Source organism: Mustela putorius, unplaced genomic scaffold (assembly GCF_011764305.1).
Source record: "Mustela putorius furo isolate JIRA1106 unplaced genomic scaffold, ASM1176430v1.1 tig00000163_pilon_pilon_pilon, whole genome shotgun sequence".
NCBI classification, from domain to species: Eukaryota; Metazoa; Chordata; class Mammalia; order Carnivora; family Mustelidae; genus Mustela; species Mustela putorius.
In genome coordinates, this window is record NW_025421299.1 from 687,724 (window position 1) to 805,313 (window position 117,590).

Below are 117,590 nucleotides of genomic sequence, written 5' to 3' on the forward strand. Positions count from 1 at the left end.
GGTTCCACGTAGTGTTTATGGCTCCGTATGCTATGTAGGATGATATCGTGTGCATGCCTGTACACGGGGTTTAATTAATGACCTAGAGATTATCCTTGGCCTGACTTATTGATGTCTGTGTGTTGGAAAACATGTGCTTCTGTGCTGAAAAATAAGAGCGGTTCAGGGCCAAGAGCAGTAGCCTTGGAGTTTGGAGTGAAATTTCATGCCACTTGCAGATGCAGTCTTTGGAATTCTGCATGTATCGTGCACCTTTCCAGCTCATTCTCTTAAGCTTTTGCAATAAGTGAAGCAATTAAAAGTTAAATTAGCTTCTGAGTCCCTCTGAATCAATTTCTTTCCTGTATGTTTTGGAGAGTGCGATGGACATAAAAGTTACAATTGATTTTTGGGGGGAGTTATTCTTTCCTTGAGAGACAGTGAGTCTTCTCTATTTGCTGGAGTTGGGAGGGCGTCCTGCAGTGCACCCCTGCAGGCATGTCTTTTGGGGTTCCACAGAAGGAAGAGCAGAAGGAAAATCAGGAATGCAGGTTGTGATTTTATTTTAAGCTTTTTTCTTTAGAGTAGCACTTGCTAAAACGAGATTGTAGAGTGTTAAAGTGACTTCATTAGATTAAGATCATCAGTGGTCTTCAAACTTTTATTTTTATTTAGTTATTTTTTAACGTTTTATTTATTTATTTGACAGACAGAGATCACAAGTAGGCAGAGAAGCAAGCAGAGAGAGAGGAGGAAGCAGGCTCCCTGCTGAGCAGAGAGCCCGATGCGGGGCTCAATCCCAGGACCCTGGGATCATGACCTGAGCACACGGCAGAGGCTTTAACACACTGAGCCGCACAGGTGCCCAGGTCTTCAAACTTTTAAAAAAAATCCACAGATCTCTCTCTCTCTCTCTTTTTAAAAATTTTATTTATTTATTTGACAGACAGAGATCACAAGTAGGCAGAGAGGCAGGCAGAGAGAGAGGGGGAAGCAGGCTTCCCGCTGAGCAGACAGCCAAATGAGGGGCTTGATCCCAGGACCCTAAGATCATGACCTGAGCCAAAGGCAGATGCTTAACCCACTGAGCCATGCAGGTGCCCCATAGATCTGTTTTTTAAAGGAAGGGGATGTGTAGAAGCTGACAGATCAAACAGATCCAAGAGGAGCTGCCCTATTAGTCCCGTTGGGTAGTTGAGAAGCAGTAAGGCTCAGTGCTTAAAGTATGAACTCTGGTGATAGACTGTTTGGGCTCAGGTCCCAAATTTTCCCGCTTACTGAGATGGTCAAGTTACCTAGCCTTCTTGTACCTCAGTTTCTCCACCTATAAAATGGGGATGATAGAAGTAAAAGCTGCCTCACTGGATTATTGTGAGGTTTCAAGAAGGGAGTTGCTATAAGTTAAGCACTTAGAGCAGTACTTGCAGGAGATACTTCCTATTAGCTGATGCTCATATTACTGAACCTACCCAACAGCTCAGTGAAGCAGCTGAGCTATTCAGATATTTACTGTATACTTACCATGTGCTGGGCACCTGTCAAAGTGCTGGGAAGATGGTGGTGAACAAAACAGTCTGCTTTTCTGGCTCTTAGATTCTGTTGTTCTAACTCAGGGGTTGGCAAACGTTTTCTGTAAGGAGCCGGTCAGTGTTTTAGGCTCTGCAACCCATCCTGTGTCTGTCATCACTGCTAACCTTGCCGTTGTAGCTCCAGAGCGGTTACAGATAATATGTAAGTGAGTGGGCATGACTGTGTTCTAATAAAACTTTATGTACAAAAACAGGAAGTGAGCTGTACTTGGTGTGAGGGCCAAAGTCTCCTTACCCATGTTCTAATCTAACCTCTCCTTTTTCTTATTTTTAAAGACTTTATTTATTTATTTGACACAGAGAGAGAGATCGTAAGTAGGCAGAGAGGCAGGCAGAGAGAGAGGGGGAAGCAGGCTCCCCGGTGAGCAGAGAGCCCGATGTAGGGCTTGATCCTGAGACCAAGACCCCAGCCAAAAGCAGAGGCCCAACCCACTGAGCCACCCAGGCGTCCCCTAACTTCTCCTTTTATATACTAGACCATTGAGGCCTAGGTCACATAATAGTGGCAAAATCAAAACAAGAACATTGTTTTAACCATGCTGTGCAATACTTTTTCCTTTTTACTGTGCTCTCTGGCGTACTGGCTTTGTGAGGACCCATTCTTTTCCTTTCCTGTCTTTTATCAAACTGCACAGTGAGTTGGATAAAAGTGGGTGACCCAGAGTCTCACCAGTAGATCCCATGATTGTTTGCTTTTGTATCTGTCTTTAGAATGATATATTTTCTCATTCCACAAATATTTATCAGATGCCTACTATGTGCTAGGTGCTGTTGAAAGACACTGTGGCTGCTGGTTAGCAAAGCAGACAAAGATCCCTGCTGTCTTGGAGCTTACATTCTAGAGGGGAGGAGAGAGATAACAAACGGCACACACAATAAAGAAATTATCAGATGATCAGGAGGATCGAAAGATCTAATAGAAGCAGGTTGTAGGGGTTCTGTAGGGTGGCCAGAGCAGGCCTTACCAGGAAGGGGAAATTTGAGCAAAGCCTTGAAGGGGACGAGAAGATTGGCAGAGTGAAACCAGGGCAAAAGCCTCTCGGGCAGAGGGAACTGCAAGAACAGAGACTGTGGGCCATGTCAAGAGTGTTGAAGGGACGGCAAATTGGTCACTGTGGCTGGAGAGGAGTGTTGGGGGCCATGTAACTGAAGACAAGGTAGGGAAGGGTGGGGAGTGCTTGTGTGTAATGGGGAGCCATTGCAGCTTTCTGAACAGAGACATGCATTGAAAGAACAGGCTCCCTCCCATCTGCTCTTGGGAGGAGATAGAAGCAAAGTCCATTGCATTGATCCAGACAAGAGCTGATGTTGACTTAGACCACAGTAACAGTGATGGATGGAGGAAGCGAGATGAAGTCAGATCCTGAATACATATTTTGAAGGTAGCATCAATAGGCATTTGCGATAGATTGAAGGTGGCCTGTGAAGAATGAGAGGAGTTAAGGACGGCTCCCTTTTAGTATTTATAGGATTCCTGGGCCGATCACACGGTGCAAGAGCTTTCTTCTGTAGATGAGAGAACTGAGGTACAAAGAGGAGGGACGGGTCCAGGTCCCAGCAGCAAGCAAGTGGTGGCCCTCCATCTGGGGGGTACAGCTCTGTCCCTCTTTTCTATTCTCCATCATTTATCTTCTTGGGTTAATCTTCTTCCTGCTTCCCTGGACACCGAGCTGGGTGCCCCTCTACTCTTTCTGATGGATCCTGTTTTGACCTATCCTGCCATGAGATTTTCCTCTTTTCTAATTGCCTGCTTACTGTCTCTGTCTCTATTTGGCTCTTTGAGGGCTCCCAGCCTAGTGTTTCCCACATAAGAGGTACTTTATTAATGCTGTATGATGACAAATCGCTTTTCAAATGGTCTTCTCCTAATTTACAGCCATTCTTAAAATCTTGTTCTTTTATAGTTTTTTTTTCTTACATTGACTTTCCCTTATGTGTTTCCTTTATTTTTTTCCTTATGGCCCCTCTATTTGGATTTGCTTTATGTTTTCCATCTTAAGAGTTTCCCTAGAGCCTGCCACTTTGAAGGGAAAAGTCCTTTGATTTTCATTTCAAAATTACATCCATTAAACAGTAACCCATCAGGTAGTAAGGCATTTGATATTTTAAATCTCTCTTTTCTCTTTCTTTGGTTCCTCAGCAGGTCTCTCGGGGGCCATACGAGTTCAGAGTGTCTTGAAATTCTGCCAGGAATGTGGCACAGTGGCAGCGGTGTGCGTAGTACTGGAATGTGCGAGGTGCAGCTGGCTGACGCCCGGATTACCCACGACCCGAGTGTGACGCATCTGCTGCAACTCGCTCCTCTCTCCTGCCGGTCCTCTTCACCGAGCACGTGCTGTAAAAACCACCAGGTGTCAGCCATGATGGCAATCATGCCCTGACTAAGTCTTCTCAGGATGGAGGTGCCTCTGCTGGAAACTTCTTCAGAACTGTTAGTTGCTGAATTTGCAAGTTCACATAACCCCTTGCTTTTAACAGAATTATTGCTCCAAGTCCTGCAAGATACAAACAAGAATTATATATTTATATACAATGTAAGATATAATATAATATAATATCTATCGAATACTAGAAACTGATAGATTTATTCTTTTGAAGATAGTTTTTGAGGGATATGTGAGTCTTTTTGTTGTCTCAATAAGGGCTGTGAATAAGCAGTAGATTATTGGTTCCATATTTTTGGTTTTATAACCCGTTGTTTATTGTCTTATTCTTTTGACTTCAGTGATAAAATGGTAGCTAAAAGTTATAGCCTAGTACTCTGCATGCATTCTTTAATTCCTATAGCAACCCAGTGCCACACATCTGAGGTAGATGCTATTCTTTTTCTTCCCATTTTACATATGAGGAATGAAGTTAAGTAACAGGCCCCATGACAGTATCTGTAGAGCCTAGAATATACTTGTCATCACAGACGGTATTTGTGTATCTACAGTCTCTGTGATATTGTGCTGGCTTATGTTCAGTTTTTTTCCTTATCAATCTTTTAAATTATGATCATTGGGAGAATATAGAGCATATCTCAGTAAGCTTCAAGGTTAATTTGCGTTTCGCTTGGTATACGATATTTTATGAAAATTCCCAACATCTATATACTACCGTAGCATTTATAAAATGCTTTTACAAATAATTCTCCCTTCATTTTAGTGTTCTGTGGACACTCCCCCCGTTTTCCTAGTATCAAAGACACATGGATGATTTTAAATGTGAAGAAAATCTTCCGTGTACTTCCTGCCCCCTTTTAACTTCCCCATCTCTCACCTCTCCCCACATCTATTGTTTTACAGTATTCAAAGCAATTTCGTATCTATTATTCCTTTGATATTCAAACTAGTCATCTGAGATAGATGTTATTCTTCCCATTTTGCTGTTGAAGAAGCTGGGCACAAGAGAAGTGATTTGACTGAAGATGAGGAGAAGGGAAGTTGGAAAGGTTGGAAGTGTGGCCAAGACTTGGCCATGAGGGAGGTCATAGCCAGGGAATATGGGCAGCCTTGAGACACTGAGAACAACTCTGGCAAACAACTGGCGAGGAAACAGAGACCTTAGTCTTATAACCCCAAAGACCTGAATTCTGCCAACAACCCGAACGAGCCTGGAAATGTGTTCTCCCCTTGTGCCTCCAGAAAAGAAGTAGCCAACACCTCCATCCCGCCATGTGCCATACTTAGCAAAGAGCCCACTGAGCCACGCTACACCTGGACTCCTGACTCACAGAACTCATGACATAATACATTTGTTGTTTCAAGCTGCTGAATTTGGGGTAATCTGTGGCAGTGGCATTAGAATACAAATGCAGTCACAGAGTTGTTCATTTGTGACTCGGGTGATACCCCGTTGCATACTGTTTCCACTGGTTGCACAGGATGGCACTCAGTGCTATGGTCTCTAAGGGTGGAGGGTCCATCAGCCCCAGGTGTGCACATATTTTCTTTCAGTAAAGAAAGAAAGAAAACTCAGCTTTTAATCTTAGAGTTTTGCAAAGGTTTTGTACTAGAATTAGTGTGTTAAATATGGCAGAATATTTATAGTTCGCATACGGTGTATCGCTGGCTCAGTTGTACTGACAGGGTTGTATGATCAAAAAGACCTTGATAGGTTGCCTGTCTTGTTGAACAGTGACCTAGTGGGCAGCAGAAGGAAGGGTTCACCTGCTCTAGTGGAAAGCTCACCATATTTGGAGTTGGAGCCATTAATTTTATTTTCACCTATGAAGGTAATTAGCCCGGCGACTTTGGCTAAACCACGTAGCCTCTGGCTTACATTTCCTCATGGAACCCAAGTGAGGCATCCCGGATGCTCCTTGAGCTTTCCTTGAGAATATGGAGATGTTTCACTGACATGCATATCATCTTGAACTATCATCTCTGAACCATGTCTTTGTTCTGATTGAGAGAAGAACAGAGAAACTTAGACCAAAGAAAAAACCAAAACCAAAAATACCCAAAACAAAACCCAAACCCCCTAAACCCAAATCCCCGAAACCTCCAAAAAAACCCCCAAACAAACAAAAACAGGTATTGCAGAGATGGCTGGTTGTTGGGACTAATTGATCGTGATGTTTGACTGAGTTGATTTAATATAGTGAGTGACTTCTGAGCAGGTATTTTTCGGATTCATTTTTTAAAGTCTTCCTAATGTCTAATCTGGTACTTTGTGCCAGATCTTTTTTTTAAAAAAGATTTTATTTATTTATTTGACAGACAGAGATCACAAGTAGGCAGATAGAGAGAGACGAGGATGCAGGCTCCCAGCGAGTACAGAGCCAGATGCGGGGCTCGATCCCAGGACCCCGAGATCATAACCCGAGCCGAAGGCAGAGGCTTTAACCCACTGAGCCACCCAGGCGCCCCACTTTGTGTCAGATTAATAATAAAATCTTATACAATAAATGGGTAGACTTAAAATGGTAAAATGAAAGCATTAAGGTTCAAAAGAAGTGTTAAGGTTAAAAAAAAAAGCATTAACAACATAAATTCAGTGACACCTCTTATTTAAGAGATAACTAACTTTTCCGGATAAGTGACTACTTCCAGTAGACCACAAGATCTCAAGAGGACTGGTGGTACAATTGATTGTTTCTAGGGGTGATCAACAAAACTATCAGATTAATTTAGATACATGTACATAGTACTTGTTATGCTCCAAAGTTGTTTTAAGCACTTTCTGCATATTAACTCATTTAATGCTCACAATAACCATATTGGTTTGGTACTAATATTACTCCCTTTTTACAAGTAGGTAAAGCAAAGCACAGAGAGGTTACATAACCTGCCCCAGGTCGCACAGCTAATAATTATCTGGGCAGGGGTCGAAACCCAGCAGGCTGACTTTGGGGTCTTTACCCCTCAGCACTCTGCTCTGTTGCTTCTCCATGATGAGAGGTGGGGGGGGGCAGGTGCGGGAGCTCTCTTCTGATTCCTTTATGCATAAGTATGTCTTAAATCACCGACTCACCAGGAATAATCAGGACCACTTTCCTTCCTCAAGGACTCTGACTGTGGGACCAGAATAGGAGAGCCAATAGTGGGGTGTTCAGTGTTGCCACAGAGAGCAGTAGAGGGGGGATCTTGGCACCGGGAGCTTTCTGGCCTGGGGAAAATTGAACTTTCTGAATCATAGTTTTCTCATGTTATCAACATGGAACGGAGAGTACCTCCTGGATAAGACTATTATGAGGATTATGTGAAATAATGGGGACAAAGCATAACATTTCAGGCACAGAATGTAACAGGTGCTTAATACATCTTTGTTGAACTGCACTGCATCCCCGTTCTGAGCGGCTCGGGAGCCCAGTAGATGCTAAAACAGGGGAGAGAGGCTATGCAGCATAGGTCTGCCTACACAGCATCTTTGAGTCTTTGCACAAGCCAACCAAGGCTGGAATACATGCTTCTCTGTCCTTCGCTCAGTTGTTGGTTCCCAGTGGTAGTAATAGCATATTATGAATGTATTATATTATGAATGTTCTTGGAAACATTCCTTCAGATTTCTAATAGCCACGATTCCCTCGGGGATTGATGAAGCTTAGACAAAAGGTCTGCGTGATTTTTATTCACATCCGTCCCATCTGTGCTTCCCTGAGTCTTCCCCACCTCCGTCGGGAGGACCACCGTTCACCCTTGCATTCTCTATCCCTCACTGGGTTTGGGAGGATCACGGTTCATCCATGCGTTCTGTCTCCCCGTTTCTGCGGGGAGAACCTCTGTGTATCCAGGCGTACCACCCTGAGTATTTCTTGACTCCTCTCTTATCCCCATCCCTCGGTGGATTCCATTAGCGCTGCCTTCACAACCTGTCCTGAATCTAACCACTTCTCTTCTCTGCCAGATTAATCCTGGCCTCTGTCCCCTCTTGCCTGGGTCACTGTGAGAATCTCAGTCTTGCTTCCTCTCGAGCCTCTTCAGTATACTCTCCACAGGCAGCCAGAGTGATCACGTCATTCTGTGCTCACCTTCAGTGACCTTCTGTCACGGTCAGAGCACAACCCAGTGTCTAACCATGGCCGGAGAGGTCCCTCATGGTCCTGCCCCTAACTATGGCTTTGTCTTCATTTCCGTCGTCCTTCCTCCTGCCCTCTGCTCTCCGTCCACTGGCCTCCTTCCTTCTGCTCTCAGAACACGCCAAGTGGCCTCCCACCTTGGGCACTCCGTGTTCACTTGCTGTTCCCTTCTGGAAGACTCTTTCCCCAGAATTGCCCTTGCCTGATGCTCCTTATTCTTCATGTCTCTGGTCAAACTTTGTCTCCTCAGAGAACCCTTTTCAGTGTTCATTGCTCTCTCTCTCCCCAACCCTGTTTATTTCCCTTCACAGACTTAAAAAAAACAAACAAACTACATATTTATTTGCTTTTCTGTTCTATGTCTAGGATGTCCAGGGACTCAACACCTGGAATAATAATTGGCACATATCACGAGTTTATTAAATATTTGGAATGGATGAGTGCATTATTGAAGAATTAAAAATGAATATAGTAGAAGAAGGAATTGGATATTTCAAAAAGATTTCTTCTGAGAGCAGCAAGGGAGGTAGAAGGAAATCTGTCTAGGGGTAATTCCCTCCCCTGGACAGCAAAAGGGAATTTAACTATTCGGGGAATAGAGTGAGTCTGAGTTGAAGCAGTCCTCACCAGCACTCTGTTTTATACACCTGTTACCTGCCTGTGCCCCCCTCCCCCCCATCCTGCTGGTTGGAGGGTTAGGGAAGAGCACCTGATTGGCCATTACCAAGCAGAGCAGCTGTGCTTTCCTCTCTTCTTCTGTGTTTGGGGTCTCTCTGGGAGGGGGCCTACAGAAGCTTGTGGGCCTATTATTCCCTTCCCGGATGGTACGGGAGGTGCCAAGAGCCTCTTCGTCCGCTTGGGAGTGAGGGTCCTTAAGGAGAAGCTCACTACTTTGGCTGAACAGCAGAGCCATTCTCAGGGAAACTCTCTGAGGAGTTTCTGCACAGACCTCCCAGATAGAGCCGCAATTTGTAGCAGTATTAGGCCTCTTTATATTCCAGTTTCATCTCTACCCATTGATTTTGTCATTTGCAGCTTATAATGGAAATGAGGATTGCTCGTACGATGGAGCAGTTACCAGACGCTTCTCTCTGTCTTGTGGCTGGGGCCCTCCTGGGGAATCAGGTGAATGGGCATTTGCTTCCTTAACCCCTCTGTGGGTTTCACCAAGACACGGCTGCCTGGAAGATGGTCACCAATTCTGTAGATGGTTCATACTGCACAGTGTGAAAACAGATAAAAGAATTAGGATCAGCCCCCAAGGTAAAAGCTTAAAGGAGAACACAAGTATATAAGTTGTGACAATTTATACTAATTTTAGGAATACACCTCGCTTTAAACAGGATGGAAAATACATTACATTTGGTCAGTTTCCCTCTATGCTATTCCTGGGGGACAATGGGATCTGTAGATCTTTGAATTGATTATGATGCTAGGGCCTTAAGGAAGGCTGATACTTATTTTGCTTTAAGAAAACTAAAGATGGGGGTGCCTGGGTGGCTCAGGCATCTGCCTTTGGCTCAGTCATGATCCCCAGGTCCCGGGGTCGGGCTCCCTGTTTATCAGGGAATCTGCTTCTCCCTCTCCTTCTGGCCCTCCCCTGTTCATGTGCGTGCACGCTCTCTCTCTCTCAAATAAATAAATAAAATCTTAAAAAAAAAAAAAGAAAACTAAAGATATATATGGTGGCATGCACATGTATGTAGAGGTCAGTCTGGAATACAACTTTGATCTGAAAAAGTAAGGGGAAAAGGACTGTGAAGATGTGAAACAGAAGACTCAATCTCTGCCTGAAAGCCAGGCCCCAGATCACTTTCTAGTATGTGTGCTGCTGAAGCGAACACCCTTGCGCACTTTCTATTCTTTTTTTTTTTTTTTTAAAGATTTTGTTTATTTATTTATTTGACAGACAGAGATCACAAGTAGGCAGAGAGGCAGGCAGAGAGAGAGGAGGAAGCAGGCTCTCCGCCGAGCAGAGAGCCCGATGCGGGGCTCGATCCCAGGACTCCGGGATCATGACCTGAGCTGAAGGCAGAGGTTTTAACCCACTGAGCCACCCAGGCGCCCCCGCACTTTCTATTCTTGATTTCTATTTAGTATTCTAGTCTCAGTGTTTTCAGTTATCTTTCTCGCTAGCCCAGTTGAGAAGCAACAAATTAGATGAGGGCAGAGGAGGTTTCAAGTCAAAGTCACGCTAATGGAAGAGAGTAATGACAACCGACAGGAAGGCAGGTGACAGCAAAACTTAAATAGCAATGCAGAACTGCTGTGAACTAGCTTGGAATTGTTGGGTTTTGTCTGCAAGTTCAAGATGGATGCAATGGGGGTTGCCTTCAGCATGACAGCCAGGAAGAAGACATTGGAGGGAGGCACTCTTCCTTTGTGTTACTGCATTTGTGATTTGTAGCACTTCCTTTCAACTCTTTCTTAGAGTTTCTGTCCCTTCTTACTTTACCCATGTGTTCTGGCCTTGAACTGACTTTGCCTATCTACTTGCTTTCCCCATTAGAGTCCTCTACAGATAAATCATCAGTATTTTCAACTCCCTGTATGATAATTCCAACTTCTGTCATATCTGAGTCTGGTTCTGATGATGTTTTTTTCTCTTTGTACCAAGTTTTTTCTTGCCTTTAGTCAGATCTTATAGTTTTTTGTTGAAAGCTGGGCATGTTTGTATTGCATAATAAGAACTAAAGGAAATAGGTCTTTAGTGTGACGGTTTATGTTACTCTGGGTAGGAGTTGGTCTGTGTATAATGCTTATTTATCTATAGGTGCCAGAGGCTTTAGGTTTTTGTTTGTTATTGGTTCTTTCTCTTGGCTTTGAGGCTTCCCTATGTACTACTTGAAGAGATTCTGAATTTTAAATTTTCTTTAGTTGTAATTCACTGTTATTACAATGGAGTCTGTTGGTGGGGTGATAGGGTGTGTGTGTGTGTGTTTCAAAAATTTGTTTAAAAATTGTGTGTAGGTGAAGTCATTTTCCCTAGAGAATAGGCCTTTGTTATGGTGATGGCTGTGGATGGGTTTCCCAATGATCTTGGCTAGGAGGGCATCTTTCTCAGTTCCTTATTGTCAACCTGCTGGTGTTCCTGGAGGGAAAGCTCAGGAAAGTCCCTTGTCTCAAGACTATGGACCCCAGGAATTTCTCACTCTTATCCTAGTCTATGCTGAGTCTCCAGCAATTGTCAGAATTACCAGTTCCTACCAATTTATGACTCCTGCAACTTCTGTTCTAGGTAAACAGATCTTGGTTGTTCTGTTTTTTGGGATGTACCTATCTCTCCAGATTTCAGGGATGCAATTTGCCCCACTACCTCAATTTTATGATAGATCCAAGCAAATTAATTGATTTTCAGTTTGTCATTTTTTTTCTCCTTATAAGAATGGGAATGATGATCTTTACATGTCAGAGTTGAGATTAAAGTGCCTCACACCAAGTCTCATGGTTTATATACTAGTCCTGTTACTTCTAGTTCCAAAATATGTTTTGAAATATCCTCAGCTTTTGTCAAGACATCATGATTTTTTGTCTGGATCATTTCAGTAGTCTCCTGACCATTCTTAGTACCACCAGTAATGCATTCATGTTGTAGATTCTTTAAGTCTCATCTTTGACAGTCCTTATTAATACTTTCTAATGGCCCATCCACCTTAGTACAGGATACAGCATCCTACTACAGCCACTGCCTTACAGTGTTGTCCCTTAAAGTAGAAAAGACCACATGTTCAGTGTTTGGAGACAAGAATGTGGATGTGTTTTATAAGAAATAAGGAATTCTTCAATTTCTCTTGCTTTGATTAAATGATCCCTTTAAAGTGGGACATGTTCACAGAGGAAACCAGGTCAAACAGAAATAAAACTCAGAACAGATTTTAATATATGATCTATTTATTGATAGAGCATACCTGTTTCTTCCTGATCACACTAACATACCCCAAATTTTTACTTGTACAGAGGAAGGGACTGGATTGAAACATCTTTTATTTTGGCCACAACTCCTATAAAGTTCTGAGGGTTGTGATGTTACACACATTTTGTTGAAGCATACATGAGAGACGACACAGGTAAGATGAGGGCCCCTAGCATAAGCATTTGACCTCTTTTCAACTTTAGGCACTCTTAACTCACTATCAAAGACCAAATGAAGTGATAACTGTAACGCACCAATAGTCTAGAATTTAGCTGGCCCTGGAGACATTGCATTAGTGTCCTGGGGGTGAGGTCTAAATTAGATGGCAGTCAGGTACGTATGTACACAGGAGTGGTCATTACTGCGGGCAGATGTGCACAGCTAATGGCTGGCAGTGGAGATTGCTGCAGGGGGAATTCCTTGATAAAAATGAGTTAAAATGAGACAATGGATTATCCAGAAGGGTACTTTTCTACAGACTACACTTTTATTGGTGAAGGCAATCAAAGGAAAAATATTGAGCTATTAAAAATGAAAGCCACTATAATGTATTTATTTAATATCATCTATGTAGCACAAACTGTACGCCTATATATGAATTTTTTCTTAGGCTGTGTAAACTAAAGGAGATACTGCTCTTATTTTTTCCCCCAAACAAATGTAGATGGGAGGCTGGTACATTAAAGCAATGCAGGAACCTAATGTACTGGGGCAGAGGGACTACTTGCAAAAGAGTTAAATCTTTATGCTTGTAAGCCAAACTACCCATGATCTCATTACACCGCAGAGAGCTTGCAAGCATTGCTCCCCAATCACAAAGAAAAATCAGCGCACAAGTGACCTGTGTATTAGCATCTCTGCAAATCTCAAGCAGGAGCTGAGATTTATATACACTTCACACACCCCTGAGGAAAGACCCATTTTATGCCATTGATAGGCCAGATGTATTTTTCTCTGTGAAATGTGATCAGAATGTAATTAGAACAAAATACACTGCGTATTCAAAAACAAATAGACAGTATTCTTTAAAACTCCGTGGTAATTTAGAACAGGCAGCAATATCAAATTATAGGAGTTGTATGGAAGGCATATTACCGTGTGATTGGGCCGGTGTGGTTAGATTAGTGACACTGCACTGGTTAGTTCTACAGCCACTGAGATGAATTGAAAATTTCACATGTCCAGAAAATCTTTGTCTCTGAGTATAATTACTTCTGTGAAAAAATATCTTACATTAGATAGTGTGATTCCTTAAAAATGCCAAAATGTGGATTGGAGTCCTTTTTTTTTTTTTCTTCCTCAAAACCAATTTTACATGGAAGGAAGAAATTGAAGATGGCTTTGGGGGAAAAATACACACATTTGTAACAGAACTTGCTAGAGCAGTACACAGGCTGCTATTATTCTGCATCTGTGCATTTTACTGTAACAACGTGATTAATGTGGTTTAAATTTTGAACTTATGGACTCGACTGTTTTAGTGTCATATTAAAATACACAAAAACCTGACACATCTATTTTCTATGTAATCCCAAGGAGTAAAAAATTATATGCGTATTTGTAATGTTCAGGCTTTTGAATAGACTGTGTGACATAAGCATGGACAGTTATATACTGAATAAAACATGAATAAAACATGGTCAAATGTATAAACAACACAGACACCAGCCAAAAGAATTGTCTGTGTGCAAGATGAATTAGAATGAAAATCCATCCTTTAATCTCTTCCAGACTTTGGATCACAATATTTTGTATAAGACTGAATATAGGAAATATTAAGGGGGGCATAATTTATAACCTGTGTACTACAAGGATTTTAATCCTCAGTTTTATATGAACCAGAAAGATGAGTTAAAACATTGTTAATGTTTCTAAACCTCTCTGAAGAGGTCCAAAGAGAGTATGGATTAGTGGCAATGAATTTAAAGACAGGATTAACAAGGGTTGCTTCGGAATCGAAGGTATTAAGAACCAACTTTACAAAGCAGAATATTCTCATAAGCAGATTTGAGCATCATCTGGGACTATCGATGAGTTCCAAGAAACCAGTACCCCATCGCCTTGCTCTGGTATTGGTCAAAACCTTTGCTGCTGTGAACAATGTCTAGAGAAAAGGAAAGTTTGTGGGTGCCCATTGAAGACTGACACAAGACCTGGGGCGGTTTAAAATTCTTTGATAGTCCTCTCACTGACAGGCAGGGTTATGCCTGTCCCATCTGCATTTGGGTGGGTCTTTCACTGCTTGGACCCATGGAATGCAGCAAAAGGAATGCGGTGTCATTCTGAAGCTTGGTCAGGAAAGGCCATGCAACGTCCACCTGGTCCCCTTTGGAATGCACAGGCAGTTGAGCCTGCCCGTGGCTGCACCTTGAGGTCTTCCCAAGCACAGAGGAGCAGAGACAAGCCATCCTTCCTTCTCCTTCACCCAGTTTCTCGTCCAGGGAAGCCATGGGAATGGTGAAGTTACTGCACACGACTTAGTTTTGGGGATGTTGGGCTCAGGACAGCAGTCACTGGAGCAAGCCAGGAGTTCCCAAACTGACCTTTAACAATGGTCACTTGGGGAGCAAGTTAAAAACAGATTCCCCTGTTTCACTCGTGGGCATTCTGACTCACTAGGTCTGGCTGGGAGTAGGGGTGGAGAAATCTCTTTTTAACAAGTAGCACGGAAAGTTAACTATGATAAAATGACTCCAAGATGCCGCATGATTTGTTGGTCAATTTTGACATATGAATTTTTCATGACAAACCTATTTCTTTGATTACTTGGAATGGGCTCACGGGGCTGTTATTTCCCTTATTTTAAGACTGTAGAGCACACCACTTAAATGCCTATCTATTTTTCTAGTCCCAGTTGTGAAAAAGCAGTGAACAAGACAAGACACTCTCATTAAGTACTAAATCAGAGCGGCAAGAGGGAGGAAAAGGAGGTTTGGCATAGAAGGGAGTTTTATGGAGGACGTGGGGCTGCAGTGAGCCCTTCGATGCTGGCAGCACTGGGCGTGGCTTAGAGGAGAAGGAGTCTCACTGGTGGAGGATGGAAGCGAGAGGGAAGGCAGACAGTGAATGATTGCATCACAGCACTAGCCATACGGGATCGTGCATGTGTATTACTACTATTACTTCTAACAACAACGACGGCAACCCAGACCATCTTTTATTTATTGAGTGTTTCCTTTGTGCGCGTTGCTCTCTTTTGCCCTCGTCTGTCTCCTGTCTTCCTAGTGCCAACACTGCATTGCTCCTGTGTGTATCCTGCATGTGGTCGCCAGGCCCACAAATGTTTGTTGAATAATAATGATGATGATGAGGATAATAGCTGATAAGAAGTAATATTTACGGGGCACTTCCTATGGGCCTGACTTTGTGCTAGGCACTTTAAGCAGATTATCCTAGTGCATCCTAATAGTAAATCTGCCATGGAGTAAGATCCTTATTGCCATTTTGTAGAAGTGAGATCTGAGGCAGATTTGTGACGTGCCCAAAGTCATGCAGAGTGGAAATGGTGTGCCCTGCGTTCTGACCTATGCAGCTGGACTTTGAACTTGACTCTGAATCTGAAACTTGACTTTGACAAAGCTGTAAAAGAGAAGGAATAGACTCTGTCCCTCTTGACCCCTCTGCATACTGCCTCTGCGTGGGGCACTCTTCTCATCTTTCTTTGCCCAGTGAGTACCTACCATCCCGCACTATCCTTTCCTCTGACGCTTGCTGCCAGACAGAAACGATGGGCGTTTCCTGCACTACGTTGAACAATCCCATAAAAAAATGCCAATAGCATGCCAGCTAAGAAACACTGCGTAGTAGCACTAACTAAAAACTCGAAAGGAAGCCCCTGCCCCCAATATTTACAGGGGTCAGGTGGTGGTTACTTTTCTTTTATTAGTAAGCAGAGGAAATATTTTCTCCTGATCCTCTTCAAGTGCCAAACTTACAGGGAACAGTTTTATTTAAGAACTGATTCCACAGATGCCTAAAAACAGTAGCATTTTAACGTTTGGGGTATGAATTTAAAGATATTTTAATCTTCTAGTTCTTAATAAAGTCTGTTCATCTGTCCATGTGATCCCTCATTTAGTCAACAAATATTTATTAAACATTTTTCAGGCAAAGCACTCTTCTAGGCTTAGGAGCTAGAGCAGGAACGAGACAGGCTAAGACCCCGTCCTCACGCAAGAGGGAGTTTACAACCTTAAAATTGCAAGGGGGGAGAAAACATGAGAGGGAGGATTCAATTGCTTCTTTTGCAGCAAGAATTATTTATGTGGGATCCCTGAAAATATAACTAGGGCCACATTTCTTCATAACTAGACAAGCTTATAACCCCAAGGGTGTACGCACTGTCCGTGCCTTGCAAGAGAGGTAGATGTAGACTGTGTCATTAAAGCCGATTGCTCCCACATACCCAGGGCTGTTTGGGGACTAAGAGAATTGAGGATTTATTTAGAACTCAGAGAACAGAAGAGTTGGCACCTGTAGGAAATCTTGCCAGTGCAGTTATGTTAATATCATAAATATTTCAGTAAAATCAGTGGTTAAAAGGATATCAACGTTGACCTAATTGGTTGCAAATAAGGCAAAACCGAGACTGCCAAGAATCCTTTTAAAGCTGAACTTGATGTACTTTGTTCAGCTCATTTTCCCCAAACCTCTTTGTTGGGGTCAGCCACACAGGAAGAATATAGGTAGAAGAGGGTGGTTTTGTTGCCATCATTGTTGTCACCATGATTACTTTGTGGTTTTTTTTTTTGTGTGTGTGTGTATGTGTGTGTGTGGTGATACATCAGATAATGTCTTTCTTAATTTGATGGACCAGAAGAAAGCAAGCTAAGATAATTTGCTTTTCACTAGTTTGATGTAATTGAGAGAGGGAGACCAAGAGAGATATTTCCTACCTATGCCTAAAGCCAAAGATACAAAAATGGGGTAAAGAGATGCTACTGCTAGAAAAAGATAACAGAGCCAAATTGTACCACATTGAGGGGATGCTGTTGTGGCAGGATCATTTCTTGAGATACGGCCTGTGTTTTGCTTCTCCTGTGCCTGACCAGGAGGTGGTCATTCCTTGGGTCACTTATCTCAGGGGACATTGGAGCTGGGAGGTTAACTTCATTTCTTGTCTTTGGTGAAAACCTAAAGCCTAAGCTGATTATACTCAAGTGTCCTGGAGATCAGGACAGAGAGAGAGAGAGAGAGAGAGAGGAAGTAGAGAGAGAGAGAGAGAGTAAAGAGGTAAGAGAAGAAAGAGCAGGAGAGAGGAGGGATCTTCTAGACCTGGCAGGATCTTGGCATAGTGGATTCTTGGACTCTGTTATCTTGCCCCGGGCCTTGGAGGAAATGGCAGTGTGGGAGACTGGACCCTCTGCGCAGGGTTTGCTAGTCAAGCCAAGGATTCCATGTCTGTTTCTACATAGGACCCTTGAAGTCATTGTCCCTATTGGGACAAAGTGAGCCTGGGCCCTAAAGCGGCAGCTGTACCCATACGGATGGGAGACTGGAGGTCTGACTTTGTTTTCTGGGCACATAGGTGCCTCTCATGTTTCTGTGAGATTTTGGAGTGGGGAAGATGTCAAGAATGGGGAAAGGTCAGAGAGCGTGGCCCACTTGCAAGGTGCTGACATACTACTGTTTCATGGGTGCTGGCAGAACATGGACTTAGAGGTCGCCCATGAAGCAGCAGTCCTCACAGCAGTCCTAGCAGCCGGAGTACCAGCGTTTTTGTGTCACCTCTTGGAGCTGCAGTGCCCACAGGGTGCTGGGACGGAAGCTGGGTGATACCTGCCCGTGTGGTTGCTTGTGTTGTGGGAAGAGAAACCTTGAGCTTGGGGAATACCAGTCCTGTGTCACGGGCAGGAAGATATGTGCCCTTTGCTCTGGAGATACCACGTATGTCTTCCAATATTGTTTGCTATAGAAAACATCTTTGAAAAGATGATTTGGAACAAAGGGCAGTCAGTCCACTGCTCATTAGATGTGCAGAAACATTAAAGACCCATGGAGAATTGTGTCCCAACAGAGAGGACATTCTGTAATGACTGAGACTAAATCTCTGCTTTGTAATAGGGACTTGAAGCCAGATTTAATTTGGCTAAAAGAAAATAAAGAATATGACATTTCTTACAAACAGTCTGTGGAATACCTTTTATACCTACGGTACTATTACTGGCCAAGCACGGTGCCCATGTATTATGTGACTTTTGGAGTCAGACAGATTTGAGTTCAAACTCCGGTCATCCCTTCCTGAGGTGGTCACTTAACCCTCAGCCTCAAGCTGCTCACCTTTGAACCAGGAATAACAATTTCTGCCTTGAAGATGGTGTGAGAAATCAATGCGGTGATGCCTGGGAAAAGCTTATCACATTGCCTGGCATGAAGTAATGTTTGGATTATTATATATATTATATAATCCAAATAATAGTCATATTTGATAATCATATATAATCCAAATGTTTGGGAGCTATGATTTAAGGCAGATAATGCATAACACTAAATGTGTGTGGCAAATGGGGTAATTGAAGGTAGGAAAAGAGAGAAGGCCTCTTGATTTCAAGTCTTTTGTCTTTGTTCTGAGGTTCTCATTCTTTTGAATCAGAAGGCTATTTTTTAAAAAGATTTTATTTATTTATTTGAGGGAGAATGAGTGACAGCACAAGAGAGGAGAAGGTCAGAGGGAGAAGCAGACTCCCCAAGGAGCTGGGAGCCCAATGCAGGACTCGATCCTGGAAGTCCGGGATCATGACCTGAACCGAAGGCAGTTGCTCAACCAACTGAGCCACCCAGGTGCCCTGAATCAGAAGGCTTTTTGACTGGGCATCTTAGCTTTGAAGAAGATTCAAGTTTTCTGTACTTGTGTCCCTCACATCTTTGAGTTGGTGTAAAAAATGGAAACATTATTGCTTTGCCCAGAAAATCAGGGCTAGCAACAGGAAGACCTGAAAAATCCAGGCTGATCCCAGAATAAACCCTTACAGTAGTGGACACAGGCTAGAGACCATGCAAGCAGGCATGAGTTGCTTATCACCAGTGTGACCAAACAGTGGAGTCCTCAGCTGGAATGTAACTCAAGAAGGTCCCAGTCACCTTTGACTGGGAACATATGTACAATATAAGAACAAATGTTGTATGTACAGCATGGTGACTATAGTTAGTAATACTGTATCATATATTTGAATGTTGCTAAGGGAGTAGATCTTAAAATTTCTCATCACAAGAAAAAAATTATAACTCTATGGAGTGACGGATTGTAATTAGACTCATTGTGGTGATCATTTCATAATATATATAAATATTGAATCATTATGTTGTACACCTGAAACTAATTTAATGTTTTCTGTCAACCGTATTTCAAAAAAAGGAGCAAATCTTATGTTTTATGTGTGTCACGATGTGTATATGGTTGGGAAGCACTGTTGTAAGGATTGAGAACTTGGGGTCCACATTGGGGAAGACTGTAGAGGTAGGAGGTGATATGCAAAGTATCCCTAAAAAGCTCAGATGGAATTTCAGATTTATCAAATCCAAGCAGGGATGGGGAAGTGAATTCTAGGATTCCAGGAAGGCAAATTATTTGCCATGGAGTTGCTCACGTGGGGTTGCCCATGCACAGTTGTGTAATGTAGTGGATCCCATAGGAGGATCCAGCTGTCAGGCCACAAGAACCCTGGCGTTTAGAGGTAGAGGTTCTACTTCTGCCAGTGGGCTTGGGTGCCTGGGACTTATTTGTAGGGTAAGATACTGCCATTTACAAAGCAGAAATCTTTTTATCTGGGAACTACGGTGCCGATGCCAGAGTGAACCTGGAAACCAGTATAAAGCCCTATCCACTGCCCAGGCTAGTAGCTTAAGGCTCCTTGTCGTCCTCAATGTAGGGCAAGTGGACAAGTTTGGTGCCCAAGGCTGGAGTAGAGCCAGATTTTAAAGTAAAGGCTTAAGTGGGCTTAGGTTTGAATGTTAGCAAGGAAGCCAGGCAGGGGGCCAGGCAGACCACAAAACCCCCCTTTCTGTAGGGCTCTTGTGGCTGTGTAGTCTAGAATCCACCAGCTGATCGTGTCCCACCCCCGTATCAGTAAATAGCTTTGTTCCTTGCTGGAGCTGAAGAACATTTAGGTTCTATTCTGCCACATCAGATCATAAGATTTTTTTTTTTTAATTGAGTGGGTTAAGTAATAAGCTCAGATAATCACGCTCAGCCCTTGTAACAGCATTTGAGTCATTTATTAATGCAGGGACATTAAGCTGCTCTATTATAAATACAGGATAATTACCCAGATGATGTGTGAAGCTCTTTCCAAATTTCTTTTCTTTATTTAGTCCAACATAAGAACTAACATATGGTGCCTTTGCCATGAGTGCATGTGGGCGAGGTCAATTATGAAGAAAGCAAAAACTGATTGATCAGTGGGTGTGGTTTCAAGAATCAATCATCAGTAAAGACATTAAGGCCTTCTGGTATGACTGGAACCAGGTATTGGGGGCACTGAGACAAAAAGTGGAATCCCTGAGTCTATGCCCCAAAGAATTTCTAATCTAGTAAGGAAAGGAAAGCTATGCCACAGGAGTCACCTAGGGTGGGTGAGAATTTGGGAACCCTTGGAGATGCTTGGAAATGCCAACCACCAACCGCTGGAGGAAGGTAGGCATTTACAAAGACAGCAGCTCACATCTCTGATTTTTATCTTCTCTTTAAGGTGGGGAGGGCTCTTTAAAAAATTAAGGGTTCAATCCAGTGTAAGGAAGGTAGTTGTGAGAAGAGGCAATCCTTTAGAGAAACGACAGCAGCAGCAATGAAAAGAAAGTAAATCTTGGATTCACAGCTTTGATGCTCTTTGAGAGAGTCTGAATGAAAGGTCTAAGATCTGTGTTAAGAGATTTAGAACAATTTCTTACCCTATAAACTTTCTGTTTTTTTTTTTTTTTTTAAAGTTTTCCCTGCCCCGCCTTCCCTATGGTGATTATGTGTATGCTTGGGTGAGGAAAACAAATTTCAGGAGATTGGAGCTGGCGGACTGTTGGTAATGGGAATTGTAAGAGTAAGCGTTCAGCTGTTTGCTGTGCTGGTTGTACCAGAATTCCCCTGTCACTCCCAGAACCCTGCCTTACACCTGATTTGTGGGAGAGGGAGGGGGAGGGGAGGCCGCATCTCACTTTGGTGTGGATGTGGGCTGGAGAGAGGAGAGTGACCAAAAGAGGCAAGACAACAGAGGTCGAGAGACGTCCCTGAAAGCAGGCAATCCAAGCAAAGGGAGACTTGGGAAATAGAGTTCTTTTGAGAGTCCTGAGATCCTGTGGTGATGTTAACTCATGCTTGAGAATTTTTTAAATTGATGCTAAACCTGTGCCACCATCTTTGCCTCCTCGGTGCCAGAGGTTTTATGGGGACACCTAGGTAGCTGACATTTGACTTGTAAAGGCCCCCGTGTTTTATTTTGGGCCAAAAAGAAAGGGGTGGGTACTGCAGAGACTGTCCAACTCCACAGCCAACATTGATGGGGCGGGGGACTCAAAAGGGTGGTATAGAAGGGCAGAAAGGTAAGCAGACCTTCCCATCACTGTAGTCTGTGGTGGAGAAGAAAAGGAAGACTGCCATGCAGCTTAAGAAATTGTCCTGGAGGGCGCCTCAGTGGCTCAGTTCGTTGGGTATCTTTGGGCCGCTGGGGTCATGATCCCGGACTCCTGTGGGATCACAGAGACCCACATCGGGGTCCCCACTCAGCAGGGAGTCTGCTTCTCCCTCTGCCCTTTAGCCTACTTGTGTTTTCGCTTGCTCTCTCTCTCAAGTAAACAATTAAAATCTTTTTTTTTTTTTTTAAGATTTCATTTATTTATTTGACAGACAGAGATCACAAGCAGGCAGAGAGGCAGGCAGAGAGAGAGGAAGGGAAGCAGGCTCCCTACGGAGCAGAGAACCCAACTTGGGGCTCAATCTCAGGACCCTGGGGTCATGACCTGGGCTGAAGGCAGAGGCTTTAATCCACTGACCCACCCAGGCTCCCCAACAATTAATATCTTAATAAAAAAAATTGTCCTGGATACCTGTGCAGTTTCCACAGGGAGCAGTTGCCCTCCTGTGCTGTCTGTCCCCATAACACATCCATTATAGATTCAGAGAAGGGGGGAGTGGGGCCACCGCGGCTTCTTGGAAGAGACCTGGCTTCAGTTTGCTTGGGAAGAGTAAGAGGGCTTTGGCTGGACAAAGAGGAGAAATAATTTAATACTAGCCCCTGTGTGCCAGGCCCTTGCTATTTTACATGTTACTTCCTTTAATCTTTGGACAGTTTCGTCTCTTTCATTTCTTTCTTCCTTTCTTCCTTCCTTCCCTCTTTTCTCTCTTCACTCTTCTCTCCTTCCTCCCCTTCCCTCCTTTCTCTTTTCTCCTTTTCCTTTCCCTTTCCTTTCTTTTCTCTGTTCTTTTTTGCCAGTTTGTTTGTGTCTCACTGACACCGGTGCTCGGGCTCTGACCGTGCACCACCGCTGCCTCGGCTCCTGCGGCTTGGTCTGAGGGTTCTCCGTGGTCTTGTTCAGCTGGGGGCCCCAGGCACGGGGCTTTCTGGACCGCGGGTCCAGGGGTTGCACTTCTGACCCTTGTGGAAGTTCTGGAGGTTCTCCTTCTGCGTCTGGTCGATGCCGGTAAGGACAGGGGCTGTGGGATGTCTCAGAGCTTGGACGTCGAGGGGCTGGGCCAGCTCCACCTTCAGGTCCTCCCGCTGATTAAGCAGCTCCTCCTACTTACCGGGAAGGTCTGGAGCCTTAATCTGGGCCATGTCCGCACAATTCGCTGCCGCTGCCGACCACTGGACAGTTTATTTACCACATGAACAAATGAGGTATAGAGAGATGTTTTCTGGTAAGTGATGGAGCTAAGTTTCATATCTAAGAACCTTTAGGGCCCAAGAATGTTTAGTCTCTATACTCTGGGTCTCCTTAGGTTAGACTGCATAGTTCTAAACTGGGGACAATACTGTTCTTCGAGGGGCTATTTTGGAAAGTGAGGAAGGGGGGTAATTTAGGGTTGTCACATGAGATTGTCAGTGGAGATTCTTTGAGAATTTAGTGGAAGGGCCAGCGTTGCAAATTCTCCACTGTGGAGAATTGCCCCCAGTGTGGGTAGTTCCACTAAGAAGCACTAGAAAGTGTAAATGCGGTAGGTAAGGCGGTGGGAAATGGAAATTGCCCACAATAGGGGACATAGAGGGGCTGAGTGGAGACTTGTCTAATCAGTGCTGACTCAGACTGGGGAGAAGAGTTTGCTTCTGAAATGTTTCCAGCCCTTTCCCATTTCTGCTGGCTGGTCCTTTGACTTAGCTGGGTTTTGCTTGTTTGTTTTTGAAGAGCTCATTCTTATTCTTTAGGTCTCAGAGCAAATATAATCTTCTCAAGTTGGTCTTTGCAACCCGGGGATCAGTTTATTTCAGCATTCTTGTATTGTCACCTATTGCTGTGTAACGAATTTCCCCTGCAATCAACAGCTTAAAACAGTTAGACTTATTGGCAATCTTAGTTTTTCCATGTGTCAAGAATCTGGGAGCTGGTAGTCAGGCTCAGGATCTTTCCTGAAGTTGCAGTCAGCTTGTTGGCTGGGGCTGAGTCATCTGAAGGGCTGAAAGAGCCACTTCTAAGACTCTTCACACTGCTGTTGGCAGGCCTGGGTTCTTCGCTGGCTGGATGTCATGGACAAGTCTACTTGCCGTAGGCTTTCTGAGTGTTTTCAGTAAATGGCAGTTGGCTTTCCCCCGTGAGACTGTGAGGTGACCAAATAGAAGCCACACTGTCTATTATAACCCGACCTTGAAAGTGACATATCATTACTTCTTTTGTATTCCATTGGTTAGACCAACTCTGTCAAATGTGAGAGGGGACTGTACGGGGTTTAAATACCAAGAGGAGGGATTCAGTGGGGGCCATCTTGGAAGCTGGTGACCACAATCCTGCTTATTTACTTCACAGCACTTATCCAAATCTTGGATTCTCTTATCTGTTTACTCGTTGGTTGGTGATCTCTTGCCGGCTAGCAGAAAGTTGTACTAAGGCAGAGACACTTACCTGGCTTGCTTTTGAATGTCTAGCCTCTAGAAGAGTGTCTGGCACAATAAATATTGTCGAAAGAACGAATATGTGAGTCAACCACATAGTAAAGTCTAGGAAGTCACTAACCAACCTTCATTCCTCTATCTAAATTTGTTTTTGTCACATTAGTTTGTGATCCTGTTAAGAATGACTTAGGTCACTGACTGGACAGAGGCAGGAGCTTGATACAGATCTAGTTTTTTTTTTTTTTTTTTTAACTTGATAAGTGATTTTAAAGAATTGGCTGTATTTTTAGTCTTTCTTTTTCATTCTGTCAGATACATGTGCTAGTAATAAAAATAGTCTGGTGTAGTACATCATAGTTTCAAAATTGCTTTCACATTCTACCTTCCATTTGATCTTAATGCCGTGTTTAAACGTTGGTAGAATTTGTATTTACAGATGAGCTATTGGAGGTTTGGAAAGGTCTGAGATTTACTAAAGGGATATACTTAGTGGGTAACATGGGGACCTAAACAAAGCCTCTGCCTCCAGATCAAGGACACTGCCCCTGAGCCCAGATTGCCTGGGTTTAATGCTTGCATGATACTTCCCTTATGATAATTTTTGATAGTCTTATATAAAATGATATTCTCAGAATAGCTATCTCAGAAGAACTTACTTTCTTTCCTACATGCATGGACTGTTTCTTGTATACCAGGGTGATTGCATTAACTTACCATTATGGCATGGGCTTTGAAGTGTTTATTTTATTTAATTTAGTTATCATTTATTTGAATGCCTGCTCTGTATACCAGAACGGTGTTAGTGCTGCATACAAAAAAGGTGAATAAAATATGTGCCTTGATTTTAAAGAATGACCTTTTGTGTGTGTCTGTGTGTGTGTGTGTTTTCTTTTCCTAATTCTAAAAGCAACTTAGGTGTTTGTCAGAATTTTTGAAAAATATGGAAATGTGTAAGGAAGAAAAGAAAATCACCTGTAAACCAACTTACCATTAACATTTTGTAGTCTTTCCTTCCAATGTTTCACTTATATGCATAGGTACATATATATGTATATGTCAGTATGTACTTTCCTATAATATTTTAATGCAAGAAAAAATAACAGTTTTTTTTTTTTTTCAATCCCATTAAAAAAGACTTAGCCCCTAATTTACCTGGTCTTGGGTTGGTTAACGACTCCCTTGAGGTTGTAGAAAACCCTGAGAGTGTGCACAGTCTGGGAAAATTAGGAGAAAATTCAGTCCATTGGGGTCCCAGCCCTCGTAGACCATTCAGTGGTGGAGGCTTCTCGGTGTCAGGGCTCACGAGGGACTGTTGAGATCCCATATCTCCAGGACCCATGCCATCCCATTGGGCACATTGAAGAGAGCCAGGGAGCAGAAACCCAGGGCTTGACTCCTCCCGTTCTGGTCTTAAAAAATCTAACTCTCCCCTGGGTCTCTAACACCCTTTAGTCATATCCTTCCACAGAGGTCCACCTGGCTCACTTTTGCTGTGTGACTGAAATACCAAGGATGTTAACTCCTTTTTGGAACAAGAGTGTCCAACCTCACAGACCTTGCTATTCAGTGAAAGGGGAGGGTCCTCTTGCTAATGATTACTCAGCAGGAAAAAAAAGAGAAGATGATAATTTATTAATTATACATACTACTTTCTGTATTTCTCTCAACCTATATTTAAATTTAAATGATACTGTATGTAGTTTTGTATTCTGCTTTTAAACTTGATGCCATAATATGAACATCTCCGACATTATCAAATATTTTACATGAAACCATATTTTCCTAAATTTTGACATTCTAAAGAGTTCTGAAATCAACATTTTTGAACATAAATCTTTATTTAAACCTTATGATCAGTTTTAGAATAAATGATGGGTTTCTGTTCTTGAAAAGTTCACGCCTAGCTTGGGAATAAGAGGAAAAAATGAGAGAAAGAGTTTTCATGTAGTTGGTGAACTGAACAATGGAGATAAACTGTTAGGCACAAAATGGGGCAAACATGGGGGGTGACCTCAGCATTGGTGACAGATTTGCCCAGATGTGTTTAGACATGCTTCCTTAAATCTGCTGACAGTCAAGGGCATAGATTTCAGATCTGACCCTGAAAGAGCGGTGTGGTTTAAAGCCTTACTACTCACAGTGTGGCCTCAGACCAGCAGCACCAGCAATGCAGGAGTGGCTAAAGTGCAGAATCTCACATCCCACTCCAGACCTTGATAAATTGTAGGTAGCATCACTGTTCTCCAATCCCAAGTCTTTGTGTTCCAACCAGCTGATAGGCATGCATTTTTAGCTCACAGCCTAATTTCCCTTTCCATCAACACAGAGCCCACGTTTGAAAATGCATGAGCAGTTATTGCTATTATGATGATGACTATTATTACTATTACCTTGATTTTATAGTGCATATTTTCTTTTAAGAGCCGAAAAGGCTTAAGAAATATTATATCACTAATCCTTATAACATCACTGGGAAATAGGTAGGTGGCAAATATAAACAAGTATCAATATTATGCTAAATCATACTTAAGTATATGGTGTGAAGTCCTGAGCGATCTAATGAAAGCAATATCCTTTTGCTGCTGGTGAAGTATTTTATGTTTTTATCTCCTATGTTAAATCAGTGAGGGGTAGGGCTTGGTGACCTATTATGTTTTTCTCCATCTCTCATTTAGATAATGTTCCTTTCACATTTATATGAAAACATTTAGATATGTTTTTGAAAAATTCTAGGCCCAGAAGAGATTTTACACACATGACCTCAGCAATGCCTGTATATAAGGGAAGCAGAGATACTGAGAATTTCCCAGTGGAACTGAAATCAAAAGCTGGAACTGAATCCAGGGAGTTTCCATATCGAGGCTTTTCTGGCCCGAGTCCAAGCCATCTTTCCATCTTGCTACTTATTATGCCGTATTAGTCGTCTCCAAACTTCCATCATTTGTTTGTCACTTTCACTAATTCTGCTTTTTATCTTTAAAAAGCAACTAATTTAAAAAATCTTAAATAAGTTTTCCCTAAAAGGAAATGTTCTATTACCACTGCAAATGAAAGACCAGTAAAATGTTACTCGATATCAGATACAGTAACACTGAAAACCAACATCATGAGAGCAAACAATGCTGTTAAATTCCAGTAGACTTTGGGCCTGAGGCTGGCTTTCTTTGTGAAATGAGAGATTTAGCAAGTCCTGAAGTGGTGTGAAGGATATATTGGCACCAAATCGGGGCTGTCTTCTTGAGGTAAGTAGGAGAATTAACTGAGTTAGTAGGAGGTTATTTTTCTCTGCCTTTATAATTCAATGTTATTTAATGCCTGCATGTGTACTACTCAAAACCATTTCCCTTCACTCCCATAGTTTTGAACATTAATTCTCAAGCTGTAACCAGTGCAGGCTACTCAGTTTCACCCACGATGCCTGCTTCCTTACAACGAAATACTTCCTGCCCATGTGGGCCTTTGTGAAACTTCCACCGTCTGCTATGACTTCTCCTTTTCTCTGACCATCTGAATCTTTTCAGCCTTTGACATGGATTTTAAATTCCATATATATATTTTAAGATTTTGTCCATTTGTGAGAGAGAATGAGTGAGAGAGAGAGCATGAGTAGGGAGAGGGAGAAGCAGACTCCCCGCTGAGCAGGGAGCCCAACTCAGGACTTCATCCCAGGATGCTGGAATCATGACCTGAGCTGAAGGCTGACGCTCAACCGACTGAGCCATACAGGCGTCCTGTACTCAGTTCATATTCATCACACACCAACTCAGTGGCTGAGAATCTGCTTGTGGGAGAACTGTCTCCAGCTGGCTTGTAAGTTTCCTATGGGCAGCATGGCCTCCTAGGCTCATTCTTAGATGATGCCTTGCAAGGAGCAGGTGCTCCTATAGTAACTGTTGCTTATTTGGGACAAAATTTCCCTGAACTGGCTCCATCTGTGGTTTGAATACCCATGTGCTAACTGGGGCTGTATGTATAGTAGATTGATAGCTTTGCGGGTTCCTGTTTCACCTTGTCACTCTGTTCAGTGTCGCTACAGCTGATGTAGAAACTTTTGGCAGCCTGTAAGTGAGAACACTAAGTTCCAATTTATTTCTGCTTTGACCTGGAAGTTATGGTTTGTGCTATTTGTGACATTCTTAGGGACCTTAGGAAAGCCTGTCTAACTCAGAGAAGGTAAACTAAATTGAATGGAAACTTGGGGTTTGGATTCAATCTAGGAGTCCAATCATCTAGAATTCATAGAAAGCATTCCAGGAAGAGGCAAGAAAACCATCTTAGGCAACCGACACAGTTTTCATTACCCAGGCCACCAGATCAAACTTCTTTCTTCAGTGTGCAATATTTTTCAGGCTCTCTCTATCAATGATATGATTGTTTCTCAATTGAGAAACAATTCCCTTTGGGCTCTGTTTGCCAGGTTAATTAACTACATTTGTCTCAGTTCCCGAAAGGTAATTGTTTCTAAGATTTGGATGCAATATTCCCCAAAAGATCACCGAATTTATAAACAAGTTGGTACTGCTGAAGTTTTGATATTTCACTTGGGGACAATTGTAAGTGCCAAGATCATTATCTAAATACTGATATACTTTCCCCGTTTGAAATCTTCCCATTGTGTATGGTTACACTTCATATGACTTGTAAGATACTTGATGGTTGTAAGGACTCTCTTCAGGAATACAATCTTTTTTGCAAAGGCCTTCTTTTCGTCTGTGACACTTTTCAAAAAACAGCTGCAGTGCATTTTAAACAACACAGACGATTATCTAAAACACCCGAACTCACATAGGAACCAGAGATGTCAAATCCAACCAAGTAAATCCATAGTCCCTTCTTATTTTTGGTTAGAAGGCTTGAGATTGCATTTTCATGGCTTTTATAAAATTGTCAGTAATCGTAGGAGTATTAAGGGGTTAATCCGTTTCGTTTACTTAAATATTCCAAACCACGATGAAAACATTTTTGCACCTAAGAGGAAAGATTGTGGGTGAAAAACTGAAGATACATGATTTATCACTCCCCTCACAAATAAAATTTATTCATTGCATCCACCAGCCATCACACAGATGGTCAGAAAATTGGCTTTGTGTAGGGATGTGGATTCAGGCATGAATATTAATATGAGACAGATGTAAACGCATATTAATATGCATTTGCTTTGCATGGACTGACATTACAATATTTTCATTAAAGAAACTGCATTTGAAAAGAAAGTATAGGTCACCTTTTACAAAGCATAAAATTGTATGGTAGAATATATTTGTTGGCTCTGGGAAATTGCTGTTGATAAGAAATGAAAAAATTCATGTTGAATCTGTGGTCGGATGTTTACAATGTGGCAACAGAGACATCGGAGAGATTTTGCTCCTCTGGATTACAATTACACTCTATTCCTACACCTTCGGCCACGCGGGGGCCAGGCCGCCTCTCTAGCAACCTAGGAAGCAAAGCCCTGTTTGGAGATGATCCCGGGACAAGTTTGAATTATGAGGAGTCTGAGATAAGCTAAACTATCAAGAAAGATCCATTCACTTCCTGAGACACAAATTTTCAGTGTGCGGTTGCCATAATGGCAGTGATTCATAAAAATATGAGATTTATGCAGGCATGGGACTTCGGCGTTTTTTGTTTTTTGTTTTTTTTTTTTTTGGGTGCGGGACAGCGTTTATGCTCACATCAGCGCCAGCATCTGTGCTGTTAGTATCTGCTTATGGTAGCATTGTGCTTCCTTCCCAAGTGGAAGGAGAGAACGTGACATTGTAAAAAGCTATTCACGTGCTTGCTGCTTTGTACTCACAAACCATTCACAGGGTGTTTTGCCACTAAAATATTGCTTACTGGAGAGAACAGCAGCTTTCTTCTGTTGGCGAATCCCTTTAAAACTGCTGTGTTGGCTCTTCAGACAAACACGATTATATCCCAGCACACGAACATGCAAGTGAATAATTATAAATGATCTGTTATTGATTATTCAATTGATTGTTATTGATTATTCACTTCAGCGACTTCACTAATCCTTACAAAACCTCTGTGAAGCTTCTGAATCCCATTCTTCAACCTTCATGTTTCCCCCTCCCCTGCCCCCCCGGACTTCCTCATGCCTTTCTAGCTGCCTGCTGAAAAAATTCATTTAGAGATCCAGCAGCGTGTCCAGACACAGAGTTGGAATCTGCCCCCCACCCCCCACCCCAGCACTAGCTTGAATTCCTGGAGAGAGCTTGGAATCTGGTCTGGGATCAGGAAGCTTTGGGTTCAAGTCTTGATTCTGCTTGTCGTTGGCGGCATGATTCTAGGCAAATAACTTTCCTGAGCTTCGGTTTCTTACCGGTAAACAAAGGGCTACTTTGATTTGATTGTTTGTAATGTTGCTTGTGAAAACTTAAGGGAAATTGCTAGCATGTCTGGCACATAGTAATTTCTCAGTTCTATTTTCATAGTTTTCTATTTCTTTTGCTGGCCCAGCCATTTTTCGGATCTCTCTGTCTTTTTCCTCAGTGATCATCGTTCTGTTTCTTACTCATCTTCACTGTCATCATTCTGCTTTGGCCTCGCTTACCCTTCTCCTGGTGTACAAGCATTTGTAATACAATGATTTTGTAACTGGTTTTCCCATCTACTCATCAACTGTGGGACAAGGTGATTTTCCTAAAGCATAGCACTGATCAGGTGTCTTCTTTGTTTAAAGTCTTTCCGGGGTTTAGCATTACTTATCAAGTAAAACCCAAATCCTTTGTTGGCAGGCATGATCTCTTTTTGCTGAGCTTCTAATCTCCCCCTAGGCCAATCTGTCTTTTTCTTTTTAAAGAAGATTTTATTTTTAAGTAATCTCTATACCCAAAGTGGGGCTCGAACTCATGACTCCGAGATCAAGAGTCGCATGCTCCACTGACTGAGCCAGCCTAGGGCCCTCATTTTCTGTCTTCTTGTCATACTTCTCCTGGACTGCTTTTTCCAAACTTGCTCTCACTCTCTTGCGTTGGCCTTGCCTGGATTCTGTCTGGAAGAGTGTCTCTCTGTAGTACCACCTGGTGCTTCTTTCCCAGTAATATTTTCCTCTGAATACCTTAACATTTGGTTTCAGTCCAATAAACATTTGTTATAAAGTTTATTTGGCAAATACATGAACTTGAGTTCATTCAGCCTTCAACTCTTACACATGTCCATTTTACAGATGAAGAGGCACAGAGAGTGAGTAACTCTTGGTCGCAGAGCTGGTAAGTGACAGATTTGAGACTCCAACCTAGGTGGTCGGGCCACAGGTTGTGTTATTAGCCACATGGATTCTATACCATGCTGCTTCTCAGCTTCAACATTTTTAACATTTCATCTACATTCCTACCGGTCCCTTTTCTGTTAATATACTATTGTGGTTCTGTATCAAGCTTTCCTTTTTTTTTTTTTTTGAATAAGATATATTTGTCTAGATTATTGGTTATTGGATCATTTAGCCATGTTTGAGTCAAATATTAAACCATTTGATTGTCTGAAAGGGTTCTGGATGAACGTAGCTATTTGATAGTGGACTTCTGTCTGTCTGTCTGTCCATCTGATCTTTCTTTATCTATTCATGTATTATATTTCTTTTAGGGACTGATACAGAACATTTCCACTCTGGTTCTATAATACTATCAATTATACATGTTGTTTATATATTGAAGATTTTCAACAAGATGGGATGTCTTGCATTAAGCAGGCCAAGAACATTGCCATGCCTCCAGGCACCCAGTAGTTTCTAGGTGGAAAACAAGCCTGTTTTTCTCACTGCCTTATTTCCAGTGCCTAGCATATTGCCTGGAATATGGCTAGTAAACAAATGCTCAAAGAACCATTCTATTTCCTCATGTTGTTCTAAGTACTCTTAGTAATAAGTTATTTATATGTTAATTTATTCCTTCATGTTTGTTATGATCACCCTTGGTGTGGTTCCTAAAGTTGCAATTCAGAGTTCCACATATAGTCACTTCCAAAGAAACAAAGAAATGAATCTTTATTTCCCACTTGAGTGTGGCTGGGTGTCCTAGCTAATGGGGCCCAGGGTGATTACAGAATATATTTAATAGGTCCCTTGATCCTACTTCTCTCCACGTCTGCAGGCGTCAATTTTTTAAAGCAGGGGTGCTTAGTCAGGGGCACACATACTCTTTGGGAGATCTGTGGATGGGCTTCAGGGTCTATGAGATTGCTAAAATTGTGTACATAATTGCATATGAATTTCTGGGGGAGGAGGTCCATAGATTTAAAAGAATAATTTATATTATTCTTCTTTGCCTTTTGAATGATAAAAATAATATGTTCATACTGTGAAAAGAATTCAAACTGTACAGAATATCAAGTAAAAAAATTCAATCAGCACAGAAATATATCAAATAAAAGGCTAGAATTTGTCTTGTCTTTGCTTTTCTCTCTTTCTGTCTTCAATCTCTTAATTTCATAAGAGGATCACACCATGATTCTATTCAATGACTGACTTGAATAATACAAAATTATATTTCCATATCAGTACATATAGACCAGCATTTCTGAAAACCTTTATTTTGATATAATTATAAATTCACAGGAGGTTGCAGAACATGTATAGAGAGGTCTGGTGTTTCAGGACCAGTGGTAATATATTGCATCACTATAGCACTGTATCAAAACCAGGAAACTGACATTGAGGTCTACAGAGTTTATTAACATTTCTCTAGGTTCACCTATCCCTGAGTGTGTGGTTCTGTGTGTTTGTGTTATGTACTGTGCATGTAACCATGACCACAATCAAGGTACGGAACTGTCCACAATCATCAAGACCCCTCCTGCTACTCCTCTGATAGCTGCATCCACCTCTCTCTCTGCTAGTCCTAATCCCTGGCAACTACTTGTCTGTTCTTTAGCTCTGTAACTTTGTTATTTCAGGAATGTTATATAAAGGAAGTCATACAATTTGTATTCTTTTGAAATTTGCCCCCCCACCCCCAGCATAAGTCCCTGGAGATTTATTCAAGTTGTTGAGTGTATCCGTGGTTCACTTCCATGTATTGCTAAGCAATAGGTGGTATGGGAGGGCGATGTCACAGCTGGTATTTCCATGTGCCCACTGAAAACCATTTAAGTTGTTCATGGTTTTTGGCTGTTGTGAACTGCTATGGACACTAGTGTACAGATTTTTGTGTGAATAGTCATTTTTAAAAAAAGATTTTATTTATTTATTTGAGAGAGAGAGTGAGTGAGAGAGAGAGAGAGAGCAGTGGGGACAGAGGGAGAAGCAGATTCCCACTGAGCAGAAAGCCTGATGTGGGGCTCGATCCCAGGACCCTGGGATCATGACCTGATCTGAAGGCAGATGTTTAACTGACAGAGCCACCCAGGTGCCTCCACATCTTTCTTTCTTTTTAAAAAAAATTTTAAAAAACGTTTTTAAAGATTTTGTTTATTTATTTGACAGAGAGAGAGACAGAGACAGAGAGACAGAGAGAGCACAAGCAGGGGGAGCTGGAGAGAGAGCAGCAGACCCCTCTGCTGAGCAGGGAGCCTGATGAGGGTCTTGATTCCAGGACTTGGGGATCATGATCTGAGCCGAAGGCAGATGCCCAACCGACTGAGCTACCCAGCACCCCCCACCCCCATCTTTATTTCTTTGGGATAAGTCCCCAGCAGTGCAATTTCTGGGTTACATTGTAAGTGTTTGTACTATTTTGAGGTCTGTACCTTTATCACAAGTTATCAAAGTGAACTGTGATCCTAAGAAGACTGAACTTGACATAATCCAAATATGGCCTGGGACCTACTTATTTGCTCCAAATTGTCATGTGAAGAAGCTTTTCTTTTCTCATTCTTTCATTGTTACCTCATAGGCATTTCCCACAAAAACTTCAGTGTTTCTTTGAGGACATTCCGTAATGTCTCTGGTTCTAGGACTTCTCTAACTTCTTTTCTGCTATAGTCTTTTCAGTGCCCAGTATCTCTAAGAGGAGTCAGCAACAACTCTTGCTCTCAGGGATTTGACTGCATTTATCATACTGTTCTTATTTATTTACATTGTTGAGACATCATCCACCGATTGTCTGTGTCTGCTCTGTCAATTCGGCTCTTATAGACAATTAAGTCCTTTCTGCTTACTGTTGTACTGTATTTTTCTATGTTCTCAAAATGCAGCTCATTGAAACCCTATGTTAGCTGTTGTCTTCTTTGCTGCAGGGAAAATTGAATAGGAAACGGCTCTGCCTGGGCTGTTGGCAAGAAAGGAATTTCCTTAGGTGGAGAAGGATGATGATAAAGATTGAGTAAAGCCAGGACGATGCAGGTTTATAATTTCTTTTAAGTTAAATTTTCACTGGGGCTTCCTTTCCTGGTACCTGGATGACAGGAGAAGTAAAGACAGTAAACAACCATTTACAAATGTAAACATATAAACATCCCAGAGATAATGAAGCAGATAGTTTGGGCTTGAAAGGGTAGCCTGATACTGAAAGCTCCCAGTCAGTGTCTTTTTATTTTCCTGGTAATCAACGTGTTTGATCCACCATTTTTCTGGCTTGTGAGTTCATATGGTTTCTGACTCCAGGATCCAATTTATCCCATGATAACTTATCATCAGAGCCAGAAAACTTGTGTTCTGGAAAGTACTTTCATTTTGCTGCATCTGATTTATGCCAGACCCTCATCTCAAATCTGTTAGGACTAGCCTGACAAATCCTCAAGGTCTAGGCTCTCTTTGCTTGGTCTTGGTTGTACCTGGACTAGATTGCAGTGATGATGAGCAAAGGGCAGAAGGAATTGTTATTTTCTTATTCTCTCTCTCTCTCTCTTTCTAAGCTAATGTTTAGCACGAGCTAATTAAGTGCCACACACTGTGCTATTTCTTGTGCATTACCTCTTTTGATACTTACAGCAACCTTACACACTTACTCCATGTCTGTCTTATCTGAGGCTTTCCCTCCCTCTACTACATGTCCACTGGTCTTCACAACACTGGTTGCTCAAGGCCAGTGGATATTCGATTATTCTTTTAGTGCACTGAGTCCTTCAGCAGCTTTCAGTGGAGGGAAGTGTGAAGGATCAATGGAGCTTGTTCTCAAGCCTGTTTTCCAGATGCATTTGTTGTTGAAATTATGTACATTGGTTAAGTGTTATGTAAAGAGGTAATATATAGGTGGGAAAGAAAGATATTGTTTGTATGAAAACTTAAGTTGGATGTTTAGAAATTCTTAAGGAATTCACTAAACAAGTTGCTGTTCAATTTAGTGTGGTGGAAAATCTAGAAAGATTTTGCACTTAGACTGTTTTACTGTTTTACAACAAGAACTGCATGTTCTGTTTCTTGTTAAAGAAAGTAAAACGGGAAGATATAGATACATTATGGCTGTGCTTTATGCAAGAAAGAAAAAAAAGGCTTTCACACTATTTCATAAGCTTAATGAATGTTCATTTGTATATTTTACGTTACTATAAAATATTTAAGGTATGTTTGTATCACTTTAGGACTCCCCTTTTAATGGATATTTTTGCTTATATAACTAATTCGTGGACTGAGTTATGTGGGATACACAGTCTGCAGCAATGTGATGACATTTTGCAGGTAAGGAAACTGAAGTTTACAGAGATTATGTAACTTGTCTTCTTTTTCCAGAGGATTAATGATCCCCCAGTGAATATTGCAAAACCTGGATTGGGTATGCATGTTTCATATGTTGGGAAGTTGCTTGATCCAATATCAAGATTTTTTTTAAACCTTTATGTAAAATGCATATTGGTGCCTAAAACCATTTTTGATAGTGATGATAAATTTAAAACACTGTGACATTGTAATTAAAATACTTAAGAAGGTTGAATGATAAAAAGCAGGTTCTAAACCCTATTTATAAGGGAGTTTTGAGAAGAAATATATATACCCAATTGGGGAAAATATATATGCTCTAGATTATCACTATCAAATACATGTATCTCCACATAAAATATACCGTCATTTTTACCAAGTCTTAGTGATTGTTTTTATTTCTGAGTGGTAAGAGGAGAGATCCTTTCTTTATTTTGATTTTCTGTATTTTAAAAGGTTGCCTCTAGGCATACATAATATTTTTACGATCATTGAAAATGTTTTAAAAAACCAGTCATGGTCTGATTTTTAAAATTCTGCTTCACCTTAAAAAATGTGCTGATTGTTCTTTATTATTACAGTCATTTTAATAATGGTGGCATGGAATCAGGGGACGTGAAGGGATCTTCTACAATATTTTCCCTTTGTCTGGTCTTCTGGACAAATCACTTTAAAAAACAGGCTTGCATTCTGACCTGCTTTTCTGATACCTGACAATTCGTCTCAGATGTTTCTCTCCTGGGTCTACGAATGTCTTATCAGTGCTGCGTTCTGAAGAACTGAATGCAGTATGAGCTGATTTAACAGAGCTCTGTCATCCTCCATCTCTATTATGTCTTAAATTATAAGAAGTCTCCCGTTTTGTGACCTGGAATGGCCCTGCTAGAATGAATAATTCACCATCTAGTCTTCTCCAGTCACCCTATCTATGCCTTACCTGTTTTTAATGGAAGTTTTCTAACACATGAAAAGATATAGGTAAATAATTTTTCAGATTTTGTTTCTAACACCCCTGTAGTAGATTCCTGAGCTATATAAATGTTCAAATGAAAGCTGTCTCTAATTATCCTCCTGGCTTTCTCCATGCAATTCATTTAGCTATATCTCTGTCTTTTCTTTTTGATGTAACAATTGCCGAGATGAGGATGAATTGTAGTGTTACTTGTCTGGAATCGGAGTGAAATATGCCTGGGGAATGCAATGATTTGGGTGGGGAGGCATTTCTATGTGAGAAAAATACTTTTTAAAAAAAAATCAGCATTGGTAGAAAATTGCCAGCTGGCACATGGAGATTTAGTTAAAAACAAAGTCCTAGGTTATAGTTTTCCACAGAAAACATGGTAATAATTCATAAAACTTTTAACAGTTTAATCCAGAAGTCAGTGATAATGGGGGGCCTCCATGTGAAGCATAGAAAAAAAAGGTCTCTCTGAGGTTTGGTGCAATTTTCCTGCTTTTAATCTGGTGTTTGGTGTGTTTCCAATCATCCTTGCTTCACAGTTGGGAGTTTTTCCTTGGTGTTCTCATAGATTGTAGAAGGACTGATAAAGCAGCTGTTATCAGGCTGCGCGTGGGAATCTCTCTCTTACCATGATGAGGTGGGGGTGAGATACAGATGTTGTTTAATAAAAAACTTAAGAGACGGGTCAGCCTGTCCAGCCTGGATGAACATAAGGCTGTAATTGCTCAAGTGGGGACACATGTTACACCCCAAAGAGGATTCTCTTTGACAGCTCCAGCTTTTCTGGCCGAGTCCTCCGAGAGGTGAGAAGAATGATGTCTGTGGATGTATATAGATGTGTGTAAGGGGAAACAGGAGGGTGGCAGGTGGCAGATAGGAGGGTCGAGAAACGGTTTAACTTTCCCTTTGTCTCCCAAATTTAAGACACTTGTGGCATACGAATTGTCCTAAGAATTCAGTATTTGACATTTTTGATCAATTCTCAATCCACCTTCCAGTCAACAACTTGGAAACAAATGGAAAAGTATAAGAGCATGAGTCCAATGCTTTCTTCATTGTAGAGGTTTCATGAGCAGAGAACAAGAGGGAGTTCACGCAAGTGATTTCTCAGGACAGCATCCCCAAACTTCTGCTAACAGTAAACTGACCCATAGAGCCCTGATTCTACTTTTGGTCAGGTGACATAGGCTCCCCAGCCGTCCAAGTGCAGGGCTTGAAACTTTCCAGTGATTAAACACTTCTCCCACTTTGGTGGGCACACAAATCACGTATGACTGTGATAAGAGCTCTAACAGAAAGAACTGTAGAAGATAAGTTTCATATTTTTAATGCAATGTCACTTTTAATCTGTTTTTTAAATACAATATAAAAATCTTTCTACGAAAACAGAGAAAAAATTGAAAAAATAAAAGAAATAAAATATCTTTGACATGTAACCCCATTATCCAATGATAATATTGTTAAAATGTTGGTGTATGCTTTTCCATACTGTTTCTTACATTTGCGTAAATGACCCCTCCACATACATTTTGATTTTTTAAAATAATAATCCATGAATCATCACATTCATGTTGTTTAATAATCTACTTTCACTTGATAATATGGTCATTGTTTTGTGTCAGTACATTAAGCCTAGGTTATAATTTTTAATAGCCACATTGTAATCAGTTGTATGGCTTTATCAGTAGTTATTAAGCTGATTCTTTAAGATGGACATTTAGTATGTTTCCACCATTCTCTGATCATAACAAACTCTATGATAAATACCTTTGCAATCTTTTTTTTTTTTTTACACATTTAACAAATTATGTTAGAAAATAGAATTTCTGGAAAAAAAAATTGATAGCTACAGCCAAACTGTCACCTAGAGACGTTAAACCAGTTTATGTTGTTGCCAGTAGTGTATGAGAATTCCTGTGTTTTCTCAAATACTTGCCAACATTAGGTTTTGTGGGTTTTTTTTAAAAGATCTTATTTATCTATTTGACAGACAGAGATCACAAGCAGGCAGAGAGAGAGAGGAAGGGAAGCAGGCTCTCTGCTGAGTAGAGAACCTGACGTGGGGCATGATCCCAGGACCCTGGGATCATGACCTGAGCCGAAGGCAGAGTCTTTAACCCACTGAGCCACCCAGGCACCCCTAGGCTTTGTGTTTAAAAAAATCTGTATTAATCTATTAAATTAAAAATACTATCAGATTGTTGTCCTGATTTGCATTTATTTTCTAACTAATAGGATAGAGCATTTTTTATATGTGTGTAACCATTTGTATTCTTTTATTGTCTGCCTTTTTATAACTTTTGTTCATTTTTTATTCTATTGGGATGTTTATATTTTCCTTATTGATTTATAAATTCACTATATATTAAGCATATTAATTATTTTGTCATGAATTCTTCCCCGTAAGTCCCCAATTTGTCAACTTTTCCAAACCCTTGTTAAAAAAAACCCTTGGTCTTTTGGGTCAAAGAGAAACTTGAATAATGGTATGTAACAAAATCTATTCATCTCTTCTCTTTATGATTTCTATCTTTGCTGTAATTCCCAGACCAAGACTATATTAATTTCACTGATATTTTCTTCTAGTACTTTTATGATTTTTTTTATGAATCTTTAGTTTATATGGAATGTTTCTTACATTCCGTGTACAGCACTGGTTAGGAACTTAACCCTTTCTCCTTAAATGGGTAACTACACTCTTCATCATCACATATTGAATTTTCCATCTTTTCATTATTGTTTTGAAACACTTTATCAGATTATAAATTCTGATGCATATGGGTCTATTTCTGAATTTACTCTTCTGTTAATCTGTCTACTCTTATGCCAGCATCACTAACATAATGTAGTGAGCAACTGGAGGGCATGTCCTTTTGTCTACTTAGCCACTGTACACCACCATCTCTCCATCATGGTTGTGAATATATGCCTGGACTTGATCCAACCCTGTTACTTACTACATGTGTAAACGCAAGCAAATTACCTACCTCTTTCATGCATTGATTTTTTCTTGTATAAAATGGAGAAAACATACCTCATAGAGTTGTTGTGACAAGTGAAGTAGTCTGTGTAAAGCTCTCTGTGCAGAGCTTGGTATAGAGTATGTTCACCAATAACTTAGTTCACAATATAGACATTTAGGACATGGTCCTTCTCATGGTTTTGCTCATGACTTGTTTGGAGAGATTAAGGACAAACACGAAAAGGGAGATAATTTGATGATACACCATAAGGTGAACATGTACGTTTCCAGCCCTGTTAGGTGGCAGACTCGGGGCTGCTGTGGCAGGAATGGGGATGTGGATAGGGCAGCTGGCTGTTCAAGACATATATCAGGGTGGCAGTGACTTGATTTTGTCATTGTTGTCCAGGAATTGGTTCTCAGCTCTGTCGTCCAGTTGATCTGGAGTTAGCTCAGATCTGGAGTCACACCAGGCCAATATATGGTTTCAGATGATCAGATGGGAGAAGATGCCCATGTCTAATGAAACAGAGCTCACTTTCAGATCATGTGCCCTGTCCAGAAGGCATGGATATCTGCATTTTGCTGGCTGTTTTTATAAACATGGTACAATCCTTCTCCTCATTTTTTGGTCTACCAATCATTATTAAGTTCAAGTTTCCCAGATCAGAGGGGTGGTGCCTCCTGCAGGAGCCCAGATGCATTTGCAACTTATCTGGTGCCTTCTTGTTCATGGAGTCTGGGTCCCTTAAATTGTTCATGAATGTGGATTTCCGACTTGCCTTTGATACCGTGTATGACACTAAAGTGACTTACCGTGACTTATATTAACTTGTTATACTCCTTTTCTATTCCTTTACCTGGCAGCTCTTCCTTATGCCAGTCTTTCAAAGCTGGGTACATTATTTCTGCACCCCCAAATAGAATAACTCTTCTAGAACAGGAATAGTTACTTCTACTGCAATGTCTGTCTCCTGTTCACTATTGGATAAATACAAAGTCACATTCTTTACCCAGCTTTCCTTGATTACACACACACCTCTCTTCTGTTGCTACAGCTCTTCTTTATACTTGTTATCCAATACAGTTGATGAAGTTATAACCTTTGTTCCCTACATTCTAGCCTTTGAAATGTTGGGCTTGGTGGATTCCTTAGTCCATGCAACAACGTATTTACACACCAACTCTTAGGACCGCTGAATTGCTAATCCCTTGTATGCAGTTTCTCTTTCAATGGTCGGTTGTTTCCTGACCTTGCCTCCGAATTCAGAGGGTGTAGATTCTTGATTATGGCCCCCAAGTGAGTGGTGACTTCTTTAATGCTACTAAAAGGAAGCTTGTGCTTTCATCCTAGTTCCATTTTCCTTGGGTGACACCAGATAAGGGAGTTACAGTTTTCACATCTAATGTTATCTATCTATAATATAATAGCGGGTTTTATTCTTCCAAACTGCTGTTGAAAGACACAACCACTACTGAGCCATTACCTATATATATTTTTATCACCCACTATTCATTATAATGCCTTTGTGTTCTGTCAGCGTTATCAGAGGCAACCAGTATTTATTAGGTATCCACTGGATGTGTGACATTGTGGGAGGTGCTGCCAAGGGCACTTGTTTAGAATGAAGCATTATGTGGGAGGAGGGTGACAATTTTTCTTTAGAGCTAGTGCACCATTCTACCTTTCACTGTAGTTTTGGCCACCAGGTTGGTCAAATTATTCATTTTGTCTTTTGGTCCCTGTTAGGATTTCCTAGAAATTTGAGTATGTTTGTCATGTCTTTCAGGTGGGCTCACTGCAATATGGCCTTTGTGTGAATAAAATAAGAAAACATAATCCCTTCCATGATATATAAAATGTGTGTGTGTGTGTGTATTTATGTATGAAGTGGCATAAGAACTTCTGCTTTTATTTCAGTATGTATGCTGTGGAGCTGGGTTAATTTAATAGAAGACTTAACAAATATTTCTAGACCCATTTACCCAAATAAACTTAGCTGACCTTATTTCACATCATATCCTGGAGTTTCTGGTGAGGACTTAATGTTCCTTTCTGTGAGTAGTTTCTGACTTCTTGGCATCTGATCAGTAAAGAGTCTGTGTTCCCAGTTTTCTTAGTCTTTAGATTCATCAACCATCTTGAGCCTCACAGTGTATGTGTAGCTGCAATAATCACCTTGTTGGGAGAGTGGGTCTGAGGTATCTGTCCATTTTGGCATACACAGTATGCCCTTTGATCCTGCTGTCTCTTGGTCTCTGGGGTGTCTGCCATTATATCATAGAGTCCTGCCAGATACTGACAGGTGGCAAATCCACCATGATCTTTTTCAAGTTTCAGATGCTTCTTTTATTATGAGAATGATGATGGATTGAGTTATAACTCGTGTCTTGTTCTCTACCCAAAGTGTCTTGGCAGAGCTAGAATCACTACTGTTGTCTCACTGGTCATACTAGGTAGAGAGTTGCATGATCCTTTTTTGGACACCAAGAGTGACTTATTTTATCAAACACAGAAGCAAGCTAACTCATTAAACAAAACATTTCAGTGCAGTGGATCTCACTTTGTATATATGATAGCCACTATTATTAATAAAAGTATTGATAAAGAATTTTAATGCATGCAGTATCGTTATTTTACATAATAGCCAGATATCTATTAGGCTTTAATTTGCATGATGTTGTATGTTTTTCATGTGTGTCCTTTTATTGATCATAGGCAAAGTAGATAGCATTGCCTTGTGGGGAGTCATCATGGAATATTGGAGAACCAGACAAACCTGGGGTTGGATTCCACCCCAGCTATTCTAATCACTCAGTAATAAATGCAAGGAATTTACATGCAGGCAAACAACTTGAAGGTTGTATCATTTGGGTTCCAATCAGGAAGCTGCAACCATATGAGTTATGGTTTAATTAGAGAATTTAATACTAAGAATTATTTACTTAGTGTTAGAGAAATGAAAAGTTTAAAAACAAACACCTAGGTATCATAGTGGTGATGCAGGATCCCCCCAACCCCTCAGTTGGGGAAGCAAAAGGAAGAAGATGGAATTATTAAAACTTAGATAGTTGGGGGGCAAGGGAAAAAATGAACTATTGGGACTTCATCAAGATAAAAAGCTTTTACACAGCAAAGGAAACTGTCAACAAAACCAAAAGACAACCAACAGAATGGGAGAAGATATTTGCAAATGACTTATCAGTCCAGTTCAGGAACGTTCAAGGTGGTATGGGCATTGACTGCAAATGACATATTGGATAAAGGGCTAGTATCCAAAATCTATAAAGAACTTATCAAACTCAACCTCCCCAAAACAAATAATCCAATCAAGAAATGGGCAGAAGACATGAGCAGACATTTCTGCAAAGAAGACATCCAAATGGCCAACAGACACAAGACATGTGCTCAACATCACTCGACATCAGGGAAATACAGATCAAAACCGCAGTGAGATAGATATCACCTCACACCAGTCAGAATGGTTAAAAATAATGTCAGGAAACAACAGATGTTGGTGAGGATGTGGAGAAAGCAGAACCCTCCTACACTGTTGCTGGGAATGCAAGCTGGTGCAGCCACTCTGGAAAACAGTATGGAGGTTCCTCCAAAAGTGGAAAATACAGCTATCCTACAACCCAGCAGTTGCACTACTGGGTTATCCTTATCCTAAGGATACAAATGTAGTGATCCCAAGGGGCACAGGCTCCTGAATGTTTATAGCAGCAATGTCCACAATAGCCAAACTATGGAAAGAATCTAGAGGTCCATCAACAGATGAATGGATAAAGAAGATAAGGTATATATATACAATGGAATACAATGCAGCCATCAAAAAAAATGAAATATTGCCGTTTGCAGCGACATGGATAGAACTAGAGGCTACTATGCTGAGTGAAATAAGTCAATCAGAGAAAGACAATTATCATATGATCTCTCTGATATGAGGAACTTGAGAGGCAGGGCAGCGGGTTGTTGGGGGTAGGGAGGGAAAAAAATGAAATAAGATGGGACCGGGGAGGGAGGCAAACGATCAAAGACTCTTAATCTCATGAAACAAACTGCAGGTTACTGAAGGGAAGAAGGGTGGGAAGGATGGGGTGGCTGGGTGATGGACATCGGAGAGGCATGTGCTATGGTGAGTGCTGTGATTGTGTAAGCCTGATGACTACCAGACCTGTACCCCTGAAACAAATAATACATTATATGTTAATAAAAAAATAAAAAACCAAAAAAACCCCAAAAAACAAAACTAGAGGTACCATTCCCCCAAACAAACAAATAAACAAACAAAAGTAGAGGTAACACACACACACACATACATACAGACAGACAGACAGACAGACACACACGCACACACCCCAAAACCTTAGAAGACTGGGCCTGGTTAGGGCCGGGATGCACATCTCTGAGGAGGGTACGCTGGCTGGGCTCGTGTCACCGAAGGGCTGCTTCGAGGAGTGTTAGAAAACCTGTACGCTTTTCCTCCCTGTTGCTACTGGACTGAAAACTGCCACCGTGAGCAGAAGTGAGCTCCTGCTGCCAGAGCTAGGAAGTGTTGTTGCTGGAATGTAGCAGCAGAAACAGGGAATAAACCAGGAAGGCGCGAATCATGCTTCCTCCCGCAGTCTTGCGGTCTCCCTGACGCCCCCTAGTGACAGAGCTTAACAGGGAGCAGCGGGCTCTGCGGTCTGCAGAGTTCCAGAGCAGAGCAGAGAAGACGTGAGAAGCAGAGCAGAGAGAAGTGTGAGACGGAGAAACCATAGTTTCATAACCAGCGCAGGCATGACGTTGCCTACCCAATGGGCTGTCATTGAAATTTATGGAATTTATGGAATTATGGAAACTCTCTGATGAGAGTTCATAGGAAGGGCTAAAACTCCTCAGTTCTGTTCTTTTCTTTTTTTAAAATAAGATTTTATTTATTTATTTGTCGGAGAGAGAGAGAGGGAGAACACAAGCAGGCAGAACAGCAGGAAGAGGCAGAGAGAGAAGCAGGCTCCCTGCTGAGCAAGGACCCCGATGCGGGACTTGATCCCAAGACACTGGGATCATGATCTGAGCCGAAGGCAGCAGCTTAACCAGCTGAGCCACCCAGGTGTCCCCCCACCCTTTAGTTCTTTTCAATTCTTATTACTTTACAAAGTCTTGCGCTAGCCTAGTTCTTAAAGATTCTCGGTTACACTTTGATAGTGATTCCTTTGTTTTGACCCCAGTCCCACCATAGTAGCATTTTATGTGTGGATCTGCAGCATTGGCTGTGGAATTCCTTGGTTATTAGCTGTGGCCTCTGGGCAAGTTAATTTAAGTTCTCCTGGCCAAAAATTTGCATTACATGAGATAAACATGAACAATGCTTAATTCAAAGCCTGGCAAATAAGTAGCTAAACATGTTAGCTACCATTATTGTCATCCTCATCATCACTGTCATTATTTAACGTGTATGGAGAAGGAGGAACCAAACAGCTTCCGCTTAAGATACAACTGGGTGTATCTTCAGTGGGTTTAAGCCGCTGCCTTCGGCTCAGGTCATGATCTCAGGGTCCTGGGATCGAGTCCCACATTGGGCTCTCTGCTCAGCAGGGGTCTGCTTCCTTCCCGTCCCCTCTCTCTGCCTGCCTCTCTGCCTACTGTGATCTCTCTCTGTCAAATAAATAAATAAAATCTTTAAAAAAAAAAATTTCTTAAGATACAACATCAGAGAATCCAGCCTGCTCCAAAATCACTACTGATTACCTTTATCTCTGAAACCTAACCATTCCAATGAAAAAGAAACACCGTTTCCCTTGTTAGCCATCTAGCTCATTTTTGCTTCTCCCCCAAATTTCCGTTTTTCTAATCTTTGATCTGATATGCTAAAAGAAGCCAGTCTTACCAATTCTGCTTTGTATTAGGGGATATTGAGACCCGAGATTCTTTTGAGACTTTCCCTGAGTCATGCATGTATTTGTAAAGAGGCCTGGAAGGGATTCAAAAATCCATCATGCCACTATCAGGGAGTCTCGAATTCTGAAGCATTCCTGGCTCCCACTTGCTCAGGGATATGGAGACTGTCACTAGAAATTCAGAATGAGTGTTCTGCATGGTAATGTGGTACATCACTGCTAGGTCCTGAGGCAAGCTGAGGACATCCTGAATTTTATGCATTATGCATGAGAGGGTGTAAGAAATAAAGGATCAATCATCTTCTCCCTCAGATAACATTGATCATTTGCTACACATTATTTGGCTGGGCTCTGTGCAGATTTATTTTCTCCAATGAGAACGAGAAGCAGATTGCCTGTTTTCTTAATGAGCAATGACATCAATCTAGCCAAATCTATCTAATGTACTGGATGACTCTCTCTCTCTCTCTCTTCCTCTCTCTCTGCCCCCCTCTCTGCCATAGTTAGAAGAAATGGGGACAGCTTCTGAAGACCGTGCCAGCTCCTGTGAGGGTGGTGACAGAGTGGGAAAATCGGGTCTAATTCAGGGTGATGAAGAGTCTCTTTCTCTCCCTTTACTTTTCTCTCTCTTTAATTTATGGCAGTGTTTTCACTCTTCATTTTTCCAGATGGCATATTCGGAGGGGCTGATCTGCAGAAAAGGCCAAGTGAAAAGTCACCCAATAATGAGAAAGGAGAAAGATGGCATGTGAAATGCATGACTCCGTAGTGATGCTAGGGCTCTGAGCAGGCTGGAATGGCACAGTCACCAGGAAAAGTAACAAATCCCAATCAGAGGATGTTATTATAGGCACTCTCGCCAACACAAATGACTCTCAATGACATTGGAGTCAACACGTGGCACCCATGAGCAACTGGAGTGGAAACTTCTATTGAGATGGTATTCCCCTCATCATGCTGGCCAATGTGCAGTAAATCGGCAGGTGTCGGAGATAATGCTGTGATTGAAGGTTTGAGAAGAGAGTAGGATGTCCTGCCGAGCACGTTCCCTCCTTCAGTGTCCACTGTGGGAGGCGGGGGCTTTGGGACATTTGGTATTTGGTGGAATAGATTACAGATGGCAGATGAGGGCTGGCCTGGAGTCCTGGCAGGAATGGTTCCACTAGAGGCCATTTGCAGGGAATCACCATGCCTGTGGGAGAGCAGATATCACAGGGCCCTGGCCTGGCAGAGGGATCCCAACAGAGGAGGAAAATGTGTTCCTAGGTGGAGAAAGCAGAGGGATAGGGCAACTTCCAGGAGATCCTGCCAAAAAATAGGTTCAGGCCCCAGAAGGAAGAGAAGGCTCTGGTGAGAACAAGACAAGACACACATCCCAGGCAAACGCCAGAGTGGTGGGACACAGGGCTTCCCACCTCAGAAATTTCCTGCTTACACTGTCGTGTAACCACTTCCACTGTCTCAAAGTCACAGAGAAAGAAATGGGTTTGAAAGTGTTGGAAGCCAATTAATCATGAGCCACGATAGCACAGGGAATTAGTGATGATATCGTGAAACTAAGTCCTGCTTCTGTTTTTTATTCCTGCAGAAATGGAAATATGGGGGAATTTTTGCCCAACTAAAATTTAAGAATGAAGAAGCCTGGGGGAGGGGTATTGCATAGTGCCCTGCCTCTACCACATCGGGCTTGCTGCCCACTCGGAAGGTGAGGACGTGGCTTATTGGAACCACAGCTCAGGAACAGAGCCGGGAGACCCTGTTAAACAAGCGGGCCTTCAGTGGAGGGGGAGGAGAGGCAGGGAGAGCGTCGGAGGCGCCACTGAAGTAATAGGTCACTCTGTGCCAGACGGTGCTAGAACTATAAAGATTTTTCCCATTAAATGAGTGTTCTTAGAATTTTTTCTTTTCTATTATTTCTTTCCTCCCTCCCTCTGGCCCTCCCTTCCCCCTTTATTTATTTATTTATTTATAATTTTTTTTAACAATTTTTTTTTTTTAAGATTTTATTTATTTATCAGAGAGAGAGGTTGAGCGAGCACAGGCAGACAGAATGGCAGGCAGAGGCAGAGGCAGAAGCAGGCTCCCTGCTGAGCAAGGAGCCCGATGTGGGACTCGATCCCAGGACGCTAGGATCATGACCTGAGCCGAAGGCAGCTGCTTAACCAACTGAGCCACCCAGGCGTCCCTCCCCCCTTTTTTTAATTTTAAAAGATTTTACTTATTTATTTGATAGAGAGGTAGAGAGCACACGTAGGCAGAGCGGCAGGCAGTGGGAGAAGGAGAAGCAGGCTCTCCACGGAGCAGGGAGCCCGATGCGGGACTCCATCCCAGGACCCTAGGATCATGATCTGAGCCAAAGGCAGCCGCGTAACCAACTGAGCCGCCCAGGTCCCCCATTCCCTTTTCTTTTTTTTTTTAACAGATGGAGGAAGCCCATTAAGGAGAAGCAAAGGAACTCACCCAAATTAGTGTCAGGTAGAGAGTGGATCTCTTATGTGTTGTGTGAGTTCAGAGTCTGGCTAAGCCCTGTGTCACACAGCATCTCAGTCACCTGCCCTGGGATGTAAAGTCTGAGTCAGCCTTGCTCAGAGGCTGCCCTGAGCCAAACCATCCCCTTTCCCATTCAAGAGCTAGAGATAGTCCTTTTATGCATTCCCCCTGAGATCAGCTTACTGTTTGGGGGAGTTCAGCCACAAGCCAGTGTTGGCGGCACTAACTTGCAATCGGCTCCTGAAGGGTCCTTTTATTTTGTACTCAGATGTAGATCTTACATTGTAGATCTTGCTTAAAGTCATCTTTCCATATTTAGCCTCTTGCTCTGGCCTGTCAAGATCTTTTTAAATCCTTACTAACAGCAGATTCTTCTTCTTCTTTTTTTCCTTTTTAAAATACAATACAACATGAAACGAAAACCACAACTCTCTTAAAAGCCCTCCTGTTTCCGAAAGCTTTGACACATTCAGCAAAGATCTATTCCTTGGTGTCTGTCTGTGCTATGTTTATTTTCTGCTTTGCCGATTCGTGGAGGCTAACTGTACCCAAATGTGCCTTTAGACGGCAAACTCTTCAGGGCAAGGGCTCTGCTCTTTGTTTTGGCACGTGCTACCTATTACAGAGCTCAGTGTGCACCTGGGGCTCCAGATAAATAATAACAATCCTGGAGTATTTCTCACTTGGAGAGCTGCACAGGTCTTTCCAGGCTGCGTGTTAGCTTTCTTTAAAGAATATCCGAGTGACCGATTTTACCTTGACATTGGGTGCCCATCTCTCCACACCTGTTCCACCTGCTGCCTGGCTGGTGTCTCCCGCTTTATTGTTTGCTGTTTCTGCACTGCCCTTAGGAGCCATTCCTGAGAAGTAGCACTTTGGCTCGCAGATCATGCATGCGATTATGAATGTTTTGGTTCTGACTCCCGCCAGGCAGCATTCTCCCCCCTTTCGCTCCCCACCCTGTCAGTGCTGAAGTGTGAATCCCGGATGCTTTCCAGTGGACAGAAGCCAGAGCAGGAGGAGGTAAAGAGGTAGGAGGGGACAGGTATTTGTTTTTTGGCAGTTTTTTTTTTTTTTTTTTTTTTTTTTTTTTTAAAGATTTTATTTATTTATCTGACAGAGGGAGACCGAGCAGGCAGAGTGGCAGGCAAAGAGAGAGAGAGGAGGAAGCAGGCTCCCCACCAAGCAGAGAGCCTGATGTGGGACTCGATCCCAGGACCCTGAGATCATGACCTGAGCCAAAGGCAGAGGCTTAACCCACTGAGCCACCCAGGCGCCCCTGTTTTTTGGCAGTTTTAAAAACAACTAGCCCAAGCCGGAGTTTCGTAGTTTTTAGCAAAATAGTCCTTGTTTTTGTTTTTGTTTTTCCCCTCTCTCTTTCTCATGAGAAGCTGGAATGGGGGGTTTAGGGAGAGGATTATAGCTTTTTTATTTTTTGTAAATGTATTTATTTTGTTAGCTTTGAAAAGAATAGTTTAAATTTGGTTAATGCACATGCTATCATTTTCCAAAATCTAGAGCGAGAGAAATCCTGGATGGTTCCAGTGGGTTTGGAAGCAAAGTTGCCTGCTCTGGCTGCAGCCAGATTCGATTACTGTAATTCTTTCAAGTGGCACTTTTGCTAAAAATTAAAGTGGGTCTTTTGGAGGGACCAGGATTCAGCTGAGAGGAAGATGTCTTACAGCCCTGAATCAACCACTTCATCTCAGATTTAGAATAAAAAAAAAAGAAGATCATCTTCTAATCCCCCCACTTTTAAGTTGCCATCGCATAAGGAGGGCTTGCTGTTTAACAGAGCGACACCTCAACTCTTGAGTTACCTGGCTCCGTCTCACACCTTTGGGCTCTTCTTGGCAAACCAGACTCCATCATTAGATGGTTCTTAGATTCTCTATCACATGGTCCTTTTGAACATCATGCTTACATCTCCTTCCCTCAAAACTTGTCTGTCTAGGAAACTACTATTATTCTGTAGTGTGTGATTCATGTAGCTGATATTAAGTGTATGGTCATACATTGCTGTTCCAAATGGTAGCTTTTTTTCTTGCCTTTATTCAGTTACTTATTTGTTTTGACGGCGAATGTTTTATTTAATCATTTTTATTTGCAACGGAAGCTCTGGAAACTCAAAGTTAACATCTTTGCCCATGAGCTTCTTCTTGACTAACTTTAATTTCTGCCTCTGAGTCTTCAGTAGCCCCCCCCCGCCCTTCAAATGAAAGGTATCTGGTGCACTAGCTTCTTGGTCAAGATCTCTGAAATGGACATAGTCTAGTTCAGCATTCAACTGTATCAAGCCCATTTTTCCCATGCAAAGTTTCTTCCTCTGTTTTTCTTCTGATCTAACTTTTAAGTTACCCCGAGGTGATGGGGAGTTAGTCTCGTGATGTTGAAGGCAGAGAGGAGTCATATGCATTTTCTGCTCTGCTGATGTGCCTGTCCTCCCTTCTCCTGCTATGTCTAACACCTGAAGGAATCACACAGAGAAGCAACTGTCCCTCTCTCCCCCTTCTGGTGGCTGCATTCCCTTCCTCTTCCTTCTCCCGTTGGGGGTCCCTTCTCAGATAGGCTCTTAGAGCCACTCATTGGCTTGTCTTCACGGGCCTATGAGACACCTGTCATTCTCCATGCTTGGTTTGTGACTGATGGTGGTGGTGGGCTGCCACACTCTTATTTCCTTCAGGTTTCACTGGGGCTGGACTGCAAAGACTGCCACTCTCCAACTGTACCTAGGAAAAGTATTAGCGCCCCCGACCCAAGATATCCTAAACGTTACAGGACAATGTCCTGGTACCCCTCCAGCTCCAAGTTTGGCCAGAGCTGAAAAAGAGTAAAAAATTTTTCACTGCTCATTTTTTCCATCTTTTCATCTTAGTTGGATTCCTTCATCTGCCCTCTTTTCATGTGCTCAACTGCTTACCGCGTGGCAGTAGGCAGTGGTGTTAGGCCTGGAGAGAGAGGTTGGGGACCAGCTCCCCTGCTTTGGCTATATGTACTGGTATCTTCTTTCTTACTCCTGAAGTCGTTTATCTCAAAGTCAAGACTTGGGCATATCTTTTTACTGCTTCCTACATGTAATATGTCAACTCTGTTTATTTTCAGATTTAGAATAAAAAAAATGAACTTTTCATTTTCTCCCTCGGGTTGATGTTGCATTGATAATGGGAACAACTGCTTCCCCATGGCAAATGGTATAATTCAGTGTAGCTAGGTCTGGGTGCAGATGTTGCCATGAATATTTTATATTTCTTCCTGCTTCATATGTGTGTAAATATGTGTGTACATTTGTGTGTGCATTTTGGCAACTAACATAATCAAAGTTGATATTCACAAGAAGAACAAATTTCTTAAGTAGAAAAAAAAATGTATTATTAATGGTGCCAAACATACAACTACTTAGTAATGTCAACTCTGATGTCACCTCAAGAGCCATACATAAGAAAGGGTCAGCATCACATTTTTGTTTCTAGAAGAAAATACACATGACTATATCAAAGCAGAACCATCCTGATTAGTTGTACGCGAGTATTTGATTATATTTTGTTGTTTTACAGAATCTGGAAGCAAGACAGCAATCTTCCTGTAGTACTGGGCTGAGTGGCGCTGGAGCTGGGATGGGTATGTGTGGGATGCTGGGCTGGAGGTCTGGTGGGAAGGACCCACTGTTGAGCAGAGAGGATTTTATTCTTACTGTATAGGGTTTCACCATGTAGCCTTTATTTTGTTTGATTATTTGAAATGAAGTCCTATTACCCTTGTGTTTTCTTTGAGAGGCACTTGAGGAGGTTTAGTTGCTCAGGTTATGGAAATCCAGAGAGGATAAACTAGTAGGAGAAATAAAAGGTAACATGATATCAATCCAGCTGTTACTAGAATCTAGTGTTTGAACTGAGGGAGCGGTCCTGGCTGCCGGGACCAGAACTAGCATGAGGAGTGTATGGGCACCAAACATGCTCTAAGAAATGTGTGCCACCATCCCAGAGACACGGATCATAGATGCAACTGAATAGGAACAATGTCTTTTATGGTCACATACATCGGAGACATGCCACCACCTTATACACTTCTTTGGTCACAACGTTGATCTTATTGAGTCTCAAAGTTGTATTGTTACTATAAACTAGAAAGTATTAAATTTTATTCTAGGAATTTGATGTGGAACTTCAGTCAGTAGACCTATATTAAAAAAATAAAGAACTAAAGAAATTGTTTAGAGTCTTGGATCTATAGCAAAATATACAATATTAAATTTGTGATTGTGTGCTTTAAATTAAAACAAATGATTCAAGTATATATATATGTATATATGTTTTATTTTTTTATGATTACTTGCTTTAATGATGTTTTGATCAACTCACTAAGTTGTACTGGATTTCATTTAGGGTTATATCATATGGAACAAACTGCATTAACCTTTATTTATTTATTTATTTATTTATATTTCTTTTCAACTTAATAGTATTCATTGTTTTTGCACCACACCCAGTGCTCCATGCAATACATGCCCTTCCTAATACCCACCACCTTGTTCCCCCAACCTCCCACCCCCCCAGCCCCTTCAAGACCCTCAGGTTGTTTACCTTTAAAAGCAAACTTAATGTAGGTGAAGTGTGGGAACGTAGTTGGCTGAAGCAGCAGCAGACTCTGCTCTTCTTTATCAAATTCAGTTTAGAGTCATACTCGAGTAGAATTGTTCAGTAAATTATGGTTGCAAATGTAAATTATTTTTTCTTTTGCTTATACTTACTCTCCTTCTTTTGCAGAGATCATAGAGTTAAATTCACATTAATTAAGTGCACATTTACATTTTATTGTTATCTTCTCCTCACAGATGAAGAAATAGAGCTTAGAGCAGTTGAGAAACTTGTCAGCTTCTCAGAGCTTTAACAACCAAGGAGAACATTTTGAAAGCAAGCCCTGGGGAATGTTTAGGCTTGCATCTGAGGCTAGGAGAGCTGTCTCCCTCTGTGTTCCTTATCCGCTTTCACCTAGCTATTTGCTTGAAGTCAAAACACAGTAGTCATTCCCAATTCCCCCCTCTTTCTCACCTTCCACACAATAAATATTTAAGATCTATCCATTTCCACAGTTTAGGCCATCATCATCTCTCACATGGATATTAAGAATATGTTAATAGCAAATGTGTGTATAAACCACTCACTAAGCATTATACCAAGCACCTGACTTATACTTACCTATATTTAATTCTCACATTTACTTCTTGAGGTAAGTGCTATTGTTTTTCTCATTAAAACAAAACAAAACAAAAAACAACAGGAAAACTAAGGCACTCTTGGATTAGAGGCAAAGATAACAAACAGCATCCTCCCTGATTTTCCTACCTTAGTTTTGTTTGCTGTAGTTCCCTTTCCACAGCACAGCTAGAGTGATAGTTATAACATAATAATCTTCCTATGTTGCTCAAGGTGTTAAAATCTTTTAAAAAAATTTTTGGCTTACGTTGCCATTTGGGGTCCATATTTTGTTCCCTTTTCCATGGGGCCCTACTCATGTAAGAATAGTAACTGATGGAAAATTACTGGTGGGAGTTGGGTATCACATGAGGATCGGTGGAAGTGGAGAGCAGGCTGGACCAACACCTCCTTGGTGCCTTTGACAGACTGTTTGAAAGATGACTGCCACAATGTCCCCCTTCCCACATGGTCTTATAAAGTGACAATGAGAGGTGCTTCTTTCTCTTGAATCTGGATGGGCTTGTAACTATGGTTGCTCTGAAATCATGAGACTTCCAAGTCTAGATCACAAAAGGAGATGTGACTTCTGCATGGATCATTGGAATTGCTCTGGATCTCTGTGTAAGCAGTCAGAATGCCCCAACACCACTGTGTTATGAGGAAGCCCGGTCTCTCCCTGGGGAGAGACCCCCTGGAGAAGCCCTAAGACTGCTAGACAGAGATGGCCAGCCACCCACTGGCTGCTCCAGCACCAGTCATTGACTGTAACTACATGAGAGACCTTGAGCCAGAAGCAGCCAGGGATGACCTTCCCAAATAATGACCCAGAGAGAATCAAATGGTTGCTGCTCTTCTAAGCCATTAAAGTTTGGGATGATTTGTTATACAGCAATATATAATGGGTGCTGTGTCTTGTAATTTATACTCCTTGAGAGTAGCTGTATTCTTGAGGAGGACACGCTCAGTGTTTTGATCCCCAGGTTGTACTGGGAATGGCGTCTTCCTGTCTTCCCAGACGACTGTATTTGGGGCTTGTCTTGCCTGGTGCTGAGCTACAGCCTTGACTTGGTGATTCCAGAAGGTGAGTGGCTAAGACAACTGTGTGCACTTGAACTATGTTTCTTACTGAACTTTCAGCATCTTGGTGTGTCACAGGTGATGAAACACCCATTTTCTCAGTTGATGACTCTGCCAGCTGTCTGCTGCCTCCTGTAGTAGCTTGGCAGGGAGACAGAGTCACTAGGTATACTCACTCTGATCTTCCTCCTACAAGCTCCCTGTCGGGTAGTTCACAGGTGTTCTCTTCTCCCTTCCCAGCTTCTTGACAAAAATTTCCAGCAACACTAGCAAAAATGATCTCTTTTCTGGACCATTTTCCATGGTCTGTTCACTGGGCTGATAGGCCACATTCCCTGCATGAGCTTGAGGAATTAAAGGCACTCCTTTGCTGATCTGCTTGGGTTTTTCTCGGTAAGTCTCACTTTAAGCTTACACCTTTCGTCACTAGTGGTGTCTTACATTGTTTGTCTGTCTCCTTACAATAAGAATTAGGGTTAATGGCCAACACATTCTATGGATTTAGTCAGTCCAAGCTGGATAAATAGTGACAGAACGGGGGTGGGGTGGGGAATCCCTTTCCTAGTTAGTGGTAAGAATACTTCATCAAAAATATCTCCTCAGATATCAAGATGCCTGTTTTTGTGCCTGGAATTTTACCATTAGAGATTTATGTAATCAAGGACCCTAGAGTGTAGAGGGGGAGACAGATGAAGGAGCTGGAAACTACTACTCAGGAGGAGCACTGCCATGCCAGGACAATGCACAGGGCATGCTGGGAGGCCAGTAGATCTTTCTGGGGGGGGAGCAGCGAAGGGGAAGTCAGGGACATCTGAGGAAGCCATAATGTCAGGGTTGAGACCCGAAGCCCAAGATGGCACTGGCCAGGTGAAGGGAAGGAAAGGGAAGAGAAAACCTTCCTCATTTCAGGGATTGAAAAACCACTCTGCTTGTGGAGATGGGTGGGGTGGGGGGTTGGGGAAGGAGGAGAGCAGCAGGATGGGGCAAGAGAAGGTGCAGAGTACAAGCACACCAGGCAGGAGAGTTGGACTCTTATTTTGAGGGCAGTAAGAGCTGCTTGTCATTATTAGGCTGAAGAGGTACAAGGTAAGATTTGTCTTTTAAGAGTATGGCTTTGTCTGTAGTGTAGAGCATTGGAAAGGGCTATGCTGGTCATGCAAGTAAGAGATGCTTGTGTTCTCGAAATGGAAAAAAGTGGACACGTTTTAACACGCTTTTCAGTGTGACCTCAAGAGTATTTTTGTTACCCTCATCCTCCTTAATTCCCAGTTTCCCAGTCCCACACACATGTTGTTCCATCCTGCTAGTCTTTAAACGCATCAGCTCTTCAGCAGTGTCAGACGGTACAGCCCTTTCCCCCCTCCACACTTTTTCCTGTCTGTAGTGTTCCTTGTCTTCCACATTTGGTAAACTGTTCTTCATCCTTTAAGATCCATCTCCTCTCTATTTTCCCTGACTTCCTCAGGAAATATCATTTTCTTCTTCAGTAGATTTTCTTTCACTCTTCTGTTACGTGTGTTGTATGCTCCTGTTTCCTCCCTTCAGATCTACTTTCTCATCCTGTCCACCCTGCTGGTTGCCTGGAAAGTCAGTCTGAATGGATTCCAATGCAATGGACTCTCTTTGAGAATGATTGGATATCAATGGACTTCTCTCTCTTCTCTGGCTTCTCATTGGGTTGGACATTTTCAGGAGAAGAGAAAGGAGGAAGAGAATAAGTTTGGGCTATTTATTCCCCTAGTTCTTTTTCTGTGGGGTTACTCTGGACTGTTTGCCTCCCACAACACAGGTCATACCTAGCGATGCACTGGTAAATGGCTAACAACCAACCTGAGGGATGGGAAATCCCTGACTTGCAGTGTTTGCCCATTTCTGTGGTGTAAATACTCCTACCATGACCAATTTCAAGAAACCAATGTGATGTCACTAAATGTGGAGTTGGGAAGTGATGCACACTGTCTGTTCTCTCAAAGTGGCACAAGTCAGCTTCAGCCCCCCACTCCCTCACCCCCCACCAGGTTCCAGTCTTTCCTTGAAGATAATTGTATCTGTTGTTCCCCTAGCCCTTCAGGCCTGTGAGGAGGGCTGTGCCACAGTTTTTAGCCTTGGGACACTGCCCTATCTTCTGTGGCTTTCTTCACAATACCCATACCTTTGAAAATAGTCCTTTTATTAGACTCTTCTCAGATTATCCAATTTGTGGTACCATCTGTTTCCTGATGAGATCCTAATTGATTCACCAAGTAGGAGTGTGTGGAAATTAGTCATTTAGAAATCTTTCTCCTGCTGTATTACAAATACTTAGAGTGCAGGGATTATGATTTATTGATTTTTGTATCTCCAACACCTACTCAGTGGAGGGGTGAGAAGGGGAAGAAGAACTAATTTTCAATCAAATACCTACTATGCACCCGATATTGTGTCAGAGGCTCTAGAAATGTTTTCCATTTAATCTTAAAAAGTCAAATTAATTCTAGTACAATCATTATAGGCATTTACAGATAAGGAAACTAAGGCTCAGAGTGATTCAATAACTTTTCCAAGGTTCCACAGTTCAGAAGTAGCTGAATTAGGATTTGAACGTGTGTATCTGGCTCTAAAATCTATTCTCTTTGCTCTGTTGCCTCAATTTGTTTTTAGCAAATGGATGGATGTTTTAGTCAATAGAGAAGACACAGTGAGGGCGTCAGAGAGAGATCCCTGCTGAGAGGGATCTTCAAGTGGGAGGAATATGGCAATTGGCTTCCTTCTGTTCCTTGGAGTAAAGTTTCTAGCAATTTAGCACCTTATGAAATGTAAACTGTTCATGTATAAAGTATTTACACTAAACAGGGTATTTTAGGGAACATCAGGGATATCATAGTTTAGTCATAACTCTGGCAGATATTTTTGTTAGTAGCTTAACAAATTCATATATTATAGCAGTACCGGGCAACGTCTTATCTCCTTAGGTCTTAACATTAGCTTAGTACTTGGAGATGAGGAGAACCATGTTTGTACAGTTGCATTAAATGATGGAGGAAATTGCAAGAATTCAGCTGATCAATTCAAGATAAGTTTTGTAAAAGAAAATACTTAGATCATCCTAACATCTCAAATTTTGTGCTCCAGTCTTTTCATCTAGAAGATACTGGTGGGGGCACCTGGGTGGCTCAGTGGGTTAAGCCGCTGCCTTCGGCTCAGGTCATGATCTCGGGGTCCTGGGATCGAGTTCCTCATCGGGCTCTCTGCTCAGCAGGGAGCCTGCTTCCCTCTTTCTCTCTCTCTCTGCCTGCCTCTCCATCTACTTGTGATCTCTCTCTGTCAAAATAAAAAAAAAAAAAAAAAAAAAAAAAAAAAAAAGAAGTTGTTACTGGTGACCCTACTCAAGACTTGGATCTATGGGAAATCTGCTTTAAAGAAACATCTGTCATATATTTCTGCTCTCTTGAAAGGGCTTGATAAAGCAACTAGTATTTTGTTTTAATAATGAAAAGCATTCTCTGGAAAAGTCGATCTTGTTTTGGCAATTTCATTCTGTTAAAATAGCCTGAAAGGGAACGTAATACGGCTAGTCCTTAAGTCTGAGTGAGAAAACTTGAGTCTGGTTCTGGCTTTGTTACTTGCCTAGGTTTTTGTTCATTTGTTTGTTTTTTAAAGATTTTATTTATTTGGGAGAGAGAGTGTGCTTGCAGGAGTCGGGAGAGAGGCAGAGGGAGAAGGAGAAGAAGACCAGTGAGTGGGGAGCAGGATACAGGGCTCCATTCCAGGACCCTCATATCATGACCTGAGTAGAAGGCTGACACTTAACTGAGTCACCCACGTGCCCTATTGCCTGGTTTTGTTATTACAGCTGAGCCACTTAAGTATGTGTGCCGCAATCTCCCCATAGGTGCCATGGGTAGTTAGATTAGATGTGGACTAATCTTAGACTGTCTTCCTAACTCTAACAAGCTTATGAAATGCTTAAGAATTTTGCTTTCTTTTTAGTAAGTCTATTACAATTTTTCTACATTTATTAGCCACTATGTCTTTTAATTACAATTTTATTCTTTTCTTTTATAGCAATAATTTTATTATTCAGTTAGTCATCCTCTGTCCCTCTCCTTCTCTCTCATTATCTCTCTGTCATTTGTTTACTGTCTACCTATATCCTATAACTACTAAGGAGATACGCTGCCCAGTGTCCAATATGAAGGTATAAAAATAAAGCATCATATTTCTGTCTAGCCATCTATTCCTTAACACATGTTTTGTATATGTGTGTGTGAGTGTGCATGTACACATATACATATATACTTACAGATATAAAAATACAATATATTTATATACACATATGAATACTAACCTATCTGTATACACAGTTGTCTTTCAGTAATGGTTTACTAATCAACACTCTTGGAAAAAAGAAAAACACTTCGATTTAGAGCATCTGCCAATTTCTGTAGTGTAACTACTCCCACCATGGTAATATCAAATTAACCAGGGTAAGTTGCTGAACGTAGAGCTGAAAAAAAAATGCACAAAATTGGTTCTTGCAAGTGATACAATCTGGCTCCAGCATACCTCTGAGTGTAAGCAGCTTGGGGAGGTGCAGACTGCTCTCTTTAGTACTAAAATACCTATTTTAACTTATATTTTGAGAACTGAATACTGAACCTAAAAGTAAGTACTACAAAGCCTGTGCTTTCTATTTGGTTTCAGTTCATTAGGATCTTTACTTTGAATTATTTTTAATAGCTCTCTCTTTCTGTCGTACCAAATGTGTGCATACACGAGCACGTATATGCACATATCTAAATTCTGTTGATTTTTTTGATGATGTCTGTGCATTATGTAATTATGTATGAGTAAATAATACTAAAATATGGTACAGATTTTCTTTTTCACAGGTCATCTATCCTTCCAAATTTAAAGAGAGCTACCTTTAAAATCTGTATTTCTAAAGGGTTTTAAACCTGTAAGCCTTTCCTCGTGAATGTGTCTGTATTTGCTCCAAGATTTTCATTGATTAGTTGTTTATCAAGAGAGTTAGGGCTGGAAGAATCCCCAAACTATTAGAATCAAGTCTGAGAATGATATAAATTTGATATACTCAGAAATCTAAAAAGCTGCACATAGTAATTTGGTATTTAGTCAATCACAGAAAGGCTACAATGCGTTAACTGTTGACTGAATGATGAACATCAAACAGAGAGTGTAATTAACACAGACAGAAGCTTACTGCCAACAACAGTTTGAAACAATTTTAGTCCTCTATCTCCTGCCAACTTTGATATATAAAGAACCCTTCATGGCATGATGGAGAAAATTTGTTTTTGTATGGGGAATTCAGCTTGCACCCCAGAGCCACCAGAATAGTGACTTTCACAAGATAGGAACTTAATGGGTATTTGTTGGATTGAACCAGATCAACATTTTAAAAAATGGGTCCTCAGACACCACACCATTCTTGCTAGTAAATTCTCATTGAATTTCATGAACCAATCGTGACATGTTCTCTGCACCTTCAAGTAGGAAGGGAGCCTTAGCCAGGCTTGCGAACATTTTCTAAAGGAGAGAATACAGTGGTGAATACCTATCTCACTCGATCCAAAGAAAACTTTTACAAAAATAGTCATTGGGAGTTGAAATGTGTGCTCATGCAAGAGTTGACCTGTGCTGATCAAATGTGCAAGAAGGAATATCAGCTCTAAGGTATCCATTTCAGCTACCACCTGAGCTCTGTGTTAACCACTGACAGTTTATCTGCTATAATTGGAACCAAGTTTCCTTGATCCTTTGCTGTGTCCTGGGCAATCAGCTTGAATTTTGAGCTGAGAGCCAGGTGGGACAGGGCTTGAAAGAGTATGTGGCTGTGTGTGTGTGTGTGTGTGTGTGTGTGTGTGTGTGTGTGTGCGCGCGCGCGCACACACGAATATTACAGAGTGTTGTTCATCCACACAGATGGAGAATATTGTCAGAACATAACCATCATCTATAGCCCTCAACTGTCTCTAGGTTACAGTTCAAAGTCATGAGCTGCCCCTGTGTATCTCTCTGGTCTCATCTCCTGCCACTGCCTTCCTTGTCCCCACAGATCAGTCATGCTGAGCTGTTAGCATTTCCTCAAAGCTGTCAGGCTTTCTGACTACCTCTGGACCACAGGACTGCTCTTACTGCTTGATATCTGCTTCTTCCATCTGACACACTCCTTCCACCCCTGACTCAGATTGGTTTGCTCCTCCAGACCATTCTGCCAAACCCAGTTCGGATGTCTCTTAGAATGTCACCTTCGTCTGCGCTGAGTGCCTATCCTGTGAGGTCCGTTGCATATAGTAACACACCTATCAGTGTCTCTTACGTTGTACTGTAGTTTTTTGCTGCCTGTCTGTTTTCCCTGCAGACTGTATGTTCTTGAGGAAGAGATTGATTATTGTCTCATTATATTTCCAAGACCTTGCACAGCACTTGGCAAATAGTAGGTACTCCATAAATGTTGAGTTTTTCAATATATAAATAATTAAAATGAAAAAATACGTAACTTACCCGTTGAGTATTCATCTATTCAGTCTTGAGTTGTCTTTATTCATCAGGATTTTCTGTTGTAGCAGTAACATAACTCAAAATCACTTAAGGAAAAACAGGAATTTATTAGTTCAAATAATTGTGTGTTTAAGGAGTGGTGCTACCTACGGGCATATTGGATCCAGGTCTCAGATGATGCCCTTAGAAATTTCTTTTCTCTCCATGTCTTTTTTCTCCTCTGAGGTGCTTTACCCAACAAGTTCTCTCCATGTAATTGGAAAAGATGGTTCTTTTAGCTCTAGGCTTACCTAGTCCAATATAGATCATAATTTCAGAAGGATACTGAATGTCTACTCCAATACACCCAAAATGTCTGTGCTTGGCTCTGATTGGGTTTCATGTTTGCCGTTGGACCAATCACTGTGCTTAGGGCAGTTAGGCATTCTGATTGTTCAGCTTAGATCACATGTAAGCGCCTGTAGATGGTAGGGTTTCTTAGCTGAATACTTCTTGGGAGGTGGTTCTTGGGGGTAGTTTACAACAGGAAGTGATACTGAAGTCAAAAACACAATAGGTTGATTTTGCAATATGATCAACAAATACTCATTTTAACCAGTGTAGCCACTCTGGAAAACAGTATGGAGTTTCCTCAAAAAGTTAAAAATAGAGCTACCCTATGACCCAGCAATTGCATTGCTAGGTATTTCTCTAAAGGACACAAATAGTGATTCAAAGGGGTACATTCACCCTGATGTCATAGCAGCAATGTTTACAACAGCCAAACTACGGAAAGAGCCCAGATATCCATTGACAGGTGAATGGATGAAGAAGGTGTGGTGTATATATACATTGGAATATTACTCAGCCATCAAAAGAATGAAATCTTGTCATCTGCAAAGAGGTGGATAGGAACTTGAGGGTATTATGCTAAGTGATATAAGTCAGAGAAAGACAAATCCCATGGGATTTACCTCATATGTAGAATTTAAGAAATAAAACAGATGAACATAGGGGAAGGGAAGGAAAAATAAGAGAAAAACAGAGAGGGAGACAAACCATAAGAGACTTAACTATAGGACACAAACCTAGGGCTGCTGGAGGGGATGGTGGGTATGAGGATGGGGTAACTGGGTGATGGACAGTAGAGAGGTCACATGATATAAGGAACACTGGGTGTTAGGGTCAACTGATGAATTACTGAACTCTACCCTGAAACTAATAATATACTATATGTTAACTAAATTGAATTTAAATTAAAAAAAAAAACAAACAAACCCAAAAAACAAAAAAAAAAAGATGTGCATTTTAAAAAGTCTACCACATGTCCAGGCCAATGTAACTCCATACATCTTTTCTGGGCCCACGGAAATGCATCGAGACTAATGTAAAAGAAATCTCTGGAGGACACTCAATTTTCAGGTGCTTAGATGCTGAACTTAGGTTTGTAATTCTATGCATTTGTCTTGCTCCTTTCATTGAGGAGCCTTTTAGTTATGGCTTTAAAAAGCTTTGTTTAAATTTCAGAATTTTTTTTTTTTAAATTTCTAGCCAAGGCACACAGATAGCACAGAGAGTTATCATCTACTTCATCCCCCAGTTTTCCCTGTTGTTAGTATCATACGTTACTAGGGTACATTTTTCACAATTAAGAAACAACATCTGTGCATTACTGTTAACTGATCGTCACAGTTTATTTGGATTTCACTAGTTTTTTCCTAACATCTTTTTACTTTTTTCTTCTAGGATCCCATTCAAGGTCCCACAGGATATTTAGTCATGATCTTCTTGGCCTCCTGCTGTTTGATAGTTTCTTGGGCTTTTCCTTGTTTCCGATGACCTTGACAGTTTTGAGGCATGCTGGTAGGGTATTTTGTACACTGTCCCTCAATTTGGGTTTGTCTGGTGTTTTTCTCGTGGTTAGACTGGAGTGATGGGATATGGGGGAGGAAGACCTCTGGGGTGAAGTGTCATTCTCACCACGTACTATCAAGTGCATCCTATCTGCATGACTTACACTGTTGACACTAACTTTGATCACCGGCTGGAAGTCATGTTTGCCGGGTGTCTCCAGTGTAACGTCATTTTTCCCTCCCTCTTCTCACACTCTACTCTTTTGAAGCAGGACCATGAAGCACCACTTACACAAGAGGTGGGGAGTGAAGCTTCACCCCCTCTGGGGGAGGAGCACTTACAGAAATTATTTGGAATTCTCCTGTATGAGAGATTGCTCTCTCCTCTATTTATTTACTCAACTATTTTTTAAATGTCAATGTGGACCCGTGGATATTTATTTTTTGCTTTGGGTTACAAGTGAACGCTGCATTATTTATTTTGTTCTGTAAACTGTTCCAGCTTTCATAATTGAGAGCTCTTTGAGTTGGCTCTTCTGTCCCTTTGCCACGCTCCCATCCTTTTGTTTTTTGAGCACTTCTTTACCTTCCGGCTTTACAAGATACCCCATTCTCATTTTGTATATTCCATCCCAGTTCCTAGAATGGGCCATTTCTCCAAGGAGCCCTGGTTCCTGTTGTTGGAGAGTGGTATTAGAAGCTGAGCTCTGGGAGCTGGTGCTGGTGGATGCTGGGGCATCATTATTCCTCAGTCCTCTGGTTCGATGGGGCTGATAAATACATGCTGTATTTGCAAATACTCTAATATGCAAGTCCTCTAAACCTAGCTCATTTCAGTACTTGCTTTTAGTTTCCTTCATTGCTGACCTTTCCCTCTCTCGTCTATGCGTGCTTTCCCCTTGTCCTTCAGCTTGACGCATAATTTGTTTTCTCCGGGCTTCCAAATTTGGCCCTATTTCTTGGTTATGCTTTTATTGCATTTTCTCCTTGATTCAGTGATTATGATGTAAGAAGTAATATGTTCAGCTTGCTCCAGCTCTTCAAATAGCTACTTCTCTGCTGTGTCCTTGCAGACTACGTGTTCTGTCCAAGACTTATTGGTGACACCCAGATGCTAGAGGACATTTAAACAAGGTTTTCTTTCTGGCCTCTGTTTTGAGACACTCGTATAGAATTATAGAACTCTGTTTGGAAAAAAATATGCATTTTGTCTGAATATCCATTTTAAATATGCAGCAAGTGGTAAAGTAAATATTTTGTGCCAGAAAGCTGGATCAGGTTGAAAAAAATTCTAGAATTTTGCTTCTGCAAAGATAGAAGATTCTTTGGAAATTATGGCATTATTGGGAAAGAGGATGAGCTATTTGAAGGGACATAGAAAGACCATCTCAGAGTTAGAAGTAGATACAAGAAATTTTCAGATAGCTCTTTTTATTTCCTTTTAAAAATTGAATATATTTGACATAAAACTTAGTGTAAATTTAAGGTGTATCTTTTTCTCATTTTTCTTTTTCCTTCCTTCCTTCCTTCCTTCTCCTTTCCCTCCCCCCCCTTTAGCTATGAGTGAGGAAAAGGATTTATGAAAATCTTTAGGGGAATTTAAAACACCAAACCATGGCAAACAATGTGTAAGGAAGAAAGTGAGATTTGTTCCCAGAGAAACTGTGTAGAAGGTAAGCCCCTATAGAATGAAGGAGGGAAATGAATGCCCACACTCTTATAGGATGCAGGCAGATATTTTAAGACCGGATGCAGCCTAAGGTCCCCTTGGTTGGGGCGGGGGGATAAGACATCAGAAGAGCACATGTCACAAGAAGACTCTGGCTTCAGGTTGTATTTGCTGCATAGGTCTGGAAGATAAAACCAGAATTAGATCATCTAATCATTTCTGAATAATAAGAATATTAATGAATAATAAGAATTTTAAATAATAAGAATTTTAGCAAGCAAATTACTCTCTTAAATTTGATCACATATTTACTTGCTTGATTTCTTAGAATAAGTATGAAATGAATAAACAGTATTTTTAAAATTGATATTACATTTTCCTCAAACCTTTTTTTCTAAAAAAAAAAAAACACAGCTAGTATATAATCTTGACTCTCATTTAGGCTTCTTGGGGAAGGCTGGTTTATTTCAGGCATTCATTAACTCACTCAGTCATCAATCATTTATTGAGCACTAATGAGCCAGACATTATTCGAGGCTTTGAGGATAGAGATTTGAGTCAGTTACAGTCAGTTACAGTCTTTATCAACACCCTTCAACTCCAGAGTTGGGGAATGTAAAGGGGACCACTGTGAGGAACCCAGTGCTTAGGTACTATGCAGGAGGTGAGTGTGGGGTACAGTAGAAGAAAAAGGGAAAGGTGAATCCATTCTATCTGGGCAGCTTCCCCTACCCCAGGGCCCATTGCCAGGACAGTGCTTGAGAAGGAAACCAAATGCTACTATGGCAAATCCTCTAAACCCAAATGTATGCAGACAGAAGGAAGCCATGCTGAAGTGCTCCCTCCCCTTTATGGTCTCTCCTTCTCCCTCTTTTCCTCTCATTCAGCAGAGGTCAGGGGATTCAACTTTCGAAGTATTATCACAATCAAGCCATTTAGAAATCTTCTCAAGGAAGTGTCTTTAAATTCCATGATCAGAGAATGAAAACTAATCAGGATTTTTGGATTTAAAATGGGCTGGGTGTTGAGGGATGGAATGGGGAGAAGGTGTGCAGGAAAGACATCAGGGACAAGGGGTAAGTCCACAATGGTCTGTATTTCCAGGCTTGGTGAATGGGGAATGATGGAAATTGACAGAGAGTATAGTAGTCATTCAACACAGATGTCACTAGCCAGATAGTGTAGGTTTAAATCCTGTATGACTTATTTAACCCCTCTGTACTTCTGTTTCCTTACCTAAAGGTGGGGAGGGTAATTGTTGTACCCATATTGTGTGAAGGTTGTATGATTTCATATGTATGAGAGCCTTAGAACAGTGCAGGGCACATCGTCAGTGCTGTACAATTAAGTGTTGGCAATTGTTAGATTTATATATTGAACATCTTGTAGGTGCAAGATAACTGTAATAAATACTAGGAACAATAAGAGATTTTCCGGGTAGAATTCCTGCCACAGTATTCATCACTTCTAACTCCTCTTCACCTGAACAATTTTTATAACCCATTTGTGCTATCCCTTTAAGGAAATAATCAATCCATCCTTTCTCCATATACCTCTTCTTATAGGTCAGCATTTTCTGTTAGGTTCCATATCAGGCTGTTCATTGAACAAGGAAGTATTTGTAACTGTATGAAAATTTCGGCTTGGAGTGGAAACATCTTCTAAGGCAACAGTGTCTGGATAATGAAGAACCTGATTTACCTTGCTGAGAAGGGAGTGAAGTATTTGTATGCGATTTTCTAATAGCAATATCTTCAGATGCTCTGAGGGTCTTTAATTATGTTTGCCAACTGCTAAAACTATCGAAATCATGCTGCCCACGTAAAAACAGCCATTTAGAGTCTAAAATGAACAGACCAGCCATGATGTAGCATTAAAAAGTGCAGCTACTTTAATTGAACATACTGTTAAGAAATAATGAGAAAATGTTGACAATTTAGTCAAAAAGTTTAGTGACTCATCACTTCTTGGAATTTATGAACTGGGATTGCAAGTCCAGGACTGTTGACCAGCCAAGAAGTTCTAGGTGTGGGTCTGTGGGCCATCAATTACCTTCTTTTTCTTTAGTAGTAAAAAAAAAATCAAAAAGGTAAAATCATCATGTTTCTACTGTTTAGGAATACTATGAGGTTAGGGAACTTAGAGAACCTATTTGAAACTTGGAGACCTTAGGTGTGAGTAAGTTTCAAAATAAAACTTTCATATTTGAGTTACTAATGAAAACTGCGCTCAGAGTATACTGAAAACTTTACTTTTAGATGTACATCAGGTAAAGCCAGAATCAAGAAAATAGTTTTAGCTTCAAATAAAAATGGGTCCTTTTAAAAAGTTCAAAAATGGGAATTTTGACTGGTCACGATTCCAAATTAGTAGCTGAAAAGACGTTTGGGAATCTCACAGGTGAGCAGTGGTTCCATTTTGAAAGATTTCATATTATGGAGAAGCTGTAAAAAGAGGAATAACTTCACAAAATCTTGATCTCACAAAAAAGAAATAAAAAATAATTCCTTTTGTCAGGTTTAGTTTTGGGGTGCAATCTCTAAGAAATTTGGTATATGCACTAGGGGATTTCACTGATTTTTCCCATCCCCGAACTCTCCTTGCTTCTTATAAAGACTTTCGGTGGGGTTAGTTTCAAAATTAATCGAGGCATTTGAGGGCAGTTGGGCCCTCCGTGCTTGAATAATTAAGTGAGTACCATTAAAGAAAAGGCTACACATTAGTAACTTGGAAGAATCAGAGTGGATGAACCACTTTTCAGAACCTGCATGACAATTTTGAAAATTAAACCCAGTTAATAGAAAAAAATGCTAAATCAATGGCCATAAAATTTAATGGGTTTATAGCAGCCTTAACACAGTAGGACTGAATTATCATGTTAATTTAATTTCCATTTCTAAATGAACCAGAAGGCACAATAAAGGTCAATTAACCAGCTACCTTCCCTGTCTTCTTTTTCTTTTACTGCTGGTTTTAAATCACATTCAGCCCCAAAGCGCTCACACTGCTTCTGGAAACTCATTAGTTTTTCTTGAAATTAAAACAAAAAAAAAAAAAAAAAAGAAGAAACAAAAACTAACAACTAACCATGTGCTGAGAACAACCACTGGGAATGTGCCACAATTATGGGGATATATGTATTCAATGAAAAAGCTTTACTCTTGTCACATTGAGGCTACAAACAGTCACACCAAGCCTAGGGAAACATACAAGTTAAAGGTCTCAATTATAGTGTTTACCAAGTGTTCATCTACAGTGAAAAAGCTGTGTGTGCTACTCTTAACATTTATGAGGCGAATAAGGAAAGAAACTCCATCTGTGTAATGTGGGTCTGTTGTTAGTACAGTGAGAACCTCAAGCTTTTCACAGCCTGCATTTTTCACATTGAAATGTGTCACTTTATATTAATAGGCTTTTATTATGGTTTTTTATTTATTAAAAAGGGGGGAAAAAGGAGTCTGTTTCTTCCTTCTCACGAGCAACAGAACTCACTTCTTGTTTTTGGTGTAGTTAATTAATTTGCAGTGTATTGCCTGTAATTTGATACAATGTGGATCAAAAGCTTCAAACATTCTGGTGTTTTGCCAGATTAAAAACAACATCAAGGTCATTAGATTTGTGAAGAACAGATATTATTTATTTTAAAGATTTTACTTATTTATTTGTCAGAGAGAGTGAGCACAGGCAGACCGAGTGGCAGGCAGAGGCAGAGGGAGAAGCAGGCTCCCCGCTGAGCAAGGAGCCCGATCTGGGACTCGATCCCAGGACACTGGGATCATGACCTGAGCCGAAGGCAGCCGCTTAACCAACTGAGCCACCCAGGCCTCCCAAGAAAAGATATTTTTACTTTTCAAAATCTTTATAATCACTAAAATTGGTTTCTAACCCCAGTGTTTGTCAGAATTGAAAGAATAATGTGTAGATATTGCAAAATGATCATACCTTTGATTCCAGTAGGAACATCTTTAAAATAAAATAAATATTGGTTGTGAAGTATCGCGCAGCTGGTGCCGGGTAGCTTTCCATGAACGTTAGCCTTCTTTCCGTTCCACCTCTTCAGCATAAAGTGGACAGATGAAATATTCATAATTTAAATTTTAGTTGTTTGGAATTATTTCTTAGGATTGTAAACATTTAAGACAATAATGACTTCTCTACCTTTGCTTATCAAATTCTTCCATCAAAGATACTGAATTTAAGTGTAATTTTTTTTTAAGATTTATTAATTTATTTGAGAGAGAGAGAGAGTGTGCGTGCGAGTGTTGTGTTTGTGCCCAAGGTGGGTGGAGCAGAGGGAGAGGGAAAGAGAGAATCTCAAGCAGACTCCCCAGTGGGCACAGGAACCCCAGTTCCATCTCAACAATCTTGAGATAATGACCTGAGCCAAAATCAAGAGTCCATTGCTTAACTGACAGAGCTACTCAGGTGCCCATAAGTGCAATTTAGGTCAGGAGTATGAGTTTCAGTTTATGGCTAACATCTTTTTTTTTTTTTTTAACAAAAACATGTAATTCACCTTTCATTTAGTAAAAATCTGCCCTGTTACCTCCCCATTCACACCAAAGATCAGTTGATTTCTGTCTACCTCTCTGTCCATCTATCTATTTATCATCTAGCTATCATTTCTAGAGACATTAAGTAGGATTTAATGATCTCATGACAATTTCTGGACTTAAAGTGAACACATGGCATGCAGAATGTTGATGTAGGGTTATATGTTCACAATATACGGATTTGACAAATACACATATACCCACAGATGCTACTGGTTTTGAGAGGCATCCGTTTTTTTTTTCTCTGAAAATTTGTAGTCTAGCAACAGAAGCCAACCTTTCTTTTAATTGGAACCTGCTCAGTCGACTCCTCGAGTTCCTCTAATAAAAGAGAAAAAAAATGGAAATCTTTCCCCTGAAATTCTTTAAGCATTAAATACATTTAAATGATTTTATTAATTGCATGTGTATAATAAGCAGGGCTTTTATGAGATGGAGGGATTTCATTGCTGTTTTACTCCCGGTCTTTCTTCAGCTTGACATTGGGGTTGCACCTGTAAAGCACCCATTCTGTCCCGTGTGCAAGCTGTGTTCTCCTCGGCTCTCCCTCGTCTCTACCCCCCAGAGCTCTCAGTGAGTGCAGCCTTCGGAGCAAGTGTGAGCCAAGTGCTGCTGTGGCCTCTTGCCACTTGCTGTTTGCTACAATTGATGAGGATGCCCTGTTACAGTGGATTCTCAAAAATTATTGCTGATTAACTGAACGGTATCATATCCTATGATGTAATGACCCTGTCCTCCCCCCATCTTGTTCTGAGACTGTAGGGGCTGCCTTTAACCACTGGGGCACTGTGTCATGAATTGTGTCATGGAACTGTTGATATGATTAAGCTGTTGGAGTCATGGAAGTCACTAGACGGAGGCTGACCACGTGTAGGCAGGGCGTGTAGAGGGGCAGTGTAGGTGCGTGGGAGGATAACAGGAAAAGAAAGAAGAAACATGAAGAAGAGGAAGCGTGTAACGAGAGAACAGGAGAAAGCTGTGGCAAGGCATGCCCTTCCTGACCATGTCCACGAGGCAGGATTCCCATTTATGCTTCTGCACAGCTGTGTCCCGCCCCCCCAACCCCAATACACCCTGCTTACTGACCCCTGCCAACATTACTGCTGGTATTACTTACAATGTCATGGTCAGGTCCAAGGATGATTGAGTTTGGAATTTTCTGTCTTTATGGTTTTAAGGAATTTTCTTCCGGGTGAGAGTCTAACTGGTGTCTCTTCCAACCATAAACTGGTATTTCATAAGCTTGTGTCTCCCAGGGGTTGTCTTATCAGAATCTGAGTGCATTTCACAGGTTTTCTGCCATCTGGCTGTGTGGTTTTGGGAAGGCACTTTACTTTTCCAGGCCCTGGTTCCCTCAGTGGTGAAAAGAGTTTGCCCTTTGATTCTGAAGGAACCTCTGGCTCCTATATTCTCTGAAGCCCCATTTCAAGCGTGGGGTATGATTACAAAGCAGGACCAAAATGCCCTGCCTTTCCCCTTTTCCTATAGTTTACCTATCTTGTGCAAAGATGAAGTGATATGAACTGATTTTTTGCTGGACTAGTATGTGTCTATGTATATGCTTGCATACATATATGCATATATAATACATGTGTATGCTCATATGCACACATATATGAACATATATTTATGTACATAACATGTATATGTTCATCATATATACAGATATATATAGATATGCATTCTATAGTAGTTTGAAATCTTATTATGGTAGCAAGTGACTTGGAGGCAAAATTTAGATGTTGCCTAAATAAAGAGACAATAAAAAGAGGGAAAAAAGTCTGTTTTTTGACTTCTAAAATTTTTTGACTTTTACATTCTTCTATTGAAATGGGTCTAGTGTATGTGCAGACATATGTTTGGTTTTAATCAGCCTGTTTGGAGAACTGGAGAAAAGTGATACTTATTTACTCACTTAAGAAACACGTGTCCATTTTTATATTACAGTATATATGTTTTTTAGTGACAATATTTTACATACACTCCGACTTCACCCAGAAAACTGAAGCTAGCACGCGAGGAGAGGGAGGCTGGTGCCTTGCATGAAGTGGGCCTTGTGGCCCACTGGTAAAGGAAGATGGAAGTTCGTTACCTAGCGGGACTGACCTGACCTTATTAAAAAACATGTTTGCTAAGAATGTGAATTGGAAAATGAAACAAGATGGGATCAGGAGGGAGACAAACCATAAGAGTCTCTTAATCTCACAAAATAAACTGAAGGTTGCCTGGGGGAGGGAGGTCGGGGAGAGGGTGGTTGGGTTATGGACACTGGGGAGGGTATGTGCTATGGTGAGTGCTGTGAAGTGTGTAAACCTGGCAATTCACAGACCTGTACCCCTGTATATATATATATATATATATATAATATATATATATATATATTAATATATATATATATAAATATATAATATAATATATATTATTATATATAATAATAATATAATAATATAATAATTATTATAATCTAATAATAGATTATATGTTAATTTAAAAAAAAGAATGTGGATTGGAAGGAAAAATCTTGGGAATGTATACTTTGTTTTACATTTGGAGTGAATGAATAAGGGTGTGATGTGAATGGAGCTTGGGTACCCTTCCCTCCCACTGCCTGGCCTCTGTCAGGAGAAGAGGATAGGGACTAAGGAAAACCTGGCCAGGACGGCTGCGGCTGCGGAAGGGCCCTTCCTGCAGCCAGGAGAGCCTTCAGAATCCCTTCCCTGCAAAAGCAGAAAGAAGAGGGACACAGGTGACAGCTGTAGGTCTAAGGCCCTCTCTCATTTTATTTCTCAGCTGGGGGCTGGATGTTCTCATTTATAGGCACTTGTCCCTTCCAGCTCTGAGAAAAGAGATGGTTTCTCCCTCCCTAACTCTGTCATCTCCGTATTTTATTCTTTGTTGCAGAAAGAAAAGGAAAACAAAGCACTAGGTTGATTTCCTTGAGAAGTGTCCTACTTTCATGAAACTACACAAACATAGTTGAGAGCTGGGTGAAGTGGGGCGGTCAGCCTGTCTCCTGCCCAGCGTCTAGAGAGGCTGTCCATGCAGCCTGGGCACCGGGGAAGGATGAGGATGGCTCAGGTAGATACAGAAAGATGGGTATGATGTGCCTGAGAACCAAGTAAATAACACTTAAGCCCTGTGGGCACCACCCAGGATCTCCACTGTAATCTGTGAAAGGGTGGGCTGGCTCTGTTGTTTCTCCATCGCCTTGTCTGTGGTCACGGACCCACTGACTCAATATGAGCTTCTTCTCTGTGTTGGGCACCGAGGCCCTGTATATAAGCTGGAATAAGTCTACCAAGGGAAGACGCTGAAAATAACGAGAACTTTGATTTTGAGTTTGCCAGGCTTTGTGTTAAGTACTTTATATGCGTCATTTCATTTAATCTTCTGATGACCCCATTTTTCAGGTGAGGAAACTGAGACTCTGAACCTCTCAGGGGCTTCCCCAAGACCACATAGCTAGTAAGTGACAGAGTCAGATTTGAACTTGAGACTGTTTTACTTGGGAACTTCCCACGAAGAGTTCATCGCACTAGAAGGTGATAAATGCAATGAGGGAGGCGTGCCTGGGGACTGAGGAAACAGAGCAGAGGGATCGACCCCACCATTGGGAATTTAGTCAAGACATTTGGAGATAGTGGTTTTTGAGTATGACCTTAAACTATGGGCCTGAAAGCAGATTGAAATATATTGGTGATTTGACACAGAGGGCATAACTTGTGAAAAAGAGTGTGTGGGGTATTACAAGGGCTTTGGTGTTTCTTTCTTTCTTTTTTTTTTTTTAAAGATTTTATTTATTTATTTGACAGAGAGAGATCACAAGTAGGCAGAGAGGCAAGCAGAGAGAGAGGAAGGGAAGCAGGCTCCCCACTGAGCAGAGAGCCCGACGCGGGACTCAATCCCAGGACCCTGAGATCATGACCTGAGCCGAAGGCAGAGGCTTTAACCCACTGAACCACCCAGGCGCCCAGGGCTTTGGTGTTTCTGAAGGATCATGTGTCAAACAAAGAGTTGTGGGAGATGAACCTGGAGAGGTGGGTGGGGCCAGCTCCTTGTGGATCTTTTATTTTTATTTATTTATTTATTTTTTTAAAAGATTTTATTTTATTTATTTGACAGACAGAGATCACAAGTAGGCAGAGAGGCAGAGGAGAAAGCAGGCTCCCTGCTGAGCAGAGAGCCCGATGCGGGACTTGATCCCAGGACCCTGAGATCATGACCTGAGCCAAAGGCAGAGGCTTTAACCCACTGAGCCACCCAGGCGCCCCTTTGTGGATCTTTTAGAATCTATGATTTAGCCAATAACAAATGAGCTTGGAGCCTGTACAGTGGGCTGGGGGAAATGTGATGGGGGCTGGCCATGGCAGGTGCCACGGAAGGGTGAAACAAGGCAAGGGAGGGAAGACCTGATGGCCAGCTGGGTGGACAGAGGGAATGAGAGAGGTGAAAAAGGTGTAGGAAGCCTCCCAGGCTTCTAGCTTGGTGGGATGGGTGGAAATGCCAGCAGTGTAGACACAGAGGATCCAGGAGGAAAACAAGGTTTAGAAGGGTGTTGAGAGGTTTTATTTTTCACCAGTCAATAGTTATAACCCCATATTATTATTAAGTTTTTTCTAGTAGGTTAAATTGGTAATGCATAGATTTCAAACTTACTAAAATTTATAGCTAATTATGTTTTATAATTTCATAAATAAGAACTATTTTTTCTTGGCTGGGGGACATTAAATACATTTGTTTTAATCTCAAAAAATAAAACAGAATTAGGTCAGCTATAATTTTATGGGTATTTATGATAACAACCACCTACTGAGCATGGCACATGGTTTCGGGTCTTGTTCTATGACCGTTACCTCCATCAGTTCCATTCATCTTGCCTTCAGTGATTTTAGTCTGAAAACCCAAGTTGTACCACTGTGGAGTATGGAGACCTTCTGGTGTGGCTCTGGCAGTGGTGAGTTTGAGCATGGCCTCATCCCCATTGCCTGGTGACTAAGACCCAGGAAGACAGCTTTGTGGAAATAAATCAGAGAAAGCTGTTTCACCACAAACTACATGAGGATGGAGTGTGTCCTTGCTTCAGAGTAAGTTTGTATTCTAGTAATCCCAATTAGAAGCGGTGTGACTTGCGGATGTTCATAGAACCATTATTCATAACAGCTGACATTGGAAACACCTTACATGTCCATCTGCTGGTGGATGGACAGTCAAAATTGATGGAAAATCCACTGAATATGACTCAGCAATAAAAAGAAATTACTGACACATGCATGCTTATTATGGACGCACCTCAGAAACGTTACACTATGGGAAAGAAGCCAAGCACAAGAGACCATGAATTGTATGACTCCATGAACTGTCCAGAAAAGGTCATTTTCTAGAGAAAGAAAATAGATTAGTGGTTGCCCGAGTCTGGGGGTGAGATGGATTTAATGTATGTATGAGGAATTTTATTGGTATAAAAATGTTCTTTAATTATGGTAATGGTTGCATCCATTTGGTAAAGTTACTAAAAATCATTTAATTGCACCTGTGAAATGGGTGAATTTTATGATATATAAAATATACTTCAATGAAGTTGTTAAAAAAAGAAAAAGATGGGGAGCCCTCCTACACTGTTGGTAGGAATGCAAGCTGGTGCAACCACTCTGGAAAACAGCATGGAGGTTCCTCAAAATGTTGAAAATAGAACTACCCTATGACCCAGCAATTGCACTACTGGGTATTTACCCTAAAGATACAAACGTAGTGATCCGAAGGGGCACGTGCACCCGAATGTTTATAGCAGCAATGTCCACAATAGCCAAACTACGGAAAGAACCTAGATGTCCATCAAAAGATGAATGGATAAAGAAGAAGTGGTATATATACACAATGGAATACTATGCAGCCATCAAAAGAAATGAAATCTTGCCATTTGCAACGACGTGGATGGAACTAGAGGGTATCATGCTTAGTGAAATAAGTCAATCGGAGAAAAACAACTTTCATATGATCCTCCTGATATGAGGAAGTGGAGATGCAACATAGGGAGTTAAGGGGGTAGGAGAAGAATAAATGAAACAAGATGGGATTGGGAGGGAGACAAACCATAAGTGACTCTTAATCTCACAAAACAAACTGAGGGTTGCGGGGGGGGGGGGGGGGAGGGGGGTTGGGAGAAGGGGGGTGGGGTTATGGACATTGGGGAGGGTATGTGCTATGGTGAGTGCTGTGAAGTGTGTAAACCTGGCAATTCACAGACCTGTACCCCTGGGGATAAAAATATATTATATGTTTATAAAAAAATAAAAAATTAAAGAAAAATAAAATAAACAATGGCAGTCCCCTGATGAGCTACTCTTCCAAATGGGACTAGCCTCTTGGAAAAAAAAAAAAACCAAAAAACAAAAGCTATGCGACTTTGGCCAAGTTCTTCAATTACTTTGTGTTTCCCCGTCCTAATCTATACAACGGGATGATGAATTTTTAGTCCTTATTTAATCTCTAGAAACATTTGGCTCAGGTTATCATTTCCTGCTCCCCCTACTGCTGGCCCCCATTTGTTTGCTGGATGCTTTCCTGACTTGATTTCTCTGACACTGAACCCTTTTGATTTTTTCACACCAAAGGCTGGAATTGGGTTGTCAGAGAGTGTGGGGATTGTTTTAATTGCTTCACTCTGCAATTAATTATCCAACTAAGTGCCTGGGGTATGCATCCTTATTTAGCTAGCTTCTGCTACTTCTGATGTTGGGATTGTTCTGGGTTCTGCCTGGGATATTTTGGGATTTGTTTGAGAGATTTTTTTTTTTTCCCGACACCTGAATATCACTTCAGTTTCCTTAGCTCTGTGGGGATTTTTATCAATCATTTCCCATCAGTTTCTAGAAAATCTTCCATGTTCAGTTTTGCTAGAGACATCTCTCCTGATATTCTGAATTCATTACAGATTCACTTTTGCTTTTATATTTTACTTGTTGTGTCAGTAAGATTTTGTGAGGTGGGGGGCGGAAAGAAAGGATATGCTGGATGTGCTACTGAGGATTACATTCAGGACTGACGGGCTTGTTCATCCAGCTGCCCACCGTTGGCTTCTTCACAAGGGAGAGCCTTCATCCAATGACCCATTCTACACAAGGCTCTACCTTCTAACCCAATTTGCTACGATTCTGAAGGACCACCCAGGTTCAGAGCTTCCTGGGGCTGGCAGCAACTTTCATTGAGAATCTGCCTGGCCTAGCTTCTCCCTATTTTTTCCCCCCTTTTTTCCATAGGAGTTGACCTCAGAGGAACCCCCTAATCAGCCTTCTCTATGCTAATCTCCATCTTAGAGTCTGTTGTCTGGAGAGCCCAACCTGTGACAGAAGAGATGTGAATATATTTGTCCATTCAGCCATCAGGAGTGCTTTTTTACAAGGCTTATTTTGAGATCAGGAGCCTTTTCAAATAAGATATTGAAATGCACAAATTCTTTCTATCCAGAAGGTGAGGCTAATTTTTCTCTCTAATGCCAGCTCACTTCTTTTGACTTTTGATAGAAACATCAGGCTCAGCGGGGTTCCCATCTTCTCTCTTCCTCCTTCTTCCCACCTCTGGTACCACGTGACCTTGACTTGTGACCTCAGCTTCCCTCTTCTTTTGGGCTAACCTAACTCTAAATGGAAAAATGTTAGCATTTGTCTTAAGTCAGGCTTTCCTCCAGCAGATCCAAAGAGTAGGGTTGGTGTGTAAGTGCTTTATTAAGGAAGTGTCCCTGGAAGAAAGAGAAGAAGTAGGGCAGAGAAGGGGAGGAAGCCAGCTGAGACTGAGGTCTCGTGGAGAGTTCTATGGAGGTAACGTGATGGTTAATTTTATGTGGCAACATGACTGGCCACAGGAGGCCTAGAGTAAACATTATTCCTGAATGTGTCTGTGAGGATGTTTCCAGATGAGATTAGCAGCTGGATCAGTGACCTTGGTAAAGTAGGTTGTTCTCCATAAGACTGTGCAACTGGGGCATCACCCAGTCACCTAGGGGTCTGGAAGGAACAAAAGGCAGAAGGAGAGGAATTTCTTTTTTTTCCCTGCCTCCCTGGCTGAGCGTAGACACATCTCATTCTCTGTCCTGAAACTGGGATTTACACCACCAGCTCCTCCATTTCTCTGGCCTTCAGACTTGGACTGATTTATACCACTCTTTCTTGGTCTCCAGCTTCCAGCTAGCAGACTGTGGGACTTCTCAGCTTCAGTAATTGTGTGACCCCATCCCTCATAACAAACCTTTGTCTATCCATCCATTCATCCCCGTGGTTCTGCTTCTTTAGAGAATCCTGACTAATATAAATAGTCTTTGGTTCTCAGAAGAATTCTGTGATGTAATTTATGCCTCAGAAATTTTTCTTCCTGAGGCAGAAGAGAATTTTGTACTCTTACACCCAATATTCAGATTGATTGGCAGTGACTCCTTGTGGCGGGGCCAGGAGCTGGGAAGAAAGCTCCCAGGTACTTCTGGCTGTCTGTCCATGCAGAGGAAAGCCACTCCAGTACCATGAGGTTGTCCTTCAAGAATACAGATGAGGGCTGGATAGTGGGAGCAAAAGCACACAGTAGCTAGGGAAGGGGCATTCAGAAGGGTCTGAGGGTATCTTGGCGGACCAGTGATACCATCTGTTTCATGGTTCAATTACCAGCATCCTTATCAGATTAACTTCGGTGCCAGGCTCCAATTTTGATAGTGGGTCAGGACAGGAGACTTGAAAACCGACCTCATAAGTAGTCTGTCCCTAGGCTAGTAGAACTTATAGAATATTTAATTTTGTGTTGGGCTGCATTCCAGTGAGCCTGCTTGAGTGAGTTAGTTGCAAAATGCTCCATTAAATAATGAAATGAGTTAATCTTTTTATGGAATTTCTCTGTATTTGCTAACAAAATGCAAAAAGTCTTTGCCAAAATCAGCAATCCTAGTATTGGTCTAATTGATATTGAGCTGTTCCTCATACTTGTAATTGCCCACTAAGCTTAGTGGCTCCTTGAGGCCACTCTGAGAATGATAATAGGACTGTGTCATCAGCATAAAGGAGGGTGCTAGGACAGGAGGTCACGTATCCAGGTTATCAAAAGATGTATTAGATGGTTTGGGGGAAAATTAAAGAGGTGGACTAGGACATTTGTACTATTTGGGGCTGTAAGCTGCTCTGTCAAGAGCCCATTTTTCATCTGTTTTGATCCCTTTTTGATGTTACAGTAAAGGCTCTGAAGGACTATTAAAAGCCAGGGATCAATATCGAGATTATGCAACTTGGCCCATAAATGGTTTCTGTCCATAAAAATCAAAGGCTGACAATAGAGTAATAAATGCAGTAAGTCTCCAATTATTTCTAACCATTTTCCCTAATAGAGGAAATAGAGTATAGTAATAGTCCAAGATAGCAAAGCTATCTCTCAAGCATTTGTGCTCTTCCTATAGGATATTATATTAAGACACCCAGAGAAGCAGTGTGGAAGAGTAAAGACTTTTTTTTAAAGGATATTCTGAAGATTGCTGGGTGGTAAGCAAAGTGAGAAGAAGGTTGCTCCCTCCACCCGTTTTTTAATACTAACAGCAGACTATTCTCTTGGTCTATTTTATAGAGATTATACTGTTGGTGAGTATGTCAATAGTTTTGCATGGATTAACACCTGCAATGTAGAATAGGATTTGTGGTGGGAAAACTCTTCCTACTGTGCAGTTCAAAATAGTTATTTTTGTAGTCAAGCCAATGTGAGTGTGCTCCGTGGTGAGTCACAGATACACCAGGTGGAGGTGTTGCACAAAGTCAAGTTTATTTGCAGCAAATAAGGAGATCCCAGGAAATATCTTCCAAAGCTGTGACTCCCTGAGCAAGGCTGAATGGGTTCCTTTTATTTAGGGTTAGAATGAATATTTAGATAGGGAAGCCTTGTCATTGTATGTAGAGGCAGGCATAAGGCTGCCCATGTGCCTTAGGGAACATGCCTGTAAATGCATTGTATGTGATTTAAATGAAGCTTGTGCTTCTCCTTGGGTGGAGATTTTAGTAGTAGAATGAGGTAAAGGTAGTTTTCTGGCATTCTAGAGGTCATTCCCTGATCCATCTGCACAGGTGCACGTGGGGGGTTACACTCAAATTGGGCTTGTGGGAGGTCTTGTCAAGGTAGTCCCTATCCCTTTTAATAGCTCTTCAGCTTCTCTCTTTAGTTGAGTTAAGAGATAAGCTGGAAAGAAGAGCTTACAGGAAAATGCAGGATGAAGGTTGGAGGGCATAAGCAGGTGGACAGTAAAGATCAGGTCTTGGGGTCTAGCTGGTGTCAATTTTTTTTTAAACTGTAAGGCCCTATTTAGCCAGAGCAGCTCCATCCTGACCCTGCCCCACCCCCCTTCAGGGAACTTACTAAAAAACAAGTCCTGGAAACCAGTCCCAGGTAACAAAGCCCAAATACAAGGGTGGGTCAGGCCAGGTGGAGGTATCCAATCGTTGGGGGCACATACTGTCTCCCTAGCTACCAAGGAGTATGGGGCCTGCCCTTTGGGTGCCCTTTGGGCACCAATTCTGACCAAGGTGATAGGCTGGTTCAAATATCTACTATAGGGTAAATTGTAATTCAATTGGTCACTTATGTGTGACCTAGCAGGACTTTGCAGCTTTCTCTGTTACAATCTCATTGGTCACCTGTGCATGGCCAGGCCCAACCACATGGCCTTTGCCCTTAAAAGCTAGTCTGTAAAGAAGAGAGGGGTCACCTCTTTGCAAGAGACGGTCAGTTTGATTTTTGATGCTTGTCTTGAAATAAAGCTTTGCTTGACCTTTGCTTTGTATCAGTCTCACTCCTTTGACCATGGACCCAACAAAACTAACTATCTGTCTGTCTATCTCTATTTTATTTTAATTCAGTTAATTAACATGTGATGTATTATTGGTTTCAGAGGTACAGGTGTGTGATTCATCAGTCTTATTCAATACCCAGTGCTCATTATATCACATGCCTTAATGTCCATCACCCAGTTACCCCCATCCCTTCACCCCGTTCCCTCTAGCAACCCTCAAGTTGATAGCTGGTGACAATTTTTTAGTGAAGTTTAATGAGTAGGAGAACTGGATTTGAGCTAGAGTTCTTACCCTCGAGTTCTTCTAGGGTTCTTAAACTACGAGGTGAATGTAAGAATTCTAAAAAATAAGTCTTTGAAATTGCCTACCCACATCCTTAGCCAAGATAGTAAACAAAAAGCAATGCAACATTATGGGAGAGATGGTGAAGATTAAGGCCACTTTTAAGGATCTCACAGATGTAGGGTGGTGGTCCCTGTCATATCTCCTTTTAATTTACTGATCTGGCCCCTGCAGAAACTGGATGGATCCTGGAGAATGACGGTAGACTCCAGACGCTCAATCTAATAGTAGTCTTGATCTCAGAGACGGTGGCAGAGTGGATCTAGTATGTTAGAACAGGTTAATATGCCTTTGTTATTCAATATGCCTCCATTATTTTAATAATGGAGCTCCTTTCTTTCTCTTTAGGTAAGAGGTTGGGAGGAGTTTGCCTTCACAAGGAGGGAAAACCATATACATTTATAGTATAACCATATGCAAGATGATGTTAAGTCTCCTGCCCTCTGCCAGGATATAGTCTGAACTGTTGGGCTATCCTGCAGAATGTCGATTGATTATACTGTTAGCCTCATGCTGATCAGGCAGGATGTGCAAGAGAGGGTAGCATGCTGGAGGCAGTGGTGCTCAGTCTGGAGTGTGGGAGGTAAATTCTACAAAGACTTTAGGACCAGTCACTTTGGTAAAGTTTTCAGGGGCCCAGTGTTTCGAGAGGCATGCTGGGACATCTCTGAAATGCAAGAGAACTTGCTTCAGCCTTCACCCATCATCACAAAGAAGGCAGCACAAGACCTGTTCAGGTACTGGAGGAACACATTGTACATCTAGGAATACTGCTCCAGCCCAAATATCATGTGAAGCAAATGCTGTCAGTTTTGAGAAGTGCCTGGAACAGGAAAGAGCTCTGTAAAAGATTCAGATTGTGATAGAAGAAGCTCTGTCTTCTGGGCCGTAAATCAGACAACCTAAGTGATTGTGCATCAAGAACTTGTGAGTTGGGTTCTGGGTTCTGTTGGACACGTTACGTCATGAAGTTGAGTGGACCCAGCAGCAGCTGACATGATAAGAGGGACATGGTATGTTTCAGGACCAGAGAACATGAATAGACCTGACCCCCATATCACTCACAATGGCTGCAGCAGCACCTGTCTTTCAGCTCAAAGCTGGCATGAGGTTGAGGTGTCATATGTCAGGAGAGCATGTGTAGAACTAGCTGAAGGAGGATAGCCCAAGCTTGGTTTATGGATGGGTTGGCTTGGTAGGTGGTTCCAGGCCAAAAATGGATGGTAGAAGCACTACAGCCACAGGCAGGGGCAGCTTTGAAAGATAATGTTGAGAGAAACCTTTCCATAGTAGAGCTTTGAGCAGTCTCCCTCGTCGTCATCCACTTTATGAGCATGAAGAAAGGGTCCCTTTACTGGGGCAGTGCTGAGTGGCTTAACCAGTTGGGTTAGTGGCCTCGAAGGAAAAAGGCTAGAAGATCAGATAAAGTCAGGGGTAGAGGTAATGTGAATGGACATGTAGAGGTTGGCACGGAGGCAGAATTTTGTATCTTGTATTAATTACTGCTTCCCAGAAAGCATATACTGTTGAAGTAGCACTAAAACAATCAAGTAGATGATACAACTCAGCTGACACGAGCCAGGCTTTGTCATCGGTTCCTTCAGGACTGCACACTGGGCACGTGAATGAAGAGGCCACAGAGGCAGAGGTGAAAGCTACACATGGGCCTAACAACATGGGTTCCCGCTCATGAAGGCAGTTATTGCTACGCCAGCTCTGAGTGTCCAACCTGCCAGCGGCAAATCTCAAGGCTGAGCAGCTATCATGGAGCTGTTCCTCACAAGCAGCTGAGACCCACTAGCTAACTGGTGGCAAGTTGACTACACTGGGCCTTTTTGTCCTCGAAGTGCCAGTGATTTGCACTAAGAGGAATCAATACCTGTTCCAAATGAGTTTGCACCCAGAAGTCTGGAGGCTTACCTGATCCCTAGCATTCATACGATGAAGGAAATGGAGGAGTGGGCCCATTATCATGGAATTCACTGGCAGGATCACGTGCGGCACCGTCTGTAATCTGTCAGTCTAATAAAGTATTGTTGGATTGGCCTGTTGAAGGTACAGCTAAAGTGTCATGTTGGGGACAGTGCTCTGCAAATATAGGGCCTCTTGATGAGAAATATAAGGGGAGATTCTCAGATTGCCATTTATCAGGAGACTAGATTGTTGATATTCTCAAAGGATCTAACCTCATTACTACTCCTCTGGAATATGATTTCTCTTCTAAAATGTATTACAGTATAACTGCACATTAAATGATTTGTTCACCTTCAACGATAAGAGAACAACAAAGCTAAGTTCAGTGCCTTCATGCCCCATCAGAGCTCTTGTGCCTTCTACCTGATTGGTCACCCTTCTCTCCTGTTACTGTTCTGGGTAAGACCATGTTACAGTATATGCAGTTCAAATTAACTGTCCCCAAGGTTACAGATAATGACATGTTTTGCAATTTTAGGGTCACTTGGAAGGGGCTCAAAACCAAAAAAATGTTCTATTTGCCAGAGTTAAGGTTCACCTGAAATTATTGTGATTGCAAATTAATTTGATTAAATGCGGGCCTTTTCAAGTACATAGTTTTTCCTAGAGTTAAAGCAGTCTTCCAGCTCAGGTCTTCCATGAATTCTACTTGAAAGAATCATTTTGATCCTTATATTCAGGTCTTTTGGAATATTATTTTCCTTAAAAGGGTAAAACAAATGTGTGCAATGCAAATAATAGGGAACAGGAGAAGGTATTTGATACATAGAAACATAATTTGATATACTGTATGTATCTGAGACATGCTTGGTCTGTCTCATTAGGGAATGGAACCATTTATAGTGTGTGAAAAGGTCCCATCTCCAGTATTTATTTAGTTCTAAAAATCTTAGAAATACATTCTGTCTTACAAAATGATTGCCTTATTTTGAACCCAGCTGCATGTGAGTTATTATTAATCGCAAATCCAAAGGAAACTCTTCTCTTTCACATGTGGTTATTTAATGGAAATAGAATCAGTATCAGATGGTTTTTTAAAAGGAATGGTTATATTCTTAATGGAAGCTGGAAGACTGTGATACTGCAAAGATATGTAAAAACTATAGAAGGAAAATTATGTATTAACTAGTTAAATACATACTTAAAGAAAGTAATAGGCTTACTTTACCTCTTACCTTTTAAAAAATATGTTTTTTCTCAATAGATTCTATTGAGCATCCATGGTATATTTTATTTATATTTATTTATTTATTAAAATTTTATTTATTTATTTGACAGAGAGAGAGATCACAAGTAGGCAGAGAGGCAGGCAGTGGGGGTGGGGGTGCAGCAGGCTTCCTGCTGAGCAGAGAGCCTGATGTGGGGCTCCATCCCAGGACCCTGAGGTCATGACCTGAGCGGAAGGCAGAGGCTTAAACCACTGAGCTACCCAGGTGCCCCATATTTTATTTTTTAATGCTAAGTATTTTCAATTGAGTTTGTAAAGAAACTTAACATTTCCAAATTATGCTGTCATTCTGCAAGAGAAGTCAGTGAACCAAATAATTCCATACAAAGACATATTTCCACACAAAGACAGAAAACGTGCACAAGAAAAGTCAGAATTTGTCTTGGGGAGTACAGTGTTAGGTTCATGGATTGAGACTTCTGTTCATTCAGAACTGCTTCAGAACCACCTGTGGAATATAGAAAATGATCTACTTGAGGTTTAATGTCAGATGTCAGCAAAGAACTGCAGAGTCTGGGTGCCTGGGTGGCTCAGTGGATTAGGACTCTGCCTTTGGCTCAGGTCATGATCTCAGGGTTCTGGGATTGAGCCCTGTGTTGGGCTCTCTGCTCAGCGGGGAACCTGCTTCCCTTCCTCTCTCTCTCTGCCTGCCTCTCTGCCTACTTGTGATCTCTGTCAAATAAATGGATAAAAATCTTAAAAAAAAAAAAAAAAAGAACTGCAGAGTGCTAGCTTGAGAAAAGTTGTGAAGCCTCATTTTCTGAGGAGGCAAGAAGGAAGGAGATTATCGCAGGTAGTATTGGTGGTAAAGGAGATAAGAACTTTTGCAAGGTCACTGAGTAAATTTAGGATGGGGAGATAAATTCTCTGTTGAGAATTGCTGCTTTTACAGGATACTTTCTTGATGGAGAGGGTCAGGTAGACCAAAGGAAATATACTTAGTAATCTAGAGAGTACAATCGATTTCCTTTAAGCTGAGTAGTTGAATACCTACTATATGCTAGGTACCCTTCTCAATGTTGTGGAGGTTAAAGATAAATAACGGGAAAACTGACTTTTTCTTTGAGCTCCTACTTTGTACCAAGCACTTGACAGGAATTCTGTGAAATGGGTATTACGGTTACTGTTTTTACACATAGGGAAGTGAGGAATTGGAAATTAAATAATATGCTACCAATTACAAAGCTAGTAAATGATAACCATAATATCCACTTTGCGGAGTTGTGGTTAAGTCCTTTGCAAAGTATAAGCTCAAAAAGAATTAGCTTTTGGTTAGATTATAAGTATGTATTTGGGAGTTATTTTATCTTAATGTTGTTTTCAAACTCTGTCATTTAATTATCACCTAATTATAACATGTTCACCTTAAGTTCTGTTCTAGAATTTTTTCTTATGTATAAGTTTACACTATTATGGCAATTTGTACGCTTCTGAGACTGTGACCTAATCAAACTTCCACCGCTCCACAAGTCACCCCCTTGCTCACTGGACGCTGCTTAGTGAAGACCTGGGCTTCACTCTTTTGCTCATCATTCATTGGTCCCTACTGATGGCAGTAAGGATGAAGGATGAAGGACATGCAAAATCAGAATCTTACTTTATATCACTATGTTTTAAAACAGTGACTTCAAATTTTTGTCTGAAATCTACAGCAAGAAATATATTTTTCACTGTGTATACATACACACACTCCAGTCAAAGGTTTCCTGAAAGCAATACTTACATCGTGGATGATAGACTCTGGTACTTTTTATTCGATTTGATTTAATTCGATTTGATTCCTTTCTATTCTGTTCTGTGTTGTTCTTTTCTGCCATTCCGTTCCACCCCATCCCATTAAAAAATAGTGATCACCGACGACGTGGATGGAACTAGAGGGTATCATGCTTAGCGAAATAAGTCAAGCGGAGAAAGACAACTATCATATGACCTCCCTGATATGAGGAAGTGGAGATGCAACAGGGGGTGTTAAGGGGGTAGGAGAAGAACAAATGAAACAAGATGGTATTGGGAGGGAGACAAACCATAAGTGACTCTTAATCTCACAAAACAAACTGAGGGTTGCTGGGGGGAGGGGGGTTGGGGGAAGGGGGGTGGGGTTATGGACATTGGGGAGGGTATGTGCTATGGTGAGTGCTGTGAAGTGTGTAAACCTGGTGATTCACATACCTGTACCCCTGGGGATAAAAATATATTATATGTTTATAAAAAATAAAAAATTATTAAAAAAAAAGATACTCGTTCTGTGAAAAAAAAATAGTGATCACAATCCGCTAAACTGATTGAGTAGCACCTAATGAGTCATGGTCTGCATTTTGAAAAAATATTTAAGACATTTACAGTGCAGGACACTATATGAATTTTGAACTTCCTGCAGTGACTAGCACCGTGCTAAAATAAAATGGGTAATCTGATGTGTTAGATTATCAGTGTGCTCCAATTCTTTATCCCTTCCCCATGTCTGCATTTTTTGCTATGTATGTATGTAACTTTGTCATGTATTCCTATTTTGATGTTGGCCTGGGCCATGTAACTTGTTTTCGCCAGTGGGAAGTTAGTAAAAGGATATGATCAAAAGCTTGGGAAGTGCACTCGTGCTTGGTCGGGCTTGTTTGCTCTTTGCCCCTGTGTCTGGGTTGTGAGAACATGCCTGACCAGCTACTAGAGACACAGAGAGGGTCACAGATGTGATCACAGCTGACTCATTCCGGGTATACCAGCTGAAGCTATCCTAGATCAGCTCAGAGCCAGCCAGCACTCAGACATATGAGTGAGCCCTGCCAAGATAAGCAGAGGCATCTAGCCATCTAGCAGCTACTCCAGACATGTGAGCAATGAACACTTATCATTAAATGCCACTGAGGATTTTGGTTTGTGACACATTATTACTGTGGCAGTAGATAACATGCACCTGTCTGCACCAGCCCAATCCTGTTCTGTTCATGTTTGAGTACATAAAGCCTATCTATGTAAACTTGAAGCCCAGCAGAGCCCAAAACATCACCCTTCTGCCTCCCTAATACTTATGGGTCAAAATTTTCCAGCTTGTTGAATTGGGTCAGCTAGTTAAAGGTATTTCCACTTGAAGAAAAAAACAGCTGTTCTCAAATGTTAGTATCCATCAGATCATCTGACCTATCTGAATTAGAACCTCGTGTAAAGTTTGAGAACTGCTGATTCAGTGAGTTTATTATTATTATTTTTTGGACTTGAAAGCAAAGGGAATAATTGGTAAAGACTAATGGGCAAAATCCAAGTGGTTTGCTTAATGCAATTTATTTAAGTTATATAGGTCTTATATACTACTAATGACAACATATATAACCCATATATTCCTTTCTTGACTGTTTAGTCTTTGCACATGAGGGAATTAAAAGTGAAATTTCAGTTCTGGTTTTAAATCTCTCCAAAGGTTCTGCCTATTCTGGCTGCCAGAACATTACTGAATGGTTGTCAAGTCCTTAGAACCCTGTTGGATACCAAGTTACCTAAGACTCCTTTCTCATTTAATAAAATTCAGTTTCTAATGTGTAACACATTTTACCATTGCTATTGTTTATTTATGTTTTCCATTTTCTCTTTTCCTTGTATTTCCCTGCTGTCAAACTTCATTGACCTGTGCTGGACTTGGTTTCTTGGTGTTGGACAAATTTGGGGGCACCTTGAAAATCTACTACTTTCTCTTTGGTCATCTAAACATAAGGATGGTCCTTAGCATGTCTGATTTCCTCAGGAGGTTGTTCACAACCTCTCAGAGATCACATTTGGGCTTCTGGATGTAGGGCCATTGGTATTGTGGTCCCAAGTTGTCTAAGTCTTACACAGAAGGAACAAGGAATATAAGTACCTACTTGGGGAGTAATAAAATGCTAAAGGAAATAAGGGTAAGTATCAGAGAAATCCTAAAACAAAAAGCTGGAGAACTAGAAAGAACAATTAGAAAGGGTAGAATGTCATGCTATTATGCATTAAAACAACTGTCAAATTCCTAACACTGGCATGCCAAAGTATTTCTGTGCACCTAGATAGTGTTCTTCATTCTAACATCATACCTTTATAAATGACATCTGACAAAGGGTTAGTTTCCAAAATCCCTAAAGAACTGATCAAACTCAACACCCCAAAACCAAATAACTCAGTTAAGAAATGGGCAGAAGACATGAATAGACACTTCCAAAGAAGACATACAAGTGTCCAACAGACACATGAAAAGATGCTCAACGTAGGATGCCTGGGTGGCTCAGTTGTTAAGCCTCTGCCTTCGGCTCAGGGCATAATCCCAGAGTCCTGGGATCGAGACCCGCATCGGGCTCCCTGCTAGGTGGGAAGCCTGCTTCTCACTCTCTCACTGCCCCTGCTTGTGTTCCCTTTCTCGCTGTGTCTCTCTCTGTCAAATAAAGAAATAAAATCTTTAAAAAATTAAAAAAGAAAGATTCTCAGCATCAGTCATTATCAGAGAAATAGAAATCAAAACTACAATGAAATGCCACCTCACACCCATTAGTATGGCTAAAATTAACAACCCAGGAAACAACAGATGCTGGCAAGGATGGGGTGGAAGCGGGGTACCCTCTAACACTGTTGGTAGGAGTGCATGCTGGTGCAACCACTCTGGAAAACAGCATGGAGTTTCCTCAGAAAGTTAACAATAGAACCACCCTATGACCCAGCAATTGCACCAGTAGGTGTTTATGCAAAGAATACAAAAATACCTATTCAAACGGGGGCATGCCCCCCGATGTTTATAGCAGCATTATCAACGATGGGCAAACTATGGAATGAGCCCAAATGTCTGTCGACTGGTGAATGGATAAATGAGGAGTGGTATATATGTACAATGCGATATTACTCAGCCATTAAAAAGAATGAAATCTTGCTGTTTTCAGTGGCATGGGTGGAGCTAGAGTGTGTGTGTTATGGCAAGCAAAGTCAGTCAGGGAAAGACAAATACCACAGGATTTCACTCATATGTGGAATGTAAGAAACAAACCAGGTGAGCATTTGGGCGGGGGGGAAAAGAGCAAAACAAACCATAAGAGCCTCTTAAGGATAAAGAACAAACTGAGGGGTGATGGAGGGAGGTGGGTGGGGGATGGGCATGAAGGAGGGCACTTGTGACAAGCACTGGGTGTTGTATGTAAATGATGAACCACTGAATTCTACTGCAGAAACCAATATTGCACAGCATGTTCACTAATTAGAATTTCAATAAAAATTTGAAAAAGAAAGAAAAAAGCTCTCAGAGTAGTTTCCTTGTGTAGCAAAGTGGAAAGCCATTGCTGTAGTCCATTTCTTATACCAACATTTCCAACCCCACTCTCAGTTAGTTGGGATGTGCTGAGCTTTCATGCCTCTCCGATTTGGGGGTTGAATGGACTAGGTTATCCACACAGTGCCAACCAGAAAACTGTCCTCTCCCGATCCTCTTTTTCTTTTCTACTTTTCCTGCTTGTGAGAAAACTCATTTCTCCCCCGACATGGCTGCCAGTCAAAACATAAAGTAGTTCTGCTTAAAATATAATGTATGTGGTTCATATTTCAAACCACTGCTACCCCAGAAGAAAGTCCTCTGTCCTGGCATGAAATTCTTATGTCTTTCAAACCTAGCATATGGTATGAGGCAAACATGTAGTTGTTAAATGAAATTGAAACATGAATTTTTTTATTCACTCATAGCAAGTACATCATTCTACGGTGTCTCTGTATGTCTGATACTCTCAGGTAAGTTTGTGAATTGCTGGGGCTAAACAGTTCATTCCTTCTTTCCAGACTGTCTGGCTCCAAGTACTCACTGCCATGATGTTAAATCTTCTGTGAATTTTTAAACTCGAAGGATATTTGCAAGATGAACACAATATAATCTTGGCAGAGAATCGTGTGTGTGTATGTGGGGAGAGGGTGATAGTTACTCCTATATATCTCTTTAACATAAAAGAAGCTTGGTTTAGTTTGCTCCTATTTTATTCTCCTAGGATCCAGGAAAAATACTCAAGAGGAGAAAGGATATTATTTTCACTCTAAGAGCTAACAGTGATGGAAACTTGGAAATGAAAGCAAGTATGCATAGGTACGTAGGTCATGAATTTTAAATGTCTGTGTTACCTCTGGTTTATTCATCTAAAATGAAAATATTCTTCAACCATCAAAATCATGTTTATAGCTTATTTGGGAAAATTTATCTTAAAGCCAGATACAGATTTTGGAAGGAAACCAGGAGCCTGGACAGTACAATTCACTTAGGGTCAAAGGCACAATTGCTGAGAGATCGAAGTTTTTGTTTTAATTTTTTAAAATTTTTATTAAGCCTGCAATATTAAGATTTGAGGAATATAAAAGAAATAACTTAAAATATCTTCCCAGAAGTAACTGTATATCATCAGCTTTAGATGAAGAAGCTGGGAACCAGCTTCATTTGAAGAAATAATTGCTCAGCTCTCTAGAGTTGGCTTAAATGACTTCAAGGACTATATTTACAGCTTATATCACATACTATTAAATCCTTTTTTGCAGAACCTTTCTAGCTGGAATACTTATTAGGTGTCTGCTTATTTATTCATTGGCATGTGCTTATTGAGCATCCACTCTATGTCAGGTTCTGCTAGGTCCTGGAAATATAGGCATGAAGAAGATGATCTCTATCCTCCTGGAACTTAGAGTTTAGTAAGGAGGATAGTAATTGAACAAATAAATGACATGTATAGTGATTTAATTGCAGTTGTGGTAAGTGGAACAAGAAGAAAATTACAGTGTACAATGGAAGTCATTAGGATGGGAAATGCCTCATCTTGGGGGTTAGAGTTGTTTTTCTTTTTTCTTTTTTTTGAGAGAGAGTGTGAGCTGGGAGAGGCAAAGGGAGAGAGAGAATCTTAAGCAGTTTTCATGCCCAGCATGGAGCCTGGTACGGGGCTTGATCTCACAATCTTGAGATCATGACCTGAGCCGAAATCAAGTCAGACACTTAACCCACTGAGCCACCCAGGTGCCCCTAGAGATAGTTTTCTTCAGGAAATGATATTTTAGCTGTCATTGGTAAGATTAGTAGGTGTTCGCTCACATGTTGGTCTGAAATACATTTTAATCGAATCATTAACATCAGATATTTATTTGTAGAAGAACTGATTCTATGTGTATGATCAGGCATCTAGTGGGATCCCATAAAATTTAATTTAGGAAATCTGTAACTGTATATTTGTAGAAGCCAAAGTTAGCAAAGTGGCAGGAATGACTCAAAAGATTCTGTTGATTCACTCAACAAGTATTTGTGCTGGGGACGTAGGAGGGACAAAACAGAAACCCCTGCCCTCCTAGAGCTTGCGCGATAGTAGAACAGATAGTAAACAAGATAAATAGTAATTTACAGCACAAGCTAGTTATTGATAACTGTTTTGGAAGAGGAAAAAAGGCAGAAAAGGGGCTAGGCAGTGTTGGGTTTGCAAATTTACCATGGCCTACTAGTACATAATGCTTTTGGAAGAAAATATACTCTGATTCTACTCACAGATGGCCTGCTGGGGTTGTAGTTGGCTGGAGCTAGTACCATATTTGAACATTCACTGGGATTCTTTAGAGCTGTCAGTCTTGAACTGTTGTGAGGGGACCCTAATGCCATTTTTCTCATGACTTGCGTTTGGCCCACTTCAGAGGGAAAGATGCTGGGGGAGAAAAGTTGACTGCAGGAAAGCAAGAGCCTCCTCTGTTGGCTGAGGGCTTTGTATGTCTGCAGAATCAAGGTGGACACGGCTCTGTCATCCAGGCACCATGTGATCCTGAGAAATGAACCCACTCCTTGATCTTCGCTTTTCTTATTTATAAAACATATGGCTTAGAGCAGATCCCTCAGACTCTTTCAAGCTTGAAGACTTTTTTCTCTACAAGGCTCTTTACTTTTCTTAGGGGGATCTTTATTTTCTGGGACATCTACCTGAGCCTTTAAAAGCACTTGGTATACAGTATTTGCCTGTGTTGGTGAGTGATCCTTCTGTCGGTGGATAAAGAACATATTGCACTTGTATCAGTATCATTTTGATAATAACAACAAACATTTGTGTGTTACTAGCTAGGTGCTGGGTGCATTTCTCAGCCTCTTACCTATTGTCCTAGTGGCAGTTTTACAAGGTGAATATTATTATCATTCCCAAGTGGTAAATTCAGAAAGACCAAATTGCCCAAGGTCACACATGTAGAGCAAGGCAGAATTAAGAATCAAGTCAAGGCAGACTCTGTCATGGTCTTCAAACATTCTTTGAACACTTATCCCATTAATAAAATAATTTGGAGCAGTAATCCCAAGATATGGATTGATTTAAGATTATGTGTATAAATAAATATAATATGGTGTGAATAATAAAACATCCATAAAAAAGAAAGTACAAGTGAAAAGCTAAAGAAGTATTTAAAGTTTATTTTAAAGTTTATTAACAGCTCAAAATTTTTTTGGTTTCATAAATGGGATTGAATATGCTTCATTATTTTTTATACTTTGTGATTCAACTATTCAAAGATTTGTTTCTAAATTCCTGGCAGAAAAAATTACCTCACAAATAATTCTTGGGTCGTTATAGAAGACGTACATCATTAGCCGCCCTTAATTATGATATGGGTTTGTCAATCATCCATCTATTATACCAAGGCTTTTAAAATTGTGATTGTTTAGATTGTGCAGAAAAATTCCTATCATTTCTGATTTGATCAGTTGGTCTTGCAAATTCCTTGGAAGTGGGTGCCTTTTCACATTTTAACAAATGAGATTAAGACCAATTGATATATTATTTTGAGGATGTTGAAACTGGTTCTAATATTGTTTTTACAGCTTTATTTGTATATAGATAAGGGAGGACTGTACAGGGGCCATCCTGCCATAGTCTGGTTTTCCTAGAAAGCAGGACCTGATTTATTTAGAAGCGTACAATCCCAGGGAGCAAGAAGGTAGGTCGAAGGGAGGAAAAGCCTGTCAAGGAATGATTACTGAGCTGGCCACTGTCTTGTATGCAACATGACTGATTGCTCAATATTGAGAGATGGTCTTTCTAAAGGCTGTGTAAATGACTGCTTCCCAGGACAGTCCCTCTGGGAAAAGGAAGGGGAAAGCTCTCACCTTGTGTAGTTCAAAAGTTCACTTTTGGATTGCTCTTGGGTGGGGTACTCAGCAGGGTCCTCTCCCTCCTCCATGTCAACAGGAAAAACCCACAGTGGGAAGCAAGAAAGCAGCATCCCAAGCAGGTAGGAGGCTTGGTGCTGTCAGCTTGTGTTTCCTCGATGGAGATCAGAACCCATGCATGGAGGAAGGGCTGGACAGGAGAGAGGCCAGGCAGAGAGAGGTGAAGGGACACCTGGAAGACACATCTAAATGATGTCTTTGGCAATCAAAGCCATCTAACTATGCAAACATTTTCAAATAACCAGTTTCACAATCCTCCCCTAAATACTTCTTTTTTTTTTTTTCAAGCACTCACTTTTTATTCATTGTTAAGACATCACCCGTATCTACCTAGGTAAACTGCCTACCAGGTAAACTGCAACCTCCTGTAGTATACTGAAGTAAAAGAACAAGGGATGGCTCCCCTGTGAACTGCTGAAGAGGGTGAACCTCTTCATCCCGCCAGGATCTCACATGCCCTACATGACCTACATGAGAGTTGGCAAACAGACTCCTAGATGCACCAAGCTCTACCTGTACACTAAATATTGGCCTAACAATTATTTCTTATATCTTTTCATTGGAAATGAATAGAAAAAGATGTTCTTATGTTTTCTAAGGAAGCGCGAATATTTTCTCATTTCCTAATTGCTAGCTGCCTGCAGGCAGTGGCCATACTCCCACCTTTGTGTCTGGGTGTCCCCCCTGGGCTGTGACCTGTATCTGAGACAGGAAGATGGAGAGTTGGTAATTGGACTCGCCCAACATCTGGGGAGCACTGGGAAGGGTAGGTTTTCTGGCAACATGGTTATGATCAGTGTCTCCAGTTATTATATGGTCATCACTGATTGTAATCATGTGTATGTGTGTGAGCAAGAGGGGGTGGAGAGAGAGAGAAAGAGAAAGAGTGGTGGAGGAAGGAGACTTAAAAAGGGAGGCAGGGAGAGAGGGTATTGGGGGGGGGAAAGAGATCTTAGAAGGATGGGAGAGGCTGCCTACCAGCAGTGGAGATGGTGTTGGGGGGTGCTGCTGAGTGGGTAGGGGCAGAAGGGTTGCTGTACATTTTTGGCTTTGACTAGGTGGAGACTGAGCTCCTTCCCCTCGGGAACTGTATGGACTCTGGTTGGATTTTTTTTTTTTTTTATCAGAAAACTGTTAAAATTTTCTTCTTTCGAAGACATAATCCATCCATCCATTCATCCATCCTTCTATCCTTCTGGCCTCCACCCCTTCATCCATCTGTACCAAAACTTAAATTATTTAGATCGCATCATTTTTTCAGAAAGATCTCTTAGAGGCAGTATAGCCTCCCTGATGCCACAATACTCTATTTTTTACTCTTTATTTACATGTTTCCTTAGATGCCAGCCTGTAAGTTACTCGTTCACTTGGATGCCGATGGGGCTGGCACCGCACTGGTCAGTTGGGCTGGACGATGCAGTTCGGCTGTTTATAAATAGTCTTTCATTTGCTTGTCGAATGCTGAGGAAGTTCTCTAGCCTTATTCCTCAAAACTTGCCCTCATACATATTTCTTTTATTTATTGACACCATCCTGAACATCTTGCCTCTTTAAGAATGTGCAGACGTAGACCTAGATCCCTTCTGCACATTCTTCTTGTCCCGACTGCCATCCCAAGAAACGTAACAGGGAGGTACATTAATTTTTATTTCTTCTGGGTCTCAGCCACATGCATTCCCACACGGTTTCAGACATTAACAACTGAGGCAGGTGCTGTCATTATAGTTCTGGGAGTCTTAACGACAGCTCTGGCCTACGTAGCTCATTCATCTCAGGACATGAGTCTCTGTCTGCCAGGTGGACACGCTTTTTCCAAGAAGCACTCACATCCACCAAGGGCGTGTTCGATGCAAGGAAGTTTCTGTGTCAGAGTGAGCCTCCAGACTGACGCCTCAGCAGCAGGGGAGGCAGAGCCGAGCTCGAAGGCAGATGCAGCAGAAGTAATTCAGTCTCTGGAGAGGAGCCGTGACACTTCTGTGAAGGAAAACAGACTTCACACATGCCTAGTGGCTTCTCTCTTGAGAAATCCAAATCTTAGTAAGAGCCAAAGAACGGGTTGAGGGTTGAGAGCCATGCCTGCCTGTGTCAGTGGGGATGGACAGGGTAGACCCCAGTGAATAATCTTCCTGAACATTCCGTCACATTGGAGCATTTGCTGCCTCTTTCCTGGTGTGGAGCCTATTGTCTGACCTGATCTGAGAACCAGTGAGTGCATTTCTCAAGGATACACATTTGGCTATACATGCACATGTTAGAGGTCATTGCTTCCTGTTTTCTTCATCTTCCCTCCATGTTAATCCTTTCCCTTTTATCCCATCTGAAGCAGAGAAGGCCACAGGAAACTACCCCTTCCCATTTGGTCTGCACCAACAAGGCGTTCATGAAACCACTGGTTTAGCAGCAGGGGTCACAGCTGATGGCGTCAGGAGATTAGAGCTAGAGTTTACCGGGCTCTGAAAGTGGCACAATTTGAAACTCACGGAGAAAACATCTTTTGTTTCAAGTCCCCATAGGAGATAGGCAATGAATTATCTTCTTTAGACCCTGCTTAAATATTCTCTGTTGTGGTTGACTGCAGCGTCGGTTGGAAGTCTAGCTTAGACTGTTTACATGCCAATATTTTAAGAGAATCAGAGCAAGGAGGTCAGCCTGGGAAACTCATTTCACCACATGATGGATGCAGAACACACACACTGCTCAGACCACTGCTCCGAGCCTCCAGTTTGTTTGCACAAATCATCGAAACTCAAAGTCCCCATGGAGGACATGAAAAGTATCTTGGAAAGTGATTTATGTTCTTCAGCTTGAAATCGGATTATAATCTAATTTAACATAGTTGTTTTTCCTCTTTAATTCTTAATTATTTTTTTACTGTGGTAAGATACCCATAACACAAAATTTACTATCTTAGCCATTTTTAAGTGTACAGTTCAGTGGTATTAAATACATTCATAATGTACAAACCATCACCACTATCCATCTCCATAACTCTTCATCTTGTAAAACTGAAACCCTATAAACTGTGCTTGGCCCCTAGTCCTTGGCAACTAGGAGGTTGCTTGTCTACTTTCTGTCTATGATTCTGACTACTCTACTAAGTCATGTAAGTGGAATCATAAAATATTTGTCATTTGTCATGTCCTTTAGGTTCATCTGTGTTGTAATGTTATCAAATTGCCTTTCTTTTTAAGGATGAGTAATGTTCCATTGTGTGAATATACCATATTTTGCTTATTCATTCATCCATTGATGAACACTCAAGTTGCTTTCATGTTTTGGCTTTTATGAATAATACTACTATGAAAATGGGTGCACAAATCTCTCTTTGAGACCCTGCCTTCAATTCTTTTGGGTATGTACCCAGAAGTGGAATCCGGGTTATAGGGTGATTACATTTTTAATTTTTTGAGAAACTGCCGCTGTTTTATTCCTCTCCATTTCTCACTCTTCTCCAAATGGGAAGCTAGATCTGAAAGTGTACTGTGGCCTTGTCTTTTAACCATTTTTTCTGCCCACTATTTGTTCAGTCTCCTATATATCTGGGAGGCATATAAAGCCTCTAGTAATACTAAAGTGAACAAGACAATATAAGGTGGGGTCTTGATTTATAGGTGATGAGAATTAAGGAGGGCTCTTGTGATGATCATAGTAAATAGTGAGTCACTGTATGGTACACCTGAAACTAATATTACACACTAACTGAATTTTAAGTAAAAACTTAAAAAATGCATGTGAAAAAATTTAAAAGTGTTAGGGCTGTGCATAGGCTACACAATAATCATATTATTTACTAAATGTCTTCTAAATGTCAAGAACTTTATTAAACATTGAGACTACATAGTAAAAAAGACTCAGTCTCTGCCCTGAAATAACTCACTATTTGATGGGGAGAGATACATACACAGGGATTTCAATGTCACAGTGACTATAATGGAAATATAATTGTGTATCAGGCGCAATTGGGAATCTCAAGAAGGAGCTTTAAAGTTTGCTTCAGGGAAAACCAAGAGATAAGCTTTTTGTTGAAAATTGCATTAAAAATTTGTCAACTGGAGATGGGCCAAGGGCATTCATGCAGAAGGGGATTTGGGTACAAAAGGGAAATACCAGAAGTTTAGTGTGGATAGAGTGGGTGAGTTGTGAGAATGGAAAAAGGCAAGAGCTGAGTAAGTAGGTAGGAGCAAGATCACAGTAGATGTTGTACACCCTCATTCTTCTCTTGGGTAGCAGGAAGCCACAGAAGGGTTCTAAGCAAAGAATAAATAGTATCTGAGTTGAATTTTAGAACGTTCCATGTGTAAGACTGGGTGGGAAAGGGTTATTCTGGAAGCAAGAGAAATATTTAGGGGATGTGAAAATGGCCACAGCAAGAAATAATTGAACTTAAATGAAGGCAGTATTTTGATAAAGAGGAAGCGATGGTTTTTGGGAAAGATTTATGAGAATAAAATGTATAGGACTTATTAAATCTCTGGAAATAGAATGTGTCTTCCAGGAAGACCCAGGACTTTGATTTGAGTGATACATAGATCATAGTTTTATTCATTCAAAAATATTTATTATATATTTGGGGCATCCCAAGAAAAACGGTGAGTGCTGGGGATATTTAAGTGAGAAGACATAAGGTCTGCTTTCAGGGAGTTTCAACTTTAGTAGGAGAGAGAGACATCACAACTGACAAGTGAAATATGGCCCATGCATAATGAAATTGTGACTGTAACAGGATCCTGAGCTTACAGAACTTGCAAGGCATCCAGTGGAGATACAGTAGACACCTGGTTATATGGGACCAGGACTCAGAGGGCACATACTTAGAAGTAATCAGAATTGAAGTCACTTCAAGGTCTTGTGAATGATGATATCATGAGGGAGAACGAGGGTGTCATAAGAGGAAATGGTCAAGGAGAGAAGCAAATTTTAAAGGAGTAACAGAGGAAGAGTTGTCAGCAAATAAGACGGAGAAGGAACTGTTAGGCAAGAGGGAAACATTGCCGTCTTATGGCCCATCACTCTTGAACGTCCTGCTTTGGTGGTAACATAGGAGAAATGTACCCTTATTATCTCTAGTATCTATTTTGGTGCCTAGTAGTCACTAAAAAAATATTGATTTATTTAAATGTAACAAAGGTTAGGAAATTAATTCTACCCTAATAATATGATGAAGGGAATGGAGAAGTAATGTAACATACAAAATTTGAAAAGAATTGAATTTGATATATATTGAATTTGTGATCCAGGCAACTTCAGTTTACAACTGACCTCATCACCAACTGCGGGGCAAGTGTCTTGTCCTTCAATACTGCATGTACTTTAGTGTCCTCCTTAGTAAATCAGGGGATTGGGATAAGAGCAAAGTCCTGTTTGGTTCTAAAATTCTGATTTTGGAAACATAATTAGCAGGACAAACTGAAGAGGTGATCTATCATCAACTGGAGGTATCCTGTCGACTTTCACTGATGTATTATCTTATAAAACACGGGGACATTAAGTATTTGATAGTGGAACTCTGGATATTGATTTTCCCCCCAGTCATAAATGGCCTTTGCCTCTGAAGAATGGTAGGCATTGCAGAGTTGTTTATACCAGTAGACTGCGTCCCTGCAAAACGAATGTCAAACAGTGCATCTGGGTATTGTCTTGATAAATTACATGACTCAGTGATCACTGACCCACATTTTGTAATATGATTTTCTAAAACCCGTGTGACAACACTAATGGAGATAGATGCACTATAGTTTTTATACAGTAGAGGCCAACAGCGTCCTTGGAAAAAAAATGAAAATAGGAAATGTAATTACAGATTTGCTATTGTAAGATTGTGTCTAAAGAAAGAATGTTAGGTGAGTGGATATTCTTTATAGGGAAGTTGTTAGAATTTCAAGCAAATCCAGTGCATGCCAGCCAATAATACTGCTTTGTCAAAATAAGTGTTTATTTCTGTCCTTCTGGAATCTGCCCCAGCGTGGCACCAGCAGGTGTGGAGTAACAGGCTTGTAGTCTGTACGTATGCCGGCGGGTGTGCATGCCACTTCGGCATCTATAGTCTTGGTCTGGGATTTCCTTCTTACGACTTCATTTTTATGGTGGCAGCCTCCATCTGAGGATTCCTTTGCAGCAGAAAAAAAGACACTGACCTTATCAGGGAATATTTTAGCCTTGCTCACAAAAGGAGAAAGAGTACTTCCGACAACAAATTCGCTTGTGTTTACAGAAAAAGCATTAGGAGTGTTTTAAAGATTTCTTTTCTTGAAACACAGCAGCTTAGATGGTTTTGTCATGTAAACCTCCAGGAGGGAAGGAGGAATTGAGTGAACTTGATATACCAGACTTGTCTACAAAATCCTTTTTTTTTCCCCCCCCAAATGAAACATTTGAATTCTCAGAGTTTTGCGTGTGTGTTTCAGTTTGGAGTTTGAGTTTTTTGCTTATTGAAAAATTGTGATCATGGACTGGCAACTGCATGATTATAGCTACCCTTCTGATCTCGTTTCTTTTGTAATGATCGGAATCAGAAAAAACACTAGGTTTTTGATCACTTTTTCAGAACAGGGTTTCTACTCTCTATTTGCCGAGTGTTCTTGATAGGCTATTATTTTGCAACTTAGTAATTCATTGCTGGAATTAAAATGGTGGTAGAAAGGTGAAGCCGAAAAGGAAGACTAGACAGCTTAGGTTTACAAAAGGACTTTTCCCCTCAATTTTTCTGATGGCTGGGACAAGGAAAATGATGAGGTCAGCTTTGGTCAGTTTGAAGTCATAAGCTTCTGGCATATGCAAGTAGAGATGTGAGCCTCAGGGTCAGATGTCATCATCTGTAGCATTAGTTGAAGTTTGTGCATGGAAGAGATTACCCAAGGGAGAGTATGACGAATGAGATAAGTAAAGTGCTGAGAGCAAAATCTTGGTAAAGATCAATTTTTAAGTGGCTGTTGGAGAGAGACAAGGAAACTCAAAAAGAAGAGTCATGAGGAAAATCTTGAAGGTTAAGGCAGAAGAGAATTTTAAAAAGAAGGGAGTGGTCAGGAACGGCAAACGCTGCAGGAAGATAAAGTAATAATTGAACTGGAACGTGCCCATTGTATTTGTCAACCAGTGGGATGAAACTGACCGTTGTGAGAACCAGTTAGGTGGAACAGTGGCAGAAACCCCGATTGCAACAGATTAAGGAGTAAATAGGAAAAGAATAAATGGAACAAATACAGTTTTCCTTTTAAAGAAAGTAGTTTTTCTTCAATGAAGTTGCAGTATGGTGTGTGTGTTAAGGGGGGGGAGTGATTGTAAATTAAGATTTCAAGGAGAAAGAAGGGTTTAAGAATGTTGTAATGATGGAAAGAAATTCTGTTGGGGCCAGTTTGGGGATTTTTATAAAGACAATATAATTTGACAGGATTAGATACAGGATTATTGAATAAACTTTCTTGGAAGAATATGGAATGCAAGGAAGGAAACAAAAGGAGAAAGGGGAGGGGCTAGAGGCTGGGCTGAGGTTATGGAGTGAAGCTCTTTAAAAAGTGTTGAAGACTGTAGTCTGTATCACAAAGGAATTCCAAGGTCATAGGTATGGGAAGCCCATTCTCAGAGCCCAAAGTAAATACTGTCGGTAGCCATGAGAACTGACACATTTGCAAAGTAAAGAGACTCTGGCGGCAATGAGCTATAGAGATGGCTCAGGTAGAGCTTAAAATAGTGGGGGTGAGTTTGTAGGAAATAGGCGTCTGCGATGAATGTATGAAGGATACCTGTGGCTGCACTTGAAATTGCTGTTCCTCCGGGTGCCTGGGTGGCTCAGTGGGTGAAGCGGCTACCTTTGGCTTGAGACCACCTAGGAAATGGACTTGGCATAAGCCACGCCATTTTGTATATGTGCTGCTGAAGCGAGCACAAGTCATGCCATTTTGTAAAAAGCGGCCATTTTGTAACACAGCCATGTTACTGTAACCTAAACAGAAAAACCGCAAAACACTCCACCTGAAATGATTTCAGGAAAAGTACCCTACCTTAGATATCTGCTTAACCCAGCTTTTTTGGGCATCTGTACTGAGCTTGGCAGCTCTTAGAAACTGTCAACAGAATGTGGTTTATGCCTTTATAAGCCTACCCCTGAGCTCTTTCAGGTCTGTGAGTTAGGAGAGTGCTAGCCCCCTTGCAGCCACCAGCTTTTGAATAAAGTCTGTATTTCTCATTGTGGCTTCCATCTGTAAATCTTTCTGCTCTGGATATAATAGGCTCAGGTTGTGATCCCCGGGTCCCGGGATCGAGCCCTGCATTGGGTTCCCTGCTCGGTGGAGAGCCTGCTTCTCCCTCTCCCTTCGCCTGCCTCGCTGCCTAATGTGCTTGTTCTCTGTCTCTCTGTTAAATAATAAATAAAATCTTAAAAAAAAAAATTGCTATACCCGTGAGAGGTCCGAAGTGACTGGAGAACCAGTTTTAGACTTGTTTTGCTAAAAGCGTGTAACACTCTGGGGGTGCTTGTGTGGCTTAGCCCATTAAGCATCTGACTCTTGATTTCGGCTCAGGTCTTGATCGCAGGGTTATGACCCTACAGGATTGGGCCCACATTGGACTCCACACACTCAGTGCAGATCTGCTTGTCCCTCTCCCTCTGCTCCTCTAGCCACCCCCCCCCCCAACTTGAGTGCTGTCGTACCTCTCAAATAAATAAAATCTTTTTTAAAAAAAGTATATAAAACTTTGAAGAAGTATGGGTAAGGAGCATGGGTCTTGTTTAGTGAAGGCTACCCCTGACTTATGACTAAGACGGACAAAAAGGAATGACTGGGTCTTACCTTAGAATTCCTTAGAAGGAGCTCATCCAAAAAGCTTTGATACCCTTGTTTATTTATCTCACTACATCTGTAACAATGGAAATATCTGATATTTTAAGAAAATGTAAAAACTGATGAAGAGGTTTTGGGACCCTTTAAAAGAATATCCAATAGAAAGAGGAATCAGGGGCTCCTGGTAGTCTCAGTCATTAAGTGTCTGCCTTTGGCTCAGGTAGTGATCCCGGGGTCCTGGGATTGAGCCCAGCATCTGGCTCCCCGCTCAGTGGGAAGCCTGCTTCCCCCTCTCACACTCCCCCTGTTTGTGTTCCCTCTCTTGATGTATCTCTGTCAAATAAATAAATAAAATCTTTAAAAAAAATAAGAAAGAGTATTCAATTCCCCAAACTGTGGGATAACTACTGAATTAAAGGTGAGGATGAATCTGAAGTGGCAAAATTGGTATGGGGAGAAGTTATTCCCTTTCAGTCCTTTGGTGACACAGAAATCTGTGTGGTTATCATGTGGTTATCATGAACTACTTTCTTTTTTAAAAAATTTTATTTATTTATTTGACAGACAGAGATCACAAGTAGGCAGAGAGGCAGGCAGAGAGAGAGGAGGAAGCAGGCTCCCTGCTGAGCAGAGAGCCCGATGCGGGACTCAATCCCAGGACACTGGGATCATAACCTGAGCCGAAGAAGAGGCTTTAACCCCCTGAGCCACCTTGGTGCCCTCATGAACTGTTTAATAGAATCTCAAAGTGGGAAGAGTCCAGCTTTTCCTCCAATTAAAAAAAATTCTCTTTCAAGTATTCCTAACAAATTGGTATCAAGTGTCCCTAAGAAATCTCCAGTATCTCCAGTATCTCAGCCATGATCATCTTCAGTGTCCATTTCTCTAGTGCACTCGTCTCTAGTAGTAGGAAGATAACAGGCTGGCTGTAAGGCTGCCCCATTCCATTTACAAATTCTAAATTCTCTGTAATCCTTCCACGCACCCCACCCCCCAATTATTTTTTTTTCAATGTCTTCCTTATGTAGAGATTTCATTCAGCGATCCCTTTTTAAGTGCTCTGGAATTACTCTTTTAGAAGTTTAGGGACCTCTATCTTTTTTTCACATATATCTTTCTACCATTTTTTATATCATATAGCTTCCAGGTCTTCAGATACATTGTCACTGGGTGTGAGGATCTAGAGCTAGACGAAGTTCTCCAGATGTGAGCTGGTTGTGTGAGTAGAGCCATTGCCCATCTTGATTCAAATACAATGTTACCAACAGAGTCTCGTTTTTTCTTTTCTGTTTTCATTTTTTTCAAATCTTAGCAAGGGGGTCGTAAGGCTCTCTAATACAGTAGGTTTTTGACCTTAGAATTTATATTTTCACACAGTGTTATAAAGTGGGGATTACCTGCTTTATCCTTCTACAGTAGATTATATTTTATTTTAATTAATTAATTAATTGTCAGAGAGAGAGAGAGAGAGAGAAAGCAAGCACAAGCAGGGAAAGCAGGAGGCAGGCAGAGGGAGAAGCAGGCTCTCTATTGAGCAAGGAGCCTGATGTGCGGCTGGATCCCAGGACCCTGGGATCGTGACCTGAGCCAAAGGCAGAGGCTGAACTGTTTAACCCACTGAGCCATCCAGGCACCCCGAGGCTGAACTGTTTAAATGACTGAGCCACCAGGCAACCCATACAGTAGATTATATTTGAAACATAAATGCAGTTTAAAATTTTATCTTGCTGCCTTCATCCTACCTTTGAGAGCTTCTTGGACCTTGATAATGCTAAACAATCCATTAGCCTTCTTTCCAGATTTGTGTCATCTGTAAAAAGATTTTGCCCCAATTCTTGATACACTCATTGGATAAAAAGAGAATTAAGAATGGGGCGTAGAAACATGCCAACAAAATTCTCTCTACTTGCTAATAATTTTATGCACTGACACGCCATAGGACAATTTTCTAAATAGTTAGAAATCCACCTGTGTCATCACTACCCCATCCAGAGGGCTCCACTGTATCCACAGGAGTTTTATACAACACTGCAAATGTCTCGGTATGCCTTTTCTGGCTTAAAGGTCTTTCAGAGACACGCCATTCCTCTCAATAAAGTCTGACCTCCTCAACATGGCTTCAGTTCTGATTTCATTTCTCTTTTCATTTCTGATTTCATTTCTGTTTCTCTTTTCATTCCTCACTGTCCATTCCGAGTTCTCTGTTCCAGTGTTTCTGAACTCCTTGCAGCTCCATAAGCCGTTGTGTCCCCTGTCGTCAACTCAAAGCCTTTCACCTCTTCTTCTCTTCCACTGGCATTTTTGTGGTCCCTAGTCCCCAGCTCTTTCAGCCTGGCTTATTTCTCTTTGTCCTTCCCATCTACAATGAGAGGCCAATCTCTTAGCCTATTTCCCCCATCTAAGAGCTTCCCTTCATCTTTCTTCATTACACCCACTTTTTTTTTTTAAAGATATTTATTTATTTATTTGACAAAGATAGAAACAGCGAGAGAGGGACCACAAGCTGGGGGAGTGGGGAGAGAGAGAGAGAAGCAGGCTCCCCGCTGAGCAGGGAGCCAGATGTGGGGCTCGATCCCAGGACCCTGGGATCATGACACGAGCTGAAGGCAGATGCTTAACGCCTGAGACACTGAAGCGCCCCTTCATTACACCCATGTTTTACCCCATAAAGACTGGCTTTGTTTTCTTTTCCATCTCTCCCTCTAGACTGAAAAAAACTGGGCACTTTATCTCCAAGGCCTGTATGGTACCCAGCACATGGTAGGGACTCAGTACTTTTTTTTTTTTTTTTTTTTTGGATACTCAATTCTGACAGGCATTTGAATAAATTTTACCTGTGATATTCTTTCCATCTACTGTCCTTCTAATACAGTAACTATAAAAATAGTTTGCACTAAATTACTTTTGGCAATCTCCTGCTGACCTCCGGTGATCACCTCTTTCCCTACTAAGTACATATAAATTATCTAGTGAAGAGTACACTTTAGAATGTTGCTGGCTATGAAAGTTAAACTCTTCTGGCTTTAGAATACGAAATCCCCCTTTTTGAAATCTGAGGCATTTGCTTAGCTCTGATCTTCTGGCAATTTTCCCATTCTCTCTGATTTTTTTTTTCCCAGGACACTAGCAGCTGCGATAACAGCTGCAAATTGTTTTAATTGTCTTAGATGTAATGCATCTGGACTCAAACACATTTTAAAGCTGCTAGACACTCTCTTACTATCTCCCCTACTAAGATTTGTGTTTCATCCATTGCAACCTAAATATTATTCTTCTTCCAGGAGGAAAAATGGAAGCAGACCAAAGAGAGAACTTTTCTGCTTTTTTTTTCTTTCATCATCTTCATCAGGTTGTTGACTTATCAGTCCTTTGTCTTTTTATTGTTAAAATCATAACTTTAAAACAACAACAACATTCATATTTTGGTCTCATCTCAGTTATAATCTGGAAGGTTTTACCAGCCGGGTGGTTGGGGGCAGGAGGAAGACAAGTAGATAGACATGAGATAGCCATGGTATATTCATTCTCTCTCTCTCTGAGATCTGCCTGGGAGCAGTTGTTGCGGTAGACTGAGATCTTCCCACAAATATGATTTATTTTCTGTTTTTAGGAAGTTCTTGGCCAAGTAGAGAGTGTTAAAGACCATAGTGTTATCTCAGTTAGCTGTGCATCAACACTGGCAAGAAGAAGTGCTGGGGTGCCTGGGTGGCTCAGTGGGTTAAACCTCTGTCTTTGGCTCAGGTCATGATCCCAGGGTCCTGGGATTGAGCCCCACATCAAGTTTTCTGCTCAGCAGGGAGCCTGCTCCCCCAACCCCCAGCCCCGCGATTCCCTCTCTGCCTGCTTGTGAACTCTCTGTCAAATAAATAAATAAAATCTTAAAAAAAAAAAAGAGGTGCTGATAATTATTTTGCACGATTGAGTTTTATATCCATCCATCCATGTATCTTTTAAGTCATGGTTCTCAACCATAGTTATATGTTAGAATCAGCCAGGAATTCTGGACTGGATAGCAATAAAGTAGGTGGATTTGTAACCATTTGGAAACTTTTATAATGCAACAGAGCAACTCAGGCAGGATCTCTAAGAAATGAAGTCCAGGGGCAGTATGTGTGGAAAGCTTCCTCAGGGAGTCCATATTCAAAAAACGGAGAATCATATATTTTGGTAGCGCTGGGACAGAGGCTGAAGAACAGATACACGGTTATGTAATACAAAGCCCTTGCCAGCGGTAACCCTTTGAGTAGACAAGGCCTTCTGATCAAAGAGCAAAGTAAAAATGCAAGGTAGTAGGTTGTATGATTAAGCGCCAAAGTGAGAAGTAAAAACAAAAACAAAAACAAAACCCCATGGAAGTTATAGGTGAAAGGAGACAAACTGTGCACGAGAGCTGTGAGAGAAGAGTTGTGGGAGAAGAGTTGGGGTAGGCGGGCGAAGGTGAGCTTTGAAGCATACATGGGATGGGACAGGGGATAGGACAGAGACATGGAATTCTGACCGGGACTATGTAATGAACACAGGTTTGGTGGTAGGCGTGAAGTAGGCATGGAGTATTCTGGGCATTCTGTGGACCAGATCAGTCAAAATGGAGCCGACTAGTAATCGGACTAGGGTTATGGAAGTATGACCCCAAATATGGAAAGTTTGTGTGCCATTTTGAGGCATTTTTCTTTACAGTATAGGCAAGGCTTTTTTTTTTTTTTTTTTTTTTTTTTTAAAGAACATAACACAGTTTTTCAACATTTCTCAAACCTCTTTCAAATGAGAAAGTCTATTATGGCATTGATCAACCTCAACTTGGCTGCTGAGTTTAGAATCTGTGATTCAGTCTTGGGAAAGGAGAGAGGAGGAAGCTAGATCTCATGGCCAAATGGAACTATTTTCTGTAATACTCACATTCACTTGTGTCAGTGGTATTCTGGTAAGTGTGTAATTATCCAGTGTCGGGGTGGGGGAAAGCCCTGATTTGTCGTGTTTGCAGATTTCCGTGGTGTAAATACTACTACTGTGACCAATATCAGGGTACTGTTGGTTAAAAATCACTTGCAAAACTCCTGGAAACTTGACACTGACTCTCACAAGCTGGTATGTGCTGGCCTCAACACCCCACTGCTCGTGTTTACTACATCAGTTCTCTCATGATGACGGTTTGTTTCCAGGAAGATGTGCTTTTGAAGTGTAATATTCAGTTTAGTCTAAGATTCTGTAACGCATTAAAAAATGGGGATGGTGGTGGTGGAGGAGGAGAAAATCCCTGACCCTTTCAGGAAAGCAAAACTGAACGAGCATGTGAACATCCATGTCTTAGGAAATGTGATTACAGAAGTTTCTTGGGCTGACAAGACCCCCCCACCCCCTCAGTGCTAGGTGGAGGTTTTCACCTTAATTCATTGAGTTTCCAGCAGAGTAGCTAAAGGGTTAGAAAGGTTGGGAAAAAATAAGAATATGTTGAATAAATCCCATTTCCATGTAAGGGTGCTCTGTGTGCTCCGGGAGGAATCATAGGAATCGGGTTGTATTTGCATGTTTCCTGAAGCTCAACTCCTGCTGCACAGAGCCCTCTCAACTTCGGCTTCTGAACCTTTGCCCCCTTAGAAATCCCAGATAATATCGGCCCAAGAGCTCCAGCGTGGCCTGTGAAGACTGTTTGGAAGTCTTGAAGCCACCAGATCTGGTCTGATCGCTGTTGCCTCTCCCTAGCGTCCTGGGACTCCCAGCGCCCATGAACTCTGCCCTTGAGTGCCCCGGCAGGGCCGTGTGGGAGGTAGAGCGCGGGGGTCCACTCTGAGCGTTCGCTCGCCAGCTGGGTCCTGCGCCTGGCTCGGGCGAGCCTTCCACGGGCGAAGCCACCACAAAGCCCTCCTCTCAATCCACATTTCCCTTTTCTTCCCCCTCTCAAAACCAGCTCAAGTGTAGGTAAGAGAGCCATTTAGTCAAAAAGAAAGACGAAAATGTTTTTTCCTTCTGATAATGTTCCTGGTTCCGTCACTCGGCATTATGCTCCATAATGTGCCGCGTGCAGCCATTTTGTCATCGCTTTGGGTCATCCTTGCTCACAATTGGTTATTTACTCAGGGGCTTTTGAAATTATTGAGTTGACACATCTGTCAGACGGCAAAAGCAGAAATGCTAAAAGGTCACTTGGAGAGAAACCAGCTGCTCCAGACAAACCTTTCTGCCTCCAAATAGCACAATCATTACAGCCTGGCAGATGGGGCCTCTGCTTTCATTTCGGTGCTCCCCGTGCCTTCAGGTATTTAGCTACACTACCTCATTGCCAGGTCAGCCGGGCCTCCTTGTAATTACCCACACAATAGGCATCTCTCTGCTTAAGAATAGCAGCTCCATTTTCTCTAAATAGGAAACCAGTTTCCTCACAGATATGAGCTACCCAACGAGTGCCACAAACTTTCCTATTAACAGATTAGTTTTGACAGTGGTATGTTTGTTTTGCTTCTGCAGCCTTCAGTACACCTAGAAACATGAGGTTGGGTCTGATTTAACACTTTGGAGGGCTTTTGAGGTTCTCCGTAGAAGGCCTCTAGAGAATAGGTCTGGGATTCCCTTTCCCCTCCATCTAATCCTTCCTCATCTTCACCTGGTTCACCTCTGTGTGCCGGGGAGAGCTTGGGTTGTGTTGGGAGGAGCAGGGCAAAAGGTGATGCCTGTCTGTGTGGCTCCATGGGGAGGTTTCATGTAGACGACTTTTCAGTCAGGCCGAATCTCCTGAGGCTGCGGAGACTGCAAGGTGTGTGTGCACATGAGTGCCTGTGTTTCTGGCAGCGAGAGATCGTGTGAAATGAAAATTAAAAATAAAAACTAGCTGATACTGAACCTTAGGTATGTACAGGAAGGAGAACCTTCCGTAAAGCAGATTCTCATAAATTCTGCTTTGGGGGACAGTTAATATGTCAGCAGCTATAATAACAGCATCTTAACCTTTCAGAGTAATAACAAATAAATTTGATAAGTGTAAGGCAGTGTGTTTCAAACCTAGGGGCTACTGGTTGGTTTTTAGAAACCCCAGTTTAAACATGGTTATTTTCCCTGAATAGTAACATGACCAACAGTACAGTTAGAGTTTGCTCTCTGTCATTAAGGACACTTCAGTGGGTGAGTTCAGATAGCACCACATTGAGGTACATGAATGAGGCTGAGAGTGGAAAGGGGGTGGGAGTTGGCTTGTAATTACAGTTAGAATTCTGAAGTCATCCCATATTGAGTAGATCGCATAACCTCAATATCCCTTTTCAGCCTGGTGGGGTTTCACACATAGATGGCGTGAACCTTGAGACTGACTTTGCTTGGGAGATGCTATAAGAACTTCAAATGGGGGCGCCTGGGTGGCTCAGTGGGTTAAAGCCTCTGCCTTCGGCTCAGGTCATGATCTCAGGGTCATGGGATTGAGTCCCGCATCAGGCTCTCTGCTCAGCAGGGAGCCTGCTTCCTCCTCTCTCTCTGCCTGTCTCTCTGCCTACTTGTGATTTCTGTCTGTCAAATAAAAAAAAAAAAAAAACCCCAAACACTTCAAATGGAAGAACAATAACAAAGCGTTGACAACCTAGTATCATGACAACTCGTGGTTGATGCCGTGAGCATTGATGTTTTCCTTTGATCTACTTACTACCTTGCCCGTCAGTCTTCCCTTTCCACTTTTGTGCTGTCTTCCATCTTTTATTCTGGGGGCTAAACAATAACTTCACTGTCGGCTTTAGGGTCTGTGAGCACGAAGAGTAATTGCTATTAGAAGCAAAAGGGGGGCTCTCCATTGTACCTCTGTTATTCCATAAGAATTCAAAGACGTGTTATATACCATACCCAGAGGTGAGCAGTGAATCAGGAAATGGTGAAGAGTTGGGAAATGAGACCGTGGCAAACAATCAACTTATTCTATGTAATTCTTTTGCAGTAAGATAAAACTATAAACTAGTAAATAACTTTGCTGTTTGCTTCAAGAAATTCTTGCAAAATAGTTTATCTGGACAAAGAGTTTGGTCGCTTGGGTAAATAGTTCTATCAGAGTGAGAGGTGGTTCGTTGAGGCAAAATTTCCCTTATCAGATGATATTTATCACCACTTGCTTCAAGACATGAGTGTTTCTATATCATCAATTCTGAATTACTGTGTCTTAAACTTTGTCCAATATCCATTAATTTCTTGCCCTGAAAGACTCTCCCTTAATCCAGAACCCAGAATTGTAGAAATGTCCTCTTCTGATCTTTCTCTTGTGAGATACTATTAAGATGCTGTCATGGTGTTGTTCTCCATTACTGCAGTAAGTCTGATAAACTTAGTTTTTGCTCAATCAGCAGTTTTTCTGGTGGTCATTCCAGGGAAGTTGATAGTCAGCAAGGTGGCCTGGTGTCCAGTCTTGGACCAAATCACTACAGAAAGAGAGAACACCCTGAAGAGATCTGCAGCTGAGTTCTGATGCAGCAGTAATTCAGAGCATGGGTGATGGGACAGGTCACAAGATAGATTTGGAGCATGTATGTATTCTATGGGGGTTCCCAGAAATCATATATGGAGAGAAACTGGTGGAAAAATAAACATCCTATATTCATGGGACAAAATTCAGTCATTGTATGTTTAATATTAAAGAATAAAGGGTGGGGTGCATGGCTGGCTTAGTTGGTAGAGTATGTAACTCTTGATCTTAGGGTCTTGAGTTTAAGCCCATGTTGGTCTTAGAGCTTACTTTAAAAAAATGAATAAATGGTCTTACTTTGAGATCACCAGCTATTGAAACTGGGAGGCATATTGGATCCCTAGGCAGAAAGGACATATTCTGGAGCTGTGGGAGAGGGGAGGACTTTGTGCAGGAGATAGCTTGCATTTCAGGTGGTCCTTGAACAATGGGTAAAACTTCTGGGCACATGCGTGCATGTGTGTGTGTGTATGTTTATGTGGAGGTGGATCGTGAGGACACTTGGAATAGAGCAAGATGAAGGAGGTGGTAAAATGAAACGGTTAAGAGAATGGGCATATGAGTCTAAGGTCTACATTTGAAGTCTAATTCCATGGCTTAAAATGGAGTGGGTGATCATGGGCAAGTTGTTGAACTTCTCTAAATCTTATCTATAAAATGGGGCTATGATACCTACCATATGAGGGTTATTATGAGGACAAAATGAGACAATGTATGTAAAGTACTTTGAAAGTTATGTGGATATAGTAAAGGCTCAGTAGATAATGGCCGTTATGACCATTCGCTGTTATTAGTATAGGCTAACACAACAGAAGAGTGAATGGAAAGAAAGCTCAGGGCTTACCTTGGGAGAGACTGAAGCTTAAACCATGCATGCAGAAGTAGTAGAAAGCAATTTGGAAGAGTTAGGGCCAATTGTAAAAAATCTTGAGTTTATCTTTAAAACATTTGTTGAGTAGGTAGAGGGAGGACTATAATGGGTTTTTATACAGGAAAGTGACATGATTACCAGCTGTGCTGATAATACATAGGTTGGATAGAAGGAGAGGCCAGTGAGCTAGGAAGCTGTAGTAAAGTCAGGAGTATGGAGTTTCTAACACCAGAAGAAAAAACTGCAAGGGAGAGTTTTGGAAGGGTTTGGGTGTTAAAGTATTCTTTTGTCCATTTAATTTAGGTTAAACAAATCAGTATAGAGTTCTAAGCTTTTAATCTGAAACACATCAAATGAATTTTATTTTATTTATTTTTATTTTTTAAAAGATTTTATTTATTTATTTGACAGAGAGAGACACAGTGAGAGATGGGAACACAAGCAGGGGGAATGGGAGAGGGAGAAGCAGGCTTCCCACAGAGCAGGGAGACTGATGCGGGGCTCGATCCCAGGACCCTGGGATCATGACCCGAGCTGAAGGCAGATGCTTAACAATGGAGCCACCCAGGCACCCCATAAATAACACATCAAATGAATTTTAGCTGCAAGTTTCAAACTAGCTCATAAAGCTAGTGTTGTAGTTTATTCTCTGAGCCTCCTGCTATCTGACACCTGAGCCCAAGAACCCTGGGCGTGTGGAATGAATGCATAGGAAAAGCAGTGAACTACTGCATCTGAACTCTGTCTGGTTTAAAATATATATATGTGGGGGACGCCTGGGTGGCTCAGTTGGTTAAGCAGCTGCCTTTGGCTCAGGTCATGATCCCAGCGTCCTGGGATCGAGTCCCACATCGGGCTCCTTGCTCAGCAGGGAGCCTGCCTCTCCCTCTGCCTCTGCCTGCCTTTCTGTCTGCCTGTGCTCACTCTCTCTCCCTCTCTCTCTCTGATGAATAAATAAAATCTTAAAAAAAATATATACATATAGGTTGCCTGGGTGGCTCAGTGGGTTAAAGCTTCTGCCTTTGGCTCAGGCCATGATCTCAGGGTCCTGGAATCGAGTCCTAGGATAGGGTCCTGGGATCGAGTCCTAGGATCGAGCCCCACGTCGGGCTCTCTTCTCAGCAGGGAGCCTTCTTCCCCCTCTCTCCGACTGCCTCTCTGCCTACTTGTGATCTCTCTGTCAAATAAAGAAATAAAATCTTAAAAAAAATTTATGTACATAGGGCTCTAATCTAATCAAAGGGCTCTAATCCCACGGTAAATTCTTAGGTAATATATATTCTTAGGTTTTATATCTAAATATATATATATATTTAGATATATAACACCTAAATTCTTAGATATATATATATATATATATATATATATATATAAATTCTTAGGTAATATATATAGGTAATAATATTCTTAGGTTATGTGTGTGTGTGTGTGTGTGTGTGTGTGTGTATATAAAATTTACCATGGGATTAGAGCCAATCCACACACATAAATATAAATATATGTGTACATATAAATATAAATATATGTGTACATATATATATATTACCTAAGAATTTACCATGGGATTAGAGCCCTTTGAATAGTAGAGTGTGTTGCTTAGTTTTACCTGAGTTCTGCAAATTCTAACCTACTCTAACTTTTTATCATAGAGGATGCTAAGTTTGATGCCCTTCCCTTCCTTTTGAGTTCATATCAATTTAGGAAGGAAGCATTAACAAATCCACTGACTATAGTATTTTCTGAATCAGTTCTTGCCATGTGTCATCTATTGGCATTCAAATTTATTTAATTAGTAGGCTTTAATTTGCACTGAACAGGAAAGCCAGGATTCGGAGCAAGCATCAGGTGACACTAATGTTAAGCCTAATTGGTTGATCTGTGTTAATTATCAGGTAACTATATAATAATAAAGCCATTCACAGACAAGGACAGAGTGATTTTAAAAGTCTCTCTTTAACAAGGGCTCACTTCCCTAGAACAGTCTAGCAGCTTTCTAGAGTTTTTAGAGTCACAAGGTGTTACTTATAATGGCTCTTGTTAGAGATTCTATTTTTAGATGGAAGATGAGTATTAAGGTTTGGGATTTAAGGCCAGGAGATACAAATCAGAGTTAGTGGAAGCCACATAAGGGATGGAGATCAGCTTCAAGGGTTGGAATATTTAGAAAGAAAATGAAGAACGTAATGTGTTTTATTGTTAAATAGTTATTAAACTTCTGAAGCAACTGAGAACAATCTAGATAAAATCCAAACCACCTTCAAAAAAAGTAACTCTCCCCTCCCAGGATTGGGATCATATTGTGTGTATGGTGGGGTTTGCTGATTTTTTTACTTAACCATCTGAGGCACTTTCTCCCATAGTATTATTTCTCAAAAACACTCATCTAACATCACAATTAAACTGGATAAATCAGGGGTGCCTGCGTGGCTCAGTGGGTTAAAGCCTCTGCCTTCAGCTCAGGTCATGATCTCAGGGTCCTGGGATCGAGCTTCACATCAAGCACCACATAGGGCTCTCTGCTCAGCAGGGAGCCTGCTTCCCTTCTCTTTCTCTGCCTGCCTCTCTGCCTACTTGTGATCTTTCTCTGTCTGTCAAGTAAATAAATAAAATCTTAAAAAAAAAAAATCTCTTATGGTTTACTTCCTTCTCCTTAAAAAGAAAACAAAACTGGGTAAATTATAGGTCACATTTTAACTCTCTTTTATGAGGAGTGAGGTAGAGAATAAAGTCAGGGTGGAGAGGGTTATTTGTAGATTCTGAAAGATTAAGGGGCAGTGTCTCATGTAGAGAGGAGGGAGGGGGGCCCCCTCGTCATTCATCTGGGGAAGTTAAAGTAAGGTGATGCTGGGAGGGTGTGAAGCCCAGACTAACCTAACTGACTTGTCTACATTTCTTACTCCACAGCAAAACTCATTCAATCACCCTTTGTAAGATTAGGTTTCAGGATTGTTAAAATGGGAAAATATGGCCTATAAGTCAACTTTGTCTCCTTGCATGTTTTTGGACAGTCCACGAGCTAAGGATACATACACACACACACACACACACACACACACACACACACGTATGTATGTATATATGTGTGTGTGTGTGTGTGTGTGTATGTATGTGTATATATATATATATACCTCTAAGATTTTATTGATTTATTTGAAAGAGCAAGAGAAGGAGATAACAAGGAGAGCACAAATAGGGAGGAGAGGGAGAAGCAGGCTCCCCACCTAGCAGGGAGCCCAACCCAGGCCTCTATCTGGGGATCCTGGGATCATGACCTGAGCCAAAGGCGGACACTTAACTGACTGAGCCCCCCCCCCGGCGCCTGTTTTTATATCTTTAAATGATTGTAAATTATCAAAAGAAAAATAATATGTTGTGACACATTAAAGTTTTATGAAATTCAAATTTCAGTGTTCTTAAAGTTTTATTGGAACCCAGCCATGCCCCTTCATTTGCATGTGGTTTCTGGCTGGTGTCTGTGACTGCTTTCCTAGCGCGGGGGCAGGGCTGAGTATTTGCAATGGAGACTGGGCTGCAAAGCCCACAATATTGATTGTCTGGCCTTGAGAGCCAAACTTTGTCCATCCTTGCTCTAGGAGATGAATTTTTATGCTCCTATCAACATGTCTTCCCAGAATTTTAAAAGGAATTTTAAGCCTTTGATTCTAACTTCCTGATGTCACAACCTCATATCCACTTGTCACGGAGTACATTTTTTTCAAATAATTAATCTGCACTAATAAGAACATCAGAGTCTGGACTAACTTTCCACGGCATCGCTTAGACTCTTCTGCCTCACTTAGACTCTTCTGCCTCACTTTTAACTCGCCCAGACTACATATTATCACACGGTTAGAATCATTCACTAAGAAAAAAATGACTTTTATTCATTTTTTCATTAAGCTGGGAAAGAAATTTTAAATGTTATGTTAACATAAAAGTGATAGGACATTAATGACTTTGCAAAGCACCTTGAGAGATCTTGGATGATAATGAGAACGGAATGTGTACTGGGTAAAATGACATGCTGAAACACACATTTACCTGGAGACTATATCATTTCCTCTCTCTCTTTCACACACACACACACACACACACACTCATGTTCAATGACTGAAGTCCAAACGGGCAGCTCTGTGGACAGCAGCAATGGTGTGTGCACAATACCGTACAGATTTTCGTGAGTCAGTTGAATTGTGAATTATGCCACAGCTCTTACCTTTACTGACTGGTCATTGTTCATGAAATGTGGGGAGAACAACGATTTTATGTTAGCACATAATAAACACTTAATAAAAGTTAGCTGTTGCTATTATTAGTAGTGGAAACTTGATTAACTTGAGTCCGTCTCCAGAAAGTATCTTGGGGGCCAGCTAATCAGATGCTGTTGGTGGCTCTTAGTGGTAGAACTGGAGAATGTATTCGAGATTAGAACTCAGACTGTGAGTTTTGCTGTATGTAAGACCCAAAGTAAAGCATTTCAAGGCTCATTGAGAGCAACAGAGTTAGCAGAGGAATATAATGTGCTTCTGTATGGCATCGTGGCAGAAGCCGGTTGTGGAGGTCACAGACTAGGGCCACATAGTTAGATGTGGCGAGCAGGAGCTTTAATTAGCAAAATAAGTATTGGTAAGAAATAAATCTGAATATTCTTAGGCAGAACATGCACTCTCTGCTTTGCTGTCATCTTTACTGCTGCATATTGCTTAACAGTGTACCTGTCTCATCCCTAGAGGCGTTTGAATTTGTAACTCTCCATTAGAGACACCGTTGCGGAATCCATTAGAGGGGTGTTTTAAGGGACTTGGATATGCACGCATGTATGCATATATAGGTAAATAATTAGTTTTTGTGTTGTTACTAGGGTCCAGATTTCAAAATCATGGAGTTAAAGAAAGCCTCCTGACTAAAAAAACTGAAGGCAAATTCTGTAGTACATTTTTTCTGTGTCTGGTAGCGAAAAAAAAAATTCTCCCCTCCTTAATTTATTATGTAGTCTTCTTACTATTTATGCTGCTCAACGATACAAGTTGAAGGGCATCAGCTCACACAGAAAGCTGGCCCTCTCTGAAAATGTACGCATCCTTGGATTACACGAATTTGCTCTTCTGATCTGAGGGTACTATAAAACCCTTGGGGAGAGAGCAGAATGTTTTCCTGTCCAGAGAATTTTGAACACTAGCCAGAGTAAATGAATGTCCTCTGGCTGAATGATGAGACTCAGACTTATTATGTAGACACCTGTCCATTAAATACTTGTTAGACACAGTCCTTTTGCTCTCCAGTGGCCCTGGGTAAGTCTGATTTCTTTTCCAATCACATATTAGGGGAAATTCTGAGAAAACGACTTGGTTATCTTGGAGTTCCTAATGGTAAAGGAAAAACACATTAGATAGAGCCGGACGTGGTACTAAGGTTGGGGAGAGAATACTTAAGAGTTTACATAATGGTTTCTGTTGCCAGGAACCGTGGAAAGAAATAGTACTCAAGAGGGGAAGGAAGCTGTAAAAATGAACTATGGAGCATGACCATGGTAGGGCAATCCAGGAATGCATCTGCTGTTTGTGGGGAGATGACCCCTTTAAGACAAGGACGTTCAGATCAGAAGTCAACTGGTGCCACTTGCGTCTGTGTGCAGGCTTGAACTTTTGCTTCTGACCTTCGTTGGGCACCTGCCCACTTGCCTTCAGGTCTCCAGCCTTAGTCAGGGCTTGTGGAACTTCCAGCTGCCTGTTCTTTACTCTGCCCGCCACGCCGATGCTGCCTGGTCTCTTTCCTCTCTGCCGTGTGGGGCAGAGAACCAACTTTTGGAGGCCACACTGTGCAGAATATTGGAGTAGATAAAAAGATTGCAGCTCTTACTTTTTTGAGGTTTGTAGTGAAAGAGAGAGCCAGATGTAGGTACCAAAATAGAGATAAATGCAAAAAGCTATGAGAAAATGAAGGAGGGCTCTGTCCCGGAAATATACATAGCACAGTGTAGTCACAAACATTCTCTCACTTCATCTCCCCATTGTCCTGTGCTGTAGGCGGTTTCCTCACTACCAGGTAAGGCCATGGAAGCTTGGAGGGAAAGAAGAAACAATGTGTGAAAGATTAAAAAGCTCTAAGATTGGGGGAAGAAAGTGCTAAAGGAAACAAACTGGGCCGCCCAGGTGCCCTATAAAGAAAACAAACAAAAAAGAGATTCTCTTCTGTGTTTGGAATAAGCAGGAGAACAAAGAGGCCCATTGCTAGAACGTTTAGTGTGAAAATGATAGAAAACAGAAATTATTATGGTCCTCTTTGGCTTCTGTATTCTCCAGCAAAAATAAAAGTCCATTGACTGTCAAATTCCCTGAAAAGACACCAAAAGACACCATTGATGAGAAAACAGTACGGGAGGGGCACCTGCGTAGCTCAGTCAGGTAAGCATCTGCCTTCGGCTCAGGTCATGATTTCAGGGTCCTGGGATTGAGACCCGGATGGGGCTCCTGACTGAGCAGGGAGCCTGCTTCTCCCTCTCCTCCCACTTGTGCTCTCTCTTTCTCTCTCAAATAAATAAATAAAATCTTAAAAAACAAAAACAAAAACAAAACCAAACAATAAGGGAGACAAGCGTTTTAGAAGAAAGAAGGCACAAGCGGGATATTTATGAGCTCTTTAGGGATCTGGTTTAAGGTATTTCCGTATATGGATCTGACTGGAATTGAGCAAAGTTCATGATGTGACTATTTAGGATGAGCAAGTGGATTTTAAAGGATGAAGCATCATGCAGTGAGTCAGGTTGGGAGGCCTATTGTCTGGGGGATGGGCTTTTAACTCTGACGGGGGTCCTAGAGTTTCTCATTGCGTGGAGAAATGGATTTTCAGAATGTTCCTGAAACAAAAACAATGCAACTTTATTTTCTTGGAAAACTTCCTGGCAAAATTTTCATGGAATATTAAAGTCAAATGAATGCTGACAGGTGGATAGTAAAGTTACGTTAATATAGACGGTGTTGCAGATGGTTTCCATGCTCAAGACAAGCAAACAGAGTAGAAAATTACTACTTAATCACACAATTTGGTCCATAGCATTCTGTCCTGGCTCTCCAAAATTCATGTCCTTTTCTCGTGCAAAATACATGTATTCCATGCCAACAGCCCCAAAGTCTTAATTCATCCTAGCATCAGCTCTAAAGTCAAAAGTCTCCCCTACCTGTCATAAATCAGATGTGGGTGAGACGTAGGTTATGATTCATCCTGACATAAAATTCCATAACAGAGGCAGAATGGGGGAAGGATGTATCCACAGGCTCCAGACTTTTACCCTG

The 117,590-nt window shown here is 41.4% G+C and overlaps 1 long non-coding RNA gene across 1 annotated transcript; it reads left to right on the forward strand.

Moving 5' to 3' along the window:
* The first annotated feature begins 27,680 nt into the window (after window positions 1–27,680).
* LOC106007407 lies at window positions 27,681–51,578 on the forward strand. Its single transcript, XR_001182128.2, has 3 exons — window positions 27,681–27,822; window positions 35,473–35,569; window positions 51,441–51,578. It is a non-coding gene; the product is annotated as an uncharacterized LOC106007407 (long non-coding RNA).
* Window positions 51,579–117,590: the final 66,012 nt, after the last annotated feature.